This window comes from Neovison vison, chromosome X, assembly GCF_020171115.1.
Source record: "Neovison vison isolate M4711 chromosome X, ASM_NN_V1, whole genome shotgun sequence".
NCBI classification, from domain to species: Eukaryota; Metazoa; Chordata; class Mammalia; order Carnivora; family Mustelidae; genus Neogale; species Neogale vison.
The window spans coordinates 83216803-83360981 of NC_058105.1; the positions used below are offsets into that span (position 1 = coordinate 83216803).

A 144179-nucleotide genomic window follows, 5' to 3' on the forward strand; every position below is an offset into this window, starting at 1 on the left:
CGCACTGCCACCCAGCCGCTCTCACATGCACTGGCAGCTCAGGGACCACGGGCCTGGATGCTTTGCTGCACTCTCCCTGGCAGTTTTCCTGTGGTGGCTACCCTGTATCTGTGGGCTTAAGCCCCTAACTGCCCGATTCCACCAATTTCCACTTAAGATCTTTTGCAATTTTTGAGTGTTTTTAACAAGACTCCAAGTTAATGCTGGTTCCCAATCACAGGGCACTATTGTACTGCAGTATTACTTCCCAATGGGTCGCTTCTGGTTGCTCCCTCCCCCTTTTGTTTATTTTCCAGTATTACTCCAACATTGCAACTCAGCTTTACCTGTCCACTGGTGTCTTCTGCCCCCATTGAGATCCAGAAGTGTATAATCCTACATCTCAGGCTGATTTCATGTGTGTTCAGTGTTCTTGTAGATAATCATCCCACTTTAGGGGACCAGTTGAAACATGCCTTCTACTTTCCCTCCATCTTGCCCCAGAAGTCTATAACACACTCAATCTTTATGATTGAAGACATCATATACAAACTTAGAAAACAATTTATATACAAAACAATTTATATACAATGTTATATATAACACTTCAAAAACAAATTATGGATACATTATTAGTTTCTAAAATGTACAAAACACAAATAACTTGGGGCACCTGGGTGGCCCAGTAGGTTAAGTCTCTGCCTTCGGCTCAGGTCATGACCCCAGTGTCTTAGGATAGAGCCCTGCATCGGGCTCTCTGCCCCCCTCGGCAACCTGCTTCCCCCTCTCTCTTTGCCTGCCTCTCTGCCTACATGTGATCTTTCTCTATCAAATAAATAAATAAAATATTTTTAAAAACCCCACAAATAACTCAATAGAAAAATGGTCAGAGAGTTCTTAGCAGTAAAAATATGAATATCCAATGATAAATTAAGTTTATTTCATTACTACCATGGATATATAATTCAATATGTGTACCACTTTTAAACAATCGTACTTCCAATAATCAAAAGTCTTCATAATGTTCAGTTTTAAGAATGTGGTGAAATGTATACTGTCTATAAGAGTGTATGTGTATGTTCTTTAATACATATTTTATTTATGAAAACTATGAAAATACTCCTGCATGTGAATAAACACACATCATTTTTTGGAATAAAGAAAAGTAAAAAAAAAAAAAAAAGAAAAAGAAAAGTTGTATGTATTCTAAGTGCTTTTTAAGAAAGGAATGACTAAATAAATTATTCTGTTATGCAATGTAATATCATGAGGCAATTGAAATTATTGAGGAAGTTATATTTTCATATAGAAAATCATTGTGATACTAAGTGGATTAAAACAATTAGAAGAATAGCATGTATGGTATTATTTAACTTATATTCAAAACCTCTTATCTAAAACTTTATATTTCTGTAAATACTGTTGCTGTGTATATTTAAATGCATAAGGAAAAGTCTAGGAAGAACTTATACTTATGTTGCCTTCTGGATATAGAAGGATTGAAGAAAGGGATAAGATTTTTCGCGAGAGTTTTTTGTATGGTGTTTAGATTATATACAGTTTCATCATATTCATGTATCATTTGTGTAAATAAATATGGGACATGTGGGTGGCTTAGTTAAGCATCTGCCTTCAGCTCAGGGCATGATCCTAGGGTCCTGGGATCGGGTCCCACATTGGGCTTCTTCCTCAGGTGGGAGCCTACTTCTCCCTCTGCCACTCTTCCTGCTTGTGTTCTTTTTCTCTCTCTGACAAATAAATGAATGAAATCTTAAAAAATAAATACAGATTTTCTAAGAAACATAAGAATGTGTTGAAGGTTAACAGGGTCAACTTGGGGCTGGTTCATCAGTTAAGGAAGCCTAGAAAAATGAGAAACATAGAGAAATACATTCCAACACTTTTCTTAAGGGAAACTTCTAGGGTGATGGAAAGATCTGGTCTGTGTGACAGATGAATCTTCACTGTGCAGTCAGACTCATCAGATATAAAGCAAGATGCCAGTTGTCAGCAGCCTATGACCTACATTTTATGTTTATGAAGAAATGCTCAAATCATCTTGTTTTTCTTGTAACCCACCTCAGAGGGAAAGTGTTTTATCTTCTCAACAGTCATATATGACCTGTATGATAGTTGCATTTCTTACTATAAATTAATAGATTCTCCTTCTGTGTTTATATCTTTCAGTCTTATGATATAATCAGCATAATTTCACCTCCTTGGATGAATTCTGGGATATAATCAAGATCAGGCTGTAGACGTCTAAGATTGAAGACCATGGCCTGGATTATGGTGAACTCACCACAGCAAATAACCCCTGTAAGATGGTCCTGCAGCAGGCAATCAATGCTATCTTTTGTGATACCTAGTCCTTGCTGTGTAACTTTGAATTCCTATAAATCCATTAAGGTACCAATAAATTTTGTTTCTCATTGTTCTGTTAGTTCTGTATGACTACTATCTAGTAAATTGTAAGTTTTTAGTAAATGTTTTATAATAATTACAAATACAAAATATTACTAAACTTGTTGTCAAAATATAACTTTTTTCCCCTACAGATGACCATCTACTCATTTCTTGTAGGGTAAAAACACCAGGGAAATGTGTAAGGGATATGAAGTTTAAAATCTGAAAAATAATTAATTTTCCAGGATATTCTCCTCACTTTACTGTCAATATTTCTATTCTATCTATCTATTCTATGGTATTTCTTATTCTTCTACATGTTAAGTGTTTTCCTTGTTAAAATGGTTGATGTGCTTGCTTTCTGTAATATTCTACTTTACTTCTGAAATGCTCTATATTAAAAAAAAATAGGGCATCTCAGTTGGAAGCATTTATGAAAGTTACAACTTGCAGAGAAGATGGTGGAGTAGGAGGATCCTAGACTTACCTCATTCCACGGATACACCTAGAAAAAAAATCCATATCAGTATATGTAATGCAGAAAATGACCCAAACACTGGAAGAACATATTCTCCACAGCTCAATGTAATGAAGAGGTCATATTGAAAATGGAAGTAAGGGTGGAGATGTAGTTGGGAAACAAATGGCCCACGGAACTCTCTGATGGAGGGAGGATTCAAGCATTGAGAGGGGAGGGGAGGGGATCCCACACAAGGCATGAAGATCCCTCACTATGACGACAAATCCCCATAACATTTGGCTTTGAAAACCAGAGTGACATAACTTCAGAAGTTCTTACTGTCAGTGGGACAGAACTCCTGGAACTTTAAAAATCAGCCAACTTAGCTCTTGTAGAGTCGGGAGGCAACAGAAAATTGAGTTGCTGCCCTCAATGGGGAAAAACAACAGTTTTGCTGAGATACAGCGGGGGAAGCAGCAGTTTGAAAAATACCTGTGGTATATGAAGAGATTTGTTTGCTAATCTCAGAGTGTGTGCTGGAAGGGCAGGGATCTTCAGGAGTCTTCTAAGAACAAAAGAGCTGGTGGGCACCATTTCCATTCCTCACACTTCAGCCTAGATACACAGAAACCCAAGTGAGCCAGGGAAGAGCAGGCACTCTCCACCTAACTTGCTAAGAGAATACCATGCCCCCATGCTCTTTTGTGAATCTGTCCCCTCCAGCCCAGCCCCAGAATGTATTTTCCAGGGTGGCTGCAAGTTCCCACCTACAGTGGACCTGCATGGACCTTGATGGCACCACGGCCTTGCCCAATATTCCCTGGAAGTCCCAATCTATTCAACAAGCTGCTGACAACAGTCCATCAAATTGGCACCACAAGAATGGCACTGTGCAAGGAGCCACAACAGGGCAAGAACCATCCCAAAGTGGTTCCTGACCCAAGAACTGGGGAAGAAACCCACATACAATAGTTTGACTGCATCCCCAACAGCTGGGATAGGGCAACCATATGTACTAACTACAGGCCTTACCCAGCAATGAAAGCTTCTCAAAAGACAATGCAAGAAGAGCATCTGTAGTTGGGTGCCACTACAGCTCTGGCAAATACCACATCTAACAAGACCGAAGCTGCCTTAAACTGGTCCACTAACAACATAGGGAAAAACTCTGCCCATGACAGGCCAAGAGAGGCATTGCAGATGGCTGGATTGAAGGCAAATGAGGCTTAACCACAATAGTAGGGTACACACAATGCACAAAGGAGACACCCCTGAAGTGCCAGGTTCTCATGAACAGATGACAGTGCACTGCAGAGCACTACAGGACCTCTTCTTCATAAGGCCATTATTATCAAGACAGGAAACTTAGCTGAAATTCTGCCATATAAAAACAGAGGGAGACAAAATGAGGAGATAGAGGAATATGTCCCAAATGGAAGAACAAGATAAAAATCAAAGCAGGAGAGCTTAAAAGAAAACCCTGAAATAAGTAATATGCCTGATGGAGAATTTAAGGTAATGGTCACAAAGATATTCACTGGGTTTGAGAAAGGAATATAAGACTTCAGTGACACCCTCAACAAAGAGATAGAAAACATAAAAAAGAACCACCAGAAATTAAGAACTCAATAACTGAAATTTAAAATATACTAGAAGGAATAAATAGTAGACAAGAGGAAGCAGAAGAGCAGGTCAGTGACTTGGAGGACAGAGTAATGGAAAGCAATCAATCAGGGGACTCAGTTACATAATAAAGGCTAACATTGACATTATAGAAATCCCAGAAGAAGAGATAGAAAAGGGAGCATAAAATCTATTTGAAGAAAACTGACGTCCAGATCCAGGAAGAACAGAGACAACCCACCCACCAACAAAATTGCACAAGGATGTCAATGCCAAGAGAGATCATTTTTAAACTGGCAAAAAGTAGTGATAAAGAGAGAATTGTAAAGGGACCAAAAGAAAACAGTTAAGTACAAGAGAAACCCCATAGGCTACCAGTGGATTTTTCAGGAGAAACTTTGCAGGCCAGGAGAAAGTGGCATGATATAGTAAAAGTGCTGAAAGAAAAAACAAAAACAAAAATGGCAAACAGAATACTCTATCCGGCAAGGCTATCATTCAGAACAGAAAGAGAGATAAAGAAAAAAATTTTCCTAGACAAAGTAAAAGGAATTTCTCACCACTAAACCAGCCTTACAAAAATTTTTAAAGAGGACTTTGAAGGGAAAGGAAAATTGATAAGTAGAAATTAAAAAAAAAAGCACATCAATAAAATTAAATATATCTATAAATAATCTGTTAATGCATTCACGGTGTAAAGATGTTAAAATGAAAACATGCATAAAATGTAGAGGACAGTGTTAAATATTTAGTAACTTTAGAATAGTTCAAACTTAAGTGGCCATCAATTTAATATAGATTGCTATATGCATGGAATGCGATATATAAAACTAATGGTAACCACAAATAAAAAACTTGTCAAAAAATAAAAGAATGGAAGTCAAGCATATCAGTACAAAAACCATAAAACCACATGAAAGTGTATAAGAAAGCCACTGATTTCTGCACATTGACTTTGTATCCTGCCACGTTGCTGAATTGCTGTATGAGTTCTAGTATTTTGGAGGTGGAGTCTTTTGGGTTTTCCATATAAAGAATCATGTCATCTGCAAAGAGAGAGAGTTTGACTTCTTCATTACCAATTTGGATACCTTTTATTTCTCTCTGTTGTCTGATTGCTGTTGCTAGGACTTCTAATACTATGTTGAACAAGAGTGGTGAAAGTGGACATCCTTGTCTTGTTCCTGATCTCAATGGGAAGGCTGCAAGCTTTTTCCCATTGAGGATGATATTAGCTGTGGGTCTCTCATAGATAGATTTGATGAGGTTCAGGAATGTTCCCTCTATCCCTATACTTTGAAGCGTTTTAATCAGGAACGGATGCTGGATTTTGTCAAATGCTTTTTCTGCATCAATTGAGAGGACCATGTGGTTCTTCACTCTTCTCATTAATTTGTTGTATCACATTGATTGATTTGCAAATGTTGAACCATCCTTGTAGCCCAGGGATGAATGCCACCTGATCATGGTGGATAATCTTTTTAATGTGCTGTTGGATCCTGTTGCCTAGGATCTTGTTGAGAATCTTAGCATCCATATTCATCAGTAATATTGGTCTGAAATTCTCCTTTTTGGTAGGGTCCTTGCCTGGTTTGGGGATCAGGGTAATGCTGGCTTCATAGAAAGAGTCTGGAAGTTTTCCTTCTGCTTCAATTTTTTGAAACAGCTTCAGGAGAATAGGTGTTATTTCTTCTTTTTTTTTTTTAAAGATTTTATTTATTTATTTGACAGAGAGAAATTACAAGTAGAGAGGCAGGCAGAGAGAGAGAGAGGGAAGCAGGCTCCCTGCTGAGCAGAGAGCCCCATGCGGGACTCGATCCCAGGACTCTGAGATCATGACCTGAGCTGAAGGCAGTGGCTTAACCACTGAGCCACCCAGGCGCCCGGTGTTATTTCTTCTTTGAAGGTTTGGTAGAATTCCCCAGGGTATCCGTCAGGTCCTGGGCTCTTGTTTTTTGGGAGGTTTTTGATCACTGATTCAATCTCGTTATTAGATATCAGTCTATTCAGGTTGTCGATTTCTTCCTGGTTCAATTTTGGTAGTTTATATTTTTCCAGGAATGCATCCATTTCATCTAGGTTGCTAAGCTTATTGGCATATAACTGTTCGATCTATAATGAACTCCTCAAACTCAACACACACAAAACAGGCAAACACATCAAAAAATGGGCAGAAGATATGAACAGACACTTCTCCAATCAAGACATACAAATGGTTATCAGACACATGAAAAAATGCTCATCATCATTAGCCCTCAGGGAGATTCAAATTAAAACCACATTGAGATATCACCTTACACCAGTTAGAATGGCCAAAATTAACAAAACAGGAAACAACATGTGTTGGAGAGGATGTGGAGAAAGGGGAACCCTCTTCCACTGTTGGTGGGAATGCAAGTTGGTGCAGCCTCTTTGTAGAACAGTGTGGAGATTCCTCAAGAAATTAAAAATAGAGCTTCCCTATGACCCTGCAATTGCACTCCTGAGTATTTACCCCAAAGACACGGATGTCGGAAAAGAAGGGCCATCTGTACCCCAATGTTTATAGCAGCAATGGCCACAGTCGCCAAACTATGGAAAGAACCAAGATGACCTTCAACGGATGAATGGATAAGGAAGATGTGGTCCATATACACTATGGAGTATTATGCCTCCATCAGAAAGGATGAATACTCAACTTTTGTAGCAACATGGACGGGACTGGAAGAGATTATGCTGAGTGAAATAAGTCAAGCAGAGAGAGTCAATTATCATATGCTTTCACTTATTTGTGGAGCATAACAAATAGCATGGAGGACAAGGGGCGTTAGAGAGGAGTAGGGAATTTGGGTAAATTGGAAGGGGAGGTGAACCATGAGAGACTATGGACTCTGAAAAACAATCTGAGGGGTTTGAAGTGGCGGGGGGGTGGGAGGTAGGGGTACCAGGTGGTGGGTATGATAGAGGACACGGCTTGCATGGAACACTGGGTGTGGTGAAAAAATAATGAATAATGTTTTTCTGAAAATAAATAAATTGAAAAAAAAAACCACATGAAAGGAGAAGGAAAGAACAGCAACAACCCAAAAAAGCCATAAAACAAGAAACAAAATGGCAATAATTCAATCCCTATCAACAATGACTTCAAATGTATATGGAGAAAATGCTTCAATTAAAAGACATAAGGTGATTGGATGGATAAAGAAACAAGACGCATCTATATCCTGATTTCAACCAATTCACTTTAGGCCTATTGACACATGGTGACTGAAATCAAAATGATAGAAAAAAGTATCATGCAGATGGAAGTGAAAGGGAAGCTGGGGTAGCAATACTGGAAAAAATAGACTTTAAAACAAGTATTGTAACAAGAGGGGCGCCTGGGTGGCTCAGTGGGTTAAGCCGCTGCCTTCGGCTCAGGTCATGATCTCAGGTTCCTGGGATCGAGTCCCGCATCGGGCTCTCTGCTCGGCAGGGAGCCTGCTTCCTCCTCTCTCTCTCTGCCTGCCTCTCTGCCTACTTGTGATCTCTCTCTGTCAAATAAATAAATAAAATCTTTAATAAAAAAAATAAAACAAGTATTGTAACAAGAAACAAAGACAGACACTACATAATGATAATCACAATAGTCAAACAAGAAGAAAGAGTTGTAAATATTTATGTACCCAACATGGGAACACCCAAATAAATAAAGCGATTATTAACACACATAAAGGGGAAAAAATCTACAGTAATATAGTAATAGCATGAACTTTGACATCAGTAGAAACAGATGAAGACACCAAACTTCTATCAATGGATAGATCTTACAGATAGGCAAATAACAAAGATACAGTGGCTTTGAATGACACATTTGACCAGATGAATCTAACAAATATATTCACAAAACTGCATCCCCAAACAGCAGAATGCCCTTTATTTTTAAATAAGATCTCCAAAGAAGAGTATTTTATTAAGTTTTTATTATTAATTCTGGCATAGTTAACATAGTGTTTTATTAGTTTCAGGTGTACAGTATGTGATTAGAAAATTCTTTATATTACTCTGGGTTTATCATGGAAAGTGTACTCTTTAATCCTCATCACCTTTTTTTACCCATTCTCCCACCCACCTCTGTTCTGGTAACCATCAGTTTGCTCCCTATAGTGATGAATCTGTTTCTTAGTTTGTCTCTTATTTTCCTTTGCTAATTTGTTTTGTTTCTTAAATTTCACACATTGTTTTCTTTATTTCTCTTTCTGCAGTTTCAATTAGTGATATACAAAATGCAACACATTTATGTACATTGATTTTGTATCCTACAACTATACTGAATTCGTTTAGAAAGTCTAGCAGTTTTTTGGTGGAGTCTTTTAGGTTTTCTGTATATAGTGTCTTGTCATGTGCAATAAGTAAAGTTTTACTTCTTCCTTACTGATTTGGATGCCTTTTATTTATTTATTTATTTATTTTTTTGTTCTCTGATTGCTATGACTGGGACTTCCAGTACTATTTTGAATAAAAGTGGTAAAAGTAAATATCCTTGTCTTCTTCCTGACCTTAGAGGAAATGTTCTCAGTTTTTCTCTATTGAGGATGTTGTTAGTTTTGGGTTTTTCAGATATGGTCTTTATTGTTTTGAAGTGTGTTCCTTCTAAAACGTCTTTGTGGAGGGCTTTTTATCATGAATGGATGTTGTATTTGACAAATGCTTTTTTCTGCATCTATTGAAATGATCATATGATTCCTATCTTTACTTTTATTGATATGATGTAAGATGTTGATTGATTAGTGAATATTGACCCACACTGACGACTCAGAAATAAAACACATTCGATTGTAATGAATGATATTCTAATGTATTATTGAGTTAAGATGGTTACTGTTTTATTAAGAGCTTTTGCATCTATATTCATCGGGGATATTGGTCTGTAGCTTCTTCTGTAAGTACTGTCTTTACCCCATTTTGGTATCAGGAAAATGCTTGTCTCATAGAGTGAATTTGGAAAAGGAAAGATTTCTTTCCTTTACTACTTGTTGGAATAGTTTGAGAAGAATAGGTAGTAACTCTTCTTTAAGTGTTCGGTAAAATTCATCTGTGAAGACGACAAGTCCTGGACTTTCATTTTTTTGATTATTGACTGAATTTTCCTCCTATTTATCAGTCTGTTCAAATTTTCTATTTCTTCCTATTTCATTCTTGGTAGATTATATGTTTCTAGGAATTTATCCATTTCTTCTAAGTGGTACAATTTTCTGGCATATACTTTTTCTTTTTTGGGCGTACCCTTTTTCATAATATTCTCTTATAGATGTTTGCATATCTGTTGTGATGGTTGTTTTTGTTTTTTTAATTTCTTTTCAGTGTTCCAGAATTCATTGTTGAGGCACCACACCCAGTGCTCCATGCAATATGTGCCCTTCATAATATCCACTACCAGGCTCACCCAACCTCCCACCCTGCTCCCCCCAAAATCCCTCAGTTTGTTTCTCAGAATCCACTGTCTCTCATGGTTTGACTCTCCTCCAATCTCCCCTGACTCACTTCTCCTCTCCATCTCCCCATGTTCTGTGTGTTATTCCTTATGGTCCACAAATAAGAAAAACATATGATACTTTACTCTCTCTGCTTGACTTACTTCACTCAGCATAATCTCTTCCAGTCCCGTCCATGTTGACACAAAAGTCGAATATTTATCCTTTCTGATGGAGGCATAATACTCCACAGTATATATGGACCACATCTTCTTTATCCATTCATCCGTTGAAGGACGTCTTGTTTCATTCCACAGTTTGGCGACTTTGGCCATGGCTGCTATGAACATTGGGATACAGATGGCACTTCTTTTCACTATATCTGTATCTTTGGGGTAAATACACAATAGTGCAATTGCAGGATCATAGGGAATCTCTATTTTTAATTTCTTTTCTTTTCCAATTTATTTATTTTCAGAAAAACAGTATTCATTATTTTTTTTCACCACACCCAGTGCTCCATGCAAGCTGTGCCCTCTATAATACCCACCACCTGGTACCCCAACCTCCCACCCCCCCGCCACTTCAAACCCCTCAGATTGTTTTTCAGAGTCCATAGTCTCTCATGGTTCATCTCCCCTTCCAATTTACCCAAAAGCACATAACCTCCCTAATGTCCATAACCCTACCCCCCTTCTCCCAACCCCCTCCCCCCAGCAACCCACAGTTTGTTTCGTGAGATTAAGAGTCACTTATGGTTTGTCTCCCTCCCTATCCCATCTTGTTTCATGGATTCTTCTCCTACCCACTTAAGCCCCCATGTTGCATCACCACTCCCTCATATCAGGGAGATCATAAGATAGTTGTCTTTCTCTGCTTGACTTATTTTGCTAAGCATGATACGCTCTAGTTCCATCCATGTTGTCGCAAATGGCAAGATTTCGTTTCTTTTGATGGCTGCATAGTATTCCATTGTGTATATACACCACATCTTCTTGATCCATTCATCTGTTGATGGACATCTAGGTTCTTTCCATAGTTTGGCTATTGTGGACATTGCTGCTATAAACATTCGGGTGCACGTGCCCCTTTGGATCACTACGTTTGTATCTTTAGGGTAAATTCCCAGTAGTGCAATTGCTGGGTCATAGGGCAGTTCTATTTTCAACATTTTGAGGAACCTCCATGCTGTTTTCCAGAGTGGTTGCACCAGCTTGCATTCCCACCAACAGTGTAGGAGGGTTCCGCTTTCTCCACATCCTCGCCAGCATCTGTCATTTCCTGACTTGTTGATTTTAGCCATTCTGACTGTTGTGAGGTGATATCTCATTGTGGTTTTGATTTGTATTTCCCTGATGCCGAGTGATATGGAGCACTTTTTCATGTGTCTGTTGACCATCTGGATGTCTTCTTTGCAGAAACGTCTGTTCATGTCATCTGCCCATTTCTTGATTGGATTATTTGTTCTTTGGGTGTTGAGTTTGTTAAGTTCTTTATAGATTTTGGACACTAGTCCTTTATCTGATATGTCGTTTGCAAATATCTTCTCCCATTCTGTCAGTTGTCTTTTGGTTTTGTTAACTGTTTCCTTTGCTGTGCAAAAGCTTTTGATTTTGATGAAATCCCAAAAGTTCATTTTTGCCCTTGCTTCCCTTGCCTTTGGCGATGTTCCTAGGAAGATGTTGCTGCGGCTGAGGTCGAAGAGGTTGCTGCCTGTGTTCTCCTCAAGGATTTTGATGGATTCCTTTCTCACATTGAGGTCCTTAATCCATTTGAATCTATTTTTGTGTGTGGTGTAAGGAAATGGTCCAATTTCATTTTTCTGCACGTGGCTGTCCAATTTTCCCAACACCATTTATTGAAGAGGCTGTCTTTTTTCCATTGGACATTCTTTCCTGCTTTGTCAAAGATTAGTTGACCATAGAGTTGAGGGTCTATTTCTGGGCTCTCTATTCTGTTCCATTGGTCTATGTGTCTGTTTTTGTGCCAGTACCATGCTGTCTTGATGATGACAGCTTTGTAATAAAGCTTGAAGTCCGGAATTGTGATGCCACCAACTTTGGCTTTGTTTTTCAATATCCCTTTGGCTATTCGAGGTCTTTTCTGGTTCCATATAAATTTTAAAATTATTTGTTCCGTTTCTTTGAAAAAGATGGATGGTACTTTGATAGGAATTGCATTAAATGTGTAGATTGCTTTAGGTAGCATAGACATTTTCACAATATTTATTCTTCCAATCCAGGAGCATGGAACATTTTTCCATTTCTTTGTGTCTTCCTCAATTTCTTTCATGAGTACTTTATAGTTTTCTGAGTATAAATTCTGTGCCTCTTTGGTTAGGTTTATTCCTAGGTATCTTATAGTTTGCGGTGCAATTGTAAATGGGATTGACTCCTTAATTTCTCTTTCTTCTGTCTTGTTGTTGGTGTAGAGAAATGCAACTGATTTCTGTGCATTGATCTTATATCCTGACACTTTACTGAATTCCTGTACAAGTTCTAGCAGTTTTGGAGTGGAGTCTTTTGGGTTTTCCACATAGAGTATCATATCATCTGTGAAGAGTGATAATTTGACTTCTTCTTTGCTGATTTGGATGCCTTTAATTTCCTTTTGTTGTCTGATTGCTGAGGCTAGGACTTCTAGTATTATGTTGAATAGCAGTGGTGATAATGGACATCCCTGCCGTGTTCCTGATCTTAGTGGAAAAGCTTTCAGTTTTTCTCCATTGAGAATGATATTTGCGGTGGGTTTTTCATAGATGGCTTTGATGATATTGAGGTATGTGCCCTCTATCCCTACACTTTGAAGGGTGTTGATCAGGAAGGGATGCTGTACTTTGTCAAATGCTTTTTCAGCATCTATTGAGAGTATCATATGGTTCTTGTTCTTTCTTTTATTGATGTGTTGTATCACATTGACTGATTTGCGGATGTTGAACCAACCTTGCAGCCCTGGGATAAATCCCACTTGGTCGTGGTGAATAATCCTTTTAATGTACTGTTGAATCCCATTGGCTAGTATTTTGGTGAGAATGTTTGCATCTGTGTTCATCAAGGATATTGGTCTATAGCTCTCTTTTTTGATGGGATCCTTGTCTGGTTTTGGGATCAAGGTGATGCTGGCCTCATAAAATGAGTTTGGGAGTTTTCCTTCCATTTCTATTCTTTGGAACAGTTTCAGGAGAACAGGAATTAGTTCTTCTTAAAATGTTTGGTAGAATTCCCCCCGGGAAGCCATCTGGTCCTGGGCTTTTGTTTGTTTGGAGATTTTTAATGACTGTTTCAATCTCCTTATTGGTTATGGGTCTGTTCAGGCTTTCAATTTCTTCCTGGTTCAATTTTGGTAGTTTATATGTTTCTAGGAATGCATCCATTTCTTCCAGATTGTCAAATTTGTTGGCGTAGAGTTGCTCATAGTATGTTCTTATAATAGTTTGTATTTCTTTGGTGTTAGTTGTGATCTCTCCTCTTTCATTCATGATTTTATTTATTTGGGTCCTTTCTCTTTTCTTTTTGATAAGTCTGGCTAAGGGTTTATCAATTCTATTAATTCTTTCAAAGAACCAGCTCCTAGTTTGGTTGATTTGTTCTATTGTTTTTTTGGTTTCTATTTCATTGATTTTTGCTCTGATCTTTATGATTTCTCTTCTCATGCTGGGGCTTAGGGTTTCTTTCTTGTTCTTTCTCCAGCTCCTTTAGGTGTAGGTTTAGGTTGTGTACCTGAGACCTTTCTTGTTTCTTGAGAAAAGCTTGTACCGCTATATATTTTCCTCTCAGGACTGCCTTTGTTGTGTCCCACAGATTTTGAACCGTTGTATTTTCATTATCATTTGTTTCCATGATTTTTTTCAATTCTTCTTTAATTTCCCGGTTGACCCATTCATTCTTTAGAATGATGCTGTTTAGTCTCCATGTATTTGTGTTCTTTCCAAACTTCCTCTTGTGGTTGAGTTCTAGCTTCAGAGCATTGTGGTCTGAAAATATGCAGGGAATGATCCCAATCTTTTGATATCAGTTGAGTCCTGATGTAGGACAGAGGATGTGATCTATTCTGGAGAATGTTCCATGTGCACTAGAGAAGAATGTGTATTCTGTTGCTTTGGGATGAAATGTTCTGAATATATCTGTGATGTCCATCTCATCCAGTGTATCATTTAAGGCCTTTATTTCCCTGTTGATCTTTTGCTTGGATGATCTGTCCATTTCAGTGAGGGGAGTGTTAAAGTCCCCTACTATTATTGTATTATTGTTGATGTGTTTCTTTGATTTTGTTATTAATTGGTTTATATATTTGGCTGCGCCCACATTGGGGGCATAGATATTTAAAATTGTTAGATCTTCTTGTTGGACAGACCCTTTGAGTATGATATAGTGTCCTTCCTCATCTCTTATTATAGTCTTTGGCTTAAAATCTAATTGTTCTGATATAAGGATTGCTACTCCTGCTTTTTTCTGATGTCCATTAGAATGGTAAATTCTTTTCCATCCTCTCACTTTAAGTCTGGAGGTGTCTTCGGGTTTAAAATGAGTTTCTTGGAGGCAACATATAGATGGGCTTTGTTTTTTTATCCATTCTGATACCCTGTGTCTTTTGATTGGGGCATTTAGCCCATTAACATTCAGCATAACTATTGAGAGATATGATTTTAGTGCCATTGTATTGCCTGTAAGGTGACTGTTACTGTATATTGTCTCTGTTCCTTACTGATCTACCACTTGTAGGCTCTCTCTTTGCTTAGAGGACCCCTTTCAGTATTTCCTGTAGAGCTGGTTTGGTGTTTGCAAATTCTTTCAGTTTTTGTTTGTCCTGGAAGATTTTAATCTCTCCTTCTATTTTCAATGATAGCCTAGCTGGATATAGTATTCTTGGCTGCATGTTTTTCTCGTTTAGTGCTCTGAAAATGTCATGCCAGCTCTTTCTGGCCTGCCAGGTCTCTGTGGATAAGTCAGCTGCCAATCTAATACTTTTACCATTGTATGTTACAGACTTCTTTTCCCGGGCTGTTTTCAGGATTTTCTCTTTGTCACTAACGCTTGTAAATTTTACTATTAGGTGACGGGGTGTGGGCCTATTCTTATTGACTTTGAGGGGCGTTCTCTGAACCTCCTGAATTTTGATGCTCGTTCCCTTTGCCATATTGGGGAAATTCTCCCCAATAATTCTCTCCAGTATACCTTCTGCTCCCCTCTCTCTTTCTTCTTCTTCTGGAATCCCAATTATTCTAATGTTGTTTCGTCTTATGGTGTCACTTATCTCTCGAATTCTCCCCTCATGGTCCAGTAGCTGTTTGTCCCTCTTTTGCTCAGCTTCTTTATTTTCTGTCATTTGGTCTTCTATATCGCTAATTCTTTCTTCTGCCTCATTTATCCTAGCAGTGAGAGCCTCCATTTTTGATTGAACCTCATTAATAGCTTTTTTGATTTCAACTTGGTTAGATTTTAGTTCTTTTATTTCTCCAGAAAGGGCTTTTATATCTCTGGAGAGGGTTTCTCTAATATCTTCCATGCCTTTTTCAAGCCCGGCTATAACCTTGAGAATTGTGATTTTGAACTCTAGATCTGACATATTACCAATGTCTGTATTGATTAGGTCCCTAGCCTTCGGTACTGCCTCTTGTTCTTTTTTTTGTTGTGAATTTTTCCGCCTTGTCATTTTGTCCAGCTAAGAGTATATGAAGGAGCAAGTAAAATACTAAAAGGGTGGCAACAATCCCAGGAAAATATGGTTTAACCAAATCAGAAGAGATCCCAAAGCATGAGGGGGGATTTCTCCCCCCTCACGATTGGGTGAGGGATCTCCTCTGATTGGGATCTCCTTTGATTGGGATCTCCCAATCTCTTCTGAGTGGGATCTCTTCTGATTTGGGGATAAAAAGAGGTTCAAAAAGAAAGAAAGAAAAAAAAGAAAAAAAGAATTAAAAATAAGAGATTGAATTAAAAATTCAATCAAGAATTTAAAAAAGAATTAAGAAAAAAAAGATTGAAGAGATTAGAATCTCTTCTGATTTCGGGATAAAAAGAGGTTCAAAAAGAAAGAAAGAAAAAAAGAAACAAAAAGAATTAAAATAAAGAAAATGAATAAACAAAAGTATAAAAAAGAAATATATATATATATATATTAGATAATCTAGTTAAAAAACGTTAAAAAAGAAAAGGGTAAACGTTATAAAAAATTTTAGCAGAAGAAGAGAAAAAAAATGAAAAAGAAAAAAATTAAATTAACTGCAAGACTAAAAAATCACAGGCAGAAAGCCATGAGTTCCGTGGTTTGTTTTCTCCTCCTTGGAATTCTGCTGCTCTCTCCTTGGTATTGAAACTGCACTCCTTGGTAGGTGAACTTGGTCTTGCCTGGATTTCTTGTTGATCTTCTGGGGGAGGGGCCTGGTGTAGTGATTCCCAAGTGTCTTTGCCCCAGGCGGAATTGCACTGCCCTTACCAGGGGCCGGGCTGAGTAATCCACTCGTCTTTGCTTTCAGGAGCTTTTGTTCCCTGAACGCTTTCTTTAGAGTTCTGGAGGACGGGAATACAAATGGCGGCCTCCTGGTCTCCGGCCCGGAGGAGCCGAGAGCCCAGCGCCCCGTTCCCCAGTGCGCCCTCAGCGAACAGCTCCTAGTAACTCGCGTCTGCCTAACCTCCGGCCGCGCTCCGAGCTCACCGAGCCTGCGACCGGTTCAAGGCAACTCCGAGCTGCGAGCTTACTGTCGGCTCTGTCTCTGCAGCCGGCTTTCCCGTTCCAATATCCGCAAGCTCTGCGACACTCAGACACCCCCAATCCTTCTGTGACCCCGCGGGACCTGAGGTCACGCTGACCCCGTGTGGGCTTCGCCCCGGTTTATCCTCCGGAGCGATGTCCCTCAGCGGAACAGACTTTTAACAGTCCTGATTTTGTGCTCCATTGCTCCGCCGCTTGCCGGGAGCCAGCCCCTCCCCCCGGGGTCTATCTTCCTGTCGCTTTGGATTCACTTCTCCGCCAGTCCTACCTTTCAGAAAGTGGTTGTTTTTCTGTTTCTAGAATTGCTGTTCTTCTTCTCTTCGATCTGCCGATGGATTTGCAGGTGTTTGCAATCTTTAGATAAGCTCTCTAGCTGATCTCCTGCTAGCTGAGGTAGTCTCAGCCTGCTACTTCTCTGCCATCTTGACTCCTCCTCCCTATTTTTAATTTCTTAAAGGAATCTCCACACTGTTTTCCAAAGTGGCTGCACCAAATTGCGTTTCCACCAACAGTGTAAGAGGGTTCCCCTTTCTCCACATCCTCTCCAACACTTGTTGTTTACTGTCTTGTTAATTTTGGCCATTCAAACTAGTATAAGGTGTTATTTCAATGTCGTTTTGATTTTGATATCTCTGATGGCTAAAGATGATGAACATTTTTTAATGTGTCTGTTAGCCATTTGTATGCCTTCTTTGGAGAAGTGTCTGTTCATGTCTTCTGCATATTTTTTTTGCTGTGATTATCTGTTTTGTGTTTGTTGCATTTGCGGAGTTCTTTATAGATCTTGGATATCAGCCCTTTGTCTGTAATGCCATTTGTGAATATCTTCTCCATTCCATGAGCTGCCTCTTTGTTCTGATGACTGTTTCCTTTGCTGTGCAGAAGCTTTTGATCTTGATATAGTCCCAAAATTTCATTTTCGCTTTTATTTCCTTTGCCTTTGGAGACATGTCTTGAAAGAATTTGCTGTGGCCAATGTTGAAGAGGATACTGCCTATGTTTTCCTCTAGGATTTTGATATATTCCTGACTCTCATTGATAAAATACCATAAAAATGGTCTTTTATTCATTTCCTATTTATCTTTGTGTATGGTGTAAGTAAATGGTGGAGTTTCATTCTTCTACAAATAGCTGTCCAATTTTCTCAGCACCATTTATTAAAGAGACTGTTTTTTTTCCCCACTGTGTATTTTTTCCTGCTTTGCAGAACATTTATTGACCATAAAGTTGAGGGTCCATAACTGGGCTCTCTACTCTGTTCCACTGGTCTATGTGTCTGTTTTTGTGCCAGTACCATGCTGTTGTGGTGATCAGAGCTTTCTAGTAAAGCTTGAAATTAGGCAACGTGATGTCCCCAGTTTTGTTGTTCTTTTTCAACATTTCCTTAGCAATTCCGGGTCTATTCAGATTCCATACAAATTTTAGGATTTTTTGCTCCAGCTCTCTGAAACGTGCCAGTGGAATTTTAATCAGAATGACATTGAAATTATAGATTGCTCTAGGTAGTATAGACATTTTAACAATGTTTATTCTTCTGATCCACAAGCATGGAGTGGTCTTCAATCTTTTTGTGTCTTCTTCAATTTCTTTCATGAGTGTTCTGTAGTTCCTCGAGTACAGATCCTTTACCTCTTTGGTTAGGTTCATCCCCAGGTATCTTATTGTTCTTGGAGCTATAGTAAATGGAATCAATTCTCTAATTTCCCTTTCTGTTTTTTCATTGTTAATGTACTAGAAAGCAACTGATTTCTGTACATTGACTTTGTATCTTGCCACATTACTGAATTGCTGTATGAGTTCTAGTAGTTTGGGGGTGTATTGTTTTGGGATTTCCATATGAGGTATCATGTCATCTGCGAAGAGAGAGTTTGTCTTCTTCATTGCCATTTGAGTACATTTTATTTCTCTTTGTTGTCTGATTGCTGTTGCTAGGAGTTCTAGTACTATGTTGAAAAAGAATGGCGAGTGTGGGCATCCTTGTCATGCTCCTGATCTCAAAGGGAAAGCTGTCAGCTTTCCCCCATTGAGGATGATATTCGCTGTGGGTTTTTCAGAGATAGATTTTATGTAGTAGAGGAATGTTCCCTCTGTCCCTCTACTTTGAAGCACTTTCATCAGAAATGAATGCTGTATTTTGTCCAATGATTTTTCTGCATCCATTGAGAGGACTACGTGGTTCTTCTCTCTTCTCTTATTGACTTGTTCTATCACATTGATTGCTTTGTGATATTGAAACACCCCTGCATCCCATGGATAAATCCGGCCTGGTCATGTTAGATAATCTTTTTTTTTTTTTTTAAGGTTTTATTTTTTATTTGACAAAAAGAGATCACAAGTAGGCTTAGAGGCAGACAGAGTAAAAGGGGGAAGGAGGCTCCCTGCTGAGCAGAGAGCCGGATGTGGGGCTCCATCCCAGGGCCCTAGGACCATGACCAGAGTCAAAGGCAGAGGCCCAACCGACTGAGCCACCAAAGCGCTCCTGGATAATCTTTTTAATGTAGTTTTGGATCCTATTACCTAGGATCTTGTTGAGAATCTTAACATCCATATTCATTAGGGATATTGGTCTGAAATTCTCCTTTTTGGTGGGTTATTTGCCTGGTTTGGGGATCAGTTAATGCTGGCTTCACAAAAAGAGTGTGAGAGTTTTCCTTCTGCTTCAGTTTTTTGAAACAGCATCAAAAGAATAGGTATTAATACTTCTTTGAATGTTTGGTATATTTCCCCATGGAATCCATCAGGTCCTGGGCTCTAGTATTTTGGGAAGTTTTTGATCTCTCTTCAGTCTTGCTACTAGAAATTGGTCTATTCAGGTTGTCAATTTCTCCCTGATTCAGTTTTGGAAGTTTAGTGGTTTCCAGGCATGCTTACATTTCCTCTAGGTTACTTATTGGTATATAACTGTTGATTATAATTTCTGATGATTGTTTCTATTTCCTTGTTGTTAGTCATGATCTTTTCTTTTCACTCATAATTGTATTAATTTGGGTTCTCTCTTTTTTCTTTTGGGTTAGTTTGGCCAAGGGTTTATTGATCTTATTGATTCTTTCAAAAAAACAGCTTCTAGTTCCTTTGATGTGTTTTACTGTATCTCTAGATTTTATCACCATGATCTATGCTCTAATCTTGATTATTTCCCTCCTTATTTGTGTGGTTTTCTTAATTTTTTGTTCATTTTCTAGTTCCTTTTATTTTTTAAGTTTTAAAATTTTTAAAAATTTCTTTTCAGTGTTCCTGATTTCATTTTTTATGCACCACACTCAGGGCTCCATGCAGTACGTGCCCTCCATGATACCCACCACCAGGCTCACCCAACCCCCCACCCCCATCTTCTCCAAAACCCTCAGTTTGTTTCAGAGTCCACAGTCTTTCATGGTTCATCACCCCCTCCAATTTCTGCCAACTCACTTCTCTCCATTTCCCCATGTCCTCCATATTATTGCTTATGCTTCACAAATAAGCAATGATATTTGATTCTCTCTGATTGACTTATTTCACTTAGCATAATCTCTTCCAGTCCCATCCATTTTGATACAAAAGTTGGGCATTCATCCTTTCTAATGGAAGCATAGTATATATGGACCCCATCTTTTTTATCCATTTGTCTGTTGAAGGGCATCTTGGTTCTTTCCATAGTTTGGAGACTGTGGCCATTGCTGCTATGAACATTAGGGTACTGTCATTTGTGAATATCTTCTCCATTCCTTGGGTTATCTCTTTGTTCTATTGACTGTTTCTTTTGCTGTGCAGAAGCTTTTGATTTTGATGAAGTCCCAGAAGTTCATTTTCACTTTTGTTTCCTTTGTCTTTTTCAAGATTTTTTTTTTAAATATTTGGGGTTCCTCTCAATTCCATTTGAATTTTAGGATCAGTATGTCAATTTTCCTAACAAGCCAGGTACCCCAGCTTTCTTTTGAGGCCCTTTGGCATGAATGATGCTTCTCTGTCCCTTCACTTTCAGTTTGGATGTATCTTTAGGTTCCAAATATTTCTCTTGTAGACAGCATATGGATGGGTTCTGTTGTTTCATCCAATCTGTAGCCCTGTGCCATTTTATGGGAGCATTTAAGCTGTTACAGAGAGTGATTTTTAAAGGATACGTTTTCATTGACATCATGTTGCCTGTGAAGTCCTTATTTCTATAGATTGTCTCTGTAAATTTCTGTTCTATGTCACTCTTTGATTCTTTCTTATTTTACAGAACACTTCTTAGTATTTTTTTGTAGTGCCGGCTTGGTGGCCACATACTCTTTTAAACCTTGCCGGTCTTGGAAACTCTCTATCTCTCCATCCATTCTGAATGTCAGCTTTGCTGGATAAAGTATTCTTGGCGGCATGTTCTTTCTTTTATTGCCCTGAATATATCTTGCCAGCCCTTTCTGGCTTGCCAGGTTTCTATGGACAGGTCTGATGTTATTCTGATGGGCTTTCCTCCCTACATAAGGAATCTCTTCCCCCTAGCTGCTCTCAAGAGCTCCTGTTTAAAATTTTGATTCATCATTTTCACAATCATGTGTCTCGAGGTCTTTCTACATTCTATGTTCTTGTGGGGGTTCCCTTTCTGCTTCTAGGACATGAACGGTGGTTTCATTCTCCAGATTGTGAAAATTTTTATGGAGAATTTGTTCAACTATATCCTCTGGTCTTTTTTCTTTCCCTCCCCCTCAGGGATTCCAATAATTCAGACATTGGAATGTTTCATGGCATCATTTATTTCTGTAATTCTGTTTTAATGGTTTCTAATGCTTCACAGGCTTCTAATGCTTCTAAGCTGTTTGTTCCTGGCCTCCTCCTGATCCTTATTCTCTATAAGTTTGTCTTATAGATCACTAATTCTATCTTCTGCCTCAGTTACCCTAGCTGCTAAAGAATTTAGATTAGATTGGAACTCACTGATAGCATTTTTAACTACTTCCCTGGTGGCTTTCACTTCTTCCCTAATTGATTCCATGTTGTCATTAGTGGTTTTCTCCAACCTAGGCATTGCCTAGATAATTGCCTGAATTCCCTTTCTGGCATACTGTTTATGTCCATATCCAATAGCTCTGATGGACAGGGTGCAGTCTCTGAATTTTCCCTCTGTTGGGCATTCCCCCCCCCCCAGGCATTTTGGTGAAAGATGGTTGAAGTCATGAGTAGCTGAATGTATCATCCGTGATCCAGGCAAGGTGCACCCTGGAAGGCTTCTGAGTAATCAAGAGTCCACCAAAAAGAAAGAACAACAACAACAACAACAACAACAAAACAAGAACAACAACAAAAAAAAAAAAGAAAGAGAGAGAGACAGAAAAAATAAAATAAAAGAGAAGACCCATCCCGAATGGGCCCAAATGTAAGATTTATAAGGTATACAAACAGAACCGGACAAACAAAAAGACCAACAAGAGTAAATGACAATAAAAAAGAACCCAGCCAAAAGGAACCCCAAGTATAAGATTCATATACTACCAGAACAAAAACAAATACACAGAAACACTGACAGAAGAAAAAGATGGGAGTTGGTTATAATACCTCAGTGTGGTCGAGGAAGTTTATTTTTATTCTTTCCGGAAGTTTCTTGATATCTTTGTTGCAGGACTCAACTTTCCAGAGATAAAGGGGGTTTAAATCTGGTTTATATATAGGGGTAGTATTGACTGGGGAAAGAGAATTACCTTGAAGTGCATCTCTATATGAATATAAAAAAATATAGGAAGGCAAAAGGAAAACACTGGTATATGTACCAAAAAATGTTCAAGTTAAAAGGTCATTATTTGGGGCGCCTGGGTGGCTCAGTGGGTTAAGCCGCTGCCTTTGGCTCAGGTCATGATCTCAGGGTCCTGGGATCGAGTCCCGCATCGGGCTCTCTTCTCAGCGGGGAGCCTGCTTCCCTCTCTCTCTCTGCCTGCCTCTCCATCTACTTGTGGTTTCTCTCTGTCAAATAAATAAATAAAATCTTTAAAAAAAAAGTCATTATCTAATTTGTTGTATTGAACCTCTCATTGTGATTGTAAATAGATTTAAAAAACTAAAATGTGGGGGAGGAGTCAAGATGGCGGAGAAGTAGCAGGCTGAGACTACCTCAGCTAACAGGAGATCAGCTAGAGATCTTATCTAAAGATTGCAAACACCTGCAAATCCATCGGCAGATCGAAGAGAAGAAGAACAGCAATTCTAGAAACAGAAAAACAACCACTTTCTGAAAGGTAGGACTGGCGGAGAAGTGAATCCAAAGCGACGGGAAGATAGACCCCGGGGGGAGGGGCTGGCTCCCGGCAAGCGGCGGAGCACAAAATCGGGACTTTTAAAAGTCTGTTCCGCTGAGGGACATCGCTCCGGAGGCTAAACCGGGGCGAAGCCCACACGGGATCGGCGTGACCTCAGGTCCCGCGGGGTCACAGAAGGATCGGGGGTGTCTGACTGTCGCAGAGCTTGCGGATATTGGAACGGGAAAGCCGGCTACAGAGACAGAGCCGACAGTAAGCTCGCAGCTCGGAGTTGCCTTGAACCGGTCGCAAGCTCGGTGAGCTCGGAGCGCGGCCGGAGGTCAGGCAGACGCGAGTTACTAGGAGCTGTTCGCTGAGGGCGCACTGGGGAACGGGGCGCTGGGCTCTCGGCTCCTCCGGGCCGGAGACCAGGAGGCCGCCATTTGTATTCCCGTCCTCCGGAACTCTACGGAAAGCGCTCAGGGAACAAAAGCTCCTGAAACAAAGCCGAGCACATCACTCAGCCTGGCCCCTGGTAAGGGTGGTGTAATTCCGCCTGGGGCAAAGACACTTGAGAATCACTACACCAGGCCCCTCCCCCAGAAGATCAACAAGAAATCCAGGCAAGACCAAGTTCACCTACCAAGGAGTGCAGTTTCAATACCAAGGAGAGAGCAGCAGAATTCCAGAGGAGGAGAAAAAAAACCACGGAACTCATGGCTTTCTGCCTGTGATTTTTTAGTCTTGCAGTTTATTTTTTTTTTCTTTTTCATTTATTTTCTCTTCTTCTGCTAAATTTTTTTATAATTTTACCCTTTCCTTTTTTAACATTTTTTAACTAGATTATCTAATATATATATTTTGCTTTTTTATACTTTTCTTTATTCATTTTCTTTTTTTTAATTCTTTTTTTTTTCTTTCTTTCTTTTTGAACCTCTTTTTATCCCCAAATCAGAAGAGATCCTAATCTCTTCAATCCTTTTTTTTTCTTAATTCTTTTTTAAATTCTTGATTGAATTTTTAATTCAATCTGTTTTTTTTAATTCTTTTTTTCTTTTTTTTCTTTCTTTCTTTTTGAACCTCTTTTTATCCCCAAATCAGAAGAGATCCCAATCAGAAGAGATTGGGAGATCCCAATCAGAAGAGATTGGGAGATCCCAATCAAAGGAGAACCCAATCAGAGGAGATCCCTCACCCAATCGTGAGGGGGGAGAAACCCCCCCGCATGATTTGGGATCTCTTCTGATTTGGTTAAAGCATATTTTCCTGGGATTGTTGCCACCCTTTTAGTATTTTACTTGCTCCTTCATATACTCTTAGCTGGACAAAATGACAAGGCGGAAAAATTCACAACAAAAAAAAAGAACAAGAGGCAGTACCGAAGGCTAGGGACCTAATCAATACAGACATTGGTAATATGTCAGATCTAGAGTTCAAAATCACAATTCTCAAGGTTATAGCCGGGCTTGAAAAAGGCATGGAAGATATTAGAGAAACCCTCTCCAGAAATATAAAAGCCCTTTCTGGAGAAATAAAAGAACTAAAATCTAACCAAGTTGAAATCAAAAAAGCTATTAATGAAGTTCAATCAAAAATGGAGGCTCTCACTGCTAGGATAAATGAGGCAGAAAAAAGAATTAGCGATATAGAAGACCAAATGACAGAGAATAAAGAAGCTGAGCAAAAGAGGGACAAACAGCTACTGGACCATGAGGGGAGAATTCGAGAGATAAGTGACACCATAAGACGAAACAACATTAGAATAATTGGGATTCCAGAAGAAGAAGAAAGAGAGAGGGGAGCAGAAGGTATACTGGAGAGAATTATTGGGGAGAATTTCCCCAATATGGCAAAGGGAACGAGCATCAAAATTCAGGAGGTTCAGAGAACGCCCCTCAAAATCAATAAGAATAGGCCCACACCCCGTCACCTAATAGTAAAATTTACAAGCGTTAGTGACAAAGAGAAAATCCTGAAAGCAGCCCGGGAAAAGAAGTCTGTAACATACAATGGTAAAAGTATTAGATTGGCAGCTGACTTATCCACAGAGACCTGGCAGGCCAGAAAGAGCTGGCATGACATTTTCAGAGCACTAAACGAGAAAAACATGCAGCCAAGAATACTATATCCAGCTAGGCTATCATTGAAAATAGAAGGAGAGATTAAAATCTTCCAGGACAAACAAAAACTGAAAGAATTTGCAAACACCAAACCAGCTCTACAGGAAATACTGAAAGGGGTCCTCTAAGCAAAGAGAGAGCCTACAAGTGGTAGATCAGTAAGGAACAGAGACAATATACAGTAACAGTCACCTTACAGGCAATACAATGGCACTAAAATCATATCTCTCAATAGTTATGCTGAATGTTAATGGGCTAAATGCCCCAATCAAAAGACACAGGGTATCAGAATGGATAAAAAAACAAAACCCATCTATATGTTGCCTCCAAGAAACTCATTTTAAACCCGAAGACACCTCCAGACTTAAAGTGAGGGGGTGGAAAAGAATTTACCATGCTAATGGACATCAGAAAAAAGCAGGAGTGGCAATCCTTATATCAGATCAATTAGATTTTAAGCCAAAGACTATAATAAGAGATGAGGAAGGACACTATATCATACTCAAAGGGTCTGTCCAACAAGAAGATCTAACAATTTTAAATATCTATGCCCCCAACGTGGGCGCAGCAAACTATATAAACCAATTAATAACAAAATCAAAGAAACACATCAACAATAATACAATAATAGTAGGGGACTTTAACACTCCCCTCACTGAAATGGACAGATCATCCAAGCAAAAGATCAACAGGGAAATAAAGGCCTTAAATGATACACTGGATGAGATGGACATCACAGATATATTCAGAACATTTCATCCCAAAGCAACAGCATACACATTCTTCTCTAGTGCACATGGAACATTCTCCAGAATAGATCATATCCTCGGTCCTAAATCAGGACTCAACCGGTATCAAAAGATTGGGATCATTCCCTGCATATTTTCAGACCACAATGCTCTGAAGCTAGAGCTCAACCACAAGAGGAAGTTTGGAAAGAACACAAATACATGGAGACTAAACAGCATCCTTCTAAAGAATGAATGGGTCAACCGGGAAATTAAAGAAGAATTGAAAAAAATCATGGAAACAAATGATAATGAAAATACACCGGTTCAAAATCTGTGGGACACAACAAAGGCAGTCCTGAGAGGAAAGTATATAGCGGTACAAGCTTTTCTCAAGAAACAAGAAAGGTCTCAGGTACACAACCTAAACCTACACCTAAAGGAGCTGGAGAAAGAACAAGAAAGAAACCCTAAGCCCAGCAGGAGAAGAGAAATCATAAAGATCAGAGCAGAAATCAATGAAATAGAAACCAAAAAAACAATAGAAAAAATCAACCAAACTAGGAGCTGGTTCTTTGAAAGAATTAATAAAATTGATAAACCCTTGGCCAGACTTATCAAAAAGAAAAGAGAAAGGACCCAAATAAATAAAATCATGAATGAAAGAGGAGAGATCACAACTAACACCAAAGAAATACAAACTATTATAAGAACATACTATGAGCAACTCTACGCCAACAAATTTGACAATCTGGAAGAAATGGATGCATTCCTAGAAACATATAAACTACCAAAATTGAACCAGGAAGAAATAGAAAGCCTGAACAGACCCATAACCAGTAAGGAGATTGAAACAGTCATTAAAAATCTCCAAACAAACAAAAGCCCAGGGCCAGATGGCTTCCCGGGGGAATTCTACCAAACATTTAAAGAAGAACTAATTCCTATTCTCCTGAAACTGTTCCAAAAAATAGAAATGGAAGGAAAACTCCCAAACTCATTTTATGAGGCCAGCATCACCTTGATCCCAAAACCAGACAAGGATCCCATCAAAAAAGAGAGCTATAGACCAATATCCTTGATGAACACAGATGCAAAAATTCTCACCAAAATACTAGCCAATAGGATTCAACAGTACATTAAAAGGATTATTCACCACGACCAAGTGGGATTTATCCCAGGGCTGCAAGGTTGGTTCAACGTCCGCAAATCAGTCAATGTGATACAACACATCAATAAAAGAAAGAACAAGAACCATATGATACTCTCAATAGATGCTGAAAAAGCATTTGACAAAGTACAGCATCCCTTCCTGATCAAAACCCTTCAAAGTGTAGGGATAGAGGGCACATACCTCAATATCATCAAAGCCATCTATGAAAAACCCACTGCAAATATCATTCTCAAAGGAGAAAAACTGAAAGCTTTTCCACTAAGGTCAGGAACACGGCAGGGATGTCCATTATCACCACTGCTATTCAACATAGTACTAGAAGTCCTAGCCTCAGCAATCAGACAACAAAAGGAAATTAAAGGCATCCAAATTGGCAAAGAAGAAGTCAAATTATCACTCTTCGCAGATGATATGATACTCTATGTGGAAAACCCAAAAGACTCCACTCCAAAACTGCTAGAACTTATACAGGAATTCAGTAAAGTGTCAGGATATAAGATCAATGCACAGAAATCAGTTGCATTTCTCTACACCAACAACAAGACAGAAGAAAGAGAAATTAAGGAGTCAATCCCATTTACAATTGCACCGCAAACCATAAGATACCTAGGAATAAACCTAACCAAAGAGGCACAGAATCTATACTCAGAAAACTATAAAGTACTCATGAAAGAAATTGAGGAAGACACAAAGAAATGGAAAAATGTTCCATGCTCCTGGATTGGAAGAATAAATATTGTGAAAATGTCTATGCTACCTAAAGCAATCTACACATTTAATGCAATTCCTATCAAAGTACCATCCATCTTTTTCAAAGAAACGGAACAAATAATTTTAAAATTTATATGGAACCAGAAAAGAACTCGAATAGCCAAAGGGATATTGAAAAACAAAGCCAAAGTTGGTGGCATCACAATTCCGGACTTCAAGCTTTATTACAAAGCTGTCATCATCAAGACAGCATGGTACTGGCACAAAAACAGACACATAGATCAATGGAACAGAATAGAGAGCCCAGAAATAGACCCTCAACTCTATGGTCAACTAATCTTTGACAAAGCAGGAAAGAATGTCCAATGGAAAAAAGACAGCCTCTTCAATAAATGGTGTTGGGAAAATTGGACAGCCACGTGCAGAAAAATGAAATTGGACCATTTCCTTACACCACACACAAAAATAGATTCAAAATGGATTAAGGACCTCAATGTGAGAAAGGAATCCATCAAAATCCTTGAGGAGAACACCGGCAGGAACCTCTTCGACCTCAGCCGCAGCAACATCTTCCTAGGAACATCGCCAAAGGCAAGGGAAGCAAGGGCAAAAATGAACTTTTGGGATTTCATCAAAATCAAAAGCTTTTGCACAGCAAAGGAAACAGTTAACAAAACCAAAAGACAACTGACAGAATGGGAGAAGATATTTGCAAACGACATATCAGATAAAGGACTAGTGTCCAAAATCTATAAAGAACTTAACAAACTCAACACCCAAAGAACAAATAATCCAATCAAGAAATGGGCAGAGGACATGAACAGACACTTCTGCAAAGAAGACATCCAGATGGCCAACAGACACATGAAAAAGTGCTCCATATCACTCGGCATCAGGGAAATACAAATCAAAACCACAATGAGATATCACCTCACACCAGTCAGAATGGCTAAAATCAACAAGTCAGGAAATGACAGATGCTGGCGAGGATGCGGAGAAAGGGGAACCCTCCTACACTGTTGGTGGGAATGCAAGCTGGTGCAACCACTCTGGAAAACAGCATGGAGGTTCCTCAAAATGTTGAAAATAGAACTGCCCTATGACCCAGCAATTGCACTACTGGGAATTTACCCTAAAGATACAAACGTAGTGATCCAAAGGGGCACGTGCACCCGAATGTTTATAGCAGCAATGTCCACAATAGCCAAACTATGGAAAGAACCTAGATGTCCATCAACAGATGAATGGATCAAGAAGATGTGGTATATATACACAATGGAATACTATGCAGCCATCAAAAGAAACGAAATCTTGCCATTTGCGACAACATGGATGGAACTAGAGCGTATCATGCTTAGCGAAATAAGTCAAGCGGAGAAAGACAACTATCATATGATCTCCCTGATATGAGGGAGTGGTGATGCAACATGGGGGCTTAAGTGGGTAGGAGAAGAATCCATGAAACAAGATGGGATAGGGAGGGAGACAAACCATAAGTGACTCTTAATCTCACGAAACAAACTGTGGGTTGCTGGGGGGAGGGGGGTTGGGAGAAGGGGGGTAGGGTTATGGACATTGGGGAGGGTATGTGCTTTTGGGTAAATTGGAAGGGGAGATGAAGCATGAGAGACTGTGGACTCTGAAAAACAATCTGAGGGGTTTGAAGTGGCGGGGGGGTGGTAGGTTGGGGTACCAGGTGGTGGGTATTGTGGAGGGCACGGCTTGCATGGAGCACTGGTTGTGGTGAAAAAATAATGAATACTGTTTTTCTGAAAATAAATAAATTGGAAAAAAAAACTAAAATGTTAAAAAGAATGAGAATAGTGAGAATGAATTAAAAATAAAATTGTATCTATGAAATATTCAAATTTTCGGGCAATTCCGGTAGCTTAATATCTTTTCCCCTGATATTGGGGTTTTACAATTTTATGGGGACCCTGTGGTGGTTGTCCTTTCGTTTTTTTGTCTGGCTTTCTGGGGGAGGGGTCTGCGGCATTGTTTTTTCAGCCAGTCTTGCCTGGGTCAAGTCCTCCTGCTCCCTGTCAAGGGGCTGGGCTTTGAGGAAATCGGTTTTTCAGGTTTTTGTTCTCTGGAGGTTTTTTGTTTTGTTTTGTTTTTGATTTTGTTTTTTAATTTATTTTTCCCTTGGCGGCTTTTGGGGTTCTTTGGAGGTTTAAAAGAAAGCAAACTGCACCCAGATCTCCTCTCATAGAGCAGCCTTAGGTTGTTCCCCTCTGGGTGGTCCAGAGCACATAGACTCCTCCTCTGTGACCTCCCACCGCCAAAGTGCATCCCCAGCCACCATCTCAGGGGGTGCAGGAGCTCCTGCTTGTCTCTGCACCCCCTTGTTACTAAAATTGCAAAGGATATTGGTCCAGGAAGCCTGCTTCCAGTGGTTGCTTTTACGTTTGGGCAGTGCAGACCACTGGAGACATCCCAACTAGAGATAGCGGGCTGGTATTTTTGCTGCTCTCCCCAACCCTGGGGCTGGGAGTGTTCAGATTCTTGGCTGGTCCTAGAGACCACTGGCTAGTGCCCACATGGACCTCTCTCAGGGGAGGGTGTGGAGCACGGCTTAGGCCCTGTTCGTGTAACACGGGTGTGCAGATGGCAAAGGCTATGGTTCTAGAGAGCTCTGTTTTTCATACACTCCAGACTCTCTTGCTCAGGCGACTATGGGACCAGGTCCTGGAGGCTTCATGTATCTCTCTCTGGCATGGGTGTTCCCTGGCAGTGGCTGTCCTGGGTCTGTGGCCTTAAGTCCATTCCCATGACCGCCCTAATCCCCAGTATCCCCTTAAGGTCTTTTGCTCTTTTTGAGTGCTTTTAACTAGACTCCAAGTTAATGCTGGTACCTAATCACAGGGCACTTTCATATTGGGGAATCACTTTACAATGGGTCTCTTCTGCTGGCTCCCTCCCTCTTCTGTTTATCCTCCTGTATCAGTCCAATCATTCAAACTTTGCTGCTTTACCTCACCACTGGTGTCTTCTCCCCATGTAGAGATCCAGAAGTCTATAATCTTACATCTCAGGCTGATTTCCTGTTTTGTCAGAGTGTTCTGGTAGATAGCTCACATTAGGTGACCGGTTGAAACAGTGTCTCCTACTTCCCGCCATCTTGCCCCCAGCTGTTGTGATGGTGGTTTTTTCTCCTCTCTTGTTTGAGATTTCCTTTACTTGAGACCTTTCTCTCTTTTCCTGGTATGTGTGGTTAAAGGTTTCTTAATTTTAGTGTGTATTGCTTTATGGATTTTGGTGTCTGTGTGTGTGTGTGTGTGTGTGTTTAAAAAAAACAGTTCCTGGAACCACTGATCTCATCTATTTTTTTTAAGTTTTCATATCATTAATTTATACTCTAATCTTTATTATTTACTTCCTTCTCCAGAATTTAGGATTTGTTTGTTGTTGTTGGGTTTTTTTTTTTTTTAGATCCATTAGGTTTAAGAGTAGTTCTTTTTTTTTTTAAATTTTATTTTATTTTTGCAGTGTTCAAGATTTATTGTTTATGCACAACACCCAGTGCTCCATCCAGTATATGCCCTCCTTAATATCCACCACCGAGCTCACCATTCCCCTGACCCCTCTCCTCTCCAAAACCCCCAGTTTGTTTCTCAGATTTCACAGTCTCTCATGCTTCATCTCTCCCTCTGATTTATGACAATTCACTGCCTATTTCGTCTTCTAGGGTCCTCCATGTTATTCCTTATGTTTCACAAGTAAGACAAACCATATGATAATTGCTTTCTCTCCTTGACTTATTTCACTCAGCATAATCTCCACCAGTCCCATCCATGTGGAAACAATAGTTGGGTATTCATCCTTTCTGATGGAGGTTGAATATACAATATTCCATTGTATATATGGACCATATCTTCTTCTTTTTTTTTCAATTTATTTATTTTCATAAAAAACAGTATTCATTATTTTTCCACCACACCCAGTGCTCCATGCAAGCCATGCCCTCCATAACACCCACCACCTGGCACCCCATCCTCCCACCCCCCCGCCACTTCAAACCCCTCAGATTGTTTTTCAGAGTCCATAGTCTCTCATGGTTCACCTCCCCTTCCAATTTACCCAAATTCCCTTCTCCTCTCTAACGCCCCTTGTCCTCCATGCTATTTGTTATGCTCCACAAATAAGTGTGGACCATATCTTCTTGATCCATTCTTCTGTTGAAGGGCACCTTGGCTCATTCCACAGATTGGCAGTTGTGGTCATTGCTGCTATGAACATCGGGGTATATATGGCCCTTCTTTTCATTACATCTTTATCTTTGGGGTAAATACCCAGTAGTGCAATTGCAAGGTCACAGGGTAGTCCCATTTTAACTTCTTGAGGAATCTCCACACTGTTTTCCAAAGAAGCTGCACCAACTTGCCTTCCCAACAACAGTATAGGAGGGTTCTCCCTTCTCCACACCCTCTCCAACACTTGTTGTTTTCTGTCTTGTTAATGGTGGCCATTCTAATTGGTGCAAGGTGATGTCTCAATGTGGTTTTTTTTTAAACATATGACACCACTTTTATAATTCATATCACTTAATTTAGTATATTTTAAAAAAAAATTTTAATTTATTTTCAGCATAACAGTATTCATTGTTTTTGTACCACAAACAGTGCTCCAGGCAATCCGTGCCCTCTATAATACCCACACCTTGTACGCAAACTCCCAACCCCTGCCCCTTCAAAACCCTCAGATTGTTTTTCAGAGTCCATAGTGTTTCATAGTTTTCCTCCCCTTCCAATTTCCCCCAACTCCCTTCTCCTATCTCCCCATGTCCTCCAGGCTATTTGTTATGCTCCACAAATAAGTGAAATCATATGATAATTGACTCGCTCTGCTTGACTTATTTCACTCAGCATAATCTCTTCCAGGCTTCCATGTTGCTACAAAAGTTGGGTATTCATCCTTTCTGATGGAGGCATAATACTCCATCGTGTATATAGACCACATCTTCCTTATCCATTTGTCTGTTGAAAGGCATCTTGGTTCTTTCCACAGTTTGGCGACTGTGGCCATTTCTGCTATAAACATTGGGGTACAAATGGCCCTTCTTTTCACGACATCTGTATCTATGGGGTAAATACCCAGGAGTGCAATGGCAGGGTCATAGGGAAATTATATTTTTAATTGCTTTAGGAATATCCACACTGTTCTCCAAAAAGGCTGCACCAACTTGCATTCCCATGAACAGTGGAAGAGGGTTCTGCTTTCTCCACATCCCCTACAACACATGTTGTTTCCTGTCTTGCTAATTTTGGCCATTCCAACTGGTGTAAGGTGATATCTCAATGTGGTTTTAATTTGAATCTCCCTGAGGGTTAGTGATGTTGAACATTTTTTCATGTGTCTGATAGCCATTTGTATGTCTTCATTGGAGAAGTGTCTGTTCATATCTTCTGCCCATTTTTTGATATGATTTTCTGTTTTGTGTGTATTGAGTTTGAGGAGTTCATTATAGATCCTGGATATCAACCTTTTGTCTGTACTGTCATTTGCAAATATCTTCTCCCATTCCGTGGGTTGCCTCTTTGTTTTTTTGACTGTTTCCTTTGCTGTGCAGAAGCTTTTGATTTTGATGAAATCCCAAAAGTTTATTTTCGCTTTTGTTTCCTTTGTCTTTGGAGACATATCTTGACATAAGTTGCTGTGGCTGATATCGAAGAGATTACTGCCTATGTTCTCCTCTAGGATTCTGATGGATTCCTGTCTCACGTTGAGGTCTTTTATCCATTTTGTGTTGATCTTTGTGTACAGTGTAAGAGAATGGTCGAGTTTCATTCTTCTACACATACCTGTCCAGTTTTCCCAGCCCCATTTATTGAAGAGACTGTCTTTTTTCCACTGTATATTTTTTCCTGTTTTGTCGAAGATTAATTGACCATAGAGTTGAGGGTCCATATCTGGGCTCTCTACTCTGTTCCACTGGTCTATGTGTCTGTTTTTATGCCAGTACCATGCTGCCTTGGTGATCACAGCTTCGTAATAAAGCTTGAAATCAGGTAATGCCCCCAGCTTTATTTTTGTTTTTCAACATTTCCTTAGCGATTCGGGGTCTCTTCTGATTCCATACAAATATTTGGATTATTTGCTCCAGCTCTTTGAAGAATACCAGTGGAATTTTGATCGGAATGGCATTAAAAGTATAGATTGCTCTAGGCAGTATAGACATTTTAACAATGTTTATTCTTCCAATCCATGTGCATGGAACGGTCTTCCATCTTTTTGTGTCTTCTTCAATTTCTTTCATGAGTGTTCTGTAGTTCCTCGAGTACAGATCCTTTACCTCTTTGATTAGGTTTATTCCCAGGTATCTTATGGTTCTTGGTGCTATAGTAAATGGAATCGATTCTCTAATTTCCCTTTCTGTATTTTCATTGTTATTGTATAAGAAAGACACTGATTTCTGTACATTGACTTTGTACCCTGCTACGTTGCTGAATTGCTGTATGAGTTCTAGTAGTTTGGGCGTGGAGTCTTTTGGGTTTTCCATATAAAGAATCATGTCATCTGCGAAGAGAGAGGGTTTGACTTCTTCATTACCAATTTGGATACCTTTTATTTCCCTTTGTTGTCTGATTGCTGTTGCTAGGACTTCTAATACTATGCTGGACAAGAGTGGTGAGAGTGGGCATCCTTGTCATGTTCCAGATCTCAATGGGAAGGCTGCAAGCTTTTTCCCATTGAGGATGATATTTGCTGTGGGTCTTTCATAGATAGATTTGATGAAGGTCAGGAATGATCCCTCTATCCCTGTCCTTTGAAGCGTTTTAATCAGGAACGAATGCTGGATTTTGTCAAATGCTTTTTCTGCATCAATTGAGAGGACCATGAGGTTCTTCTCTCTTCTCTTATTCATTTGTTCTATCACATTGATTGATTTGTACATATTGAACCATCCTTGTAGCCCAGGGATGAATACCGCCTGGTCATGGTGGATAATCTTTTTGAATTGCCTTTGGATCTTGTTTGCTAGGATCTTGTTGAGAATCTTAGCATCCATATTCATCAGTAATATTGGTCTGAAATTCTCTTTTTTGGTAGGGCCTTTGCCTGGTTTGGGGATCAGGGTAATGCTGGCTTCATAGAAAGAGTCTGGAAGTTTTCCTTCTGCTTCATTTTTTTGAAACAGCTTCAGGACAATAGGTGTTATTTCCTGCTTGAAAGTTTGGTAGACAAAGAGGTAAAGGATCTCTACTGGAGGAACTACAGAACACTCATGAAACAAAACCAAAAACAAATACACAGAAACACTAACAAAAGAATAAGATGGGAGGGTGGTTATAAACCCTCAATGTGGGTGAGGAAGATTCGTTTTTTCTTCAGTGTATCTTGTTATCTTTTTTAAAGGACTAAACTTTCCACAAATACTGGGAATTTAAACCTGATTTTTATATAGGGGTTGTAATGAATAGGGAAAAGAGACTACCTTGAAGCTTCTATGTCTATATCTATCTATCTATCTCTATCTATCTAGATAGATAGAGATAGATAGATAGATATAGATATAAATATATAAACAGAAAAGGAAACACAGGCATATGTATGAAAAAAAGTTATTATGGAATATGTTGTATTAAACCTCTGTTTGCAATGGTAAGTAGGTTAAACAAATAAGAAACAAGAATCATGAGAATGAATTTAAAACAAAATAAAAGTTGTGTCTATGGAATGTACAGATTTTGGGGTAATACCGGGAGCTTAATATATTGTTTTTCCTTGATGTTGGGGTTTTACAGTTTTATGGGATCCTGTGATGGTTGTCCTCTTGTTCTTTTGGCTTGTCTTCTGGGGAAGGGGCCTGACACATTGTTTTTCAGTCGATCTTGCTTGGGCTGCGTCACCCTGACCCCTGTCAAGCGGCTGGGCTCTGTGGAAACAGTTTTTTCAGGTTTTTGTTCTCTAGATAGTTTTGTTCCTTGGTGGCTTTATGTGGCTTTTTGGAGGGTCAGAGCAAAGTAAACTGTCTGCACCCACATTTCTGCCCCAGAGAGAGGCTGTAGTCTGGTCCCTTCTGAATGGTCCAGAACACACAGACTCGCCCTCTGAAGCTCCGCAGAACAGTGAGAGACCTCCCACAGGTTTTGCACACTCGCAGCCACCATCTCAGAGGTTGCCTGAGGCCCTGCTTTTCTCTGCTCCCAGGTGCCACTAAAACTACAAGCAATATTGGTCCTTGTGAGCCTGATCCAGGTGGTTGCGATTTTTGGGACTGCTGTCTGGAACCCAAGCCCATGCCAGGTGTGCTGAAATCCAGGAGGGGGTGTAGGTGATGATAGGCTGTGCGTCCAGGGACCACTGACTGGAGCTTGCGCCGGGCTCTCTCAGGCACAGGCAGGGGTATGCCCAGTCCCAGTGGTGGCGCAGGTCGTAAGGCTACCAGCCCAGGGATCTCTGGCTGGAGCCTGTGCTGGGCTCTGTCAGGCACAGGTAGTGTGCTGGCTGTGCTTGCCCTGGGACCATGGGCTTAGGTCCATGCCTATGTCTGCCCAATTCCAATTGTTCCTTAAGGCCCTTTGTTCTTTTTGAGTGTTTTTACCTAGACTGCAAGTTAATGCTGGTCCCAATCCCAAGGCACTTTTGTATTGGGGTATTATTTTCCAGTAGGTCTTTTCTGATGGCTCCTTCCCCCTTCTGCTTATCCCCGGTATCAGTCTGAACATTTCCACTCCACTATACCTCTCCACTGATGATCTTATGCCCCTGTAGTGATCCAGAAGTGTATAATTTTACATCTCAGGCTGATTTCATGTGTGTTCAGAACATTATGGTAGAAATCTAGCTCAATTCAGGGGACCAGTTGAAACAGGGTCTCCCACTTCTCTGCCATCTTGCTCCTCCTCCTACTTTCGTGTGTGTGTGTGTGTGTGTGAGAGAGAGAGAGAGAGAGAGAGAGAGAGAGATATTTTTGTTGCTTCTTGATATAGGCCTGTATAGATATAAATTTCCCTCTTAGATCTGCTTTCACTGCATCACAGAGGTTTTTGATATTTGAGCTTTCATTTTCATTTGGTTCCATTTATTTTTGTAGTTGTTGTTTTTAATTTTAATCTCAATTAGTTAACATACAGTGTTATATTGATTTCAGGTGTACAGTATGGAACTTCAACACCTTGTACATCACCCTGTGCTCATTAAGACAATTGAACTCTTTAATCACCATCACCTATTTGACCCATTCCCCCACCCACCTCCCCTCTGGTAACCATCAGATTTGTCCTCTATAATGCATAGTTTGTTCCTTACTTTGTCTCTCTCTGGTTTTCACTTTGTTTGCTTGTTGTGTTTCTTAAATTCCACATATGAGTGAAATCATATAGTATTTGTCTTTCTTTTGCTGACTTCTTTCACTTAGCATTATATTCTCTAACTCCATCCTTTTCTTGCAAACAACAAGATTTCATTATTTTTTATTTCTGAATTGTATATATATATCACACCTTCTTTATCCATTTCTCAATTGGTGGACTCTTGGGCTGCTTCCATATCTTGGTTATTGTAAATAATGCTGCTATAAAGATAAGGGTACATGTATCCTTTAGAATTAGTGTTCTTGTATTCTTTAGGTAAATATCCAGTAGCACAATTGCTAGATTGTAAGATAGTTCTATTTTTAACTTTTTTGAGTAACCTCCATACTGTTTTCCACAATGTCTGCACCAGTTTGCATTCCTACCAAGAGGTTACACGTGTTCCTTTTTCTTGACATCAGCACCTGCTATTTCTTGTGATGTTAATTTTAGCTATTTGGAAGGATGTTCCTTATACTATTAAAATTTCTTTTTTGATATCCCATTTGACCCATTCATTGTCTAGTAGCATGTTATTTAACCTCCATGTATTTGTGGTCTTTCCAAATTTTTCTTGTGTTTGACATCTAGTTTCATAACGTTGTGGTCAGAAAATATGCATGATACAATTTCAATCTTGAACTTGTCGAGGTTTGTTTTATGGGTTAATGTGTGATCTCTATTCTGGAGAATGTTCTGTGTGTGCCTGAAAATAATGTGTATTCTGCTGGCTTAGGATGGAATATCCTGAATGTATCTGTTAAATCCATCTTGTCCAGTGTGCCGTTCAAAGACATTGTTTCCTTGTTGGTGTTTTTCTTAGATGATGTGTCCAATGGGTCCCCCCCCAGTAAGTGGGGTGTTAAAATCCCCTCTTACTATCGCACCATTATTGATTAGTTCTTTTATGTTTGTTATTAACTCTTGTGTGTATTTAGGTACTCCTATATCAGGTACATAAATATTTGCAGTTGTTATATCTTTTTGTTGGATTGTCCCCTTAATGCTTGTGTAGTGTCCTCCATTCTCTCTTATTACAGTGTTTGTGGTAAAGTCTGTTTTGTCCAATATACGTATTTCTTTTCTGACTTTCTTTTGAATCCCATTTACATGTTATGTTTTTCCATTTCATCGCTATCCATCTTCAGGTGACTTTAGGTCTAAACTGAGTCTCTTATAGACACCATATAAATGGGTCTTTTTAAAAAAATCCATTGCATCACCCTATGTGTTTTGATTGGAACACATAGTTCATTTACATTCAAAGTAATTTTTTAAAAGTACTTACTGAAGTGGCGGGGGGGTGAGAGGTTGGGGTACCAGGTGGTGGGTATTATAGAGGGCACGGCTTGCATGGAGCACTGGGTGTGGTGAAAAAATAATGAATAATGTTTTTCTGAAAATAAATAAATTTTTAAAAAGTACTTACTGATAGATAGGTATTTATTGACATTTTACTAATTGTTTTGTGGGCGGTTTTGAAGATCCTTTCTTGTCTTTCTCTCTTTCGTGTTTTGCTGATTTTCTTTAGTGATATATTTGGATTTCTTTCTCTTTATTCTTTGCATTTTTATTAGTGGGTTTTGATATATGGTTATCATAAGCTTGTATATAACCTCTTCTACATATAACACTCTATATTAAGTTAATGGTCATTCAATTTTGAACCCATTTTTTTCTCCTCTCATCTCCTCATTTAAGGTATATAATATTATATTTTATATCCACCTTTTGTGATATCCTTTGTGATTATTTATTGAAAACTGAGGTGGAAGTTCTTCTTTCTGGCTCTCTGTCTTGACTGGGGATTAGTCCTTGACTCTTTAGGCTGAAGTTTTTCTTTCAGCTCTTCATTTTGATTGATGTTTATTACCTTACTCCTGGGCTGGAAGGTTTTTCTCCTAGTTCTTTGTTTGAGTGGAATTCACCACCTCACTCTTGGTCTGGAATTTTTTTTCTGGCTCTCTGTGAAAATTTTTCATACTCTTTATCTGATACTGATTTTCCATTGGGAACTTCTAAGTTGATTGAAACCCTTTTCATGAATCTCTGCTCATTATATGTTTTGGCAATGCTGACTACCCACGTCTTGTTTGTATAATTTTGCTGAGGATAAATTTGAACTTTGTGGGCTCTTCAGAAACTGTGCAATCTCCCCCACCTGAATCCTCTAAGAATCTCTACCTTTCCATTGCTTCCACTTGTCTGTTTACCACCTCTATTCTTCCCATCACTCCCTTTAATCCTTTGCTATGTTCCCCCTTCAAATTCCTATCCTCTCTGGATGTCTCTGCCAGACTTTTCCCTTCCCATTCCAACCCCTCTGGTCCCTAGAGTCACTTTAACCAAGTGTTCATCAAAAGTGACTACTTGTGAATAAAAACAGAAAAGAAAAGAGCTAATTAAAAATAGACTAAATATTTTGTCCACTTAAGTAACTTTGGACACTTTTAAACTGCCACTAGATGTCTCTTCAGCCTCAGAGGTAGGGCATAGCACACACAAGATTACAAATCATGACAAAATAAAATCTTAAAAATTTTCTTTACAGGGGCGCCTGGGTGGCTCAGTGGGTTAAGCCGCTGCCTTCAGCTCAGGTCATGATCTCAGGGTCCTGGGATCGAGTCCCGCATCGGGTTCTCTGCTCAGCAGGGAGCCTGCTTCCTCCTCTCTCTCTCTGCCTGCCTCTCTGCCTACTTGTGATCTCTCTCTGTCAAATAAATAAATAAACCTTTAAAAATTTTTTTCTTTACAAATATGGGTAAAAAGCATTAGTCTTCATCTTTAATAGAAAATGTTATCTTGTCCCATATTGGACAGAAACACTACTTAGATGAAAATATAAAGTGGAGTAATGTGAGAATCAACTATTTTATATAAATCAGTGAGTTTTATATTACTTTGTTTCCTGATTAATGGTTAAAACTTTATAATAAACGCTAAAAGATCTCTGCATCTGTTTGACTGTACATGTATGTATGGTTATATGTATGTTATCTGTATGTTTTTTTTTCTGCCTCCAGATGGTATAGCCAATGTGATTAATAAAATCCCTTAAAAAAGACTTATTTAAATTGACCCAAGAACCCCATGCCCCACCCACCCTCTTTCAGCAGCCCTGTTTGTTTCCTATAGTTATGGGTCTCTTGTGTTTTTTCTCCCTCTCTGATGACTTCCATTCAGATTTCCCTCCCTTACCCGATGATCCTCTGTGCTGTTTCTTATATTCCACATATGAGTGAAATATGATAATTGTCTTTTTCTGATTGACTTATTTCACTCAGCATAATATCCTCCAGTTCCATCCACATCAATGTAAATGGTAAGTATTGATCCTTTCTGATGGCTAAGTAATGTACCACCATGTGTGGAACACACACCACATGATTTCTATTCATTCATCTGTTGATGGACATCTCAGCTACTTCCACACTTGGCTATGTGGACATTACTTCTATATATTGGAGATCAGGTGACCCTTTGGATCAATAAATTTGTATCTTTGGGGTAAATATCTAGTACTGCAATTGCTGCATCATAGGGTAGCTTAATTTTTAATTTCTTGAGGAACCTGCATACCATTTTCCAGAGTGGCTGTACCAGCTTCCATTCCCACCAATGGTGGAAAAGGATTCCCCTTTCTCCACATCCTCACCAGTATTTGTTGTTTCCTTATTTGTTAAGTTTAGCTATTCTGACTGGTATCTCATCATGGTTTTGATTTGTATTTCCCTAATGGCAAGTGATGTTAAGCATTTTTTCATGTGATTGTTGGTCATTTGTATGTCTTCTTTGGAGAAATGTCTGTTCATGTCTTCTGCCCATTTCTTGGCTGGATTCTTTGTTTCTTTTGGGTGTTGGGTTTAATAAGTTATTTATAGATCTTGGATACTAGATCTTTATCTGATGTGTCATTTACAAATATCTTCTCTCATTCCATAGGTTGCCTTTTAGTTATTATTATTTTTTAATTTTTCCTTGGCTGAGCAGAAGCTTGAGCACTGGGTGTTATATGCAACTGATGCATTCTCGAATGCTACATCTAAAACAAATGATATGTTGGCTTATTGAATTTATTTTTAGAAGCTTTTATGTATTTGAGAGAGAGGGTGAGATACAGAGCATGGGAAGAGGGGGAGGAGCAGAGGAAGTGGAAGAAACAGACTCTTCACTGAGCAGGGATCCCAATGCAGAGTCTGATCCCAGTACCCCAGGATCATGACCTGAGCCAAAGGCAAACACCTAACTGACTGAATCACCCAGGTGCCCTTGAATAACTGAACTTAAAGTTAAAAAAAGGGGGGGGCACTTGGGTGGCTCAGTTCTTAAGCATCTGCCTTTGGCTCAGGTCATGATCCCAGAGTGATGGGATCTATCTCTGCATCGAGCGCTGCATCGGGCTCCATGCTCCACAGGGAGCCTGCTTCTCCCTCTCCCACTCCTTCTGCTGTGTTCCTTCTCTCACTGTTTCTCTCTCTGTCAAATAAATAAACTCTTAAAAAATAAAGTAAGAAAAATAAATTCAATGAAATCTATCTATAAAAATATAAATCAACTGAGAGATAAATGAAAACTTAAATAAAATATTCTTTTTTTAAAATTTAATTTTATATATTCAGTGTTCCAAGATTGATTGTTTATGCACCACACCCAGTGCTCCATGCAATACATGCCGTCCTTAATACCCACCACCAGGTTCACCTAAACCCCTACCCTGTCCTTCCAAAACTCTCAGTTTGATTCTCAGAGTCCATAGTATCTCATGGTTTGTGTACCCCTCTGATTTCCCACAATTCACTTTTCCTTTCCTTCTAATGTCCTCCACGTTATTCCTTATGCTCCATAAGTAAAATATTCTTAAAACTATAAGAAATATAGGAAGAAGCGCAAATGCTTTTCAAGTGAATAGGAGATCTCTTTGGATAATAATATTAATTTAATACTATTGTTTTAATAAAAATAGCTGTGTCTTCTGAATTATCAATATTACCTATAATGTCAGCATCCTTTTTTGGGAAGATTTTATTTATTTATTTCACAGATAGAGATCACAAGCAGGCAGAGAGAGAGGAGGAAGCTGGCTTCTTGCTGAGCAGAAAGCCTGATGTGAGGCTTGATCCCAGGACCCCTGGGATCATGACCTGAGCCAAAGGCAGAGGCTTTAACCAACTGAGCCACCCAGGTGCCCCATCAGCATACATTTTTGTTCTACCCCAATTTCCTACAAAAATAAGGTTTAAAATGGAAAACAGAGGGATGCCTGGGTGGCTCAGTCAGTTAAATATCTGCCTTTGGCTCAGGTCATGATTCCAGTATCCTGGAATCGAGTTCCTCATTGAGCGCCTTGCTCAGCAGGGATCCAGCTTCTCCTTCTGCCTACCACTCCCTCTGCTTGTGCTCGCTCTCTCTCTCTCTGTCAAAATAAGTAAATAAAATGTTTAAAAATAAAAAAAAATAGAAAACAGATAACAATATGATGGGCTAGTAGATTGGTGTTATAGCTATCTAAAAATTGGTTCCAAAATATTTTTGCTCATTTCCAACCTTAGGTATGGTAAGTTAAGGAATACATATTCTCTCAGTGTTGGGTTATTTTTATGTCAGATAAGCTACTGAAACACTACCAACAAAAGTTAAATTTATGTATTTTTTATCATGTTTAATATAGAGAAGATAAATACATTTGTGTCTGTGCATAAACATTTATAATTGTACTATATACAGAAGGTCACCATCATAGCCATTTAGAAGACCATAGCATTTGTCTGCTTGTAAAGATCAGTAAGTAGACAGCTGTCTATTAAGAAAACCACCTCTATAGCACCAAGAACCATAAGATACCTGGGAATAAACCTACCAAAGAGGTAAAGGATCTGTACTCGATGAACTACAGAACACTCATGAAAGAAATTGAAGAAGACACAAATAGATGGAAGACCATTCCATGCTCTTGGATCGGAAGAATAAACATTGTTAAAATGTCTATACTGCCAAGAACAATCTATACTTTTAATGCCATTCCAATCAAAATTCCATTGGCATTCTTCAAAGAGCTGGAGCAAATAATCCTAAAATTTGTATGGAATCAGAAGAGACCCCGAATCGCTAAGGAAATGTTGAAAAACAAAAATAAAGCTGGTGGCATCACCTTACCTGATTTCAAGCTTTATTACAAAGCTGTGATCACCAAGACAGCATGGTACTGGCATAAAAACAGACACATAGACCAGTGGAACAGAGTAGAGAGCCCAGATATGGACCCTCAACTCTATGGTCAATTAATCTTCGACAAAATAGGAAAAAATCTACAGTGGAAAAAAGACAGTCTCTTCAATAAATGGTGCTGGGAAAACTGGACAGCTATATGTAGAAGAATGAAACTCAACTATTCTCTTACACCGTACACAAAGATAAACTCAAAATGTATAAAAGACCTCAACGTGAGACAGGAATCCATCAGAATCCTAGAGGAGAACATAGGCAGTAATCTCTTTGATATCAGCCACAGCAACTTCTTTCAAGATATGTCTCCAAAGGCAAAGGAAACAAAAGCGAAAATAAACTTCTGGGACTTCATCAAAATCAAAAGCTTCTGCACAGCAAAGGAAACAGTCAAAAAAAAAAAAAAAAACAAAGAGGCAACCCACGGAATGGGAGAAGATATTTGCAAATGACAGTACAGACAAAAGGTTGATATCCAGGATCTATAATGAACTCCTCAAACTCAACACACACAAAACAGGCAAACATATCAAAAAATGGGCAGAAGATATGAACAGACACTTCTCCCATCAAGACATACAAATGGCTATCAGACACATGAAAAAATGTGCATCATCATTAGCCCTCAGGGAGATTCAAATTAAAACCACATTGAGATATCACCTTACACCAGTTAGAATGGCCAAAATTAACAAAACAGGAAACAACATGTGTTGGAGAGGATGTGGAGAAAGGGGAACCCTCTTCCACTGTTGGTGGGAATGCAAGTTGGTGCAGCCTTTTTGGAGAACAGTGTGGAGATTCCTCAAGAAATTAAAAATAGAGCTTCCCTATGACCCTGAAATTGCATTCCTAGGTATTTACCTCAAAGATACAGATGTCGTGAAAAGAAGGGCCATCTGTACCCCAATGTTTATAGCAGCAATGGCCACAGTCGCCAAACTATGGAAAGAACCAAGATGCCCTTCAACGGATGAATGGATAAGGAAGATGTGGTCCATATACACTATGGAGTATTATGCCTCCATCAGAAAGGATGAATACCCAACTTTTGTAGCAACATGGACGGGACTGGAAGAGATTCTGCTGAGTGAAATAAGTCAAGCAGAGAGAGTCAATTATCATATGCTTTCACTTATTTGTGGAGCATAACAAATAGCATGGAGGGCAAGGGGTGTTAGAGAGGAGAAGGGAGTTGGAAGGGGAAGTGAACCACGAGAGACTATGGACTCTGAAAAACAATCTGAGGGGTTTGAAGTGGTGGGGGGGTGGGAGGTTGGGGTACCAGGTGGTGGCTATTATAGAGGGCACAGATTGCATGGAGCACTGGGTGTGATGAAAAAATAATGAATACTGTTTTTCTGAAATTAAATAAATTGGAAAAAACAAACAAACAAAACTCAAAAAATAAAATAAAATAAAATACTAAAAAAAAAAAAGAAAGAAAACCAGCTCTAGAGAGCACTAGAGTCCATTTGAGAAAATTTTGCAACAGAATAGGATAAAAAACTTGAGAAAGACCAAAAAAACCCCAAACAAACAAACAAACAAACCAGAAAAAAAGAAACCCAAAACAGCTTCATTTTTCCTGGATCATTCTATTTCCCAAGTCAGCATTGCTCTCACCAAGAAAGAACATATCAGGTAAAAGGAATTCTTCTAATGGGAAAAAGGAGAATGGAATGAGTAATAGCTTCCCCAGTTTTTCTGGCCACTGCAACAACCAGCTTTGGTTTCTTTCCACCCAGAAACTGGCAAAGCTGAGACATTCAGGGATGGTTAGGCAGTACAGACTACAAGTATCAGAATTGCAGCAGGAATAACCACAGTTTACAGTGACTTCCTCTTCAGAAAACCCCTTCCTTCAACTCCTTTGTTGCTAAAGGAACTAATGGCCAGCACAACTTCTATAGATCTCTTATAGATAACACCAGCTTTTGCCTGGTGGACATGTTTGTGGACAGGTATTCATGTTTGTGGACACCAGCCACCTGGGTCTCTCCTCAACATCTAGCATGAAAACATATGAAAATATACAACTGGTAAAATCAAGTATGTAGTCAGATTCAGAATACTCTAGTAATGTAATATGGTGGATTATAACCACATCAATCTAGTATGAAAGTTAATGAACAACAGTATTGGGGGAATGAGTTAAGATGGAGAAGTTGGGGAACCTTTGGCTTTCTTCAATCCTTGATCACAGTTGTTTTGAGGTTGGACCACTTGGAACAAACAAGGAATCAACCTGAGGATTGAAAGAAGTATCTCAATGGTTGGAAAGAGAAAGTGTGACAGCTGTGAGGTGTATGGATGTGAACTGGGGGAGAGAAAAACTGCCATGCCACAGAAGTGAGGGAATCCTTTCCACAGGGAAAGAAAAGGGAGAGCAAGAGAGAGGGGTTAAGAAAATGCTGTGTCAGGTTTGCTCAAGAAGAAAGCCTCTCCAGACCACAGACTGGGGTGTCAGAGGAACTGAGTGTGGCAGGTTTTTTGTAAACAGTGTATGGAGCTCAATCTCTGAGGTTTTGGAAGTGCATGACTTTTGCCAGAGTGGAACTATGGTGTCCACTTCTGGGGAGAAGGAGGATGCTTGGCTGGAGAGCACAAAGTAGTGTATGGAACTCCTGGGTCACAATGGGAGAGATTGTTTCCATTCCTGGAGTACATGTTAGAGGGTATATTGACCCTCCAAGGACAAAAGACCCTGCAGGTACTAGAAATCAGTCTTTCATTAGGAGGGGCAGAGGCACATGCAGAGAATGGATAACCTGGTCGCTGCTTTTTCAGGGGGCACACCATAGACTCCACGCACTGTGCAGGCATGGGGCTGTTTTTTCTGGGACAAAGGACACTATTAATGGCATAGAAAGACTCAAATCTAAAGAAGGGAGTGGATCTGTGCAGTGCCCACTCCTTTAAGATTTGGAGTTTAGAATCCAAGTCAGCACACAAAGATAAAATGCAAGAAAGTTGTGGCACTGGGCATGATGATGGCCCTTGTTTTTCTGTGAGGGCTTCCTGAACAGTGAGTTGTGTGAGATACACTCTCTAGGGATGAAAGAATGCGATGTCATTTTACCCTTGCCACAAACACAGTCAGGCTTCAGAGAGTAACAGAGCAGACCGCAGTAGACGTGGGAGCCAAATATATCAAACTGTGGCCTCCTGTGCTTGGCCAGTACATTTTTACTGGGATGGGATTGATTCTCAGCTAGTGCAGCACAGAAAGCAATCCACATGCACCAAATCAACTGATTATAGTTCAGTGTCCCCTTCAAATCTTATAGAAATAGGACCAGGCTAGGGTGCCTGGGTGGCTCAGTGGGTTGAGCCTCTGCCTTCAGCTCAGGTCATGATCTCGATGTCCTGGGATTGAGTCCCGTATTGGACTCTCTGCTTGGCAGGGAGCCTGCTTCCTCCTCTCTCTCTCTGCCTGCCTCTCTGCCTACTTGTGATCTCTGTCTGTCAAATAAATAAATAAAATCTTTTAAAAAAGGAAAGAAATAGGACCAGGCTGTATTTTTTTCCCTTGATTAATTTTCTTTCTTTCTTTCTTTCTTTCTTTCTTTCTTTCTTTCTTTCTTTCTTTCTTTCTTTCTTCCTTCCTTCCTTCCTTCCTTCCTTCCTTCCTTCCTTTCTTCCTTCCTTCCTTTCTTTTTTTCTTTCTTCCTTCCTTTTTTTTCTCCTCCTCCTCCTCCTCCTGCTTCTTCTTCTTCTCCTTCTTCTTCTTTCTTCTTCTTCTAATTAGAATTATAGGATTTTTTTATTGGATATTTTTTTCATTTCCTTTTCTCTTTTTTCTCTGGATGAGGCTTCGTTTTGTTTTTTGATTTTTCTTTATTTTTCCATATTTTTCTTGGAAATCAGCTTTCTAGCTTTTTCAAAAGATTTTTAAAAATTTCTTTCTTTCTTTCTTTCTTTCTTTCTTTCTTTTTGATTGAGGCTTGGGTGCCTATGTATTTCACCCTTAGGACCACCTTTGCCATATCCCATAGGTTTTGGACCAATGTGCCTTCATTCTTATTGGCTTCCATGAATTGCTTAAGTCCTTTGGTTTCCTGGTTGACCCAAACATTCTTGAAAATGATGGTGTTTAGGTTCCAAGTGTTTGAATTCGTTTGAAACATTTTCTTGTGATTGAGTTCTAGTTTCAGAGCATTGTTGTCTGAGAATATGCAGGGAATAATCGCAATCTTTTGGTATTAGTTAAGATTTGATGGGTATTAAGGAGGGCATGTATTGCATGGAGCACTGGGTGTTATATGTAAACAATGAATCCTCGAACACTACATCAAAATCTAGTGATGTACTCTATGGTGACTAACATAACATAATAAAAAAATAATTATTAAATTTTTTTTTTTTAAATTTTGGGCACCTGTGTGGCTAAGTGGGTTAAGCCTCTGCCTTCAGCTCAGGTCATGGTCTCAGGATCCTGGGATCATAGCCCCACATCAGGATCTCTGCACAGCACGGAGCCTGCTTCCCCCTCTCTCTATGCCTGCCTCTCTGCCTACTTGTGATCTCTCTCTCTGTTAAATAAATAAATAATCTTTAAATTAAAAAAAATTTTTTAAAGATTTTTATTTATCTGATAGACAGAGAGAGATCACAAGTAGGCAGAGAGGGAGGCAGAGAGAGAGGGGGAAGCAGGCTCCCCACTGAGCAGAGAGCCCAATGTGGAGCTCAATCCCAGGACCCTGAGATCATGACCCGAGCTGAAGGCAGAGGCTTAAACCACTGAGCCACCCAGGCACCCCTAAAATTTTTTAATTTAAATTATATTAGACAACATATAGTACCTCATTAGTTTCAGATAGAATTCAATATTTCATCGGTTGCATACAACACCCAGTGCTCATGATATCACATGCCCTACTTAATGCCAATCACCGAATTACCTCCCATCCAGCAACACTTAGTTTGTTTCCTATAGTTAAGAGCAGAAAAGAATCTTAACTATAGGTTTAAAGCCTTTTAATTACCTGCTTTAAAAAAAATCTTTTTCCTTTTCCTTCTCTCTCTCTCTTTCTGGATCAGACTTTTCTGGAGATCAGACTTTTTCTTTCTCTTTTTCTTTTTTTCCAAGTTAATTTTAACAAAGTAATCAATGTATACCTGGATAAAGGACCAAACACTCCCCACAGCAAACAAGGAGGAAGTCTGCAGAGGACTGACCACTGGAAAAGAGCAGACAAGATGTAACAGCAAAGTGAGCACAGCATACCCCAGAACACTTCCTGAAGTTCCAGGCCCTGGACAGTGTACGACCTCTTTTTTTAAGATAGTGTTACTCTGAGGTGCAGGAAACATAAGAAGATTTTATAACACACAAAAGATTAAAAAAAAACTTAGCCAAAATAACAAAATGGAAGAATTCTTCCCAAAAGAAAAATCAGAAAGTTATCACAGCCAAGGATTTGCTGACAACAGATATAAGCAATATATGTGAAAATTAATTTAGAAAAAACAGTCATAAGACTGCTAACTAGACATGAAAAAAGCAAGAGAAACCCTTGTTGCAGAGGTAAAAGACCTAAAATATAGTCAGGCTAAAACAAACACTGTAACCGAAATGCAAAACTGACTTGTTATAATCACAATGAAGATTGTAGAAGCAGTGGAGAATACAGGTGATATAAAAGGTAAAATTATGGAAAATAAAGCAGCTGTAAAGAAGAGGGAAAGAATAATATTAGATTATGAGGATAGATTCAGGTAACTTGGCCCTTTCACAAAGAGAAATAATATCCTCGTCATAAGAATCCCATAAGAAGAGCAGAGAACAGGGGTGGAAGGTTTATTTGAAATTATGAGAACTTCTTTAATCTGGGGAAGGAAACAGGCATTCAAGTCCAAGAGGCACAGAGAAACCCCTAAAAATCAACAAAAACAGGACATTACAACATAGTGAAACTTGCAAAACACAAATATAAAGAGATAATTCTGAAAGCAGCTAGGGAAAAAAGGTCTTTGATCTATAAAGGTAGACACATAAGATTAACAGCAGACCTATCCATGAAGACTTGGCAGGCTAGAAATGAGTGGCATGATATATTCAATGTGCTAAATGGGGAAAATAAGCACCCAGTAATACTTTATTAATAAGGTGGTCATTCAGAACATAGAGGTAAAGAGTCTCCAAAGACAAACAAAAACTAAAGGAGTTCATGAACACTAAACAAGAGTTTCAAGAAATGTAAACCTGTACCCCTGAAACAAATAATACATTCTATGTTAGTAAGAAAATGTAGCAGACAAATATTATATGCTTTTCAGATGTATGGATGAAAAATAAAAACAATGTAATCAGAATTTTGTTCTTCAAAGATAAAAAAGTGGAAGGACCACAAATACATGAAGGTTAAAGAACATCCTACTAACGAATGAATGGGTGGCCCGGAAATGAAAGAAGAATGATAAAAAATACATGGAAGCAGGGGAGGAGGAGCAAGATGGCAGAGAAGTAGGAGTCCCTGTATCAACCGTCTCCTAAAGTGAGCTAAATATCTACCAGAACACTCTGAACACCCATAACATCAGCCTGAGATGTAAGATTATACACTTCTGGATCTTACAGGGGCAGAAGATCATTAGTGGAGAGATAAAGTGGAGTGAAAACTCTCAGACTGATATTGGAAGATAAGCAGAATGGGGAGGGAGCCACCAGAAGTGACCCATTGGAAAGTAATACCACAATATGAAAGTGCCCTGTGAGTGGGGACTAGCATTAACTTGAAGTCTGGTCAAAAGCACACAAAAAGAGCAAAAGATCTTAAGGGGCAACTGGTGCAGTTGGGCTGTCAAGGACACGGGCTTAAGCCCACGGTCCCAGAATGGTCACTGCTGGTGACCACACATGTCAGAGAGAGCCCGGAGGGGGGCTCCAGTCTGTGGTTACTGATCCCATGGCTTTCCACAGCTTGTACCACAACTCAGGCTGGGCACACTCCCGCCCATGCATGAAAGAGTCCAGTGTGGGCACCCTCTGGCAGTCTCTGGGCCTGGAGCCTTCCATGATCTACACAGCCACCAGGTCTGAGCACACCCAGCCCGTACCTGAGAGAACCCAGGATGAAATCCAGTCAGGGTCCCTCAGGCTGCAGCTTTCACAACATGCGCTGCTGCAGGGTCTGAGCATTCCTGGCATGGGAGTGGGCTCTAGACAGCAGTCCCAACAATGGCAGCCACCCAGGTTCAGCCTTGCCTGGACCAATATCTCTCACAGTTTTAGTTGCACCAGGGATGCAGAGACAAGCAGCGGCCTTGGGCAACCACTGAGATGGTGGCTGGGGGTGTGCACTGCCTGTGAGCGGTTGCACTGATCAGCAGACTTTGCAGAGGGGAAGGCTGTGTGGTCTGGGACACCCAGAGGGGAGCACATTGAGGCATCTCTCTGGGAGGAGGTCTGGGTGTGGACAATTTACTTTCCACTAACCCTCCAAAAGCCACAAAAAGCTGCCAAAGAACAAAACCCTCTAGAGAACAAAAGCATGAAAAACAAGTTTCCACAGTGCCCCCCTCTTAATAGCGGGGAAGGTGACTCAGCTCAAGTAAGGTTGACTGAACAACAATGTGGCAGAAACCTCCCCCAGAAGACAAGCCAAGAGAACAAGAGTACAACCATCACAGGGTCCCCATAAAAGCGTAAAACCCCAACATCAGGGGAAAACAATATATTAAGCTCCCGGTATTGCCCCCAAATCTTTATATTTCATAGATACAACTTTTCTTTCTTCCTTTTTAAGTTAGTTCTCACCATTCTTGTTCTTTTAATTTTTTTAACCTACTTACCATTAAAACTTGAGATTTAATACACCATATTCCATAATTTCTTAACTTGAAATTTTTTCATACATATACCTCTGTTTCTTTTTCTTTTTTTATTATACATATAGATATAAGTTTCAAGGTAACCCTTTTCCTTATTCAATACTACCCCTATATATAAACCAGTTTTAATTTCCCTGTATCTCTGGAAACTTGAGTTCTTTAACAAAGATAACAAGAGAGAGAGGAGGAGTCAAGATGGCGGAGAAGTAGCAGGTTGAGATGACATCAGGTAGCAGGAGATCAGCTAGATAGCTTATTAAACCATTCTGAACACCTACAAATCCAATGGGAGATTGAGGATAAGAAGAGCAACAATTCTAGAAACAGAAGATTGGCCACTTTCTGAAAGGTAGGAGCAGTGGAGAAGTGAATCCAAAGCGATGGGAAGATAGACCGAGGGGGAGGGGCTGGCTCCCGGCAAGTGGCCGAGCAATGGAGCACAAAATCAGAACTTTTGAAAGTCTGCTCCACTGAGGGACATCGCTCCAGAAGCTAAACCAGGGTGAAGCCCATGCGGGGACAGCGTGGCCTCAGGTCCCGCGGGGTCACAGAAGGATCGGGGGTGTCTGAGTGACACAGAGCTTACAGATATTAGAGTGGGGAAGCCACCTACAGAAACAGAGCTGAGGAGTGAACCCTCAACTCGAGGTTACCTTGAACGTTATCTGGGCAATGGCAACTGCTCTGTGAGTGGGTTCCCCACAAGATCTGGAACCCCCCTCCCCCCGGAAGCCCTTGGGGATCTGTGGGGTTCAGAGACTCCAGGCAGAGCTCTGTGCCAGAAACAAAGACCCTTGGTCACAGGCTAGGTCAGCTCGGAGCGCAGCTGGAGGCCAGGGAGATGGGAGTGACTGAGCGCTTTTCTCTGAGGACACACAGAGGAGTGGGGCCCCAAGCTCTCAGCTCCTCCGGGCCAGAGAGTAGAAGGCTGCCATTTTCATTCCCATCCTCAGGAACTCTATAGAAAGTGTTCAGGGAACAAAAGCTCCCGAAAGCAAACCCAAGCAGATTACTTAGCCTGGCTCCTGGTAAAGGCGGTGCAATTCCGCCTTGGGCAAAGAAATTTGAGAATCACTGCAATAGGCCTCTCTCCCAGAAGATCAACAAGAAATCCAGCCAAGACCAAGTTCACTTACCAAGGAGAACAGAGGAATTCCAGAGGAGGAGAAAGCAAAGCATGGAATTCATGGCTTTCTCCCCATGATTCTTTAGTCTTGCAGAGTTAATTAATTGTTTTTAATTTTTTATTTTTTTATCTCCTGCTAATTTTTTTAAACTTTTACCCTTTCCTCTTTTAACGTTTTCTAACTAGTTTATCTTAATACCTTTCATAAAAAATAATCTTTTTTGAACCTCCATTATTATAGTCATATTTTATCCTTCATTGTATCTAACTTTCTTTTTTGTATACACATAGGGTTTTTTCTTCTAAAAAACTTGGGGTACAACTTCTAATAGATCAAAATACACCCTAAATCTAGTACTAGGCCTGTTCTAGTCTCCAACCCGAGCAAATTCTCTGTACCTTCTTTTTCTTTATTCTCCCAACCAACTTCCCATACCAACTCCTTTTTTACAAAAAAAAAACAAAACTTTTTTTTCATCTTTATAGTCATATTTCATCCCTTCATTGTGTTTGCCCTTATATACATTTCTCAATCTTTAAAATTTTGGGAGGTAGTTTCTTCTAAGAGACCAAAATACTCCCCACATTAATTGGGGGGACACTGTTCAAGTCACCAGTCTAATATATATATATATATTTTTTTTTTCTTTTTTTATATATTTTAGTTATTTGTTTTCTTTTTTTAATTTTTTTTGAACTTTTTATTCCCTCCCACACAATTCGGGGGTCTCTTCTGATTTGGTTAAAGCTCATTTTCCTGGGGTCTTTTCCACCCTTTTAGTATTTTATTTGATCCTTCATATATTCTTATCTGGACAAAATGACAAGACAGAAAAACTCACCACAAAAAAAGAACAAGAGGCAGTACCGAAGGCTAGGGACCTAATCAATACAGACATGGGTAATATATCAGATCTAGAGTTCAGAATGACGATTCTCAAGGTTCTAGCCGGGCTTGAAAAAGGCATGGAAGATATTAGAGAAATGCTGTCAGGAGAAATAGAAGCCCTTTCTAGGAATAAAAGAACTAAAATCTAACCAAGTTGAAATATAAAAAGCTATTAATGAGGTGCAATAAAAAATGGAGGCTCTTACTACTAGAATAAATGAGGCAGAAGAAAGAATTAATGATATAGAAGACCAAATTAAAGAGAATAAAAAAGCTAAGCAAAAGGGAGACAAACAACTACTGGACAATAAGGGGAGAATTCAAGAGATGAGCTATACCATAAGATGAAACATCATTAGAATAATTGGGATTCCAGAAGAAGAAGAAAGAGAGAGGGGAGCAGAAGGTATATTGGAGAGAATTATTGGAGAGAATTTCCCTAATATAGCAAAGGGAACAAGCATCAAAATCCAGGAGGTGCAGAGAACCCCCCTCAAAATCAATAAGAATAGGTCCACACCCCATCACCTAATAGTAAAATTTATAAGTCTTAGTGACTAAGAGTAAATCCTGAAAGCAGCCTGGGACAAGAAGTCTATAACATACAATGGTAAAAATATTAGATTGGCAGTGGACTTATCTACAGAGACCTGGCAGGCCAGAAAGAGCTGGCATGATATATTCAGAGCACTAAACGAGAAAAACATGCAGCCAAGAATACTATATCCAGTTAGGCTATAATTGAAAATAGAAGGAGAGATTAAAAGCTTCCAGGACAAACAAAAACTGAAAGAATTTGCAAACACCAAACCAGCTTTACAGAAAATATTGAAAGAGGCCCTCTAAACAAAGTGACACCTTAAAAGTGGTAGACCAGAAAGAAACCAAGACAATATACAGTAACAGTCACCTGACAGGCCATACAATGGCACTAAATTCATATCTCTCAGAAGTTACCCTTAATGTTAATGGGCTAAATGCCCGAATCAAAAGACACAGAGTATCAGAATGCATTAAAAAACAAAACCCATCAATATGCTTCCTACAAGAAACACATTTTAGACCCAAAGAAACCCCCAGATTTAACGTGAGGGGGTGGAAAACAATTTACCATGCTAAATGGATATCAAAAGAAAGCTGGGGTGGCAATCCTTATATCAGATCAATTAGACTTTAAGCCAAAGACTATAAGAAGAGATGAGGAAGGACACTATATCATACTCAAAGAGTCTGTCCAACCAGAAGAACTAACAATTGTAAATATCTATGCCCCTAACGTGGGAGCAGCCAACTATATAAACCAATTAATAACAAAATCAAAGGAACACATAGACAATAACACAATAATAGTATGGGACGTTAACACCCCCTTCGCTGAGATGGACAGATCATCCAAGCAAAAGATCAACAAGGAAATAAAGGCCTTAAATGACACACTGGACCAGATGGACATCACAGATATATTCAGAACATTCCATCCCAAAGCAACAGAATATACATTCTTCTCTAATGCACATGGAACATTCTCTAGAATAGATCACATGCTGCATCATAAATCAGGTCTCAACCGGTATCAAAAGATTGGGATCATTCCCTGCATATTTTCAGACCACAATGCTCTGAAGCTAGAACGCAACCACAAGAGGAAGTTTGGAAAGAACCCAAATACATGCAGACTAAACAGCATCCTTCTAAAGAATGAATGGGTCAACCAGGAAATTAAAGAAGAATTGAAAAAAAATCATGGAAACAAATGGTAATGAAAACACAACTGTTTGAAATCTGTGGGACACAGCAAAGGCAGTCCTGAGAGGAAAATATATAGCGATACAAGCCTTTCTCAAGAAATAAGAAAGGTCTCAAATACACAACCTAACACTACAGCTAAAGGTGCTGGAGAAAGAACAACAAAGAAAGCCTAAACCCAGCAGAAGAGAAATAAAGATCAGAGGAGTGATCAATTAAATAGAAAAAAAAATAGAAGAAATCAACAAAAGTAGGAGCCTGGTTCTTTGAAAGAATTAATAAGATTGGTAAGGCCCTGGCCAGACTTATCAAAAAGAAAAGCAAAAGGACCCAAATTGGGGCGCCTGGGTGGCTCAGTGGGTTAAAGCCTCTGCCTTTGGCTCAGGTCATGATCCCAGCGTCCTGGGATGGGCTGTGTAGAGCCCACATTGGGCTCTCTGCTCTGCAGAGAGTCTGCTTCCTCCACTCTCTGCCTGCCTCCCTGTCTGCTTGTGACCTCTCTCTCTCTCTCTGTCAAATAAATAAATAAATCTTAAAAAAAGACCGAAATAAATAAAATCATGAATGAAAGAGGAGAGATCACAACCAACACCAAAGAAATACAAACAATTATAAGAGCATATAATGAGCAACTATACGCCAACAAATTTGACAATCTGGAAGAAATGGATACATTCCTAGAGACATATAAACTACCACAACTGAACCAGGAAGAAATAGAAAACCCGAACAGACCAATAACCAGTAAGGAGATCGAAACAGTCATCAAAAATCTCCAAGGAAACAAAAACCCAGGGCCAGATGGCTTCCCAGGGGAATTCTACCAAACATTTAAAGAAGAATTAATTCCTATTCTCCTGAAACTGTTTCAAAAAAATAGAAATGGAAGGAAAACTTTCCAACTCATTTTATGAGACCAGCTTACCTTGAACCCCAAACCAGACAGGGATCCCATCAAAAAAAGAGAATCACAGCCCAATATCCTTGATGAACACAGATGTGAAAATTCTCACTAAAATACTAACCAATAGGATCCAATGGTACATTTAAAGGATTATTCACCACGACCAAGTGGGATTTATTCCAGGGCTGCAAGGTTGATTCAACATCCACAAATCAATCAATGTGATACAATAAATTAAGAAAAGAAAGAACAAGAACCATACAATACTCTCAATAGATGCTGAAAAAGCATTTGACAAAGTACAGCATCCCTTCGTAATCAAAACTCTTCAAAGTGTAGGGATAGAGGGCACAAACCTAAGTATTATCAAAGCCATCTATGAAAAACCCACTGCAAATATCATTCTCAATGGAAAAAACTGAGAGCTTTTCCACTAAGGTCAGGAACACGGCAGGGATATCCGTTATCCCCGCTGCTATTCAACATAGTACTAGAAGTCCTAGCCTCAGCAATCAGACAACAAAAAGCAACTAAAGGCATCCAAATTGACAAAGAAGAAGTCAAACTATAACTCTTTGCAGATGATATGATACTTTATGTGGAAAAACCAAAAGACTCCTCTCCAAATCTTCTAGAACTTGTACAGGAATTCAGTAAAATGTCAGGATATAAAATCAATGCACAGAAATCAGTTGCATTTCTTTACATCAACAAGACAGAAGAAAGAGAAATTAGGGAATTAATCCCATTTAAAATTGCACCCAACACCATAAGGTACCTAGGAATAAGCCCAACCAAAGAGGCAAATAATCTATACTCAGAAAACTATAAAGTATTCATGAAAGAAATTGAGGAAGACACAAAGAAATGGAAAAAAGGTCCATGATCATGGATTGGAAGAACAAATATTGTGAAAATATCTATGCTACCTAAAGCAATCTACACACTTAATGCAATCCCTATCAAAATCCCATCCATGTTTTTTTCAAGGAAATGGAACGAATAATACTAAAATTTGTATGGAACCAGAAAAGACCTCAAATAGCCACAGGACTACTGAAAAAGAAATCCAAAGTTGGTGGCATCATAATTCCAGACTTCAAGCTCTATTACAAAGCTGTCATCATCAAGACAGTATGGTACTGGCACAAAAACAGACCACAGATCAATGGAACAAAATAGCCCAGAAATAGACCCTCAACTCTATGGTCAACCAATTTTCGACAAAGCAGGAAAGAATGTCCAATGGAAAAAGGAGAGCCTCTTCAACAAATAGTGTTGGGAACATTAGACAACCACATGCAGAAAAATGAAATTGGACCGTTTCCTTACACCACACATAAAAATAAACTCAAAATGGATGAAAGACCTCAATGTGAGAAAAGAATCCATCACAATCCGTGTGGAGAACACAGGCAGTAACCTCTTTGACCTCAGCTGCAGCAGCTGCTTCCTAGAAACATCGCCAAAGGCAAGGGAAGCAAGAGCAAAAATGAACTATTGGGATTTCATCAAGATCAAAAGCTTTTGCACAGCAAAGGAAACAGTGAACAAAACCAAAAGACAACTGACAGAATGGGAGAAGATATATGTGAACGACATATCAGATAAATGGCTAGTATCCAAAATCTATAAAGAACTTAGCAAACACAACACCCAAAGAACAAATAATCCAATCAAGAAATGGCAGAGGACATGAACAGACATTTCTGCAAAGAAGACATCCAGATGGCCAACAGACATAAGATAAAGTGCTCCACATCATTTGGCCTCAGGGAAATATAAATCAAAACCACAATGAGAGATCACCTCACACCACTCAGAGTTGCTAAAATTAACAAGTCAGGAAATGACAGATGCTGGTGAAAATGTGGAGAAAGCAGAACCCTCCTACACTGTTGGTGGGAATGCAAGCTGGTGCAACCACTCTGGAAAATAGCATGGAGGTTCCTCAAAACATTGAAAATAGAACTATCCTATGACCCAGCAATTGCACTACTGGTTATTTACCCTAAAGATGCAAAGTAGTGATCTGATGGGCCCCATGTACCTGAATGTTTAAAGCAGCAACGTCCACAATAGCCAAAGTATGGAAAGAACCTAGATGTCCATCAACAGATCAATGGATAAAGAAGAAGTGGTATATATATACAATGGAATACTATGCAGCCATCAAAAGAAATGAAATCTTGCCATTTGGGATGATGTGGATGGAACTAGAGGGTATTATGCTTAGTGAAATAAGTCAATCAGAGAAAGACAATTATCATATGATCTCCCTGATATGAGAAAGTTGAGAGGCAACGTGGGGTGTTTGGGGGGTAGGAAAGGAATAAGTGAAACAAAATGAGATCGGGAGGGAGACAAACCATAAGAGACTCTTAATGTCACAAAACAACCTGAGGGTGGTGGTGGGGAGGGGGGTAGGGAGAGGGTGGTGGGATTATGGACATTGGGATGGGTGTGTGATATAGTGAGTGTTGTGAAATGTGTAAACTTGGCGATTCACAGACCTGTGCCCCTGGGGCTGGTAATACATTATATGTTTATAAAAAATTTAAGAAGTTTTAAAAAAATTTTAAAAATTAAAAAAATAAATATACAGTTATAAGTACAATAAATATGAGGCCATCCAAAAAAAAAAAAAAAGAACCAAAGATAACAGGATATACTCAGGAATAACTGAAATAAACTTCCTTGTCCAAATTGAGGGTTTATAACCAACTTCCCATCTTATTCTTCTGTCAGTGTTTCTATGTTTTTTTTTTTTGTTGTTGTTGTTCTGGTATTATATAAATCTTATTCTTGGGGTTCATTTTGGCTGGGTTTTTTTTTTTTTGCTTGCCTATTACTTTTGTCGACATTTTTGTTCATTCATTTTTGTTTATGTGCCTTATAAATCTTACTTTGAGGCTCATTTTAGCTGGGTTTTCTCCTTTTCTTTCTTCTCTCTCTCTCCTCTTTTCTTTTTTCTTTCATTTTGGTGGTAACTTCTGATTGCTCTGAAACTTCCCAGGGTGCACCTGCCCTATATTGTGGTTGATATATTCAGCTATACATCTCCTCAACCACCTCTCACCAAAATGAATAAAAGGAGGAACACCCAACAGAGGAAAAATTCAGAGACTGTGTCCTCTGCCACAGAACTATTGTATATGGATATAAACAGTAGGTTTGAAAGGAAATTCAGGGTAATAACTATCCAGGTAATTGTTAGGTTGGAGAAGACCATTAGTGGAAACATAGAAGCTCTGCAGGTAGAAATGAAGGACAATCTGGTAGTACAAAAAAATGCTATCAATGGGATCCAAAATATTCTAAATACTCTAACAGCTAGGGTAACTGAGGCAGAAGATCAAATTAGTAATCTAGAAGAAAAACTGATAGAAAAGGAGGATCAGGAGGAGGCCTGGAACCAGAAGCTTTAGAAGCCATGAAATCAGAATTAGGGATATAAATGATGCCATGAAATGCTTCAATGTCATAATTATTGGGATCCCTGAGGGGGGTGGAGAAAGAGAGAAGACTACAGATATAGTTGAACAAATTCTGGATGAACAATTCCCTAATCTGGAGAATGGAAAAGGTGCTTATGTTGTAGAGGCCAAAGGGATACCCCCAAGATCAATGAGTTTAGAAAGACTTCCAGACACTTAATTGTGAAATTCATGAATCATAATTTCACATAGTATGACTTAAGGGAAGCTAGCGGGAAGAGATTCCTCACTCACAGAGGAAGGTCCATCAGTAAAACATCAGACCTGCCCACAGAAACCAGGCAAGCCAGAAAGGACTGGCCAGACATATTCAGGACACTAAATAAGAAGAACATGCAGCCAAGAATATTTTATCCAGCAAGGTTGACACTCAAAATGGATGGAGAGATAAAGAGCTTCCAATGCTTTGAAGGTTTGAAAGAGTATCTGACCACCAAGCCAGACTTGCAAGAAATATTAAGAGGGGTCTCTAAAAGAAGAATGAACCCAAGAGAAACATAGAGCAGAAAGTTACAGAGACAATCTATATAGACAAGGACTTCACAGGCAACATGATGTCAATAAAAACATACCTATCAGTAATCACTCTCAACGTGAATGGCCTAAATGCTCCCATAAAATGGCACAGGGTTTCGTATTGGATAAAACAACAGGACCCATCCATATGCAATCTACAAAAGAGACATTTTGAAATTAAGATACATCCAGACTGAAATTGAAAGGATGGAGAATCATTTTATATGCCAACAGGTCTCCAAAGAAAATTAGGGTAGTGATTCTCATATCAGATAAATTATATTTTAAGCTAAAGACTGTAGTCAGAGATATACAAGGACACTATATTCTTTTTTTTCTTTTTCCAATTTATTTATTTTCAGAAAAACAGTATTCATTATTTTTTCACCACACCCAGTGCTCCATGCAAGCTGTGCCCTCTATAATACCCACCACCTGGTACCCCAACCTCCCACCCCCCCGCCACTTCAAACCCCTCAGATTGTTTTTCAGAGTCCATAGTCTCTCATGGTTCATCTCCCCTTCCAATTTACCCCAAAGCACATACCCTCCCCAATGTCCATAACCCTACCCCCCTTCTCCCAACCCCCCTCCCCCCAGCAACCCACAGTTTGTTTCGTGAGATTAAGAGTCACTTATGGTTTGTCTCCCTCCCTATCCCATCTTGTTTCATGGATTCTTCTCCTACCCACTTAAGCCCCCATGTTGCATCACCACTTCCTCATATCAGGGAGATCATATGATATTTGTCTTTCTCCGCTTGACTTATTTTGCTAAGCATGATACGCTCTAGTTCCATCCATGTTGTCGCAAATGGCAAGATTTCGTTTCTTTTGATGGCTGCATAGTATTCCATTGTGTATATATACCACATCTTCTTGATCCATTCATCTGTTGATGGACATCTAGGTTCTTTCCATAGTTTGGCTATTGTGGACATTGCTGCTATAAACATTCGGGTGCACGTGCCCCTTTGGATCACTACGTTTGTATCTTTAGGGTAAATTCCCAGTAGTGCAATTGCTGGGTCATAAGGCAGTTCTCTTTTCAACATTTTGAGGAAGCTCCATGCTGTTTTCCAGAGCGGTTGCACCAGCTTGCATTCCCACCAACAGTGTAAGAGGGTTCCCCTTTCTCCGCATCCTCGCCAGCATCTGTCATTTCCTGACTTATTGATTTTAGCCATTCTGACTGGTGTGAGGTGATATCTCATTGTGGTTTTGATTTGTATTTCCCTGATGCCGAGTGATATGGAGCACTTTTTCATGTGTCTGTTGGCCATCTGGATGTCTTCTTTGCAGAAACGTCTGTTCATGTCCTCTGCCCATTTCTTGATTGGATTATTTTTTCTTTGGGTGTTGAGTTTGTTAAGTTCTTTATAGATTTTGGACACTAGTCCTTTATCTGATATGTCGTTTGCAAATATCTTCTCCCATTCTGTCAGTTGTCTTTTGGTTTTGAAAACTGTTTCCTTTGCTGTACAAAAGCTTTTGATTTTGATGAAATCCCAAAAGTTCATTTTTGCCTTTGCTTCCCTTGCCTTTGGCGATGTTCCTAGGAAGATGTTGCTGCGGCTGAGGTCGAAGAGGTTGCTGCCTGTGTTCTCCTCAAGGATTTTGATGGATTCCTTTCTCACATTGAGGTCCTTAATCCATTTTGAATCTATTTTTGTGTGTGGTGTAAGGAAATGGTCCAATTTCATTTTTCTGCACGTGGCTATCCAATTTTCCCAACACCATTTATTGAAGAGGCTGTCTTTTTTCCATTGGACATTCTTTCCTGCTTTGTCAAAGATTAGTTGACCATAGAGTTGAGGGTCTATTTCTGGGCTCTCTATTCTGTTCCATTGGTCTATGTGTCTGTTTTTGTGCCAGTACCATGCTGTCTTGATGATGACAGCTTTGTAATAGAGCTTGAAGTCCGGAATTGTGATGCCACCAACTTTGGCTTTGTTTTTCAATATCCCTTTGGCTATTCGAGGTCTTTTCTGGTTCCATATAAATTTTAAAATTATTTGTTCCATTTCTTTGAAAAAGATGGATGGTACTTTGATAGGAATTGCATTAAATGTGTAGATTGCTTTAGGTAGCATAGACATTTTCACAATATTTATTCTTCCAATCCAGGAGCATGGAACATTTTTCCATTTCTTTGTGTCTTCCTCAATTTCTTTCATGAGTACTTTATAGTTTTCTGAGTATAGATTCTGTGCCTCTTTGGTTAGGTTTATTCCTAGGTATCTTATGGTTTGTGGTGCAATTGTAAATGGGATTGACTCCTTAATTTCTCTTGCTTCTGTCTTGTTGTTGGTGTAGAGAAATGCAACTGATTTCTGTGCATTGATCTTATATCCTGACACTTTACTGAATTCCTGTACAAGTTCTAGCAGTTTTGGAGTGGAGTCTTTTGGGTTTTCCACATAGAGTATCATATCATCTGCGAAGAGTGATAATTTGACTTCTTCTTTGCCAATTTGGATGCCTTTAATTTCCTTTTGTTGTCTGATTGCTGAGGCTAGGACTTCTAGTACTATGTTGAATAGCAGTGGTGATAATGGACATCCCTGCCGTGTTCCTGATCTTAGTGGAAAAGCTTTCAGTTTTTCTCCATTGAGAATGATATTTGCGGTGGGTTTTTCATAGATGGCTTTGATGATATTGAGGTATGTGCCCTCTATCCCTACACTTTGAAGAGTTTTGATCAGGAAGGGATGCTGTACTTTGTCAAATGCTTTTTCAGCATCTATTGAGACTATCATATGGTTCTTGTTCTTTCTTTTATTGATGTGTTGTATCACATTGACTGATTTGCGGATGTTGAACCAACCTTGCAGCCCTGGGATAAATCCCACTTGGTCGTGGTGAATAATCCTTTTAATGTACTGTTGAATCCTATTGGCTAGTATTTTGGTGAGAATTTTTGCATCTGTGTTCATCAAGGATATTGGTCTATAGCTCTCTTTTTTGATGGGATCCTTGTCTGGTTTTGGGATCAAGGTGATGCTGGCCTCATAAAATGAGTTTGGGAGTTTTCCTTCCATTTCTATTTTTTGGAACAGTTTCAGGAGAATAGGAATTAGTTCTTCTTTAAATGTTTGGTAGAATTCCCCCGGGAAGCCATCTGGCCCTGGGCTTTTGTTTGTTTGGAGATTTTTAATGACTGTTTCAATCTCCTTACTGGTTATGGGTCTGTTCAGGCTTTCTATTTCTTCCTGGTTCAATTTTGGTAGTTTATATGTTTCTAGGAATGCATCCATTTCTTCCAGATTGTCAAATTTGTTGGCGTAGAGTTGCTCATAGTATGTTCTTATAATAGTTTGTATTTCTTTGGTGTTAGTTGTGATCTCTCCTCTTTCATTCATGATTTTATTTATTTGGGTCCTTTCTCTTTTCTTTTTGATAAGTCTGGCCAAGAGTTTATCAATTTTATTAATTCTTTCAAAGAACCAGCTCCTAGTTTGGTTGATTTTTTCTATTGTTTTTTTGGTTTCTATTTCATTGATTTCTGCTCTGATCTTTATGATTTCTCTTCTCCTGCTGGGCTTAGGGTTTCTTTCTTGTTCTTTCTCCAGCTCCTTTAGGTGTAGGGTTAGGTTGTGTACCTGAGACCTTTCTTGTTTCTTGAGAAAAGCTTGTACCGCTATATATTTTCCTCTCAGGACTGCCTTTGTTGTGTCCCACAGATTTTGAACCGTTGTATTTTCATTATCATTTGTTTCCAAGATTTTTTTCAATTCTTCTTTAATTTCCCGGTTGACCCATTCATTCTTTAGAAGGATGCTGTTTAGTCTCCATGTATTTGTGTTCTTTCCAAACTTCCTCTTGTGGTTGAGCTCTAGCTTCAGACCATTGTGGTCTGAAAATATGCAGGGAGTGATCCCAATCTTTTGATACCGGTTGAGTCCTGTGTTAGGACCGAGGATGTGATCTATTCTGGAGAATGTTCCATGTGCACTAGAGAAGAATGTGTATTCTGTTGCTTTGGGATGAAATGTTCTGAATATATCTGTGAAGTCCATCTCATCCAGTGTATCATTTAAGGCCTTTATTTCCCTGTTGATCTTTTGCTTGGATGATCTGTCCATTTCAGTGAGGGGAGTGTTAAAGTCCCCTAGTATTATTGTATTATTGTTGATGTGTTTCTTTGATTTTGTTATTAATTGGTTTATATAGTTGGCTGCCCCCACGTTGGGGGCATAGATATTTAAAATGGTTAGATCTTCTTGTTGGACAGACCCTTTGAGTATGATATAGTGTCCTTCCTCATCTCTTATTATAGTCTTTGGCTTAAAATCTAATTGATCTGATATAAGGATTGCCACTCCTGCTTTTTTCTGATGTCCATTAGCATGGTAAATTCTTTTCCACCCCCTCACTTTAAGACTGGAGGTGTCTTCGGGTTTAAAATGAGTTTCTTGGAGGCAACATATAGATGGGTTTTGTTTTTTTATCCATTCTGATACCCTGTGTCTTTTGATTGGGGCATTTAGCCCATTAACATTCAGGGTAACTATTGAGAGATATGATTTTAGTGCCATTGTATTGCCTGTAAGGTGACTGTTACTGTATATTGTCTCTGTTCCTTTCTGATCTACCACTTGTAGGCTCTCTCTTTGCTTAGAGGACCCCTTTCAGTATTTCCTGTAGACCTGGTTTGGTGTTTGCAAATTCTTTCAGTTTTTGTTTGTCCTGGAAGATTTTAATCTCTCTTTCTATTTTCAATGATAGCCTAGCTGGATATAGTATTCTTGGCTGCATGTTTTTCTCGTTTAGTGCTCTGAAAATATCATGCCAGCTCTTTCTGGCCTGCCAGGTCTCTGTTGATAAGTCAGCTGCCAATCTAATACTTTTACCATTGTATGTTACAGAATTATTTTCCCGGGCTGCTTTCAGGATTTTCTCTTTGTCACTAACGCTTGTAAATTTTACTATTAGGTGACGGGGTGTGGGCCTATTCTTATTGACTTTGAGGGGCGTTCTCTGAACCTCCTGAATTTTGATGCTCGTTCCGTTTGCCATATTGGGGAAATTCTCCCCAATAATTCTCTCCAGTATACCTTCTACTCCCCTCTCTCTTTCTTCTTCTTCTGGAATCCCAATTATTCTAATGTTGTTTCGTCTTATGGTGTCACTTATCTCTCGAATTCTCCCCTCATGGTCCAGTAGCTGTTTGTCTCTCTTTTGCTCAGCTTCTTTATTCTCTGTCATTTGGTCTTCTATATCGCTAATTCTTTCTTCTGCCTCATTTATCCTAGCAGTGAGAGCCTCCATTTTTGATTGAACTTCATTAATAGCTTTTTTGATTTCAACTTGGTTAGATTTTAGTTCTTTTATTTCTCCAGAAAGGGCTTTTATATCTCTGGAGAGGGTTTCTCTAATATCTTCCACGCTTTTTTCAAGCCCGGCTATAACCTTGAGAATTGTCATTTTGAACTCTAGATCTGACATATTACCAATGTCTGTATTGATTAGGTCCCTAGCCTTCGGTACTGCCTCTTGTTCTTTTTTTTGTTGTGAATTTTTCCGCCTTGTCATTTTGTCCAGCTAAGAGTATATGAAGGAGCAAGTAAAATACTAAAAGGGTGGCAACAATCCCAGGAAAATATGCTTTAACCAAATCAGAAGAGATACCAAATCGTGAGGGGGGATTTCTCCCCTCTCACCATTGAGTGAGGGATCTCCTCTGATTGGGATCTCCTTTGATTGGGATCTCCCAATCTCTTCTGATTGGGATCTCTTCTGATTTGGGGATAAAAAGGGGTTCAACAAGAAAGAAAGAAAAAAAAGAAAAAAAGAATTAAAAAAAAGAGATTGAATTAAAAATTCAATCAAGAATTTAAAAAAGAATTAAGAAAAAAGAGATTGAAGAGATTAGGATCTCTTCTGATTTGGGGATAAAAAGCGGTTCACAAAAGAAAGAAAGAAAGAAAAGAAAAAAAAAGAATTAAAAAAAAAGAAAATGAATAAACAAAAGTATAAAAAAGAAAAAATATATATATTAGATAATCTAGTTAAAAAACGTTAAAAAAGAAAAGGGTAAAAGTTATAAAAAATTTTAGCAGAAGAAGAGAAAAAAAATGAAAAAGAAAAAAATTAAATTAACTGCAAGACTAAAAAATCACAGGCAGAAAGCCATGATTTCCGTGGTTTGTTTTCTCCTCCTCTGGAATTCTGCTGCTCTCTCCTTGGTATTGAAACTGCACTCCTTGGTAGGTGAATTTGGTCTTGCCTGGATTTCTTATTGATCTTCTGGGGGAGAGGCCTGGTGTAGTGATTCTCAAGTGTCTTTGCCCCAGGCGGGATTACACCGCCCTTACCAGGGGCCGGGCTGAGTGATCCGCTCCGCTTTGCTTTCAGGTGCTTTTGTTCCCTGAGTGCTTTCCGTAGACTTCCGGAGGATGGGAATACAAATGGCGGCCTCCTGGTCTCCGGCCCGGAGGAGCCGAGAGCCCGGGGCCCCGCTCCCCTGTGCGCCCTCAGCGAACAGCTCCCAGTAACTCGCGTCTGCCCAACCTCCGGCCGCGCTCCGAGCTCACCGAGCTTGCGACCGGTTCAAGGCAACTCCGAGCTGCGAGCTTACTGTCGGCTCTGTCTCTGCAGCCGGCTTTCCCGTTCCAATATCCGCAAGCTCTGCGACACTCAGACACCCCCGATCCTTCTGTGACCCCGCAGGACCTGAGGTCACGCCGACCCCGTGTGGGCTTCACCCCGGTTTAGCCTCCGGAGCGATGTCCCTCAGCGGAACAGACTTTTAAAAGTCTCGATTTTGTGCTCCGTTGCTCCGCCGCTTGCCGGGAGCCGGCCCCTCCCCCCGGGGTCTATCTTCCTGTCGCTTTGGATTCACTTCTCCGCCAGTCCTACCTTTCAGAAAGTGGTTGTTTTTCTGTTTCTAGAATTGCTGTTCTTCTTCTCTTCGATCTGCAGATGGATTTGCAGGTGTTTGCAATCTTTAGATAAGCTCTGTAGCTGATCTCCTGCTAGCTGAGTTAGTCTCAGCCTGCTACTTCTCCGCCATCTTGACTCCTCCCCAAAATTAACAAGAAAGTTAACAGCAAGTGTTGGAGATGATGTAGAGGAAAAAAAAAAAAAGAAAGGAACACTCTTACACTGTTGGTATAAGAGAAAATGCAAGTTGGTGCAGCTTCTTTGGAAAACAGTGTAGAGATTCCTCAAGAAGTTAAAATAGGGTTACCATATAACCCTGCAGTTGCACTACTGGGTAGTTACCCCAAAGATAAAGATGTAGCAAAAACAAGGGCTATCATATGCCAATATTCATAGCAACGATGGCCATAATCACCAAACTGTACAAAAAGCTAAGATGCCCTTCAACAGATGAATCGATAAAGATGATATCATCCATATATACATGGAATATTTTGCAGCAATCAGAAAGGATGAATACCCAACTTTTGTATAGACATGGACAGGACTGGAGATTATGTTTAGTGAAATAAGTTAAATTGAGAGAGTCATTTATATGGTTTCACTTACTTGTGGACTGTAAGATTGCCCATATTAGGAGAAGGAAAGGAAAAGTGAATTGGGGAATCTGGACGGGGGAGATGAATGATGATAGACTATGGACTCTGAGAAACAAAACAAGGGTTTTGGAAGGGAAAGGAGTGGAGAGATAGGTAAGCCTGGTGGTGGTTATTAAGGCAGACAGGTATTGCATGGAGCTCTGGGTGTGGTGCATAAACAATGAATTTTGGAACACTGAGAAAGTAAATATTTTTTTTAAAAAATTAAGAAATAATACATGGAGGTCAATGTACATAAAAACATAACAGTCCCAAAACTTTGGGCTGCACCAACATTGGTCCTATAAAGAAAGTATAGAGCAATACAGGCCTTCTTCCGGATGGAAGATACACAACCTAATCTTACATCTAAAGGAGCTGGAAAAAGGAACCAAAAAGATCTTAAATTCAGAAAGAGTAGGGACATAATGAAGATTAGAGCAGAAGTCAGTGATAAAGTAATTATAATAATTTTAAAAACCAGTAGAATGTATCATTGGAACAAGAAATTTTTTTCTTGAAAGTATGAACAAAATTGAAAGAGTTGTAGTCAGAGTTATCAAAAAGAAAAGAGAAAAGACCCAATTTCATAAAACCATGGGTGAAAGAGGAGAGGTCACGACCAACACCAAGGAAGTATAATATTAAGCGTATATGACCACATATATACCATAAAAGTAGGTAATCTGAAAGAAACAGATGCTCTCCTAGAAACATAAACTATCAAAATTGAAACAGGAAAAAAATTGAAATAGGAAGAAATAGAAAATTTGGACATACACAAAACCAGCAAAGAAATTGAAGTAACCAAAAATCTCCCAAGAAACAAGTGTGCAGGGCTAGATGGCTTCCCAGGAGAATTCTAGCAAAGAATTAAAGAAGAATGAATATCTGAAGATATTCCAAACAATAGAAATGGGGGAAAAAGTCCTTCCAAATTAATTCTAATTAGGCCAGAATTACCTTGATCCAAAAATAATACAAGGACCCCTCTAAAAAGGAAAAATACATATGGATATCCCTGATGATCATGGATACAAAAATTCTCACCAACATGCTATTTAAGAGGATCTAACAGTACATTAAAAGGATTATTCATGATGACCAAGTGTGATTTATTCTTGGGATATTTGGCTGTCTCAACATACTTAAATCAATCATGATAAACCACATCAATAAAAGAAGGGATTAAAACTATATGATCCTCTCAATAGATGCATAAAAAGCATTCGACAAAATACAGCATCTCCCCCCCCCCTTTGGTAAATACCCTCTAATGTGTAGGGTTAGAAGCAACATACTTAACATCATAAAAACTGTATCTGAATGACCACATTGTATACACAATATCCTCAATTGGGAAAAACAGAGATTTTTTTCCTAAGGTCACGAAAATGACCAGGTGTCCATTCATATCAGATTTGTTCAACATAGCACTGGAATTCTTAGCCTCAACAATCAAGCAACAAAAATAAATAGAAGTCATCCGAGTCAACAAAGATGTCAAACTTTCATTCCTTTCAGATGACATGATACTCCATGTAGACAAACCAAAAGACACCACTAAAAACCTGTTAGAACTGATACAGGAATTGAGCAAAGTCACAGTATATAAAATCAATGCACAGAAGTCTTTTACATTTCTATACACTAACAATGGAGTAGCGGAAAGAGAAATTACCTAGGAATAAACCTAACCAAAGAGGTAAAAGTTCTGTACTCTGAAAACTACAGAACACTTACGGAAGAAACGGAGGAAGACACAAAGAAATGGAAAAACATCCCATGCTCATGGATTAGAACAAATACTGTTAAAATATCTATGCAACCCAAAGCAATCTACACATTATTGCAATCTCTATCAAAATACCACCAACATTTTTCACAGATCTGGAACAAACAACCCTAAAATTTGTGTAGAACCAGAAAAGACCCTGAATAGCCAAAAGGAAGTTCAAAAGAAAACCAAAGCTGGAGGAATCACAATTCCAGACTTTACATTGTATTACAAATCTGTGATCACCAAGACAGAATGGCACTGGCATGAAAACAGATACATTGACCAATTGAACAAAATAGAAAACCCAGAAATGGACCCACAACTATAGGGTCGACTAACCTTCAACAAAGCTAGAAAAAATATCCAATGGAAAAATGACCATCTCTTCAACAAATGCTGTTGGGAAAACTGGACAGCCACATGCAGAAAAATGAAACTGTATCACCATCTTACACCATTGAGAAAAATAAATTCCAAAATGGATGAACAACCTAAATTTGAGACTGGAATTCAACAAAATTATAGAGGAGAACACAAGTAGCAACCTCTTTGACCTCAGCCACGGAAACTTCTTGTTAGCCACGTCTCTAAAGGTATGGGAAACAAAAGCAAAAATAAGTTATTGGGACTTCTTTAAGATAAAAAGACTTTGCACAGTGAAGAAGATGTTAACCAAATTAAAAGGCATCCTACAAACTGGGAGGAGATGTTTGCAAATGTCTTATCAGATAAAGGGCTAGTATCCAAAATCTATAAAGAATTTCTCAAACTCAACACTCCAAAAACAAATAATCCAGTCAAGAAATAGGCTGAAGACATCAACAGACATTTCTCCAAAGAATATATAGAAATGGCTTATAGATTTGTGGAGCATAACAAATAGCATGGAGGACATGGGGAGTTAGAGAGGAGAAGGGAGTTAGGGGAAATTGGAAAGGGAGGTGAACCATGAGAGACTATGGACTCTAAAAAAGAATCTGAGGGGTTTGAAGTGGCGGGGGGGTGGGAGGTTGGGGTACCAGGTGGTGGATATTATAGAGGGCACGGATTGATTGGAGCACGGGTGTGGTGAAAAAATAATGAAGTGGCGGGGGGGTGGGAGGTTGGGGTACCAGGTGGTGGGTATTATAGAGGGCACAGCTTGCATGGAGCACTGGGTGTGGTGAAAAAATAATGAATACTGTTTTTCTGAAAATAAATAAATTGGGAGAAAAAAAGGTAAAATAAACTTGTTTTCAGCATGAAAAAAATAATGAATACTGTTATGCTGAAAATAAATTAAAAAAAATATTTAAAAATAGATGAAAAAATTTAAAAAATGAAAAAATAAATAAAAGACTAAAAAATAACAATACAAAAAAAAAAGAAATGGCTTATAGAAACATAAAAACGTGTTCAACATCATTTGGCATCAGGGAAATACATACCAAAACCACAATGAGATACCGCCCCATACCTGGCAGAATGGCTAAAATTAACAAAAAGGAAACAACATAAGTTGGCCCAGAAAAGGATACCCTCTTACACTTTTGGTGGGGATGCAAGGTGGTACAGACACACTGGAAAACAGTATGGAGTTTCCTCAAAAAGTGAAAAATCGAGGAGGGGGGAAAAAGGCAGAGAAGTAGACCGTTTCAACTGGTCCCCTAATGTGAGCTGATTATCTACCAGAACACTCTGAAAAACCATGAAATGACCCTTAGATGTAGGATTATACACTTCTGGATCTCTAAAGGAACAGAAGATGGCAGTGGTGAAGTAAAGCAGTGGAGTTTGATATTGCAGGATAAACAGAAGGGAGAGGGAGCCACCAGAAGCTACCCATTGGAAAGTAATACCACAATACCAAAGTGCCCTGTGATTGGGGACCAGAATTAACTTGGAATCTAGTTAAAATACTCATAAAGAGCAAAGTATTTTAAGGGGAAACTGGAGGAATTGGGCAGTCATGGGCTCGGGCTTAAGCCCATGGACCCAGGACAGCCACCTGCAGTGACCACCCATGCCAGAGAGAGTGCAGCAAAGCATGCAGGTTGTGGTCCCTGTCCCCTCCGCCCCACACTGTGTGAGAGAGTTAGGTGTGAACACCAACCAGCGCTTTCTAGAACCACTGCATTTTGCACTCCACAGGTGTGCTGCATGACCAGGGCCTGAGCAGCACTCCACACCTTCCCCTGAGAAAGGTCCACTAGGCAGTGGTTTCTAGGACTGGCTGAGAGTCTGAACACTCCCAGCCCGGGGGTGGAGGGGTGGGGGGCGGGGCCACGAATATCTCAGCCTGCTATCTCTTGGTTGGGATCCCTCCAGCGGTCTGGACCTGCCCAGAGAGCAGCCAGGCAAAGACAGCCACTGGAAGCGGGCTCCCTGGACAAATATCCCTCGATGTTTCAGTAATATGGGGGTGCAGAGACAAGCAGGATCTTCTGTGACCCCTGAGACGGTGGCTGGTGATGTGCTCTGCCAGTGGGAGGTGGTAGAGGGGGAGTCTGTGTGTTCAGGACCCCACAGAGGAGAACAGACTGAGGCTGCTCTCTGAGACAGAGGTCAGTGTGTAGTTTGCTTTCCTCTAAACCTTCAAAGAACTGTCAGAAGCTGCCAAGGGGGAAAAAACAAAACAAACAAACAAACAAAATAAAAACCAAAAATCAAAAAACAAAACAAACCTCCAGAGAACAAAAGCCTGAAAAACCAGTTTCCTCAAAATCCAGCCCCTTGATAGGGGGCAGGAGGACTCAACCCAAGCAAGGCTGCCTTAAAAACAATGAGGCAGGCCCCTCCCCCAGAAAGTCAGCCAAAAAACCAAAAGGACAACCACCACAAGGTCCCCAGAAAACTGTAAAACCCAAAATCAGGGGAAAAGAAGATATTGAGCTCCTGGTATTGCCCTAAAACCTGTTTATTTCATAGATACAAATTTTATTTTTAATTTGTTTCCACTATTCTCATATTTTTTAATTTTAAAAAATTTTAACTTATTTACCATCACATTGAGAGATTCAATATAATAAATTCCATAATACCCTTTTAACGTGAACTTTTTTGATATATATACCTGTGTTTTTCTTTTGCTTTCCTATTTTTTAAAATATTCATATATATATAAGCTTCAAGGTAATCATCTTTCCCTAATCAATACTACCCCTATATATAAACCACTTTCCAACCCCTTTATCTCTATAAAGTTGAGTCCTGCAACAAAGATATCAAGATACATTCAGGAAGAATCAAAATAACCTTCCTCGACTACACTGAGGATTTATAACCAACTCCCATCTTTTTCTTCTGTCAGTGTTTCTGAGTATATGAATCTTATACTTGGGATTCATTTTGGCTGGGTTCTTTTATTCTTGTCATTTACTTTTGTTGGCCTTTTTGGGGTCGTTTTTGTTTGTATACCTTATAAATCTTACCTTTGTGGCCCATTCAGTCTTCTCTCTCTTTTCTCTCTCTCTCTCTCTCTCTCTTTTTTTCTTTTTTCTTTATTTTTGGTGTGGACTCTTGATTGCTCAGAAGCATTCCAGGGTGCACCTTGCCTGGATCATGGTTGATACATTCAGCTACACATCCCCTCAGCCATGTCTCACCAAAACGACAAGGAGGAGGAATGCCCAACAGAGGGGGAAAAGTCAGAGACTACTCCCTCTCCATCTATTGGATATGGACATAAGCAGTAGGTTGGAAAGGGAATTCAGGCTAACAATTATCCAGGCAATGACTAAGATGGAGAAAACTATTAATGACAATATGGAATCAATTAGGGCAGAAGTGAAAGCCACCAGGGAATAAGTTAAAAATGCTATCAATGAGTTCCAATCTTATCTAAAGTTTCTAACAGCTAGGGTAACTGAGGCAAAAGACAGAATTAGTGATCTAGAGGACAAAGTTATAAAGAAAAATGATTAGGAGGAGGCCAGGAACAAACAGCTTAGAAGTCACAAAAACAGAATTAGGGAAATAAATGATGCCATGGAATGTTCCAACATCAGAATTGTTGGGATCCCTGAGGCGGAAGACAAAGGAAGAAGACTAGAAGATATAGTTGAAAAAATTCTCCATGAAAATTTCCCCAATCTGGCGAATTGAACCAGCATTCATGTCCTAGAGGCAGAAAAGCCTGCCCCCAAGATCATAGGATCTAGAAAGACCTTGAGACACCTGATTGTGAAACTGACGAATCATAATTTTAGACAGGAGCTCTTGAGAGGAGCTAGGAGGAAGAGATTCCTTAAGTACAGGTGAAGGCCCATCAGAGTAACGTCAGACCTCCCCACAGAAATCTAGCAACCCAGAAAGAACTGGCAAGACGTATTCAAGGCATTAAATGAGAAGAACATGCAGCCATGGATACTTTATCCAACAAGACTGACATTCGAAATTGATGGAGAGATAAAGAGTTTCCAAGGCTGGCAAGGATTAAAAGAGTATGTGACCACCAAGCCGGCACTACAAGAAATATCAAGCGGGTTTCCTTAAAAGAAGAAAGAACCCAAGAGTGTCATACAACAGAAATTTATGGGGACAGTCTATAGAAACAAGGACTTCACAAGCAACATGACGTCAATAAGCACATATCTCTCAATAATCACTCTCAATGTGAACAGCCTAAACATTTCCACCACATGGTCCAGGATTGCAGATTAGGTAGAAAGGCAGTACCCATTCATATTTTGTCTACAAGAGACCCATTTGAAACTATGAATACATCCAGACTGAAAGTGAAGGGATGGGGAAGCATCGTTCAGGCCAATGGGCCTCAAAAGAAAGCTGGGGTAACAATTCTCATATCAGATAAATTAGGTTTTAAACTAAAGACTGTAGTCAGAGATAAAGAAGGACACTGCATCATTCTTAAAGTGTCTATCCACCAAGAATATCTATTAATTTTAAATATTTACGCCCCCAGTATGGGAGCAGCCAACTACATAAGACAACTGTTATTCAGGATAAAAAGTCATATTGATATGAATACATTAATAGTAGGGGAACTTAACATGCCACCTTTAGGAATAGATCATCCAAGCAGAAAATCAATAAAGAAACAAGAGCTTTGAATGACACAGTGGACCAGATGGACTTCATAGATATATACACAACATTCCACCCTAAACTAATAGAATGCTCATTCTTCTCGAGTGCACATGGAAGTTTATCCAGAATAGACCACATACTGGGTAACAAATCAGGGCTCAAAGGATACAAGAAGATTGAGATTATTCCCTGCATATTCTCAGAACACAATGCTTTGACACTGGAACTCAACCACAAGAAAAATTTCGGAAGGAACTCAAACATCTGGGAGCTAAAGACCACCTTGCTTAAGAATGTTTGGACCAAACAGAAAATCAAATAACTTAAACAATTCATGGAAAACAATGAAAATGAGGACACTCTGGTCCAAAGCCTAAGGGATACAGCAAAGGCGGTCCTAAGTGGGAAATACATAGCCATTGAAGCTTCCCTCAATAAAAATGGAAAAATCCAGAATACACCAACTCTATTTACACCTTAAAGAACTGGAGAATCAACAACAAATTAGGCCAACCCCATGCCCAAGAAGGAAAACAATCAAGATTAAAGCAGAGATCAAAGAAAGAGGTACGAGAGATACAGTAGAATGCATCAATGAAACTAGAAGCAGGTTTTTTGAAATAATCAATAATATTGATAAACCATTGGCAACACTAATCCAAAAGAAAAGAGAGAAGGCCCAAATTAATAAAGTTATGAACTAAAAGGGAGAGATCACAACTAACACCAAGGAAATAGAAACAATCATCAGAAATTATTATCAACAGTTATATGCTGATAAGTTAAGCAACCTAGATGAAATGGATGTATTCCTGGAAAACTATGAACTTCCAAAATTGAACCAGGAATAAACTGACAACCTGAATAGACTGATATCTAGTAACGAGATTGAAGCAGTGATCAAAAACCTCCCAAAATACAAGAGCCCAGGACCTGATAGATTCCCTGGGAATTCTATCAAAGTTTCAAAGAAGAAATAACACCTATTCTCCTGAAGCTGTTTCAAAAAATTGAAGCAGATGGAAAACTTCCAGACACTTTTTATGAAGCTATCATTACCTGATCCTCAAACAAGGCAAAGACCCTACCAAAAAGGAGAATTTCAGACCAAAATCTCTGATAAATATGGATGCTAAGATTCTCAACAAGTTCCTAGCTAATAGGATCCAATAATACATTAAAAATATTATCCATCATGACAGATGTGATTTATCCCTGGGATACAAAGGTGGTTCAACATTTGCAAATCAATTAATGTGATAGAACAAATCCATGAGAGAAGAGAGAAGAACCACATGGTTCTCTTCAATTGGTATAGGAAAAGCCCTTGACAAGATACAGCATCCGTTCTTGATTAAAACATTTCAAAGTATAGGGATAGAGGAAATATTCCTCAACTTCAGAAAAATATATCTCTGAAAAACCCACAGTGAATATCATCCTCAATGGGGAGAAGCTGACAGCCTTCCCTTTGAGATCAGGAACACTACAAGGATGCCCAGTCTAGCTACTCTTTTTTTTTAAATTTTTTATTTTTTATAAACATATATTTTTATCCCCAGGGGTACAGGTCTGTGAATTGCCAGGTTTACACACTTCACAGCACTCACCAAAGCACATACCCTCCCCAATGTCCATAACCCCATTCCCCTTCTCCCAACCCCCCTCCCCACAGCAACCCTCAGTTTGTTTTGTGAGATTAAGAGTCACTTATGGTTTGTCTCCCTCCCAATCCCATCTTGTTTCATTGATTCTTCTCCTACCCACTTAAGCCCCCATGTTGCATCACCACTTCCTCATATCAGGGAGATCATATGATAGTTGTCTTTCACCGCTTGACTTACTTTGCTAAGCATGATATGCTCTAGTTCCATCCACGTTGTTGCAAATGGCAATATTTCATTTCTTTTGATGGCTGCATAGTATTCCATTGTGCATATATACCACTTCTTCTTTATCCATTCATCTGTTGATGGACATCTAGGTTCTTTCCATAATTTGGCTATTGTGGACATTGCTGCTATAAACATTCGGGTGCACGTGCCCCTTTGGATCACCACGTTTGTATCTTTAGGGTAAATATCCAGTAGTGCAATTGCTGGGTCATAGGGCAGTTCTATTTTCAACATTTTGAGGAACCTCCATGCTGTTTTCCAGAGTGGTTGCACCAGCTTGCATTCCCACCAACAGTGTAGGAGGGTTCCCCTTTCTCCGCATCCTCGCCAACATCTGTCATTTCCTGACTTGTTGATTTTAGCCATTCTGACTGGTGTGAGGTGATATCTCATTGTGGTTTTGATTTGTATTTCCCTGATGCCGAGTGATATGGAGCACTTTTTCATGCATCTTTTGGCCATCTGGATGTCTTCTTTGCAGAAATGTCTGTTCATGTCCTCTGCCCATTTCATGATTGGATTATTTGTTTTTTGGGTGTTGAGTTTTCTAAGTTCTTTATAGATTTTGGACACTAGTCCTTTATCTGATATGTCATTTGCAAATATCATCTCCCATTCTGTCACTTGTCTTTTGATTTTGTTAACTGTTTCCTTTGCTGTGCTAAAGTTTTTGATCTTGATAAAATCCCAAAAGTTCATTTTTGCCTTTGCTTCCCCTGCCTTTGGCGATGTTCCTAGGAAGATGTTGCTGTGGCTGAGGTCAAACAGGTTGATGCCTGTGTTCTCCTCAAGGATTTTGATGGAGTCCTTTCTCACATTGAGGTCTTTCATCCATTTTGAGTCTATTTTTGTGTGTGGTGTAAGGAAATGGTCCAATTTCATTTTTCTGCATGTGGCTGTAAATTTTCCCAACACCATTTATTGAAGAGGCTGTCATTTTTCCATTGGACATTCTTTCCTGCTTTGTCAAAGATTAGGTGACCATAGAGTTGAGGGTCTATTTATGGGCTTTCTATGCTGTTCCATTGATCTATGTGTCTGTTTTTTTGCCAGTACCATGCTGTCTTGATGATGACAGCTTTGTAATAGAGCTTGAAGTCTGGAATAGTGATGCCACCAACTTTGGCTTTCTTTTTCAATATCCCTTAGGCTATTCGAGGTCTTTTCTGGTTCCATATAAATTTTAAAATTATTTGTTCCATTTCTTTGAAAAAGATGGATGGTACTTTGATAGGAATTGCATTAAATGTGTACATTGCTTTAGGTAGCATAGACATTTTCACAATATTTATTTTTCCAATCCAGGAGCATGGAACATTTTTCCATTTCTTTGTGTCTTCCTCAATTTCTTTCATGAGTACTTTATAGTTTTCTTAGTATAGATTCTTAGCCTCTTTGGTTAGGTTTATTCCTAGGTATCTTATGGTTTGCGGTGCAATTGTAAATGGGATTGACTCCTTAATTTCTCTTGCTTCTGTCTTGTTGTTGGTGTAGAGAAATGCAACTGATTTCTGTGCATTGATCTTATATCCTGACACTTTACTGAATTCCTGTACAAGTTCTAGCAGTTTTGGAGTGGAGTCTTTTGGGTTTTCCACATAGAGTATCATATCATCTGCGAAGAGTGATAATTTGACTTCTTCTTTGCCGATTTGGATGCCTTTAATTTCCTTTTGTTGTCTGATTGTTGAGGCTAGGACTTCTAGTACTATGTTGAATGGCAGTGGTGATAATGGACATCCCTGCCGTGTTCCTGACCTTAGCGAAAAAGCTTTCAGTTTTTCTCCATTGAGAATGATATTTGCTGTGAGTTTTTCATAGATGGCTTTGATGATATTGAGGTATGTGCCCTCTATCCCTACACTTTGAAGAGTTTTGATCAGGAAGGGATGCTGTACTTTGTCAAATGCTTTTTCAGCATCTATTGAGACTATCATATGGTTCTTGTTCTTTCTTTTATTGATGTGTTGTATCACATTGACTGATTTGCGGATGTTGAACCAACCTTGCAGCCCTGGAATAAATCCCACTTGGTCGTGGTGAATAATCCTTTTAATGTACTGTTGAATCCCATTGGCTAGTATTTTGGTGAGAATTTTCACATCTGTGTTCATCAAGGATATTGGTCTATAGCTCTCTTTTTTGATGGGATCCTTGTCTGGTTTTGGGATCAAGGTGATGCTGGCCTCATAAAATGAGTTTGGATGTTTTCATTCCATTTCTATTTTTGGAACAGTTTCAGGAGAATAGGAATTAGTTCTTCTTTAAATGTTTGTTAGAATCCCTCCGGGAAGCCGTCTGGCCCTGGGCTTTTGTTTTTTGGAGATTTTTAATGACTGTTTCAATCTCCTTACTTGTTATTGGTCTGTTCGGGTTTTCTATTTCTTCCTGGTTCAGTTGCGGTAGTTTATATGTTTCTAGGAATGCATCCATTTCTTCCAGATTGTCAAATTTGTTGGCGTAGATTTGCTCATAGTATGTTCTTTCATAGTTTGTATTTCTTTGGTGTTAGTTGTGATCTCTCCTCTTTCATTCATGATTTTATTTATTTGTGTCCTTTCTCTTTTCTTTTTGATAAGTCTTGACAGGTCTTTATCAATTTTATTAATTCTTTCAAAGAACAAGCTCCTAGTTTCGTTGATATGTTCTATTGCTTTTTTTGGTTTTTATTTCATTGATTTCTGCTCTGATCTTCATGATTTCTCTTCTTCTGCTGGGCTTAGGGTTTCCTTCTTGTTCTTTCTCCAGCTCCTTTAGGTGTAGGGTTAGGTTGTGTACCTGAGACCTTTCTTGTTTCTTGAGAAAGGCTTGCACCACTATATGTTTTCCTCTCAGGACTGCCTTTGTTGTGTCCTACAGATTTTGAACCATTCTATTTTCATTATCATTTGTTTCCATGATTTTTTTCAATTCTTCTTTAATTTCCCGGTTGACCCATTGATTCTTTAGAAGCATGCTGTTTATTCTCCATGTATTTGGGTTCTTTCCAAACTTCCTCTTGTGGTTGAGTTCTAGCTTCAGAGCATTGTGGTCTGAAAATATGCAGGGAATGATCCCAATCTTTTGATACTGGTTGAGTCCTGATTTAAGACTGAGGATGTGATCTATTCTGGAGAATGTTCCATGTGCACTAGAGAAGAATGTGTATTCTGTTGCTTTGGGATGAAATGTTCTGAATATATCTGTGATGTCCATCTCGTCCAGTGTGTCGTTTAAGGCTTTTATTTCCTTGTTGGTGTTTTACTTGGATGATCTGTCCATTTCAGTGAGGGAAGTGTTAAAGTCCCCTAGTATTATTGTATCATTGTTGATGTGTTTCTTTGATTTTGTTATTAATTGATTTATATAGTTGGCTGCTCCCACGTTGGGGGCATAGATATTTAAAATTGTTAGATCTTCTTGTTGGACAGACCCTTTGAGTATGATATAGTGTCCTTCCTCATCTCTTATTATAGTCTTTGGCTTAAAATCTAATTGATCTGATATAAGGATTGCCAGTCCTACTTTTTTCTGATGTCCATTAGCATGGTAAATTCTTTTCCACCCCCTCTCTTTAAATCTGGAGGTGTCTTCGGGCTTAAAATGAGTTTCTTGGAGGCAACATAGAGATGGGTTTTGTTTTTTTATCCATTCTGATACCCTGTGTCTTTTGATTGGGGCATTTAGCCCATTAACATTCAGGGTAACTACTGAGAGATATGAATTTAGTGCCATTATATTGCCTGTAAGGTGACTGTTACTGTATATTGTCTCTGTTCCTTACTGATCTACCACTTGTAGGCTCTCTCTTTGCTTAGAGGACCCCTTTCAATATTTCCTGTAGAGCTGGTTTGGTGTTTGCAAATTCTTTCAGTTTTTGTTTGTCCTGGAAGCTTTTATTCTCCCCCTCTATTTTTAATGATAGCCTTGCTGGATATAGTATTCTTGGCTGCATGTTTTTCTCGTTTAGTGCTCTGAATATATCATGCCAGCTCTTTCTGGCCTGCTAGGTCTCTGTGGATAAGTTTGCTGCCAATCTAATATTTTTACCATTGTATGTTACAGACTTCTTTTCCCAGGATGCTTTCGGGATTTTCACTTTGTCACTAAGCCTTGTAAATTTTAGTATTAGGTGACGGGGTGTGTGCCTATTCATATTGATTTTGAGGAGCGTTCTCTGAACCTCCTCAATTTTGATGCTCGTTCCCTTTGCCATATTGTGGAAATTCTCCCCAATAATTCTCTCCAGTATAACTTCTGCTCCCCTTTCTCTTTCTTCTTCTTCTGGAATCCCAATTATTCTAATGTTGTTTCGTCTTATGGTGTCACTTTTCTCTCGAATTCTCCCCTCATGGTCCAGTAGCTGTTTGTCCCTCTTTTGCTCAGCTTCTTTATTCTCTGTCATTTGGTCTTCTATATCGCTAATTCTTTCTTCTGCCTCATTTATCCTAGCAGTGAGAGCCTCCATTTTTGATTGAACCTCATTAATAGCTTTTTTGATTTCAACTTGGTTAGATTTTAGTTCTTTTATTTCTCCAGAAAGGGCTTTTATATCTCCCGAGAGGGTTTCTCTAATATCTTCCATGCCTTTTTCGAGCCCGGCTAGAACCTTGAGAATTGTCATTCTGAACTCTAGATCTGACATATTACCAATGTCTGCATTGATTAGGTCCCTAGCCTACAGTACTGCCCCTTGTTTGTTTTTTTATGGTGAATTTTTCTGTCTTGTCATTTTGTCCAGCTAAGAGTATATGAAGGAGCAAGTAAAATACTAAAAGGGTGGCAACAACCACAGGATAATATGCTTTAACCAAATCAGAAGAGATCCCAAATCGTGAGGGGGGAGAAAGGGGATAAAAAGAGGTTCAAAAAGAAAGAACGAAAAAAAAACCGAAAAGAATTAAAAAAAGATAATTATAAAGACAAGTATAAAAAAGAATATATATATGTATTAAACTAGTTAAAAAACGTTAAAAAAGAAAAGGGTAAAAGCTAAAAAAATTTTTAGCAGGAGAAGAGAAAAAAAATGAAAAAGAAAAAAATTAAGTTAACTGCAAGACTAAAAAGTCACAGGGAGAAAGCCATGAGTTCCGTGCTTTGCTTTCTCCTCCTGTAGAATTCTGCTGCCCTCCTTGGTATTGAAACCGCACTCCTTGGTAGGTGAACTTGGTCTTGGCTGGATTTCTTGTTGATCTTCTGGGGGAGGGGCCTGGTGTAGTGATTATCAAGTGTCTTTGCCCCAGGCGGAATTGCACTGCCCTTACCAGAGGCCGGGCTGAGTAATCCACTCGTCTTTGCTTTCAGGAGCTTTTGTTCCCTTAGCGCTTTCTTTAGAGTTCTGGAGGACGGGAATACAAATGGCGGCCTCCTGGTCTCCAGTCTCGAGGAGCCGAGAGCCCGGGGCCCCAGTCCTCAGTGTGCCGTCAGAGATCAGCGCCCAGTAACTCCCGTCTGCCTGACCTCCGGCTGCGTTCTGAGCTCACCGAGCCTGCAACCGGTTCAAGGTAACCCCCAGCTGTGAGCTTACTGTTGGCTCTGTCTCTGTAGCCGGCTTTCCCGTTCCAATATCCGCAAGCTCTGCAACACTCAGACACCCTGATCCTTCTGTGACCCTGCGAGACCCGAGGCCACGCCGACCCCGCATGGGCTTCACCCCGGTTTAGCCTCTGGAGCAATGTCCTTCAGCGGCACAGACTTTTAAAAGTCCTGATTTTGTGTTCCGTTGCTCCGCCGCTTGCCGGGAGCCAGCCCCTCCCCCCGGGGTCTATCTTCCCGTTGCTTTGGATTCACTTTTCCGCCAGTCCTACCTTTCAGAAAGTGGTTGTTTTTCTGTTTCTAGAATTGCTGTTTTTCTCTTCGATCTGCCGATGGATTTGCAGGTGTTTGCAATCTTTAGATAAGCTCTCTAGATGATCTCCTGCTAGCTGAAGTAGTCTCAGCCTGCTACTTCTCCGCCATCTTGACTCCTCCCCTAGCTACTCTTTTTCAACATAGTAATAGACGTCCTAGGAACAGCAATCAGACAACAAAGAGAAACAAAAGGTATTCAAATTAGCAATGAAGAAGTCAAACTCTCTTTCTTCGTAGAAGACATGATTCTTTATATGAGAAACCCAAAAGAATCTACCGTCAAACTACTAGACTCATACAGCACTTCAGTATTGTGGCCGGATACAAAATCAATGTACAGAAATCAGTTGCTTTCTTATACACTAACAATGAAAGTACAGAAAGTAAAATTAGAGAATCAATTCCATTTGCTATAGTACCAAGAACAATAAGATTCCTGGGAATAAACCTAACCAAAGAGGGCAAGTACCTGTGCTTGAAAGGAACTATGGACCACTCGTGAAAAAAATTGAAGAAGACACAAAAAGTTGGTAGACCATTCCATGCTCATGGATCAGAAGAATAAGCATTGTTGAAATTTTTATACTTCCTAGTGCATTCTATACCTTCAATGCCATTCTGATAAAAATTCCACCTGCATTTTTCAAAGAGCTGGAGCAAACCATCCTAAAATTTGTATGGAACCAGAGGAGTCCCCGCATTGCTAAGAAAATGTTGAAAAAGAAAAACAAAACTCGGATATTATGTTGCGAGATTTCTAACTTTACTACAATGCTGTGATCACCAAGACAGCATGGTACTGGCACAAAAACAGACACATAGACCAGTGGCAAAAAGTAGAGAGCCCAGATATGGTCCTCAAGTTTATGGACAAATAATCTTCTAGAAAGCCAGAAAAAAATACAGTGGAAAAAAAAAGTCTCTTTAATAAACGGTGCTGGGAAAATTAGACATCTCTGTATAGAAGAATTAATCTTAACCATTCTTTTATATCATACACAAAGATAAACTTGAAATGCATGAAAGACCTCTATGTGAGGTAGGAATCTATCAAAATCTTAGAGGAGAACATAGGCAGTAACCTCTTCGACATCAGCCACAGCAACTTCTTTCAAGATACATCTCGAACGGCAAAGGAAACAAAAGCAAAAATGATTTTTGGGGATTTCATCAAGATCAAAAGCTGCACAGCAAAGGAAACAGTCAACAAAACAAACAGGCAATCCACGTTATGCGAGAAGATATTCGCAAATGACAGTACAGACAAAGGGCTGATATTCTAAATCTTTAAAGAACACCTCAAACTCAACACACACAAAACAGATAATCACATCAAAAACTGGGCAGAAGACATGATCAGACACTTCTCCAAAGAAGACATACAAATGGCTAACAAACACATGTAAAAATGGCCATCCTCTTTAGCTTTTGGGAAATTCAAATCAAAACTACATTGAGATACCATCTTATACCACTTAGATTGGCCAAACTTAACAAAACAGCAAATAACATGTGTTGGAGAGGATGTGGAGAAAGGGAACCCTCTTACACTGTTGGTGGGAATGCAAGTTGGTGAGCCTCTTTGGAGAACAGTGTGGAGTTTCATTAAGAAATTAAAAATAGAGCTTCTCTTGACTCTGTAATTGCACTTTTCATTATTTACCTCAAAGATACAGATGTATTTTAACAAAGAGCCATCTGTACCCCAATGTTCATTGCAGCAATGGCCACAGTCACCATATTATGGAAAGAACCAAATTGCCCTTCAACGGACGAATGGATAAAGAAGATACGGTCCATATATACTATGGAGTATTATGCCTCCATCAGAAAGGATGAATGCCCAACTTTTTTTTTTTCCAATTTATTTATTTTCAGAAAAACAGTATTCATTATTTTTTCTCCACACCCAGTGCTCCATGCAAGCCATGCCCTCTATAATACCCACTACCTGGTACCCCAACCTCCCAACCCCCGCCCCTTCAAACCCCTCAGATTGTTTTTCAGAGTCCATAGTCTCTCATGGTTCACCTCCCCTTCCAATTTACCCAAATTCCCTACTCCTCTCTAATGCCCCTTGTCCTCCATGCTATTTGTTATGCTCCACAAATAAGTGAAACCATATGATAATTGACTCTCTCTTCTTGACTGATTTCACTCAGCATAATCTCTTCCAGTCCCGTCCATGTTGCTACAAAAGTTGGGTATTCATCCTTTCTGATGGAGGCATAATACTCCATAGTGTATATGGGCCACATCTTCCTTATCCATTCATCCGTTGAAGGGCATCTTGGTTCTTTCCATAGTTTGGCGACTGTGGCCATTGCTGCTATAAACATTGGGGTACAGATGGCCCTTCTTTTCACGACATCTGTATCCTTGGGTAAATACCCAGGAGTGCAATTGCAGGGTCATAGGGAAGCTCTATTTTTAATTTCGTGAGGAATCTCCACACTGTTCTCCAAAGAGGCTGCACCAACTTGCATTCCCACCAACAGTGGAAGAGGGTTCCCCTTTCTCCACATCCTCTCCAACACATGTTGTTTCCTGTTTTGTTAATTTTGGCCATTCTAACTGGTGGAAGGTGATATCTCAATGTGGTTTTAATTTGAATCTCCCTGAGGGCTAATGATGATGAGCATTTTTTCATGTGTCTGATAGCCATTTGTATGTCTTGATTGGAGAAGTGACTGCTCATATCTTCTGCCCATTTTTTGATGTGTTTGTCTGTTTCATGTGGGTTGAGTTTGAGGAGTTCATTATAGATCCTGGATATCAACCTTTTGTCTGTACTGTCATTTGCAAATATCTTCTCCCATTCCGTGGGTTGCCTCTTTGTTTTTTTTGACTGTTTCCTTTGCTGTGCAGAAGCTTTTGATTTTGATGAAGTCCCAGAAGTTTATTTTCACTTTTGTTTCCTTTGCCTTTGGAGACGTATCTTGAAAGAAGTTGCTGTGGCTGATATCAAAGAGATTACTGCCTATGTTCTCCTCTAAGATTCTGATGCATTCCTGTTTCACGTTGAGGTCTTTTATCCATTTTGAGTTGATCTTTGTGTACGGTGTAAGAGAATGGTCGAGTTTCATTCTTCTACATATAGCTGTCCAGTTTTCCCAGCACCATTTATTGAAGAGACTGTATTTTTTCCACTGTATATTTTTCCTGTTTTGTCAAAGATTAATTGACCATAGAGTTGAGCGTCCATATCTGGGCTCTCTACCCTGTTCCACTGGTCTATGTGTCTGTTTTTATGCCAGTACCATGCTGTCTTGGTGATCACAGCTTTGTAATAAAGCTTGAAATCAGGTAAGGTGATGCCGCCAGCTTTATTTTTGTTTTTCAACATTTCCTTAGAGATTCTGGGTCTCTTCTGATTCCATACAAATTTTAGGATTATTTGCTCCAGCTCTTTGAAGAATGCGGTGGAATTTTGATCGGAATGGCATTAAGTATAGATTGCTCTAGGCAGTATAGACATTTTAACAATGTTTATTCTTCCGATCCAAGAGCATGGAATGGTCTTCCATCTATTTGTGTCTTCTTCAATTTCTTTCAAGAGTGTTCTGTAGTTCCTCAAGTACAGATCCTTTACCTCTTTAGTTAGGTTTATTCCAAGGTATCTTATGGTTCTTGGTGCTATAGTAAATGGAATCGATTCTCTAATTTCCCTTTCTGTATTTTCATTGTTAGTGTATAAGAAAGCCACTGATTTCTGCACATTGACTTTGTATCATCCCACGTTGCTGAATTGCTGTATGAGTTCTCGTAGTTTGGGGGTGGAGTCTTTTGGGTTTTCCATATAAAGAATCATGTCATCTGCAAAGAGAGAGAGTTTGAATTCTTCATTACCAATTTGGATACCTTTTATTTCTCTCTGTTGTCTGATTGCTGTTGCTAGGACTTCTAATACTATGTTGAACAAGAGTGGTGAAAGTGGGCATCCTTGTCTTGTTCCTGATCTCAGTGGGAAGGCTGCAAGCTTATTCCCATTGAGGATGATATTTGCTGTGGGTCTTTCATAGATAGATTTGATGAGGTTCAAAAATGTTCCCTCTATCCCTATACTTTAAAGTGTTTTAATCAGGAACGGATGCTGGATTTTGTCAAATGCTTTTTCTGCATCAATTGTGAGGACCATGTGGTTCTTCTCTCTTCTCATATTAATTTATTGTATCACATTGATTGATTTGCGAATGTTGAACCATCCTTGTAGCCCAGGGATGAATCCCACCTGATCATGGTGGATAATTTTTTAATGTGCTGTTGGATCCTGTTGGCTAGGATCTTGTTGAGAATCTTAGGATCCATATTCATCAGTGATATTGGTCTGGAATTCTCCTTTTTGGTATGCTCCTTGCCTGGTTTGGGTATCAGGGTAATGCTGGCTTCATAGAAAGGGTCTGGAAGTTTTCCTTCTGCTTCAATTTTTTGAAGCAGCTTCAGGAGAATAGGTGTTATTTCTTCTTTGAAGGTTTGGTAGAATTCCCCAGGGAATCCGTCAGGTCCTGGGCCTTTGTTTTTTGGGAGGTTGTTGATCACTGATTAAATCTCGTTATTAGATATCGGTCTATTCAGGTTGTCGATTTCTTCCTGATTCAATTTTGGTAGTTTATATTTTTCCAGGAATGCATCCATTTCATCTAGGTTGCTAAGCTTATTGGCATATAACTGTTCGTAATAACTTCTGATGATTGTTTCTACTTCCTTGGCGTTAGTTGTGATCTCTCCCTTTTCATTCATAATTTTATGAATTTGGGCTTTCTCTCTTTTCTTTTGGATTAGTGTAGCCAGTGGCTTATAGATCTTATTGATTCTTTCAAAAAACCAGCTTCTAGTTTCATTGATACGTTCACCTGTATCTCTGGTTTCTCCCTCATTGATCTCAGCTCTAATCTTGATGATTTCCCTTCTTATGTGTGGAGTTGGTTTGATTTGTTGTTGATCCTCCAGTTCTTTAAGGTGTAGAGACAGCTGGTGTGTTCTGGATTTTTCAATTCTTTTGAGCGAGGCTTGGATGGCTATATATTTTCCCCTTAGGACCGCCTTTGCTGTATCCCATAGGTTTTGGACCGAAGTGTCTTCATTCTCATTGGTTTCCATGAATTGTTTCAGTTCTTCTTTGATCTCCTGGTTGATCCAAGCATTCTTAAGCAAGGTGGTCTTTAGCTTCCAGGTGTTTGAGTTCCTTTGGAACTTTTCCTTGTGATTGAGTTCCAGTTTCAAAGCATTGTGATCTGAGATCATGCAGGGAATCATCTCAGTCTTTTGGTATCCGGTGAGTCCTAATTTGTGACCCAGTATGTGGTCTATTCTGGAGAAGGTCCGTGTGCACTTGAGAAGAATGAGTATTCTGCTGTTTTAGGGTGGAATGTTCTGTATACATCTATGAGGTCCATCTGGTCTAATGTGTCATTCAATGCTCTTGTTTCTTTATTGATTTTCTGCTTCAATGATCTGTCTAATTCAGAAAGAGGCGTGTTAAGATCTCCTACGATTAGTGTATTCATATCAATATGACTCTTTATCTTGATTAACAGTTTTCTTAAGTAATTGGCTGCTCCCATATTGGGAGCATAGATATTTACAATTGTTAGATCATCTTGGTGGATAGTCCCTTTAAGGATTATGTAGTGTCCTTCTGTATCTCTGACTACAGTCTTTAGTTTGAAGTCTAATTTATCTGATATGAGAATCGCTACCCCAGCCTTCTTTTGAGTCCCATTGGCATGAACGATGCTTCTCCACCCCTTCACTTTCAGTCTGCGTGTATCTTTAGGTTCAAAATGGCTCTCTTGTAGACAGCATATGGATGGGTCCTGTCGTTTTATCCAATCTGCAACCCTGTGCCGTTTTATGGGTGCATTCAGGCCATTCACATTGAGAGTGATTATTGATAGATACGTTTTTATTGACATCGAGTTACCTTTGAAGTCTTTCTTTCTGTAGACTGTCTCTATATTTCTGTTCAATGCTATTCTTTGGATTTTTCCTCTTTTATAGAACCCCCCTTAACATTTCCTGCAGTATCGGCTTGGTGGTTGCATAGTCTTTTAAGCCTTGCTGGTCTTGGAAACTCTTTATCTCTCCATCCATTTTGAATGTCAGTCTTGCTGGATAAAGTATTCTTGGCTGCATGTTCTTCTCATTTAGTGCCCTCAATATATCTTGCCAGCCTCTTCTGGCTTGCCAGGTCTCTGTGGACAGGTCTGACGTTATTCTGATGGGCTTCCCTCTGTAAGTAAGGAGCCTCTTTGCCCTGGCAGCTTTCAAGAGATTATACCTACAATTATAATTTCTCAATTTGACTATCAGGTGTCGTGATGTTTTTTTGGAGTGTATAATCTTGGGTGGAGACCGTTCAGCCTCTAGTACATGAACGCTGGTTTCATTCGCTAGATTCGGAAAGTTTTCATGAAGGACTTGTTCCACGACATCTTCTAGACTTCTTTCTTTCTCCTCCCCTTCAGGAATTCCAATAATTCTGACGTTGGAACGCCTCATGGCATCACTTATTTCCCTAATTCTGCTTTCGTGGGATCTAAGCTGTTTGTTCCAGGCTTCCTCCTGATCCTTTCTCTCTATCTGTTTGTCTTCCAGATCACTAATTCTATCTTCTGTCTCAGTTACCCTAGCTTTGAGAGAGTTTAGATTGGATTGGAACTCATTGAGAGCATTGTGGACCTCCTCCCTGGTAGCTTTAAGCTCCGCCCTAACATTGTGAACATCCTGTCTGGTCGCTTTCAGTTCGGCCCTAATCAATTCTGTTTGGTCATCCATGGCTTTCTCCAACCTAGCTATTGCCTGGATAATTGTTAGCCTGAATTCTCTTTCCGACATATTGTCTATGTTGATAGCCGTTAGCTCTATTGCGGAAGGTCCATCCTCTGTATTTTTCTTCTGTTGGGCATTCCTCCTCCTAGTCATTTTGGTGGGAGAAGACTGAACAGATGTAGCTGGATGTATCAACTCTGGTGCAGTCAAGGTGCACCCTGGAACACTTCCTGATCTCCGTCTCAGAGAGAAGCCTCAGTCTGGGTGCAGAAGCTGAATAAATTCCCCCTTGGACGCTGGCAGTGCAGGTTCCAAGTTGCAGACCCTGGGGGCGCAGGATCTTTTGCTCGTCCCCAAAGCCAAGGCAGTGGCGGCTGTCTGGGAGCTCCTGACCGCCAGAGAGGTTCCAAGCACTGATCGCACACTGAGATTTTGCCGCCGGCCGGGGCTGGGAGTGCCCGGCTTGTGCACACCTCTTTTCAGAGGCGGCTGTGGGTCGGGCGCGTGTCTGGGGCACTGAGAACGGGGCGCTGGTCCGTAAGCCGCAGGCTGGGCTTTTGCGTGCCTCTGTCCAGGGAAGAATTTCGCGCGGGTGAGGCTTAGACTTTGAAACAATGGCCCGGGTCAAGAAGCGCCCCTGGGCCTTAGAAACCCAGGAGAGGTGGAGCGACGTGCGCGGGCATCTCGAGCTTTGTGGTAGGGCGAGCACGCGTTCTGCAGACCGGCGCCGCTCCCATCCCCCCACAGGAGCCGGAATCCCCACGCTCTGGGACCCGCTGGCGGCTTAGGGACCAGGAGCCAGTTTCTCCGCCGCACTCTCTCTGCCTCCGCGCCGGGGAGGCCTTCTGGGACCTGGGACTTAAGCCCCTGTCCCTAGCCGCCCCGATTCCCACAATTTGCCTCCGCGATCCTTTGCTCTTTTGGAGTGCTTTCAACCAGTCTCCGAGTTAATGCTGGTCCCCAGACGCAGGGCACTCTGGCTCGTATCGGGGTATTACTTTTGCACCGGTCGCCTCTGGTGGCTCCCTCCCCCTTTTGTTTATCTTCCGATATCAGTCCGCTGTTCCCATTCCGCTTTACCTGCTCACTGGCGTCTTCTGCCCCTGTAGAGATCCAGACGTGTATATTTCTGATCTCAGGCTGATTTCATGGGTGATCGGAGTTCTTTGGTAGGTAATCAGCTCACTTTGGGGTACCAGCTGAAAAGACGCCTCTTCCTAGTACCCCGCCATCTTGTCCCCCCCTGAAGGTTAGTTTATAATGGAATCACAGGTGACAAGACTGATGTAATAATGATGGATATGATATGGCTACATACCAGCTAGAGATCCTAAACTTAGTGCTAAATGTAATCATTGGAAAATATTTTATGTTATCTCCCTTTGAAGAGATAAATTTACTACATGTAGGTGTGGGCATTTTTGAAACTGGATATGTGAAATGAAAGGTGTTCATGATACCATAAAAAAAAGAAGAAATACTAGTTATTTGTGATTGGTACATGTTAGTCACTTCTCATGCCCCTGATTCTACTATGAATCCCTTTGATTGTAAGGATATATATCCTAACCTTCAGGGATGGAACTCATGACCATTCTTTGGCTAAGCCAATGTATGCGATCGGTGAGACTTAATGTGATTGATTAAGTTATGTGATCTAAACCAGTTCAGAATGCATCAGAAAGCGTAGGTTATTTATCTTCCATTAGAATGGAGCTGCTGTAGCCTGGAACTGTTACTCAAATTTTAAATACCATGTGGAAAAGAGGCATGAGAATGAAATTGACATAGGAAGGAAATTCCTAAAGACTCGCAGACATAGCCTAAGTCCTAATCAAACTGTGCCTGTAGCCCATCTAACATCTGGATTACTTTTGTTACACGAATCAGTGATCCCTGGTAACTGTTTAAACCTTGTGTAAAATGAGTCTCCTGAAATCTGTTGCAATTCTATACACCTACAGTGAAGTTTCAGAAAGAAAGGCAGTTCTGGTTACAATTATCCCCCAAACAATAGGATACCTAGTAATAAACCTAATTATGAGGTGAAAGTCCTGTACTCTGGACACTATAAAGCATTAATGAAAGAAACCAAAAATGACACAAAGAAATGGAAAGGCATTTCATGCTTATGGATTGGAACAACAAATATTGTTAAGATGTCTATACCACTCATAGGAATACATATTTAGTGCAACCCCTATCAAAATACCAACAGTATTTTTCACAAAGTTGGAGCAAACAATCCTAAAATTTGTATGGAACTATAAAACACCCCAAATAGCCAAACAACCTTAACAAAGAAAAGCATAGCTGGATGCATCACAATTCTGGATTTTAAATTATATTACAAAACTGTTGTGATCAATATAATATGGTGCTGTTACAAACACAGACACATCAATCAATAGAACAGAATAGAATATGCAGAAATGAATCCATAGTTATTTCTCAATTCTTCTTCTTCTTTTTTAAGATTTTATTTATTTACTTGACAGAGATAGAGATCACAAGTAGGCAGAGAGGCAGGCAGAGAGACGGGGGAAGCAGGCTCCCCACCAAGCAGAGAGATCCCAGGACTCTGAGATCATGACCTGAGCTGAAGGCAGAGGCTTAACCCACTGAGCCACTCAGGGGCCCCTTCTCAATTATTCTTAAACAAAGCAGGAGAGAGTATGAAATGAGGAAAATTCTCTTCAACAAATGGTGTTGGAAAAACTCAAGAGCAATATGCAGAAGAATGAAACGGGACCACTCTCTTACACCATACACAAAAATGAATTTAAAATGAATTAACGACCTAAATGTGAGACCTGAAAGCATCAAAGGCCTAGGAGAACACAGGGACTAACTTCTTTCACATTAGTCATAGCAACATTTTTCTAGATACTTCTTCAGAGGCAAGGGAAACAAAGGCAAAATAAACTACTGGGACTACCTCACAATAAAAAGCTGCTGTACAGTGAAGGAAACAATAAACTTAAAAGGCAACCTACCGGGGTGCTTGGGTAGTTCAGTTGGTTAAGTGTCTGCCTTCAGCTCAGATTGTGATCCTAGAGTCCCAGGATGGAGCCCCATATCAGGTTCCCTGCTTAGCAGGATATCTGCTTTTACCTCTCCCTCTGCCCCTTCTCCATTCCTTCTCTCTCTCTCTCATAAATAAGTAAAATCTTTAAAAAATTAAAAAAATAAGAGGAGGGGCAAGATAGCAGAGAACTAGGAGACCCTGTTTCAACCAGTCTCCTAAAGTGAGCAAAATATCTACCAGAACATTCTGAACACCCATAAAATCAACCTGAGATGTAAGATTGTACACTTATGGATCTCTATGGGGGCAGAAGACATCAGTGGAGGGGTAAAGTGGAATGGGGTTGCTCTAATAATATTAGAGGATAAACAAAAGAGGGAGGGAGCCACCAGAAGTAACACATTGGAAAATAATAACCCAATATGAATGTGCCCTATGATTGGGGACCAGCATTAACTGGGAGTCTGGTTAAAAGCACTCGAAAAGAGCAAAAGAGCTTATGTGGCAACTGGTGGAATCAGGTAGTCACAGGCATAAGCTTAAGCCAACGGACCCAGGAAAGTCACCGCCAGTGACCACCTGTACCAGAGAGTGTAGTGGAACATCCAGTCCATGGTCTCTGAGCCTCCTGGCTTTCCGCTGCTTGCACCACCACTTGGCTGGGCACACTCCCACCTGTGTGTGAGAGTCCAGTGTGGGCGCCAGCCATCACTCTCTAGAACCACAGCCTTTTGCGCTCTGTGCAAACTGCATGCACTGCGTGACCAGGGTCTGAGCGTATGCCCCAGTATGAGCACATGCCCTGCCCATGCTTGAGAGAACTTGTTGTGGGCACTAGCTAGCAGTCTTTAGGACTGGCCAGGGTTCTGAATGCTCCCAGCCCGAGCCTGAGAGAGCCTGGCATGATCTTGAGTCAGGATCCCTTGGTGATGGCAGCCTTCTGTGACCTGTGTGACTGTGGGGTCTGAGTGCACCCTACATGGGCCTGGACAAGAGACAGCAGTCCCAGCAAAGGCAGCCATGGGAAGTGGGATCCCTGGACCAATATCACTTGTCGGCTTTAGTTGGTGGGGGGGGGTATGCAGAAACAAGCGGCGCCTCAGGCAACCACTGAGACAGTGACTGGGGTGCATACCACCTGTGGGAGTTTGTGCTGCTCAGCGGAGTTTGCAGAGGGGGAGTTTGTGGGTTCTGGATTACCCAGAGGGGAGCAGACTGAGGCTTTTTCTCTGAAGTAGAGGTCTGGGTGCAGTTTGCTTTCCACTAAATAGTGCAAAATAAAGCCACCAAAGAACAAAAACCTCCAGAGAACAAAAGCCTGAAAAACCGGTTTCTTTTCTTTTCTTTTTTTTTTTTACTAGTAGTTTTAAATGTTTATTGTTAATTGCTGCAACAAACTTTTAGAAATAATTTATCAGACTAGATTTCAAAACAGCATGCCAGAAATAAAAATATGACAGATATCTTTTCTTTTTCTTTTTTTTTTTCCTTTCTTTTTTTCTACAGAGCCCAGCCCTTGATAGGGAGCAGGACAACTCAACCCAAGCAAGATTGACTGGAAAAACAATGCAGCAGGCCTCTCCCAAGAAGGCAAGCCAAAAGAACAAGAGGACACCACAGGGTGTCGCCCTAAAACTGTAAAACCCTGTAAAACCCCAACATCAGGGAAAAACACTAAGCTCCCTGTATTGCCCTAAAACGTGTATATTTCACAGATACACCTTAAAAAAAATTCTTTCTCGTGATTCTTGTTCTTTAAATTTTTTCAAACTACTCACCATTACAACTCAAAGTTTAATACACCATATTCCAAAATAACCATTTAACTTGATTTTTTCCATACATAGACCTGTGTGGTTCTCTTTTCTTTGCTTTAAAAAAAATATATATATATATATATATATATATATATATACATATAGATATAAACTTCAAGATAATCCTTTTTCCCTAATCAGTAATTCCCCATATATAAACTAGTTTCAATCTCCCTTTATCTCTGGAAAGTTGAGTCCTGTAACAAATATATCAAGATACACCCAGGAAGAAAAACAAAATAACCTTCCTCAACCACATCAAGGGTTTATAACCACCCTCTCCTCCTTTTCTCCTGTTAGTGTTTCTGTGTATGTGTTTTTTGTTCTTATATTATCTAAATCTTATTCTAGGGGTTCACTGTGGCTGGGTTCTTTTTTTTTTTTTCTTGTCATTTACTTTTGTTGGTCTTTTCTTTGCCCAATTTGGCTTATATACCTTTGTAAATCTTAATTTTGGAGCTCAATCTGCCTTGTTTTTTTCTTTTCTCTATCTCTCACTTTCTCTATCTCTTTTTATGTTCTTTTTGGTGCTGACTTCCAATTGCTCTGAAACATTCCAGAGTGCACCTTACCTGGATCATTGTTGATATATTCAGCTACACATCCCCTCAGCTACCTCTCAACAAAGTGACTAGTAGGGGGAACACCCAACAGAGGAAACATTCAGAGACCATGCCCTCTGCCACAGAACTATTGGATATGGATATAAACATTAGGTTCAAAAGGGAATTCAGGGTAACAACTATCCAGGCAATGGTTAGGTTGGAAAAGACCATTAGTGGCAACATAGAATGTCTAAGGGCAGAAGTGAGAGCCAACCTGGTAGAAGTTAAGAGAGCTATCAATGAGATCCAATCTAATCTAAATACTCTAACAGCTAGGGAAACCATGGCAGAAGATAGAATTTGTGATCTAGAGGACAGACTGATAGAAAAAAAAGATCAGGAGGAGGCCTGGAAGAAACAGCTTAGAAGCCATGAAAATGGAATTAGGGAAATAAATGATGCCATAAAACATTCCAATGTCAGAATTATTGGGATCCCTGAGGGGGTGGAGAAAGAGAGAAGACTACAAGATATAGTTGAATAAATTCTGAATGAAAATTTTCCCAGTCTGGGGAATGGGACAAGTGTTCATGTCCTAGAGGCAGAAAAAACACCACTAAGATCAATGAATCTAGAAAGACTTTGAGGCACTTGATTGTGAAACTTACTAATCATAATTTTAGACAAGAGCTTCTGAGGGCCGCTAAGGGGAAGAGATTCCTTACAACCAGTGGAAGGTCCATTTGAATAATGTTAGACCTCCCCACAGAAACCTGGCAAGTCAGAAAGGACTGGCAAGACATATTCAGGGCAATAAATGAGAATAACATGCAGTCACGGGTACTTTATGCAGCAAGGTTGACATTCAAAATGGATGAAGAGATAAAGAGCTCCCAAGACTGACAAGGTTTTAAAGATTATGTGACCACCAATCCAGCACTAAAATAAATATTAATGGGGGGGTTCTATAAAAGAATGGAGAACCTGAGAGTGACATAAAACAGAAATGTACAAAGACAATTTATAGAAACAAGAACTTCACAGGCAGCATGACGTCAATTAGAACTTACCTTTCAATAATCACTCTCAATGTGTATGGCCTAAATGCTCCCATAAAAAGGCACAGAGTTTCAGATTGGATAAAACAACAGTATCTGTTCATATGCTGTCTACAAGAGACACATTTCAAACCTAAAAATACATCCAGACTGCAAGTGAAGGGATGGAGAAGCATCTTTTATGCCAACGGGCTTTAAAAGAAAGCCAGGGTAGCAATTCTCTTACCAGATAAATTAGATTTTAAGCAAATACTGTCAGAGATACAGAGATACAGAAGGACACTATATCATTCTTAAAGTGTCTATCTACCAAGAAGATCCAAAAATTGTAAATATTTATGCCCCCAATACAAGAGCAGCCAACTACAGAAGTCAACAGTTAATCAAAATATACAGTCGTATTGATATCAATACACTAATTGTAGGGGATCTTAAGATGCCACTCTCAGTAATAGACCAATCATCCAAGCAGAAAATCTATATAGACACAAGAACTTTGAATGACACGTAGGACCAGATGGACCTCATAGATATATACAGAACATTCTACCCTAAAATAGCAGAATACTCATTCTTCTCGAGCACACATAGAACTTTCTCCAGAATTGATCACATACTGGGTCAAAAATCAGAGCTCAATTGATACCAGAAGACTGAGATTATTCCCTGCATATTCTCAGACCACAATGCTTTGAAACTGTAACTCAACCAAAAAATAGTTTGGAAGGAATTCAAAGACCTGGAAGCTAAAGACCACCCTGCTTAAGAATGTTTGGATCAGGGACACCTGGGTGGCTCAGTTGGTTAAGCAGCTGCCTTCGGCTCAGGTCATGATCCCAACGTCCTGGGATCGAGTCCCCCATCGGGCTCCTTGCTCAGCAGGGGGCCTGCTTCTCCCTCTGCCTCTGCCTGCCTCTCTGTCTGCCTGTGCTCGCTCTTTCTCCCCCTCTCTCTGACAAATAAATAAATAAAATCTTTAAAAAAAAAAAAGAATGTTTGGATCAACCAGAAAATCAAAGAAGAACTTAAACATTTCATGGAAACCAATGAGTTTGAAGACACATCCGTCCAAAACCTATGGGATATGGCAAAGGTGGTCCTAGAGAGAAATACAAAGCCATCCAAACCTCTCAAAAAAAAAAAAAAAAAGGAAAATCCAAAATACACAAGATCTTTTTACACCTCAAAGAACTGGAAAATCAACAATGAATTAAGCCAACCCATGCACAAGAAGGGAAATAATCAAGATTAGCGCACAGATCAATGATTTAGAAATTAGAGATACAGTAGAACACATCAACAAAACTAGAAGCTAGTTCCTTGAAAGAATCAATAAGATCAATAAACTATGGGCCAAACTAATCCAAAGGAAAAGAGAGAGGACCCAAATTAATAAAATTATGAATGAAAGGACAGAGGTCACAACAAAACCCAAGGAAATAGAGTCATCAAAAATTATTATCAACAGGGGCGCCTGGGTAGCTCAGTGGGTTAAAGCCTCTGCTTTCGGCTCAGGTCATGATCCCAGGGTCCTGGGATTGAGCCCCCCATTGGGTTCTCTGCTCAGCAGGGAGCCTGCATCCTCCTCTCTCTCTGCCTGTCTCTCTGCCTACTTGTGATCTCTGTCTGTCAAATAAATAAATAAAATCTTTTAAAAATATTATTATCAAGAAAAAGTAAATTAAATTAAAAAAGAAATTATTATCAACAGTAATATACCAATAAGTTAAACAACCTAGAAGAAATGGATGTATTCTTGGAAACCTATGAGCTTCCACGAATGAATCAGCAAGAAACTGACAACCTAAATAGATCAATATCTGGTAACAAGATTGAAGAAGGGATCAAAGACCTCGAAAAAGCCATGAGCCCAGGACCCAAGGGATTCTGTGGGGAATTCTACCAAACATTCAATGAAGAAAAAATACCTATTCTCCTGAAGATGTTTCAAAAAATAGGAACAGAAGGAAAATTTCCAGACTCTTCCTATAAATCAAGCATTACCCTGATCCCCAAACCAGGCAAAGAACACATCAAAAATGATAATTTCAGATCAGTGTCCCTGATGAATATGGATGCCAAGATGCTCAGCAAGATCCTAGCCAATAGGATCCAACAGTACATTAAAAAGATTATCCACCAGGACCAGGTGGGATTTATCCATGTGATGCAAGGGTGGTTCAACATTTGCAAATCAATCAATGTGATAGGACAAATCAATAAGAGAAGAGAGGAGAACCACGTGATCCTCTCAATTGATGCAGAAAAAGCATTTGACAAGATGCAGCATCCATTCCTCATTTAAATGTTTCAAAGTATAAGGATCGAGGAAACATTCCTCAGTTTCATAAAATCTATCTATGTAAAATCCACAGCGATTATCATTCTCAATGGGAATAAGCTGACAGCCTTTCCTTTGAGATCAGGAACACGACAAGGATGTCCACTTTCACCACTGTTGTTCAACATAGTACTAGAAGTCCTAGCAACAGCAATCAGACAACAAAAATCCCCGAAAGGTATTCGGAGGGGCAAAGAAGAAGTCAATGTCTCTCTCTTCACAGATGACATGATACTTCACATGAGAACCCAAAATTATCCACCCCCAAACTACTAGAACTCATACAGCCATTCAGTAATGTGGCCGGATACAAAAAAATCAATGTATAGAAATCAGTTGCTTTCTTATACACTAACAATGAAAATACAGAAAGTTATATTAGAAAATTAATTCCATTTACTATAGTACCAAGAACCATAGATACCTGGGAATGAACCTAACCAAGGAGGTAAAGGATCTGTAATCAAGGAACTACAGAACACTCGTGAAAGGAATTGAAGAAGACACAAAAAGATGGAACACCATTCCGTACTCATGGATCGGAAGAATAAACATTTTCAAAATGTCTATACTGCCTAGAGAAATCAATACTTTCAATGCCATCTTGATCAAAATTCCACTGTAACTTTTCAAAGTGCTGGAACAAACAACCCTAAAATTTGTATTGAGCCAGAAGAGACCACAAGTTGTTAAGGAAAGGTTGCAAAAAGAAAAACACAACCGGGGGCATCATGTTGTCTGATTTGCAACTTTAGTACAAAGCTGTGATCAACTTGACAGCATGGCACGGGCACAAAAATAGACACATAGAATAGTGGAACAGAGCAGAGAGCCCAGTATGGACCTGCAACTTTATGGTCAAATAATCTTCAACAAAGTAGGAAAAAATATCCAGTGGAAAAATTGCAGCCTCTTCAATAAATGGTGCTGGTAAAATTGGACAACTATGTATAGAAGAATGAAACTCAACCACTCTCTTACACCATACACAAAGATAAACTCTAAATGGATAAAAGACCTCAACGTGAGGCAGGAATCTATCAAAATCCTAGAGAAGAACATAAGCAGTAATCTCTTTGACATCGGCCACAGCAACTTCTTTCAAATCATGTCTCCAAAGGCAAAGGAAACAAGAGCAAAAATGAACTTTTGACTTCATTGAGATCAAAAGCTTCTGCAGATTAAAGGAAACAGTCAACAAAACAAAGAGGCCATCCATGGCATGGGAGACGATATTTGTAAATGACACTACAGACAAAGGGCAGATATCCAAGATCTAAAGAACTCCTCAAACTCAACACTCAAAAACCAGATAATTATGTCAATAAATAGGCAGATGACATGATCAGACACTTTTCTATGGAGGACATAAAAATAGCTAACAGACACATGAAAAAATATGCATCATCATGAGCCATCAGGGAGATTCAAATCAAAACAATATTGAGATACCACCTTGCATCAGTTAGAATGGCCAAAATTGGGGTGCCTGGGTGCCTCAGTGGGTTAAGGCCTCTGCCTTAGGCTCAGGTCATGATCTCAGGGTCCTGGAATCGAGTCCCGCATTGGGCTCTCTGCTTGGCAGGGAGCCTGCTTCCCCTCCTCCCCCGCCTGCCTCTCTGCCTGTCAAATAAATAAATAAAATCTTAAAAAAAAGAATGCCCAAAATTAACAAGACAGTAAACAACATGTGTTGAAGAGAATGTGGAGAAAGGGGAACGCTCTTACACTGTTGGTGGGAATGCAATTTGGCGTAGCCACTTTGGAAAACAGGGTGGAGATTCCTTAGGAAATGAAAAATAGAGCTACCCTATGATCCTGCAATGGCACTACTGGGTATTTATCCCAATGATACAGATGTAGTGAAATGAAAAGCCATCTGTACCCCAATGTTCCTAGCAGCAATGGCCACTGTCACCAAAGTGTGGAAAGAGCCAAGGTGCTCTTCAGCAGGTGAATGGATAAAGAAGATATGGTCCATATATACAACAGAATATTATGCCTCCATCAGAAAGCATGAATACCCAACTTTTGTATCAACACGGATGGGACTGGAAGAGATTATGCTGAGTGACAGTATGAAAATTGTTCAAAAAGTTGAAAATTGAACTACTGTACAATCTAGCATTTGAACTACTAGGTATTTACCCAAAGGATACAAAAATTCTGATTCATTGGGGCTCATGAACCCTGATGTTTAATGCAGCATTATTATCAATAGCTAAATTACAGAAAGAGCCCAAATGTCCATGAACTGAAGAATGGATAAAGATGATGTGGCATATATGTATGTGTGTGGACATTATATATATATACACACACACACGTATATATATATATATATGTGTGTGTGTATATATGTACATATATACACACACAGATATAAAGGAATATCACTCAGCCATCAAAAGGAATGAAATCTGTACATTTGCAAAGAAGTGGATGGAGCTAGAGTGTATTAAAGTAAGCAAAATAAGTCAGTCAGAGAAAGACAGGTACCATATGGTTTTTTTCATATGTCAGTTTAAGAAACAAAAGAGATGAAAATATGGGAAGAAAAATAAAGAGAGGTATGCAAACCATAAGAGAGACTTAACCATTGAGAACAAACTGAGGGCTAATGGGGGGGAGGTCGGCAGGTGTTGGTCTAAATGGGTATTGAGGAGGGCACTTGTGTTGAGCACTGGTTGTTATATGTAAGTGATGAATCAATAAATTCTATTCCTGAGCCAATATTACACTATATATTCATTAAAATTTAAATTAAAAAAGTAAAAAAAAAAGGAGTTGAATTAATTATGCCTCCTTCCCTTCCAGATTCTCAACCAACTATGATATATACATAGGAATGGAAGACAACTTAAAATATCATGTTCAATATATTAAGTGAAAAAACAAAGTTCAGAATAGCATGTATAGAATGTCATAATTTGTACTAAAAAACTGATACACAAATATACATATTATGCTTTTGAAAACATATATTATCTCTGGAAGGACACACTAACTGGTAGCATTGGTTAGTTTCAGAATGTGGGACTGGAGGATTGAGGTTGGGGGAAGGGAAGGAAGAATGGAGACTTTTTACTGCATGCTCTTTTTCACTGTTTGAATTTACTAGAAGGATGCGGGTTGCCCCCCCCACAAACAACCTATATATTAAACAAATGTTCTAAAGAATAAAACTATATACCATCTTTATTGATGGTAGGTCTGGACTGGAGAATGTGGTTTGGACCTGAGCACAACATGAACTTCCACTGCCAGTCTAAAGACAATGGGATCCCTCACACCAGAAAGATGGCGGGGGTCTACAGAGTGGATGTTTACCCAACGATGTAATGAAGGGCTGCAGTCTTTTCCATGGTTTGCAATGAAGAATGGATTAAAGAGCCAAGAGGGGCCAAGGTTGCTTATCTATAACCTTTTTTTTTCAAATTCATCAGATATTCCTCCTCCCATATAGAAAACTGAATGAGTATAGCAATTGGAGATGGATAGAAATTTTCTTCCAAATATTTTTGAGAGGGGCAAGTCTTTTACTTTCTTTTTTCCTTGAGTCAGAAATACAGAGGCAGATGATAAATCACTTCATACCCTTGGGCATTTTTTCTCTTAAATCACAGTGATTAATATCCAAGACTATTGTTAACAAACAGGTTTTGACTGCGCCCTTTGGAAGAGACCAAGAATATTTAGGAATGTTATGCTCCCATCTGTGTAAGACTGGTGACCCATTCTGCTTTTTCCCCTAGAAGACCCTGAAAGAAGTCAAAATAGAACATTAATTAAATTAACTCCAAAGCTGTATTACATCTCAAGGTGAGAATTCGTTCACTATTTTATCCTCGATTTACAATTATGTCCAGGCACAGTATTCACTACAGCTTACAAAGGTTACATAATGAGCCTCAAAAATAGCATTGAACACTCTAAATAATGCAGCATAATAAAAATGCCTTAATTTGAACTGTATGAAACCAACGCCAACCATTACACTCCAAGGGGGAAATGAATGTTCCAATTTAAATTTCTATTTTAATGTCCAAAGGCAGTAAATTCTAAAATTCTTCCTTTCCCAATTTTTTTTTTCATTTCAGCCATACAGATCTCACAAAATTATCTGTACAGGTGTGTGTGTAGGGGGCGGAGGTCCCTCAGCAGCTTCAGCCTGACTGCCTTCCTTTTTTTTTTTTTTTGCACTCTTTTTAAAATTATATTAGTTACCATACAGTACATCATTAGTTTTTGATGTAGTGTTCCATGATTCATTGTTTGCATATAACACCCAGTGCTCCATGCAATCCGTGCCCTCCTTATTACCCATCACCAGGCTAACCTATCTAAAACCCTCAGTTTGTTTCTCGGAGTCCATAGTCTCTCATGGTTTGTTTCCCCCTCTGATCCCCCCATACACAAACATTTTTCCCTTCTTGCTCCTAATGTCCTCCATGCTATTCCTTATGTTCCACAAATAAGTGAAACCATATGATAATTGTCTTTCTCTGCTTGACTTATCTCATTTTGATTGGAAACTTTAGGAGCTGAATTAATCCAACCCCACAGCTGCATGTCATATGTTTTTAGGAGTGCACAGGGTCAATAGGACATAAGATTATTATAGTATCAGCCTCACAAGCAAAAATTAGAAAGTACACTAATCCCCAGCTACTAGAGCAGATATCCCAAGCAAATATGTCCTCAGGACTTAATACAATAGGTAATATGACCCACGTTGCTGTTATCAAATATCTCAGCAGAAACTTAGTGGCAACAGGAGGAAGAAAAGTAGAGAAACAGGGAAGACAAGAGAGTATCTTCTTGGTGTCAGCCCCCACAGGATGTCAGTCTGTCTGTGCTGGTAGTCTGGACTCCATGACCTGTGAACTTAAACTAATTGGGTTAATTGTACTATTGGGAGTCTCAGTCCCGAAGTTGCGGTAGTCCAAGGCCTGTTACTGCTAAATGGGGCGCATATTAGAAGCCCAGTGAAAAAGCACTGTATTCGGCCAAGTGCTTCTCTATAAAATCTTGTGTATTTTCAAACTTGATTTCTTAGGCTTAGTTTAACTTTCACTAATGCCTTTAATAATGGAGCATACATGGACCTTTTTATTACTGATTTTTCTGCTGCAGTGAGGCTCACCTTTTTCTGCACATAACTTTCATAGGACCAGCCAAGAAATGGTGTAAAGTTAAAATTTTTTTAAAAAAACCTAACAAATAACTATTATATTTCTATCTACCAATGCTAGCATTTAAAACATCAATAAGTGTATTGATCACCAAGCAATTTATGCTAAGATACCATGAAAGATTAAAGCCCATTTTTAGCCTTTCTTACTTTTAGCAAGCGCCTTGCCCACTTCTTGGAAGCCCCCTAAGAATCATATCTAAAACCTAATCTAAAACTTTTTAGATTCTCTTTCTTTTTAGTATATGTGCTGCCGAAGCGAGCACGATTGTCTTTCTTTTTAAAAAAAGACTTATTTACTTATTCATTCATTCATTCATTCATTCAGTTAACAGACAGAAAGAGAAAGAGAGAGTGAGTCAGAGAGAGAGAGAACACAGAGGGAGTGGGAAAGGGAGAAGCAGACTTCCTGCTGAGCAGGGAGCCCAACAAGGGGCTTGAGCCCAGGACCCTGAGATCATGACCTGTGCTGAAGGCAGACACTTAACTGACCGAGCTACCCGGTTGCCCCTCAGATTCTCCCTTGAGATAAGAAATAAGTCTGTATCTTAGTCTGATTCCAGATTTTTGTTCTTTCATTTTGAGATCCTAGACAGAATTGTCAATCCTTGTTATACCCAGTATTCACCATGTAACTAGAATAGAGGATGGCTTAATCCTCCATTGAGCTGGCAGAGACCACTTGTGGTAAAGCTGGCCTGCACAGCCTGCATCTGTTAAAACCCACTCCCTGTTTGCAGGCATCAGCCAGAGTTACTGCAGACAACAGAGACCCTAATGCCATTGATGGCCAACTTTTATTTGTCCACTTGGAGGTTTATTTCCAAATGCTTGCCTTCCTCACAATTTTGCTAGATTTCTCAGCCTATGCTTATATACTAAAATGCAAATTAATTACCCTCTTGATTTTGAACCAAGTTGAACAATAGTGAAAGAATCAGAAAGGGAGCAAAATGTTAGCCTTACTTTAATTCAACTGGGAAAGGAGACTAAAAGGGCTTCCCACTCCTCCCCAAATTAGACTTTTGAAGTCACCTGGGAGACAGCTGAGGTTGCAAAGAGACTCACCCAGATAGTCATATTGAATATCTCAGGAAGCTTCACACTTCAAGGAGTGCAGAGAGTTCAACTGCCCAAAAGAATGAGGTGAGAGGTGTTCAGCTACCTTTAATCTATTATCACCACCCACAATGAAAATAAGGGCCACTGGATGTCATGCTTTACCCTTTTCATTATTAGACAAATCAATCATTTTCCTGTGGAGAAGTAGTTAAAGGTTTGGAAAGATGGGCAAAATGTTTCTTCAAAAAAATATTTGATATGGTGAAAGTTTGTTCCTTCCTCTCTTCCTTGCCTCCCTCCCTTTTTCCTTCCTTCCTTCCTTCCTTCCTTCCTTCCTTCCTTCCCCTTTCATTCCCTTTCCTCCTTCCTTCTTTTCTTTCCTTTCCTTTTTTTTGCTTTGCTTCTTTCCTTTGCTTCTTTTTTTTTCTTCTTACCAGGCAGAAGCATGCAAAATGGAGAAGACTGTTCTTACAAATTAGAGAGCAATCAAGACCTTTTTGTATGGATTTTACATATAGTCTCACATGTTTGGCAAATTTCAAAATAATCTCTAAGATGTTTTTACCAAATCATAGACATAGATATGGAAATCATCATCAAATTTGATGAAGTACACAGAGGGTTTTGCTTCTGCTTGATGAATGACCATGCCAGTTCTCTTTTTTTTTCCCAATTTATTTATTTTCAGAAAAACAGTATTCATTATTTTTTCACCACACCCAGTGCTCCATGCAAGCTGTGCTCTTAGATTCATCAGCTTTGGCATGTTTTAGCTGTTAGCCTACAAGGCTGTCTACAACTTCTCCTGGCTCCCCCTCTGTAAGAGGAGAATCATTGGAATCTGGAAGGATGTGTGGGTCACCATCTTTATAATCATCTAAGAGCTGATACATGTATAATACAGAATCTTTCTCATAGGTAATGTAAAACCATGTGTTCATGATAGGTGCCTGAGCTAAGACCATCCACTTACATTCATTTTTTGGAAAGTTTCTCTGTCTCAAAAATATGTTCCAGTGCTTTGCCAATCATAATTTCTATTAAGGATGTATCACTGATTCTCTAGGTTGCAATTCTATTAGGAAGGGCTTCAAGTGATGACACATTTTCATCTCTGTGAAGTTTCACATAAACACAGTCAAATCCATCGTATTTTGTAAGATACAAAATAAGACTTACAGGTATCTGATCCACAATGCTTCCATTCCACTGTGTTAGGGGTTCATCTCCATCTTTCCATTCATGCCGAATTCTGCCTATAATGCTTCCCTGAGGCTGGGATGAGGGCCTGTGCTTCTTGTGTGCAGCCTTTCCCTTCATCATGGTAACAGACACACTGGTATATCCTGGGCTGTCCTGGGCTGCTGCCCTGCAGCCTTCTTTCCAAATGGGGTTTTCACACCTGCGAGGAGCACAGTAGCAAGACAGGCAAAGAAAGAAAATTGAGAAAAAATATATTCAATGCATGACATGATGAGCTTTTCTCCTAGTTACTGAGCTCCATCACCTGTGCCTAAGTTTTCCCTGAAAAGTATACAGGAAAGCTGGAAATCAGAACATCCTGGCTACATGCCTGCATTAACCTTATTCCCTAGTTCTTTCTGGCTATGATAGAGTAAGAGAGCTGTGGTTGGGGCAAAAGAAATAGAGGGCACCCCTTCATTCTTCTTCCCATTGTCCAACACCTTCCAGGCCAAGGGACATAGACTCACCAAAGCCGCAGATTGTGGGCTTTGTGTGCCCAATTTGGGTGCCTTGCTGCAGCCTCTGCTGTGGATCCTCCTGTGGCCAAGGAGTATCAGCAGACTACCAGCTTTTTGTTTGTAAGAGCTGGGAGGGGAGAGTGCATAGGCAGGAGGGGCAAACAAAGAGGATACCACATTTGGCTCCCACCAAATGCTGTGGTTGCCAGGGTCTCTTCCTTCTTTCTGTAGCACAGCTTCCTGACAGAAGACAAGCCTCCCTTCCTGCCAAACACCATTCTGCCCCTTCTAAGTCTCATGGTCACCACTGTCCTGGATATAGGAGGCTCTCTTTGGCCCCTTGCACACCCCTTTCAAAAGTCAGAAACCCCCTACCAAAACCACCTAAGTGCTGGCTCAGCACTTCAAGATTTCAGGGTCCCCACCCCCACCTTAGTGTCACTGCCACATCTGCTCTACATCTTCTAGGAATTTGCCTTTATTTTGCTGAGCTCTCCTAGAGTTGTCCTTACATACAGACATCTGCCTTCTCTACCATTTAAGGGGACCAGAGAAATGTACCAAGGTTCAGTCAGCCATTTTGACCCAGTCTCTAAATAGTTTTTACTGATTGGTCATTCCTAGACTTCTTGAAGAATTTCTCCCCCTTGTTTTCCTCTTTTTTTCTTTTCTTTTTCACTAATTGCAAAATAATTTTATGAACAATGTGGGTATAGTGTAAAATTCAGGAAATTGACATGAAGAAGAAAATGATCCATTGTAAGCACACCTCCTATTGTAAATTGTTTGTAGCAAAATATTAGCACGTTCCATTTTCTTTTAAAAAAAGTTCGTTTTTTTAAGTTTATGAACATATAATGTATTGCTTTTTTCAGGGGTACTGGTCTGTGAATCTCACCATAGCACATATGGTACCCAATGTCCATCACCCAGCCATCTAATCAGTGATCCCACCCCCCAGCAACCCTCAGTTTGTCTCCTGAGATTAAGAGTCTCCTATGGTTTGTCTCCCTCCCCAGTTGCATCTTTTTTTATATTATTTTTTATTTTTTATAAATATATAATGTAATATTAGTCCCAGGGGTACAGGTCTATGAATCGCCAGGTTTACACACTTCACAGCACTCACCATGGCACATACCCCCAATTGCATCTTGTTTCATTTTCCCCTCCCTTCCCCCAACCCTGCACTGTCTTTCAAATTCCTCATATCAGAGAGATCATATGAAAATTGTTTTTCTCTGATTTACTTATTTTGCTTAGCATAATAGCCTCTACTTCCATCCACTTTGTTGGAAATGACAAAATTTTGTGTTTTTTTTTTTTGTGTGTGTGTGGTTGCATAGAATTCCATTGTATATATATATAGCACATCTTTATCCATTCATCTATTGAGGGACATCTAGGCTCTTTCCATAGTTCGGCTATTGCAGACATTGCTGCTATAAGCATTGGGGTACATGTGCCCCTTCTGATCATTGCATTTGTATCTTTGGGGTAAATACCCAGTAGTGCAATTGATAGATCCTAGGATGGCTCTCATTTTAAGTTTTTGAAGAAACTGCATACTGTTTTCCAGAGTGGCTGCACTAGCTTGCATTCCCACCAACAGTGTAGGAGGTGTCCCCTTTCTCTGCATCCTCTCCAGCATCTGTTGTTTCCTGACCGGTTAATTTTAGCCATTCTGACTGGTGTGAGGTGGTATCTCATTGTGGTTTTGATTTGTATTTCCCTGATGCTAAGTGATGTTGAGCACTTTTTCCTGTGTCTGTTGGCCATTTGGATGTCCTCTTCGCAGAAATGTCTGTTCATGTCTTCTGCCCATTTCTTGATTGGATTATTTGTTCTTTGGTGTTGAGTTTGATAAGTTCTTTATAGATTTTGGATACTAGCCCTTTATCTGATACATCCATTGCAAATATCTCTTCCTATTCTGCCGGTTGTGTTTTGGTTTTGTTGACCATATTTTTTGCTGTGAAAAAGCTTTTGATCTTAATGATGTCCCAATGATTTATTTTTGCCCTTGCTTCCCTTGACTTTGGCGATGTTTCTAGGGAGAAGTTGCTGCAGCTGAGGTTGAAGAGGTTGCTGCCTGTCTTCTCCTCAAGGATTTTGATGGATTCCTGTCTCACACTGAAGTCTTTCATCCATTTTGTGTCTATTTTTGTGTGTAGTGTAAGGAAATAGTCCACTTTCATTCTTCTGCATGTGGCTGTTCAACTTTCTAAACACCATTTTTTGAAGAGATTGTCTTTTTTCAATTGGACATTCTTTCCTGCTTTGTTGAAGATTAGTTGACCATAGAGTTGAAGTTCCATTTCTGGGTACTCTCTTCTGTTCCACTGATCTATGTGTCTGTTTTGGTGCCAGTACCATACTCTCTTGGTGATTACAGCTTTGTAATCTAGCTTGAAGTCTAGATCTAGGTGGAATTGTGATGCCACCAGCTTTGGCTTTTTTTTTTCTTTGGCTTTTTTTTCAAAATTCCTCTAGCTTTCTGAGGTCTTTTCTGGTTCCATATAAATTGTAGGATTATTTGTTCCATTTCTTTGAATAAAATTGATGGTATTTTTTTTAAGATTTTTTTTTTATTTTATTTATTTGAGAGAGAGAGACAGTGAGAGAGAGCATGAGCGAGGAGAAGGTCAGAGGGAGAAGCAGACTCCCCATGGAGCTGGGAGCCCGATGTGGGACTCGATCCCGGGACTCCAGGATCACGCCCTGAGCCGGAGGCAGTCGTTTAACCAACTGCGCCACCCAGGCGTCCCAAAATTGATGGTATTTTGATAGGGATTGCATTAAATGTGTAGATGGCTTTAGGTAGCATAGACATTTTCACAATACTTGTTCTTCCAATCCATGAGCATGGAACGCTTTTTTCTATTTCTTCCTGTCTTCCTCAATTTCTTTCATGAGTACTTTATAGTTTTCTTAGTACAGATCCTTTGCCTCTTCAGCTCGGTTTATTCCTAGCTATCTCATGGTTTTGGGCGCATTTGTAAATGGGATTGACTCCTTAATTTCTCTTTCTTCTGTCTTGTTGTTGGCATATAGAAATGCAACTGATTTCTGTGCATTGATTTTATATCATGACACTTTACTGAATTCCTCATCCGTTGTAGCAATTTTGGGGTGGAGTCTTTTGGGTTTTCATCTGCAAAGTGTGAGATTTTGACTTCTTTGCAGATTTGGATGCCTTTATTTCTCTTCGTTGTGTGATTGCTGAGGCTAGGACTTCTAATACTATGTTGAGTAGTACTGGTGATAGTGGAGAGCTCTGCCATGTTCCTGACCTTAGGGGAAAAGCTTTCAGTTTTTCTCCTTTCTCTTGAGAATGATATTTGCAGTGGGTTTTTCATAGATGGCTTTGATGATATTGAGGTATGTACCCTCTATCCTTACATATTGAAGAGTTTTGACTAAGAAAGGATGTTATATCTTGGAACACTGAAAAAATAAAATAATATTTGAAAAAAAGAGCATGCTGTGCTATGTCAATTGCTTTTTCAGGATCTATTGGGAGTATCATATGGTCCTTGTTCAATCTTTTATTAATGTATTATATCACATTGATTGATTTTCAGATGCTGAACCAACCATGCAGCCCAGGAATAAATCTCACTTGGTCGTGGTGAATAATCCTTTTAACGTACTATTCGATCTTATGTTCAATCCTATGGTTATCCTATGGTATTCTGGTTAGAATTTTTGAATCCATGTTCATCAGGGATATTGGTCTGTAATTCTCAATTTTGATAGGTTCTTTGTCTGGTTTTGGGATCAAGGTAATGTTGGCCTCATAAAATGATTTTAGAAGTTTTCCTTCCATTTCTACTTTTTGGAACAGTTTCAGGAGAATAGGTATTAATTCTTCCTCTTATTTTTTGGGGAGCAATATTTTAAAATTGTTTTTCATGGATGTTCTCATCTTAATTAAAAATCAAACAGGATTCTAACAACAGGAATGTGTAATTTAACAACAGAAAAGGATGCTGATTTCAGATAATTAACATTACAAGGAGATCTTGCTGGTAACTCAAATATGCATGTCTTTATTTCATAAGAAAAAAACCCAACACAGAAAGTCCTTCTGAAGTCTACATTTTACTCACTCATGATTTACATGACACAGAGATAATCTCAATATGGTATTTCAAGGTAAATTTAGTGGAAACACAATATTGTTAGCTTTAGGACAGATATTACCTTTAAATGCTTAGTAGAATTCCCCTGGGAAGCCATCTGGTCCTGGCTCTTGTTTGTTGGGAGACTTTTGATGACTGCTTCAATATCCTTACTGGTTATGGGTTTGTTCATTTTCTATTTCTTCTTCATTTAGTTTTGATAGTTTATCCATTGAAGGGCATCTTGGTTCTTTCCATAGTTTGGTGACTGTGGCCATTGCTGCTATAAACATTGGGGTACAGATGGCCCTTCTTTTCATGACATCTGTATCTTTGGGGTAAATACCCAGGAGTGCAATTGCAGGGTCATAGGGAAGCTATATTTTTAATTTCTTGAGGAATCTCCACACTGTTCTCCAAAGAGGCTGCACCAACTTGCATTCCCACCAACAGTGGAAGAGGGTTCCCCTTTCTCCACATCCTCTCCAACACATGTTGTTTCCCATTTTGTTAATTTTGGCCATTCTAACTGGTGTAAGGTCATATCTCAATGTGGTTTTAATTTGAATCTCCCTGAGGGCTAATGATGATGAACATTTTTTCATGTGTCTGAGAGCCATTTGTATGTCTTGATTGGAGAAGTGTCTGTTCATATCTTCTGCCCATTTTTTGATGTGTTTGTCTGTTTCATGTGGGTTGAGTTTGAGGAGCTCATTATAGATCCTGGATATCAACCTTTTGTCTGTACTGTCAATTGCAAATATCTTCTCCCATTCCGTGGGTTGCCTCTTTGTTTTTTTGACTGTTTCCTTTGCTGTGCAGAAGCTTTTGATTTTGATGAAGTCCCAGAAGTTTATTTTCGCTTTTGTTTCCTTTGCCTTTGGAGACGTATCTTGAAAGAAGTTGCTGTGGCTGATATCAAAGAGATTTCTGCCTATGTTCTCCTCTAAGATTCTGATGCATTCCTGTCTCACGTTGAGGTCTTTTATCCATTTTGAGTTGATCTTTGTATACGGTGTAAGAGAATGGTCGAGTTTCATTCTTCTACATATAGCTGTCCAGTTTTCCCAGCACCATTTATTGAAGAGACTGTCTTTTTCCCACTGTATATTTTTTCCTGTTTTTCAAAGATTAATTGACCATGGAGTTGAGGGTCCATATCTGGGCTCTCTATTCTGTTCCATTGGTCTATGTGTCTGTTTTTATGCCAGTACCATGCTGTCTTGGTGATCACAGCTTTGTAATAAAACTTGAAATCAGGTAAGGTGATGCCGCCAGCTTTATTTTTGTTTTTCAACATTTCCTTAGCGATTCGAGGTCTCTTCTGATTCCATACAAATTTTAGGATTATTTGCTCCAGCTCTTTGAAGAATGCCGGTGGAATTTTGATCGGAATGGCATTAAAAGTATAGATTGCTCTAGGCAGTATAGACATTTTAACAATGTTTATTCTTCCGATCCAAGAGCATGGAATGGTCTTCCATCTATTTGTGTCTTCTTCAATTTCTTTCAAGAGTGTTCTGTAGTTCCTCAAGTACAGATCCTTTACCTCTTTAGTTAGGTTTATTCCCAGGTATCTTATGGTTCTTGGTGCTATAGTAAATGGAATCGATTCTCTAATTTCCCTTTCTGTATTTTCCTTGTTAGTGTATAAGAAAGCCACTGATTTCTGCACATTGACTTTGTATCCTGCCACGTTGCTGAATTGCTGTATGAGTTCTAGTAGTTTGGGGGTGGAGTCTTTTGGGTTTTCCATATAAAGAATCATTTCATCTGCAAAGAGAGAGAGTTTGACTTCTTCATTACCAATTTGGATACCTTTTATTTCTCTCTGTTGCCTGATTGCTGTTGCAAGGACTTCTAATACTATGTTGAACAAGAGTGGTGAAAGTGGGCATCCTTGTCTTGTTCCTGATCTCAACGGGAAGGCTGCAAGCTTTTTCCCATTGAGGATGATATTTGCTGTGGGTCTTTCATAGATAGATTTGATGAGGTTCAGGAATGTTCCCTCTATCCCTATACTTTGAAGCGTTTTAATCAGGAACGGATGCTGGATTTTGTCAAATGCTTTTTCTGCATCAATTGAGAGGACCATGTGGTTCTTCTCTCTTCTCATATTAATTTGATGTATCACATTGATTGATTTGCGAATGTTGAACCATCCTTGTAGCCCAGGGATGAATCCCACCTGATCGTGGTGGATAATCTTTTTAATGTGTTGTTGGATCCTGTTGGCTAGGATCTTGTTGAGAATGTTAGCATCCATATTCATCAGTGATATTGGTCTGAAATTCTCCTTTTTGTTAGGGTCCTTGCCTGGTTTGGGGATCAGGGTAATGCTGGCTTCATAGAAAGAGTCTGGAAGTTTTCCTTCTGCTTCAATTTTTTGACACAGCTTCAGGAGAATAGGTGTTATTTCTTCTTGGAAGGTTTGGTAGAATTCCCCAGGGAATCTGTCAGGTCCTGGGCTCTTGTTTTTTGGGAGGTTTTTGATCACTGATTCAATCTCGTTATTAGATATCGGTCTATTCAGGTTGTCGATTTCTTCCTGGTTCAATTTTGGTAGTTTATATTTTTCCAGGAATGCATCCATTTCATCTAGGTTGCTAAGCTTATTGGCATATAACTGTTGGTAATAACTTCTGATGAATGTTTCTACTTCCTTGGCGTTAGTTGTGATCTCTCCCTTTTCATTCATAATTTTATGAATTTGGGCTTTCTCTCTTTTCTTTTGGATTAGTGTAGCCAGTGGCTTATAGATCTTATTGATTCTTTCAAAAAACCAGCTTCTAGTTTCATTGATACGTTCTACTGTATCTCTGGTCTCTCCCTCATTGATCTCAGCTCTAATCTTGCGATTTCCCTTCTTATGTGTGGAGTTGGTTTGATTTGTTGTTGATCCTCCAGTTCTTTAAGGTGTAGAGACAGCTGGTGTGTTCTGGATTTTTCAATTTTTTTGAGCAAGGCTTGGATGGCTATGTATTTTCCCCTTAGGACCGCCTTTGCTGTATCCCATAGGTTTTGGACCGAAGTGTCTTCATTCTCATTGGTTTCCATGAATTGTTTCAGTTCTTCTTTGATCTCCTGGTTGATCCAAGCATTCTTAAGCAAGGTGGTCTTTAGCTTCCAGGTGTTTGAGTTCCTCGGAAGTTTTCCTTGTGATTGAGCTCCAGTTTCTAAGCATTGTGATCTGAGAATATGCAGGGAATCATCTCAGTCTTTTGGTATCGGTTGAGTCCTGATTTGTGACCCAGTATGTGGTCTATTCTGGAGAAGGTTCCATGTGCACTTGAGAGGAATGAGTATTCTGATGTTTTAGCGTGGAATGTTCTGTATATATCTATGAGGTCCATCTGTTCCAATGTGTCTTTCAATGCTCTTGTTTCTTTATTGATTTTCTGCTTCAATGATCTGTCTAATTCCGAAAGAGGCGTGTTAAGATCTCCTACGATTAGTGTATTCATATCAATATGACTCTTTATCTTGATTAACAGTTTTCTTAAGTAATTGGCTGCTCCCATATTGGGAGCATAGATATTTACAATTGTTAGATCATCTTGGTGGATAGTCCCTTTAAGGATTATGTAGTGTCCTTCTGTATCTCTGACTACAGTCTTTAGTTTGAAGTCTAATTTATCTGATATGAGAATCGCAACTCCAGCCTTCTTTTGAGTCCCATTGGCATGAAAGATGCTTCTCCACCCCTTCACTTTCAGTCTGCGTGTATCTTTAGGTTCAAAATGGGTCTCTTGTAGACAACATATGGATGGGTCTTGTCGTTTTATCCAATCTGCAACCCTGTGCCGTTTTATGGGTGCATTTAGGCCATTCACATTGAGAGTGATTATTGATAGATACGTTTTTATTGACATCGAGTTACCTTTGAAGTCTTTCTTTCTGTAGACTGTCTCTATATTTCTGTTCAATGCTATTCTTGGGATTTTTCCTCTTTTATAGAACCCCCCTTAATATTTCCTGCAGTATCGGCTTGGTGGTTGCATAGTCTTTTAAGCCTTGCCGGTCTTGAAAACTCTTTATCTCTCCATCCATTTTGAATGTCAGTCTTGCTGGATAAAGTATTCTTGGCTGCATGTTCTTCTCATTTAGTGCCCTGAATATGTCTTGCCAGCCTCTTCTGGCTTGCCAGGTCTCTGTGGACAGGTCTGACGTTATTCTGATGGGCTTCCCACTGTAAGTAATGATCCTCTTTGCCCTGGCGGCTTTCAAGAGATTATACTTACAATTATAATTCCTCAGTTTGACTATCAGGTGTTGTGATGTTTTTTTTGGAATGTAGAATCTTGGGTGGAGACCGTTCAGCCTCTAGTACATGAACGCTGGTTTCATTCACGATATTGGGAAAATTTTCATGAAGAACTTGTTCCACGATATCTTCTAGACTTCTTTCTTTCTCCTCCCCTTCAGGGATTCCAATAATTCTGACGTTGGAACGCTTCATGGCATCATTTATTTCCCTGATTCTGTTTTCATTGTTTCTAAGCTGTTTGTTCCAGGCTTCCTCCTGATCCTTTTCTCTATCTGTTTGTTTTCCAGATCACTAATTCTATCTTCTGTCTCAGTTACCCTAGCTTTGAGAGAGTTTAGATTAGATTGGAACTCATTGAGAGCATTGTGGACCTCCTCCCTGGTAGCTTTAAGCTCTGCCCTAACATTGTGAACATCCTGTCTGGTCGCTTTCAGTTCGGCCCTAATCAATTCTGTTTGGTCATCCATGGCTTTCTCCAACCTAGCTATTGCCTGGATAATTATTAGCCTGAATTCTCTTTCCGACATATTGTCTATGTTGATAGCCGTTAGCTCTGTTGCAGAAGGTCCATCCTCTGTATTTTTCTTCTGTTGGGCATTCCTCCTCCTAGTCATTTTGGTGGGAGAAGACTGAAGAGATGTAGCTGAATGTATCAACTCTGGTGTAGTCAAGGTGCACCCTGGAACACTTCTGAGTAATCAGGATTCCCCACCCAAACGAGCGACAAAAGAAAATAAAAAGAGGAAAAGAAGAAAAAGATAAACAAAAAAGAAAAAAGAGAGAGAGAGACAGGAAAGAAAGGGAAGATGAAAGAGAAGGTTCAGTCCAGATGGGCCCCGAGGTAAGATTTATGAACTAGACAAACAAAAAGAGATAAAAAGACTGATACAATTATATGGCAAGAGAATAAAAGAAAAAAAATATATATATATATATTTGCAAATAAAGAAAGAACCTCGTCAAAAAGAACCACAAGTGTAAAATTTATATGCTATCAGGAGAAACACAAAAAACACAGAAACACTGGTGGAAGAAGATGGTAGAGTTCTTATAAATTCTCAGTGTGTGCGAGGAAGGTTGTTTTGATTCTTCCTGGATGTATCTTGATGTCTTTGTTAAAGGACTCAACTTTCCTAAGATAAAGAGGATTAAAAATTGGTTTACCTATAGGGGTAGTATTGATTGGGAAAAAGGGATTACTTTGAAGTTAACTCTATATGAATATTAGAGGATAAAAATAAAAAGCAATATACTAGACTAAACTAAACTAAATTTTTTTTAAAAAGGTAATTCAAAAAATAAAAATGCAAAAGAAAAAGATAGGTGTATGTATCAAAAAGTTCAGGTTAGAAAGGTATTATGGAATTTGATGTACTGTACAGCTCGCTGTGGTGGTAAATAGGTTAAAAAAACTACCTATGTGTAAAAAAAAAAAATAATGAACCGGAATAGTGCAAACGAGTGAACAATACAAGTTTTCCTATGAAGTAGTGGTGGTTCTCTTGTAGTCCTTTTTTTTTTTTTTCTTTCTTGGTTTGTTTTCTGGGGGAGGGGCCTGCCACGTGGGTTGTCAGTCAATGATGTTTCCTGAGTTGAGTCCCCCCGCCCCCCTCAAGGGGGTGGGCTCTGGGGAAACTGGTTTTTTTCAGGCTTTTGTTCTCTGGCGGTTTTTTTGCTTGTTCACTTTTTTCCCTCTCACCTTTACCGCCTTTGATGGTTTTTGTAGTATTAGAAGAAATCAAACCGCACCCTGATCTCCGTCTCAGAGGGAACCCTCAGTCTGGGTGCAGAAGCTGAATAAATTCCCCCTTGGCCGCTGGCAGCGCAGGTTCCAAGGTGCAGACCCTGGGGGCACAGGATCTTTTGCTCGTACCCAAAGCCAAGGCAGTGGCGGCTGTCTGGGAGCTCCCGACCGCCAGAAAGGTTCCAAGCAGAGATCCCACACTGAGATTTTGCCGCCGGCCTGGGCTGGGAGTGCCCGGCTTGCGTGCACCTCTTTTCAGAGGTGGCTGTGGGTCGGGCGCGTGTCTGGGGCACTGAGAACGGGGCGCGGGTCCGTGAGCCCCAGGCTGGGCTTTTGCGCGCCTCTGTCCGGGGAAGAGTTTCGCGCGGGCGCACACGGCTTAGGCTTTCAAACAATGGCACGGGTCAAGGAGCGCCTGCCGGGCCTCAGTAATTCAGGGAAGAGTGAGGGACGTGCGCGCGTATCTCAAGCTTTGTGGTAGGGCTAGCGCGCGTTCTGCAGACTGGCGCGGCTCCCATCCCCTCACAGGAGCCAGAACCCACGTGCTCTGGGGCACGCTGTTGGCTTAGGGACCAGGAGCGGTTTCTCCGCCGCACTCTCTCTGCCTTAGTGCCGGGGAGGCCGTCTGGGACCGGGGACTTAAGCCCCTTTCCCTAGCCGCCCCGATTACCACAATTTCCCCCCGCGATCCTTTGCTCTTTTGGAGTGCTTTCAACCAGTCTCCGAGTTACTGCTGGTCCCCAGACGCAAGGTGCTCTTGCTTGGATTGGGGTATTACTTTCCCACTGGTTGCCACTGGTGGCTCCCTCCCCCTTTTGTTTATCTTTCGATATCAGTCCACAGTTCCCATTCCACTTTACCTGCCCACTGGCGTCTTCTGCCCCTGTAGAGATCCAGACTTGTATAATTCTGATCTCAGGCTGATTTCATGGGTGATCGGAGTTCTTTGGTAGGTAATCAGCTCACTTTGGGGTACTGGCTGAAAAGACGCCTCTTCCTACTACCCCGCCATCTTGTCCCCCCCTATCCTAATCTTTAATGGGGAAAAACTGAGAGCTTTTCCCCTACAGTCCGGAACAAGATAGGGATAGGCATTCTCACCAATGTTATTTTTAATAGTACTGGAAGTTCTTGACACAGCAATCAGCCAACACAAAGAAATAAAAGGCATCCAAATTCATAAAGAAGAAGTAAAACTTTTACTATTTGCAGATGATATGATTCTATATATGCAAGACCTGAAATAATATGAAAAAAATCTGCTGGATCTTACAAACAAATTCAGTTAACTCACAAGTTACAAAATCAAAATACAAAAATCTGTTGCTTTGGGACACCTGGGTGGCTCAGTGGGTTAAAGCCTCTGCCTTTGCCTCAGGTCATGATCCCATGGTCCTGAGATCGGGTCCTGCATTGGGCTCTCTGCTCAGCAAGGAACCTGCTCCCCCCGACCTCTCTGCCTGCCTCTCTGCCTGCTTGTGACCTCTGAGTGTCAAATAAATAAATAAAATCTTAAAAAAAATCTCTTGCATTTATATACACAAGCTGCCTAACCAAAGAGGTGAAGGGCCTGTACTCTGGAAACTATAAAACACTGATGAAAGTAGCCAAAGCTGAGACAAATAAATGGAAAGATATTCCATGCTCATTTATTGGGAGAGCAAATATTTTTCTAATGACAATACTACCGACAGTAACCTACATATTTAATGCAACCCGTAACAAAATACCAACAGAAGGTAGTTGGGGGAAATTGGAAGGGAAGGTGAACCATGAGAGACTATGGACTCTGAAAAACAATCTGAGGGTTTTGAAGGGGCGGGGGGGTTGGGAGGTCGGGGTACCAGGTGGTGGGTATTATAGAGGGCACAGATTGCATGGAGCACTGGGTGTGGTGCCAAAATAATGAATACTGTTATGCTGAAAATAAAAAATAAATTAAAAAAATAGCAACAGCACTTTTCACAGAGCTAGAACAATCCTAAAATTTTCATGGAACTACAAGAGTCCCTGAAAAACCAAAGCAATCATAACAAAGGAAAGAATAGCTGGAGGCATTACAATTCTGAAGTTAAAGTTATATTACAAAGCTATTGTAATCAGAACAGTATGGTATTGGCACAAAAATAAACACATAGATCAGTGCAACAAAATACCATCCCCAGAAATGAACCCACAACTCTATGGTCAAGTAATCTTTGACAAAGCAGGAAAGAATATCCAAGGACGAATACCCAACTTTTGTAGCAACATGGACGGGACTGGAAGAGATTATGCTGAGTGAAATAAGTCAAGCAGAGAGAGTCAGTTATCATATGGTTTCACTTATTTGTGTAAGTGAATATGTATTTGTATAAGTGAATATGTATAAGTGAATATTATTTGTATATGTATGAGCCTAACAAATAGCATGGGGGACATGGGGAGATAGAGAGGAGAAGGGAGTTGGGGGAGATTGGAAGGGGAGGTGAACCATGAGAGACTATGGACTCTGAAAAACAATCTGAGGGTTTTGAAGGGGCAGGGGGTGGGAGATCGGGGTACCAGGTGGTGGGTATTATAGAGGGCACGGATTGCATGGAGCACTGGGTGTGGTGCAAAAAATAATGAATACTGTTATGCTGAAAATAAAAAATAAATTAAAAAAAAGAATATCCAATGGAAAAAAGACAGTTTCTTTAACAAATGATGGGGCAACTGGACAGCACTTCTGCAAAATAACTAAACTGGACCACTTTTTTACACCAAACACTAAAATAAATTCAAAATTGATCAAACACTTAAATGTGAGATATGAAAGTATAAAAATCTAGAAAAGAACACAGGCAGTAACATACTAACTTCTTATTAGCTATATCTCCCAAGGCAAGAGAAACAAAAGCAAAAATAAACTATTGTCACTATATCAAAACAAAAAGCTTCTGCACAGTGGAGCAGAAAATCAACAAAACTAAAAGGCAACCTAGTGGAGAATATATTTGCCAATGACACATTCAATAACGTGTTAGCATCCAAAATATGTAAAGAGCTTGTAAAAGTCAAAACAGTACAATTAAAAACAGTACAATTAAACAGTAGTCAGAGACAGGGATAAACATTTTTTCCAAAGAAGACATGCAGCTGTAGATTCACCTCCATGCAGCCTTGTTGGGGAATCTGAACTGTTTCAGTCTATGCCTACTGTGGTCTGTAATGCTTCATTGATTTCCTTTACAATGTGCAAGGAAGTGCACCATGACCTGGAGGAGGTGGAGATTTTTGGCTTCCAGGCAAAAACTTCCCAAGTTATGTTCCTCATTATAAATACCTTTTATTCCAAGAAGGAGATTTTCCTTTAGGAGTTGATCAGTAAAGCTTCTGATAATTTGGACAAGATTTGCTATGAGAGCCTGACAGAGAAGATTGTACTCTTGTTCAAATGCCAATAGTTTATTTTTGCTTTTGTTTCTCTTGATTTTTAAAATTTTTTATTCAAATTTCAGTTAGTTAACCTAGAGTGTAACATTAGAATCACTTGTACAATTTAGTGATTCAACACTTACATAAAACATCTGGTGCTCATCAGAGCAAATGCACTCTGTAAACCTCATTGGTTATTTAACCCATCTGTTCACTCATCTCCCCTCTGGGAGCCATGTATTTGTTCTCTACACTTAGGACACTGTTTCTTATTTTTCCTCTCTTCTTTTTAACCCTTTAATCTTATGTTTTATTTCTTAAATTCCACATGAGTGAAATAATAAGGTATTTGTCTTTCTCTGACTGACTTACTTCACTCAACATAATACTAAGTCCATCCATGTCATTGCAATTGGCAAGATTATATTCTTTTTTATGGCTGAGTAATATTTTATTGTGTATATATATAGCATTTTCTTTATCCATTCATCAATCAATAGACATTTGGACTCTTTCCATAACTTAGGTATTGTAGATAATGCTGATATTAACATTGGGGTGTATATATCCCTGAACATTAATATTGTTGTGTTCTCTGTGTAATTACTTAAGAGTGTAATTGCTAGATTGCATGGTAGTTCTATTAACTTTCTGAAGCATCTCCAACCTCTTTTCCAGAATGGCTGCATTCTCACCAGCACTGCAGAAGGTTTCCCCTTTCTCCATATCTTTGGAATACCTGTTCTTCCTTTTTATCTTTTTACCTGTTTTTTTTTCTTGCTTTGCTGATTTTAGCCATTCTGACTTGCATGAGGTGATATCTCACTGTAGTTTTGATTTGTATTTTCCAGATAATGACTGATGTTGAGCATCTTTTCATGTGTCTGGAGTCCATCTGGATTTCATTGGAAAAATGTATATTCATGTTTTCTTCCCATTTTTAACTTGTTTACTTCTTTTTTGGGTGTTGAGTTTTACAAGTTCTTTATATATTTTGGATACTAAACTTTTATCAGGATATGTCATTTGCACAGATCTTCTTCTATCCCATAGGTTACATTTTAGTTTTGTTGATTTTTTCCTTCACTGTGCGAAAGATACATATTTTGAGGAGATATCAATAGTTTATTTTTGCTCTTACTTCCCTTGTCTCAGGAGGCATATCTAGAAATAAGTTGTTATGGCTGATGTTAAAAGTGTTTTTGTCTGTGTTCTCTTCTCATTTTTATGCTTTCAAGTCTGACATTTATATCTTCAATCCATCTTGAATTTATTTTGTTGTGGTGTAAGAATGTGGTACAGTTTTATTGTTTTACATGTGTCTCTCTCCACTTTTTCCAACTCCATTTGTTGAGAAGGCTGTCATTTTCCTTTTGGATATTTTCCCCATATTTTTTGCGGATTAGTTGTTGGTTGATTTCTGAGTTTTCTATTTTGTTCTGTTGCTCTATGTGTCTACTTTTCTGACAGTACCATACTTTCTTGATCACCACAGTTTTGTAATATAATTGAAGTGCAGAATTGTGGTGCCTGAAGCTTTGCTTTATTTTTCAATATTGCTTTGACTATTTTTGGTCTTTGTGGTTCCATACAAATTTTAGTATTGTTTGTTCTATGTCTTTGAAAAAGTTGGTGATATTTAGATAGGTATTTCATTAACTATGTAGATTTCTTGGAGTAGTACAGATATTTTAATAATGTTTGTTCTTTGTATGCATGAACATGGAATAGTTTTCCATTTCTTTGTGTCAATTGTTTTCATTGATTTTTTTAATAATATTCAGAGTGCAGATATTTTATCTCTTTGGTAAGTTTTATTTCTAGGTATTTTGTGGTTTTGGTTCAATTGTAATTGTGATTGATTCATTGATTTCTCTTTCTGGTTCTTCATTATTGATGTATAAAAATGCAATAGATTTCTATACATTGACATTCTTATTATGTAATATTACTGAATTCATTGATCAGTTCTAGAATTTTGTGTGTGTGTGTTTGTGTGTGTGTGTAGCTTTTAGGATTTTCTATGTAGAGTTCCTGTCCTTTGCAAACAGTGAAAGATAGAATTCTTCCTTATTGGTTCGGATACCTTTTATTTCTTTGTGTTGTGTGATTGCTGGGGCTAGTGCTTCCAAAACTATGTTTAATAAGAGCTGTAGCAGTGACATCCCTGACATGTTCTTGAACATAGAGGAAAATCTCTCAGTTTTTCCCCATTGAAGATGTCTTAACTGTGGGCTTTTCATATATGACCTTTATTATGTTTAGGTATGTTCCCTTCATCTCTAATTTTCTGATGATTTTTATCATAAATGGATGTTCACTTTTGTCCATTGCTTTTTTTATGCATCTATTGAAATGCTCATATGGTTCCTATACTGTCTCTCATAGATGTGGTGTACCATGGTTTTCAGTTTGCCAATATTGAACCACTCTTGCATCCCAGGAATAAACCCACTTAATTGTGTTGAATGATTAATGTAATGTTTGATTTGGTTTGCCAGTATTTAGTAGAGAATTTTTGCATTCATGTTCATCAAGGGTATTGTCATGTAGTTTTCTTTTTTACTGAATTATTTATCTGGTTTTGGTATCAGGATAATTCTGGCCTCATATAATGTATTTGTATTTTTCCTTTCTATTATATTTTTTTGGAATAGTTTGAGAATTATAGGAGTTAACTATACTTTAAATGATCTGTAGAATTCACCTGTGAAGCCATCTAGCCCTGATATGTTTGTAGGGAGACTTGATTATGGATAGAATGTCTTTGGTGGTTATTGGTCTCTTCAACTTTTTTTTTTATATTTTCCTGTTTAAGTTTTGGTAGTTCTTATGTTTCATGGCATTCATACATTTCTTCCAGGTTGTCCAATTTGTATGCATATAGTTTATCAGCATACTGTATCACATTTGTTTTTATTTCTGTGGTGTTGTTTGTATGTCCCTTCTCTTATTTGTGGTTTTATTAATTTGGGTTATTCATCTTTTTGGTATGTCTCACTGGGACATTTTCAATTTTATTTATTTTTTTGAAGAAGTAGCTCCTGGTTTCATTCATCTGTTGTATGGTTTTCTTAGTTTCTCTATCATTTATTTCTACTCTAATCTTTATTATCTCCATCCTTCTGCTGGTATTAGGCTTCATTTGTTTTTCTTTCCTGCTCCTTTATGTAAGGTTAGGGTTTTTCTTTGAAATTTTTCTTCCTTATTGAGGTTAGCCTTTTTTTTCTTCCCTATATACTTCTCTATTAAGACCTCTTTGCAAGGGGGGTTGGGAGAAGGGGGTGGGGTTATGGACATTGGGGAGGGCATGTGCCTTGGTGAGTGCTGTGAAGTGTGTAAACCTGGCGATTCACAGACTTGTATCCCTGGGGATAAAAATATGTATTTATAAAAAATAAATAAATTAAAAAAAAAGACCTCTTTGCTGCATTCCAAAGGCTTTGGACAATAGTGTTTTTATTATCATTTGTTTCCATGTATTTTAAAAAATTATTTCTTCTTTGACTTTCTGGTTGACACATTCACTGTTTAGTAACATGTTTAACCTACATATATATTTTTTCAAGATTATTTTTTATTGTGGTTGACATCAAGTTTCATAACATTGCAGTCACAAAATATGTATGATATGATCTCAACCATTCTGTACTTGTTAAGGCCTGACTTGTGATCTAGTATATGATCTATTCTGGAGAATGTCCCAAGTGTACTTAAAAATAATGTTTATTCTACTTTAGGATAGAATATTTTATACACACACACACACACACACTATCCCTCTGTTGCAGTGTGTCATTCACTGCCCTTGTTTCCTTGTTTATTTTCTGGTTAGATGATCCATCTATTGATGTAAGTGGGGTGTTAATGTTCCCTACTATTATTGTTTTATTATCAATGAGTTTCCTTATATTAAGTTAGTAATTGTTTCACATATTTGGGTGCTCCCTTGTTGATTCCATAAATATTTACAGTTCTTAGATCTTCTTATAGGATTGTCCCCTTTATGAATATATAGTGCACATCTTTATCTCTTTTCACAGGCATCGTTTCATAGACCAACTTTTCTGATATACCTATTGCTACTGTGGCTTTTTAAAAAAAATTTATTTATTTTTAAAATTTCTTTTCAATGTTTCAGGATTCATTGTTTATGTATCACACCCAGTGCTACATGCAATATGTACCCTCCATAATACCCATCACCAGGCTCACTCAAACTCACACCCCTCTCCCCTCCAAAACCCTCAGATTGTTTTTCAGAGTCCGTAGTCTCTCTTGGTTCATCTCCCCCAAAGAGGCACCCCACAGAATGGGAGAAGTTATTCACAAATGACAATACAGACAAAGGCCTGATATCTATGATCTATAAAGAACTCCTCAAACTCAACACACACAAAACAGATAATCATGTCAAAAAATGGACAGAAGACAGAACAGACACTTCTCCAATGAAGACATACAAATGGCTAACAGACACATGTGGCTTTATTTTTATGTCTATTTTTCTTTGTATTTTATTTTATTGTTTAACTTTATTTTATTATTTTTCTTAGCATGAAGTTTGTTTCCAGTCTCGTTTATTGTACTCTCCATCTCTGCCTTACTCTTTTTAAAATCCTTTATATATCTGGTAAGGTACTCACTGATGTTATCTATTCTTTTCTCAAGCCCACTGTGTATCTCCATGATTGTTGCTTTACATTCTCTGTAAGGAGTGTTACTTATATTTGCTTCACTTTCATCTCTGATCATTGCCTTATCTTATTATTTCATTTGTGCCAAATTTTTTCTTTTCATTTTCTCTAAGTCTCTCCCTTCTTCTCTGTGTTAGAAAATGCAGTTTTTCTTTTGTTTCCTTTGCCTTTGGAGACACATTTTGAACGAAGATGCAGTGGCTGATGTCAAAGGGTTACTGCCTATGTTTTCCTCTAGGATTCTGATAGGTTCTTCCCTCACATTGAGGTCTCTTATCCATTTCCACTTTATCTTTGTGTATGGTGTAAGAGAATGGTCTAGTTTCATTCTTTTATACATAACTGTCCAATTTTCCCAGTCCCCTTTATTGAAGAGATGGTCTTTTTTCCACTGGATTTTTTTTCCTGCTTTGTCAAAGATTATTTAACTATAGAGTTGCAGGTCCATCTCTCGGCATTCTACTCTGTTACACTGGTTTATGAGTCTGTTTTTGTGCCAGTACCATGCTGTCTTGGTGATCACAGCATTGTAGTAAAACTTGAAATCAGGAAACGTGATGCCCCAGTTTTGTTTTCTTTTTTCAACATTTCCTTAGCAATTTGGGGTCTCTTCTGGCTCCATACAAATTTTAGGATTGTTTGTTCCAGCACTTTGAAAAGTGCAAGTGGGATTTTGATCGGGATGGCATTGAAAGTATAGATTGCTCTAGACATTATAAACATTTTAGCAATGTTTATTCTTCTAATCCATAAGCATGGAATGGTCTTCTATCTTTTTGTGTCTTCTTCAATTTCCTTCATGAGTGTTCTGTAGTTCCCCAAGTACAGGTCCTTTACCTCTTTGGTTAAGTTTATTCCCAGGTATACTATCGTTCTTGATGCTATAGTAAATGGAATAGATTCTCTAGTTTCCCTTTCTGTATTTTCATTGTTAGTGTATTAGAAAACAAATGATTTCTGTACATTGATTTTGTATCCTGCCACATTACTGAATTGCTGTGTGAGTTCTAGTAGTTTGGGGGTGGCATCTTTTGGGTTTTCCACACAAAGTATTATGTCATCTGTGCAGAGAGAGAGAGTTTGACTTCTTCGTTGCCAATTTGAATATCTTTTATTTTTCTTTGTTGTCTGATTGTTGTTGCTAGGACTTCTAACACTATATTGAACAAGAGTGGTAAGAGTGGGCATCCTTGTCATGTTCCTGATCTCAAAGGGAAGGCTGCCAGCTTTTCCCCTTTGAGGGTAGTATTCACTGTGGGTTTTTTAGAGATAGACTGAGTGAAGTTGAGGAATGTTTCCTCTATACCTAGACTTTGAAGCATTTTAGTCAGGAATGGATGCTGTATCTTGTCAAATGCTTTTTCTGCATCAATTGAGAGGACCATGTGGTTCTTCTCTCTTCTCTTATTGATTTGTTCTATCATATTGATTTGTGAATGTTGAACCACACTTGCATCTCATGGATAAATCCCACCTGGTCATGGTGGATAATCTTTGTAATGTGCAGTTGAATGCTATTAGCTAGGATCTTGTTGAGAATCTTAGCATTCACACTCATCAGGGATATTGGTCAGAAATTCTCCTTTTTGATGGGATCCTTGCCTAGTTTGGGGATCAGGATAATGCTGGCTTTGTAAAAAGAGTCTGGAAGTTTTCCTTCTGCCTCAATTTTTTAAACAGCTTCAGTAGAATAGGTATTATTTCTTCTTTGAATGTTTGGGAGAACTCCCCAGGGAATCCTTCAGGTCCTAGGCTCGTGTTTTTTGGGAGGCTTTTGATCACTGCTTCAATCTCATTACTAGAAATTGGTCTAATCAGGTTGCCGATTCCTTCCTAATTCAGTTTTGGAAGTTTATACATTTCTAGGAACGCATCAATTTCATCTAGGTTGCTCAACTTATTGGCATATAATTTTTGATAACACTTTGTGATGATTGTTTCTATTTCCTTGGTGTTAGTCGTGATCTCTCCCTTTTCATTCATAATTTTGTTAATTTGGGTCTTCTCTCTCTCTCTCTCTCTGTTTTAATTAGTTTGGCCAGTGGTTTATTGAAATTATTGATTCTTTCAAAAAACCAACTTCTAGTTTCAAAATCAAAAACTTCTGTACAGGGAGATGGAGAGGAGAAGAGAGTTGAGGGAAATTGGAAGGGGAGGTGAACCATGAGAGACTATGGACTCTGGAAAACAATCTGAGGGTTTTGTAGGGGCAAGGGGTGGGAGGTTGGGGGGACCAGGTGGTGAGTATTAGAGAGGGCACGGATTGCATGGAGCACTGGGTGTGGTGCAAAAACAAAGAATACTGTTACGTTGAAAAGAAATTTAAAAAATAATAAAAATAAGTATGGTGTGTACTAAAAAAAAAAGCTTCTGCACAGTAAAGGAAACAGTCAACAAAGAGGCAACTCACAGAATGGGAGAAGATAACTGCAAATGACAGTTCAGACAAAGCACTGATATCCAAGATCTATAAAGAACTCCTCAAACTCAACAAACACAAAACAGACAATCACATAAAAAAATGGGCATAAGACATGAACAGACACTTCTCCAAAGAAGACATAAAAATGGCTAACAGACAAATGAAAAAATGTTCCTCATTACCAGCCATCAGGGAGATTCAAATCAATACCACATTGATATACCACATTACACCATTTAGAATGGCCAAAATTAACAAGACAGTAAACAACATGTTTCGGAGAGGATGTGGAGAAAGGGGAACCCTCTTCCACTGTTGGTGGGAATGCAAGTTGGTGCAGTCACTTTGGAAAACGGTATGGAGATTCCTTAAGAAATTAAAAATAGAGCAACCCTATGACTCTGCAATTGCACTAATGGGTATTTACCTCAATTATGCAGATGTAGTGAAAAGAAGGGTCATCTGTACTCCAATGTTCATAGCAGCATTGGCCACTGTTGTCCAACTGTGGAAAGAACCAAGATGCTCTTCAACGGATGAAAGAATAAAGAAGATATGGTCCATATATACTCTGGAGTATTATGTTTCCATCAGAAAGGTTGAATACCCAACTTTTTTGTCCACCTGGATGGGACTGGAGGAGATTATAATGAGTGAAATAAGTCAAGCTGAGAGTCAATTATCATATTGTTTTGCTTGTTTGTAGAGCATAACGAATAAGATGCAGTACCTGGGGAGATGGAGAGAAATGAGTTGGGGGAAATTGGAGAGGGAGATGAATCCTAAGATACTGTGGACTCTGAAAAACAAACTGAGGCTTTTGGAGGGGAGGGATGTGGGAGGTTGGGGGAACCTGGTGGTGGGTATTATGGAAGGCACATATTGCAATGAGTACTGGGTGTGGTCCATAAACAATGAATTATGGCACACTGAAAAGAAATTAAAAAGTAAACAGTTGGGGTTGTTTGTTTTTGTTTTGTTTTTCCTTTAACCTGAAGGAAAACCTGTTTGGGGCTTCTAAACACTAAAGAAAAAATTTTGGCTTAGACTAGTATTCAGTCTGGTGCCAAACTTCAGTGGAATTCAAATCCACATAATAGGAGTTTTATCCATAGAGGCTGTCCTAATAAATTAACCCTTCACTTTGATCTATTCAGTGGTCTTAAAATTTCCTGTTTCAAACAGCTACATTACTTGATTAAAACAATGTTAAAATTCTATTTTGTCTCTGCTTTAATATTAAAATTAATCTAGATTCTTATTTAAAAAAAGTAAATAAAAAAATTTTAAAAAAGAGGAATGAATGTATTAAAAAATGCATATACCTCTCCTGCTTCTGAAAGTAAGGGCCTTATGTAGAAGAGGTAATGTAGTGCCTAGGTTGTGATTCCAGAGTATCTCCAGTGTGTGCTGCTCCCATTCTGCGATTGTTTTTTGGGTACTTTATCCTTCAGGACAGTTATCATCATAGGCTTTCTTTGCCTGCTTTGGGAATTGTTTAGTCTCTAACTCAATGTGGTCAGGTATAACTAGTTGTCCTCTGCTCTGCTTGTGAAACCTGCTTGTGAGACCTGACAACACTTTCATCAGACCTGAGATCCTACAGAACTCTGTGGTTGGGAGATGTGGTGTGGTCAGGGGGTTTTGCTGGATTGAAGGAAGACTCCACTGTGTTTGGAGTGACGCAAACTTCACTGAGAAGGGAGATCCTTCCAGATCAAAGTGAGGGAGTGTGTGTGGTCAGTTTAAGCATCTTAGGAAGCCAGTGTTGTTTTTTTTTTCCTTGTTTGTTTTTTCAGTTTTTTCTTTTTTTATTATGTTAAGTTAGCCACCATACGGTGCATTATTAGGTTATGATGTAGTGTTCAGTGATTGATTAGTTGCGTGTAACACCTGGTGCTCATCCCAATATATGCCCTCCTTAATACCCACTACCCAGCTGAATCACCTTCCATCCTCCTCCCCTGTAAACCTTCAGTTTGTTTCCCAGAGTGCATAGTCTCTCATGGTATGCCTCCCTCTTTGATTCCTCCTCCCCTTCAGTTTTCCCTTCCTTTCCCTATGGTTTATATATACAGTGACATATTACTCAACCATCAGAAAAGATTAATACCCACCAATAACACCAACATGGATGGAACAGGAAAGAATTATGCCAAATGAAATATGTTAAGCAGAGAAAGACAGTTATCATATGGTTTCATTCATATGTGGAACATAAAGAATAATAAGGAAGCCAGCATTGTTTCTGTATTGCTCTTAACATCTAGTTTTTTAGGAAAAAAATTATTTCATTATTTATTTTTTCATATATATATATATATATATATATATATATTCTCTTACTATGCTATGTTAGTCATCATACAGTTACTTAATTTGTTTGTGATGTAGTGTTACATGATTCATTGCTTGTGTATAACACCCAGTGCCCATTGCAATACATGCTCTCCTTAATACTAATCCACTCCCCTCCTGCCCTCCCCTCTGAAACCCTCAGTTTGTTTCCCAGAGTCCATAGTCTCTCATGGTTCTTCTCCTCCTCTGATTACCCCCTTCCCCCCTTCCTCTACTATTACCTTCTATGCTATTCCTTATGTTTCATATATAAGTGAAACCATATGATAATTGTCTTTCTCAGATTGACTTATTTCACTCAGCATAATCCCTTCCAGTTCCATCCATGGCAATGCAAATTGTGGGTATTCATTCTTTTTGATGGGTGAGTAATATTCCATTGTATATATGGACCACATCTTCCTTATCCATTCACCTGCTGAGGGGCACCACAACTCTTTCCATGGTTTTGCTATTGTGGACATTGTTGATATGAACATTAGGGTGCATGTGTCCTCTTTTTTTCACTACATCTTTATCTTTGGTGTCAATACTTAGTAGTGCAATCAATGGGTCATACAGCAGTTCTATGATTAACTTTTTGAGGAACCTTCATACTGTTTTCCAGAGTGGCTGTACCAGTTTTCATTCGCACCAACAGTGTAAGTGTAAGAGGTTTCTTTTTTCTCTACTTCTCCTCTAACATTTGTTGTTTCCTGCCTTGTTAACTTTTGTGATTCTAACTGGCATGGGGGTGGTATCCCACTGCAGTTTTTATTTGAATTTTCCAGATGGCTAATGATGTTGAACATTTTTTCATGTGTCTATTAGCCATTTGTACATCTTCTTTGGAGAAATGTCTGTTCATATCTTCTGCTGTTATTTTATGCTTTAATAATGTTTTTCGTTAAAAAATTTCTGGTTAGTTGAGGGATTTGGGAAAAATGGCAAATGGGTAGAGGACCCTATTTAAAATTTTCCCTGTATTGAGCTGGATCTCTACCAGACCACTCAGAACACCCACAAAATCAAATAAGCCTGAGATGTAAGAAGATATATCCAGATCTATACCAACAGAATAAATCTGGTGGTAGGTTTAGAGGTATGAAGCAGGGAGCTATTATTCCACAGGCAGATATCAGAACATAAACATAAGGGGAAGGGAGCCTCTGGGATACTGCACCACCTGGATCCTGCACACTGCTGAAACTCAATAACCTCCTGCACTGGGGACCAGGGAACAACTCACAGACTGGTAGTGGTGTGGAAAGGACTTTAGGTGAGCCCCCCCCACCCAGAATGAAATCTGAAGATGTGGGAGCATGTATGTGAACTGGGGTAACTGGTGGCTTTAGAAACACCAAGGGCCGAGATGTGCCTGGAACTAGAAGCAAGAGCTATGGCTGTTACTAGGGGATCCACAAACCAGGACACTATTTTTTAGCAGCACAGACAAAAATGAAGTCATTGTGACCTGGAGAACTTTCTAGAGAACAAACTGTGATCTCTCTGTTCTAAGACAGAAGTTTGGATATGGTCACTTTTACTCTGACTTTCAGAAGAGAAGCAGAAAGCTGCCAAGGAAAGCAACTAGAGAACAAAAGTCCTCCCAAACCAGTTTTCATTGGGCCCATCTTCCCTCACAGGGGGCAGGACAACTCTGTCCGAACAGGGTTGCCTATGTAACAGCATGGCTGCCTCCAGCCCCAGAAAATGGCTGAAAGAACAAGAGACCAACAACCCTAAGGTCCCTATGAAATTAGTGCATCTTGCTTAGATAATGGTCAAAAGTTTGGACTCTGTACATTCCCTCAACTTCCTCTCACCAGAATGACTAGGAGGAGGAACCCCCAACAGAAGAAAAATTCAGAGGCTGTGACCTCTGCCACATATCTAATGGATATGGATATAAGCAAGATGTCAGAAATAAACTTCAGTGTAACAGTTATGCAGACAATAGCTAGGGTGGAGAAAACCATTAATGACAACATAGATTCTCTAAGGGCAGATGTGAGAGCTGATCTGGCAGAACTTAAAAAATGCTATCAATGAGATCCAGTCTAATCTAGATACTGTAACAGCTAGGATACATGAGGCAGAAGAACAAATTAGTGATCTAGAAGACACACTGATAGAAAAGAAGGATCAGGGAGAGACCTGGAACAAACAGCTTAGAATCCATGAAAGCAGAAGTAGAGAAATAAATGATGCTGTGAAATGTTCCAGTGTCAGAATTATCAAGATCCCTTAGGGGGAGGAGAGAGATAGAGGACTAGAAGATATATTTGACCAAATCCTGGTTGATAAATTCCCTAATTTGGGGACTGAAACAAATGTTCGTGTCCTAGAGGCAGAGAGTACACCTCCCAACATCAAGGAGAATAAACCAAGACCCCTATATGTAATAGTAAAACTCGAAAATATTATAACAAGGGAAATCATCTTAAGAGCAGTTAGAGGGAAGAGATTCCTTATGTACAGAGTGAGGAACATCAGGATAATGTCAGACTTGTCCACAGAGACACGGCAAGGCAGAAAGCGCTTCCAAGATGTATTCAGTGTACTAAATGAGAAGAATGTGCAGCCAAGCATATTTTATCCACCAAGGCTGTAATTTAGAATGGATGATGTCATAAAGAGCTTCTAAGACCAGCAAAAACTGAACGAATATGTGACCACCAAGCCACCCCTACAAGAAATATTAAGGGGGAGGTGTTCTATAAAAGCTTCCTTTAGTCCCCAAGAGTGATATTGAACAGAAATTTACAGAGACAACCTATGGAAAAAAGGTCCTCACAGGCAACATGATGACAATAAAATCATATCTTTCAATAATCATTCTCAATGCGAATGGCCTAAGTGCTCTCTTAAAATGGCACAGGGCTGCAGATTAAATAAAAACACAGGACCAATCCATATTCTCTCTCGTTTTGAATCTAAAGATACATCCAGACTGAAATTGAAGGGATGGAGAACCATCTTTCATGCCACAGACCTCAAAAGAACGCTGGGAGATTATTTGATGAAAGAGTTGAGGGTCCATAGCTGGGCTCTCTACTCTGTTCCACTGGTCTATGTGTCTGTTTTTATGACAGTCCCATGCTGTCTTGGTGATCACAGCTTTGTAGTAAAACTTGAAATCAGGTAACGTGATGCCCCCGTTTTATTTTTTTTTTTTAACATTTCCTTAGCAATTAGGGGTCTCTTCTGATTCCATACAAATTTTTGGATTATTTGATCCAGCTCTTTGAAGAATACTGGTGGAATTTTGATCAGAATAGAATTAAAAGTATAGATTGCTTTAGGCAGTATAGACATTTTAACAATGTTTATTCTTCTGATCCAAGAGCATGGGATGGTCTTCCATCTTTTTGAGTCTTCTTCAGTTTCTTTCATGAGTGTTCTGTAGTTCCTTGAGTACAGATCCTTTACCTCTTTGGTTAAGTTTATTCCCAGGTTTCTTATGGTTTTTGGTGCTATAGTAAAAGGAATAGATTCTATAATTTCCCTTTCTGTATTTTCATTATTAGTGTATAAGAAAGCCACTGATTTCTGTACATTGACTTTGTATCTTGCCACATTACTGAATTGTTGTATGAGTTCTAGTAGTTTGGGCGTGGAGTCTTTTGGGTTTTCCATATAAAGAATCATGTCATCTGCAAAGAGAGGGATACAGTGGAAAAAAGACAGTCCCTTCAATAAATGGAGCTGGGAAAACTGGGCAGCTATATGTAGAAGAATGAAACTGGACCATTCTCTTACACCGTACACAAAGATAAACTCAAAATGGATAAAAGACCTCAATGTGAGACAGGAATACATAAAAATCCTAGAGGAGAACATAGGCGGTAATCTCTTTGATACCAGCCACAGCAACTTCTTTCAAGATATGTCTCCAAAGGCAAAGGAAACAAAAGCAAAGATGAACTTTTGGGACTTCATCAAAATCAAAGCTTCTTCACAGGAAAGGATACAGTCAAGAAAACAAAGAGGCAACCCACCGAATGGGAGAAGATATTTGCAAATGACAGTACATACAAAAGGTTGATATCCAGGATCTATAATGAGCTCCTCAAACTCAACATACCCAAAACAGATAATCATATCAAAAAATAGGCAGAAGATATGAACAGACACTTCTCCAATGAACACATACAAATGGCTATCAGACACATGAAAAAATGTTCATCATCACTAGCCATCAGGGAGATTCAAATTAAAACCACATTGAGGTATCACCTTACACCAGTTAGAATGGCCAAAATTAGCAAGACAAGAAACAACATGTGTTGGAGGGGATATGGAGAAAGGGGAACCCTCCTCCACTGTTGGTGGGAATGCAAGTTGGTGCAGCCTCTTTGGAGAACAGTGTGGAGATTCCTCAGGAAATTAAAAATAGAACTTCCCTATGACCCTGCAATTGCACTACCGGGTTTTTACCCCAAAGATACAGATGTCGTGAAAAGAAGGGCCATTTGTACCCCAATGTTTATAGCAGCAATGGCCACAGTTGCCAAACTGTGGAAAGAACCAAGATGCCCTTCAATGGACGAATGGATAAGGAAGATGTGTTCCATATACACTATGGAGGTATTATGCCTCCATCAGAAAGGATGAATACCCAACTTTTGTAGCAACATGGTCGGGACTGGAAGAGATTATGCTGAGTGAAATAAGTCAAGCAGAGAGAGTCAATTATCATATGGTTTCACTTATTTGTGGAGCATCACAAATAGCATGGAGGACATGGGGAGTTAGAGAGGAGAAGGGAGTTTGGGTAAATTGGAAGGGGAGGTGAACCATGAGAGACTATGGACTCTGAAAAACCATCTGAGGGTTTTGAAGGGGCGGGGGTGGGATGTAGGGGTACCAGGTGGTGGGTATTATAGAGGGCATGGATTGCATGGAGCACTGGGTGTGGTGAAAAAAAAATGAATACTTTTATGCTGAAAATAAAAAATAAATTAAAAAAAGGAACGCTGGGATAGTGATTCTCATATCAGATATTAAATTTTAAGCTAAAGACAAGAGATACAGAAGGACAGTGTATCATTCTAAAAGTGTCTATCCAATAAGCGGATCTAGCAATTGTAAATATCTATGCCCTCAACATGGGAGCAGCCAACTACATAACTCAACTGTTTAGCAAAATAAAGAGACATACTGATAATAATACATTAATATTAGGAGACCTCAACACTCCACTCTCAGCAATAGACAGATCATCTAAGCTAAAAATTAATAAAGAAACAGGAGCTTTGAATAACACACTGAAGCAGAAGGACCTCATAGATATATACAGAATATTCTTCCCTAAAATAATAGAATACTTATTCTTCTTGAATGTACATGGAAATTTCTCCTGAATAGCCCCCATTCTGGATCACAAATCAGTTCTCAACTGATACCAAAAGAGGGAGATAATTTCCTGCATATTCTCAGATGACAGTGCTTTCACACTGGAACCCAATCACAGGCAAAAGTTTGGAAGAAATTCAAACACTTGGAAGCTAAAGACCATCCTGCTCAAGAATGTTTGGATCAACCAGGAAATCAAAGAAGAACTTAAACAATTCATGGAAACCAATGAGAATGAAATACATCTGTCCAAAACCCATGGGTCATGGAAAAATACATGGTCATGGTGAAATACATAGCTACCCAAGCCTCACTCAAAATGAACAAACAAGCACACACACACACAAACAAAAATCTTGAATGCACCACCTAACTTAACACTATAAAGAACTTGAGAAAAACAACAAATGAAGCCTCAGCATCACACAAGAAGAGAAATAATTAAGATAAGAGCAGAGATCAATGGCTTAGAAACAAGAAATAGAGTAGAACACATCAATGAAACTAGATGCTGGTCTTTTGAAAGAATTAATAAGATTAATAAACCACTTGCCATATTTAACCAAAAGAAAAGAAAGAGGACCCAAATTAATAAAATTATGAATGAAGGGTCGCCTGGGTGGCTCAGTGGGTTCAGCCACTGCCTTCAACTCAGGTCATGATCCCAGGGTCCTGGGATCGAGTCCCACATCGGGTTCCCTGCTCAGCAGGGACCCTGCTTCCTCCTCTCTCTCTCTGCTTGCCTCTCTGCCTACATGTAATCTATCTCTGTCAAATAAATAAATAAAATCTTTTAAAAATTATGAATGAAAATCCAGATATAACAACAAACACCAAAGAAATAGAAATAATTTTTAGTAATTCTTATCAACCTAGAAAAAATGGGTACCTTCCTGGAAACCTATAAACTACCAAGACTGAAACAGGAAGAAATTGACAACTGAATAGAACTATAACCAGGAACGAGATTGAAGGAGTGATCAAAAACCTTCCAAAAAACAAGGGTCTAGGGCCTGATGGATTCCCTGGGGGAACTCTATCAAACACTGAAAGAAGAAATAAGACCTGTTCTTCTGAAGTTCTTTTAAAAAACAGAAACAGAAGGAATACTTCCACACTCATTCTATAAGACTAGCATTACCTTGATCCCCAAACCAGGGAAAGACCCATAAAAAAAGAGAATTTCAGAAAAATAACCCTGACGAATATGGATGCCAGAATTCTTAAGTTCCTAACTAATAGGATCCAATAGTACATTTAATGGATGATCCATCACCATCAGATAGGGTTTATTCCTGGGATGCAAGGGTAGTTCAACATTTGCAAATCAATCAATGTGATAGAACAAATTAATTAGAGAAGGGAGAAGAACCACATGGTCCTCTCAGTTAGTGCAGAGAATGAATTTGACAAAATACAGCATCTTTTCCTGGTTAAAAGCCTTCAGAGTATAGCAATAGAGGGAACAATCCTCAATTTTATAAAATCCATCACTGAGAAACCCATAGTGAATATCATCCTTAATGTGGAGAAGCTCAGAACATTTCCCTTAAGATCAGGAACATGAAAAGGATGCCCACTCTCAGCACCATTGCTGAACATAGTACTAGAAGTCCTAGCAACAGGAATCAGGCCTCAAAAAGAAGTAAAAGATATTCAAATTGGCATGAGGTCATGATAATTTTTTTAAAATTTATTTTAAGTATAACAGTATTCATTGTTTTTGCACCACACCCAGTGCTCCATGCAATCCATGCCCTCTATAGTACCCACCACCTGGTACCCCGACCTCCCACCCCCCGCCCCTTCAAAACCCTCAGATTGTTTTTCAGAGTCCATAGTCTCTCATGGTTCACCTCCCCTTCCAATTTCCCCCAACTCCCTTCTCCTCTCTATCTCCCCATGTCCTCCATGCTATTTGTGATGCTCCACAAATAAGTGAAACCATATGATAACTCTTACAATACAGTAACGTGGCAGGATACAAAACCAATGCACAGAAACCAGTTCCTATCTTTTACACTAACAATGAAACTATAGAAAGAGAAATTAGTGAACCAATTTCATTTAAAATAGCACCATAAACCACAACATACCTTCAAATAAACTTATCCAAGGACATAAAGTGTCTATAATCTAGGAACCAGAGAATACTTATGAAAGAAAATGAGGAAGACACATAAAGATGGAAAAACATCCCGTGCTCATGGATTGGATGAATAAACACTGTTAAACTGTCTATGCTGCCCAGCGCAATCTACACTTTCAATGCCATCCATATTAAAATTTCATTGGAGTTTTCAACAAGCTGGAACAAACAATCATAAAATTTGTATGGAACCAGAAAAGACCCTGAATCGCCGAGGAAATGTTGAAAAAGAAAAACAAAGCTTGGGGCACCACCTTACCTGACCTCAAGCCATACTACAAAGCTGTGGTCACCAAGACAGCATGGTACTGGCAGAAAAACAGACACAAAGACCAATGGAACTGAAGAGAGTGCCCTAACTTTATTGTCAAACAATGTTTCACAAGCCGGAAAGAATATCCAGTGCAAAAAAAAATCTTTTCCAGTAATGGTGCTGAGAAAATTGGACAGTAATATAAAGAAAAATAAACGTCAAACATTCTTTTACAGCATACACAAAGATGAACTCAAAATGAATGGAGGACTTCAATGTGAGACAAGAATCCATCAAAATCCTACAGGCGAACATACAACCTCTTTGGCATCGGTCACAGCAACTTCTTTCAAGCCATGTCTCCAAGGGCAAGGGAAACAAAAGCAAAAATGAACTTTTCAGACTTCATCAAATAAAAATCTCATGCACAAAAAAGGTAAGAGTCAATGCAACAAAGAGGCAACCCACAGAATGGAAGAAGATATTTGCAAATGACAGTACAATCCCAATGTTCATAGGAGCAAATTTCACAATAGCCAAAATGAGGAAAGAGCAGATATGCCTTTGAACAGACAAATGGATAAAGAAGATGAAATCCACATATACAATGGAATATTACTCAGCCATGAGAGAGGATGAATACCCAGCTGTTGCACTAACATGGATGGGACTCAAGGAGATTATGCTAAGTGAAATAAGTCAAGCTGAGAAAGTCAGTTACCATATGGTTTCACTTTTCTTTGTGGAACATAGTGAATATTATGGTGGACATTGGGAGAAGGAAGGGAAAAATGAAGTGGGGGGAATTGGAGGGGGAGATGAACCATGAAAGACTATTGGTTTTAGAAGGGAGAGGGTGGGGGGAATGTGTTAGTCTGGTGATGGGTATTAAGGATGGCTGAAGTATTGCATGGAGCACTAGGTGTTTTATGCAAACAATAAATGTTGGAACACTACATCAAAACTTAATGCTTAATGGGCAGAAGATATGAACAGACACTTCTCCAATCAAGACATGCAAATGGCTATCAGACACATGAAAAAATGTTCATCATCATTAGCCCTCAGAGAGATTCAAATTAAAACCACATTGAGATATCACCTTACACCAGTTAGAATGGCCAAAATTAACAAAACAGGAAACAACATGTGTTGGAAAGGATGTGGAGAAAGGGGAACCCTCTTCCACTGTTGGTGGGAATGCAAGTTGGTGCAGCCTCTTTGGAGAACAGTGTGGAGATTCCTCAAGAAATTAAAAATAGAGCTTCCCTATGACCCTGCAATTGCACTCCTGGGTATTTACCCGAAAGATACAGATGTTGTGAAAAGAAGGGCCATCTGTACCCCCAATGTTTATAGCAGCAATGGCCACGGTCGCCAAACTATGGAAAGAACCAAGATGCCCTTCAATGGATGAATGGATAAGGAAGATGTGGTCCATACACACTATGGAGTATTATGCCTCCATCAGAAAGGATGAATACTCAACTTTGGAGGAACATGGACGGGACTGGAAGAGATTATGCTGAGTGAAATAGGTCAAGCAGAGAGAGTCAATTATCATATGGTTTCACTCATTTGTGGAGCATAACAAATAGCATGGAGGACATGGGGAGATAGAGAGGAGAAGGGAGTTGGGGGAAAATGGAAGGGGAGGTAAACCATGAGAGACTATGGACTCTGAAAAACCATCTTAGGGTTTTGAAGGGGTGGGGGGTGGGAGGTCAGGGTACCAGGTGGTGGGTATTATAGAGGGCACGGCTTGCATGGAGTACTGGGTGTGGTGAAAAAATAATGAATACTCTTTTTCTGAAAGTAAATGAATTGAAAAAAAAAAGAAAAAAAAAGTAATGATTTCTTTTATGGTGACTAACATAACATAATAAAAAATCAATTTCTTAACATATGAGGTAATACCATTTTCATGGGAATTTAAGGATTCCATCACTTACATATAACGTGCAGTGGTCATCAAAACATGTACCCTCCTTAATACCCATCACCCATTAGCCCATGTCCCACCTCCTTCCTACATCAACCCTCAGTTTGTTTTCTGTCTTCAAGGGTCTCTTAGGTTTTGTCTCCCTCTCTCACTTTCCCCCATCTTATATATTTTTCTGTTTTGTTTCTTAAATTCCGCATGTGAGTGAAATCACATGGTATTTTCTTTCTTTCTCTGTGGGACTTATTTCACTTAGCATAATGCACTCTAGCTTTATCCCTGTCATTGCAAATATCAGAATTTTATTGTCTTTGATGGCTGAATAATATTCCGTTGTGTGTGGTTGACTTTCATTCTTCTGTATATTACTATCCAATTTTCTCAGCACCATTTCTTGAAAAGACTTTTTTCCACTGGGTATTCTTTCCTGCTTGTGAAACATTGTTTGACAATAGAGTTAGGGCACTCTATTCAGTTCCATTGGTCTTTGTGTCTGTTTTTTCTGCAGATACCATGCTGTCTTGGTGACCACAGCTTTGTAGTATGGCTTGAGGTCAGGTAAGGTGATGCCCCAGGCTTTGTTTTTCTTTTTCAACATTTCCTTGGCGATTCAGGGTTTTTTCAGGTTCCATACAAATTTTATGATTGTTTGTTCCAGCTTGTTGAAAACACCAATGAAATTTTAATATGGATGGCATTAAAGTGTAGATTGCCAAAATGATCCAAATTCTTTTTTTTTTTTCATGTGGCTGTCCAATTTTCCCAAAACAATTTATTGAAGAGACTGTCTTTTTTTCCATTGGACGTTCTTTCCTCCTTTGTTGAAGATTAGTTGACCATAGAGTTGAGGGTCTATTTCTGGGGTCTCTATTCTGTTTCACTGATCTATGTGTCTGTTTTTGTGCCACTACCATGCTGTCAGGATGATGACAGCTTTGTAGTAGAGCTTGAAGTCCAGAATTGTGATGCCACCAACTTTGGCTTTCTTTTTCTTATCCTTATTTTTATTCCAACTAATTATTATTAATGATTCATTTAACTTTCTTTCTCCACTATGTTTTTACTTATTTATTATTTATTTATTTTCAGCATAACAGTATTCATTGTTTTTGTACCATACCCAGTGCTCCATGCAATCCATGACCTCTCTAGTACCCACCACCTTGTTCCCCCAACCTCCCACCCTGCCACCACATAAAATCCCTCAGATTGTTTTTCAGAGTCCATAGTCTCTCATGGTACACCTCCCCTTCCAATTTCCCCCAACTCCCTTCTCCCAACTGCCTATGTCCACCATGCTATTTGTTATGCTCCACAAATAAGTGAAACCATATGATAATTGACTCTCTCTGCTTGACTTTCTTCACTCAGCATAATCTTCGCCAGTCCCATGCATGTTGCTACAAACGTTAGGTATTCATCCTTTCTGATGAAGGCATAATACTCTATAGTGTATATGGACCATATCTTCCTTATCCATTCGTCCACGGAAAGGCATCTTGGTTCTTTCCACAGTTTGGCAACTGTGGCCATTGCTGCTATAAACATTGGGGTACAGATGGCCCTTCTTTTCACGACATCTGTATCTTTGGGGAAAAAACCCGGTAGTGCAATTGCAGGGTCATAGGGAAGTTCTGTTTTTAATTTCTTGAGGAATCTCCACACTGTTCTCCAAAGAGGCTGCACCAGCTTGCATTCCCACCAACAGTGGAAGAGGGTTCCCCTTTCTCCACATACTTTCCAACACATGTTTCCTGTTTTGTTAATTTTGGCCATTCTAACTGGTGTAAGGTGATATCTCAATATAGTTTTAATTTGAATCTCCCTGATGTCCAGTGATGATGAACATTTTTTCATGTGTCTGATAGCCATTTGTCTGTCTTTATTGGAGAAGTGTCTGTCCATATATGCTGCCCATTTTTTGATATGATTGTCTGTTTTGTGTGTGTTGAGTTTGAGGATCTCATTATAGATCCTGGATATCAACCTTTTGTATGTACTGTCATTTGCAAATATCTTCTCCCATTCCGTGGGTTGCCTCTTTGTTTTGTTGACTGTTTCCTTTGCTGTGCAGAAGCTTTTGATTTTGATGAAGTCCCAAAAGTTCATCTTCGCTTTTGTTTCCTTTGCCTTTGGAGACATATCTTGAAAGAAGTTGCTGTGGCTGATATCGAAGAGATTACTGCCTATGTTCTCCTATAGGATTCTGATGGATTCCTGTCTCACGTTGAGGTCTTTTATTCATTTTGAATTTATCTTTGTGTACGGGCCATCTGTACCCCAATGTTTATAGCAGCAATGGCCATGGGCGCCAAACTGTGGAAAGAACCAAGTTGCCCTTCAACGGATGAATGGATAAGGAAGGTGTGGTCCATATACACTATGGAGTATTATGCCTCCATCAGAAAGGATGAATACCCAACTTTTGTAGCAACATGGACGGAACTGGAAGAGATTATGCTGAGTGAAATAAGTCAAGCAGAGAGAGTCAATTATTATATGGTTTCACTTATTTGTGGAGCATAACAAATAGCATGTAGGACATGGGGAGATAGAGAGGAGAAGGGAGTTGGGGGAAATTGGAAGGGAAGGTGAACCATGAGAGACTACGGACTCTGAAAAACCATCTTAGGGTTTTGAAGGGGGTGGGGGGTGGGAGGTCAGGGTACCAGGTGGTGGGTATTATAGAGGGCACGGCTTGCATGGAGCACTGGATGTGGTGATAAAATAATGAATACTGTTTTTCTCAAAATAAATAAATTGGAAAAAAAAATTCCCACCCAAACGAGAGACTAAAGGAAAGAAAAAGAAAAAAAAAAAGAGAGAGAGAGAGAGAGCGAGAGACAGGAAAGAAAGGGAAGATGAAAGGGAAGGTTCAGCCCAGATGGGCCCCAAGGTAAGATTTATGAAGTAGACAAACAAAAAGAGATTAAAAGATTGATAAAAGTATATGACAAGAGAAAAAATATATATATGCAAATAAAGGAAGAACCTCGTCAAAAAGAACCCCATGTGTAAGATTTATATGCTATCAGGACAAACACAAAAACACAGAAACACTGGTGGAAGAAGAAGATGGGAGTATTTTTATAAGTTCTCAGAGTGTGCAAGTAAGGTTGTTTTGATACTTCCTGGATGTATCTTGATATCTTTGTTAAAGGATTCAACTTTCCTAAGGTAAAGGGGATTAAATTTGGTTTACCTATAGGGGTAGTATTGATTGGGGAAAGAGGATTACTTTGAAGTTTAACTCTATATGAATATTAGGGGACAAAAATAGAAAGGAATAAACTAGACTAAACTAAACTAAAATTTTAAGAAAAGGAATTCAAAAAATAAAAATGCAAAAGAAAAACATAGGTGTATGTATCAAAAAGGTCAGGTTAGGAGGAGTCAAGATGGCGGAGAAGTAGCAGGCTGAGACTCCTTTAGCTAGCAGGAGATCAGCTAGAGTGCTTATCTAAAGATTGCAAACACCTGCAAATCCATCGGCAGATCGAAGAGAAGAACAGCAATTCTAGAAACAGAAAAACAACCACTTTCTGAAAGGTAGGACTGGCGGAGACGTAAATCCAAAGTGATGGGAAGATAGACCCCGGGGGGAGGGGCCGTCTCCCGGCAAGCGGCGGAGCAACGGAGCACAAAATCAGGACTTTTAAAAGTCTGTTCCGCTGAGGGACATCGCTCCAGAGGCTAAACTGGGGCATAGCCCACGCGGGGTCGGCGTGGCCTCAGGTCTCGCAGGGTCACAGAAGGATCTGGGGTATCTGAGTGTTGCAGAGCTTGCGGATATTGGAACGGGAAAGCCGGCTACAGAGACAGAGCCGACAGTAAGCTCACAGCTTGGTATTGCCTTGAACCGGTCGCAGGCTCGGTGAGCTCGGAGCACGGCGGGAGGTTAGGCAGACGGGATTTACAAGGAGCTGTTCGCTGAGGGCGAACTGGGGAGCGGGGCCCCGGGCTCTCGGCTCCTCCAGGCCGGAGCCCAGGAGGCCGCCATTTGTGTTCTCGTCCTCCAGAACTCTACAGAAAGCGCTCAGGGAACAAAAGCTCCTGAAATCAAAGACGAGTGGATTACTCAGCCCGGCCCCTGGTAAGGGCAGTGCAATTCCGCCTGGGGCAAAGACACTTGAGAATCACTACACCAGGCCCCTCCCCCAGAAGATCAACAGGAAATCCAGGCAAGACCATGTTCACCTACCATGGAGTGCAGTTTCAATAACAAGGAGAGCAGCAGAAAACCAGAGGAGGAGAAAACAAACCACGGTTCTCATGGCTTTCTCCCTGTGATTTTTTTTGTCTTGCAGTTAATTTAATTTTTTTCTTTTTCATTTTTTTTCTCTTCTTCTGCTAAAATGTTTTTTAACTTTTACCCTTTTCTTTTTTAACGTTTCTTAACTAGTTTATCTAATATATATATATGTAATATTTTTTTCTTTTTTATACTTTATTTGTTTTATTTTTTATTCCTTTTTTTCTTTCTTTATTTTTGAACCTCTTTTTATCCCCAAATCAGAAGAGAGCCCAATATCTTCAATCTCTTTTTTTAATTCTTTTAAAAATTCTTGATTGAATATTTAATTCAATCACTTTTTTAAATTCTTTTTTTCTTTCTTTCTTTTTGAACCTCTTTTTATCCCCAAATCAGAAGAGATCCCAATCAGAAGAGATTGGGAGATCCCAATGAGAGGAGATCCCAATAAGGGGAGATCCTCACCCACGATTTGGGGGGGAGAAATCCCTCCTCACAATTTGGGATCTCTTCTGATTTGGTTAAAGCATATTTTCCTGGGATTGTTGCCACCCTTTTAGTATTTTACTTGCTCCTTCATATACTCTTAGCTGGACAAAATGACAAGGCAGAAAAATTCACAACAAAAAAAAGAACAAGAGGCAGTACCGAAGGCTAGGGACCTAATCAATACAGACATTGGTAATATGTCAGATCTAGAGTTCAAAATGACAATTCTCAAGATTCTAGCCGCACTCGAAAAAGGCATGGAAGATATTAGAGAATCCCTCTCCAGAGATATAAAAGCCCTTTCTGGATAAATAAAAGAACTAAAATCTAACCAAGTTGAAATCAAAAAAGCTATTAATGAGGTTCAATCAAAAATGGAGGCTCTCACTGCTAGGATAAATGAGGCAGAAGAAAGAATTAGCGATATAGAAGACCAAATGATAGAGAATAAAGAAGCTGAGCAAAAGAGGGACAAACAGCTACTGGACCTTGAGCGGAGAATTCGAGAATTCGAGAGATAAGTGACAGCATAAGATGAAACAACATTAGCATAATTGGGATTCCAGAAGAAGAAGAAAGAGGGAGGGGAGCAGAAGGTATACTGGAGAGAATTATTGGGGAAAATTTCCCCAATATGGCAAAGGGAACGAGCATCAAAATTCAGGAGGTTCAGAGAACGCCCCTCAAAATCAATAAGAATAGGCCCACACCCCGTCACCTAATAGTAAAATTTACAAGCCTTAGTGACAAAGAGAAAATCCTGAAAGCATCCCGGTAAAATAAGTCTGTAACATACAATGGTAAAAGTATTAGATTGGCAGCTGACTTATCCACAGAGACCTGGCAGGCCAGAAAGAGCTGGCATGATATATTCAGAGCACTAAACGAGAAAAACATGCAGCCAAGAACACTATATCCAGCTAGGCTATCATTGAAAATAGAAGGAGAGATTAAAAGCTTCCAGGACAAACAAAAATAGAAAGAATTTGCAAACACCAAACCAGCTCTACAGGAAATACTGAAAGAATTCCTCTAAGCAAAAAGAGAGCCTACAAGTGGTAGATCAGAAAGGAACAGAGACAATATACAGTAACAGTCTACTTACAGGCAATACAGTGGCACTAAAATCATATCTCTCAATAGTTACCCTGAATGTTAATGGGCTAAATGCCCCAATCAAAAGACAAAGGGTATCGGAATGGATAAAAATAACCAAAACCCATCTATATGTTGCCTCCAAGAAACTCATTTTAAGCCCGAAGACACCTCCAGATTTAAAGTGAGGGGGTGGAAAAGAATTTACCATGCTAATGGACATCAGAAAAAAGTAGGACTGGCAATCCTTATATCAGATCAATTAGATTTTAAGCCAAAGACTATAATAAGAGATGAGGAAGGACACTATATCATACTCAAAGGGTCTGTCCAACAAGAAGATCTAACAATTTTAAATGTCTATGCCCCCAACGTGGGAGCAGCCAACTATATAAACCAATTAATAACAAAATCAAAGAAACACATCAACAATAATACAATAATAGTAGGGGACTTTAACACTCCCCTCACTGAAATGGACAGATCATCCAAGCAAAAGATCAACAGGGAAATAAAG

General features: G+C 39.4%; 1 pseudogene; it reads right to left on the reverse strand.

Moving 5' to 3' along the window:
* Positions 1–103981: 103981 nt before the first annotated feature.
* Positions 103982–104825, reverse strand: LOC122897057 (annotated as a pseudogene).
* Between the last annotated feature and the right edge of the window lie 39354 nt (positions 104826–144179).